Source organism: Electrophorus electricus, chromosome 18, assembly GCF_013358815.1.
Source record: "Electrophorus electricus isolate fEleEle1 chromosome 18, fEleEle1.pri, whole genome shotgun sequence".
Taxonomy (NCBI): Eukaryota; Metazoa; Chordata; class Actinopteri; order Gymnotiformes; family Gymnotidae; genus Electrophorus; species Electrophorus electricus.
The window spans coordinates 8452142-8596320 of record NC_049552.1 but is presented as its reverse complement, the minus strand read 5'-3'; the positions used below and the strand labels follow the sequence as shown (position 1 = coordinate 8596320).

General features: G+C 38.6%; 8 protein-coding genes across 13 annotated transcripts in view; 4 read left to right on the top strand and 4 right to left on the bottom strand.

The window, feature by feature from the left end:
* Positions 1-5543, bottom strand: part of aaas (achalasia, adrenocortical insufficiency, alacrimia) — an 11085-nt gene extending 5542 nt beyond the window's left edge. Inside the window, exons 1-11 of one of the 2 annotated variants that reach the window (XM_027009815.2) lie at positions 5469-5543; positions 4966-5097; positions 4216-4343; positions 3953-4008; positions 3757-3848; positions 3452-3498; positions 2587-2685; positions 888-1031; positions 682-802; positions 394-518; positions 1-53 (exon numbers count right to left, since the gene is read on the bottom strand). The exon at positions 1-53 is cut by the window's left edge and continues 8 nt beyond it. In XM_027009815.2, the coding sequence (XP_026865616.2) occupies positions 1-53; positions 394-518; positions 682-802; positions 888-1031; positions 2587-2685; positions 3452-3498; positions 3757-3848; positions 3953-4008; positions 4216-4343; positions 4966-5085 (985 nt within the window). In that variant the 5' untranslated portion in view covers positions 5086-5097; positions 5469-5543. The other variant, XM_027009816.2, reaches the window with a different exon arrangement.
* Positions 5544-5982: 439 nt separating this feature from the next.
* On the top strand, positions 5983-16614 carry map3k12 (mitogen-activated protein kinase kinase kinase 12). The gene is made up of 14 exons (XM_027009814.2): positions 5983-6201; positions 7571-8079; positions 8314-8497; positions 9514-9705; positions 10307-10465; positions 10695-10853; positions 11392-11500; positions 11714-11823; positions 12713-12829; positions 13171-13290; positions 13481-14159; positions 14259-14326; positions 15194-15479; positions 16498-16614. Exons 2-14 carry the CDS (start codon positions 7656-7658, stop codon positions 16612-16614), a joined length of 2724 nt encoding a protein of 907 aa, XP_026865615.1. The 5' UTR covers positions 5983-6201; positions 7571-7655.
* An 8062-nt stretch (positions 16615-24676) lies between these two features.
* pcbp2 (poly(rC) binding protein 2) lies at positions 24677-34631 on the bottom strand. Its single transcript, XM_027009802.2, has 12 exons — positions 34472-34631; positions 31674-31826; positions 31249-31281; positions 30874-30990; positions 29527-29658; positions 29258-29386; positions 29016-29090; positions 28854-28895; positions 28629-28701; positions 28491-28546; positions 27720-27889; positions 24677-25760 (listed from the first exon to the last, which is right to left on the bottom strand). The coding sequence occupies exons 2-12, from the start codon at positions 31764-31766 to the stop codon at positions 25724-25726; spliced, it is 957 nt and encodes a 318-aa protein (XP_026865603.1). The 5' UTR covers positions 31767-31826; positions 34472-34631; the 3' UTR covers positions 24677-25723.
* Positions 34632-64981: 30350 nt separating this feature from the next.
* On the bottom strand, positions 64982-85564 carry kif5aa (kinesin family member 5A, a). Its single transcript, XM_027009831.2, has 29 exons — positions 85121-85564; positions 80086-80173; positions 79415-79488; positions 79074-79178; positions 78774-78822; positions 78584-78639; positions 78405-78492; positions 77131-77255; positions 75650-75754; positions 75391-75539; positions 74860-75008; positions 74430-74656; positions 74242-74310; positions 73929-74135; positions 73452-73598; positions 73120-73308; positions 72847-72964; positions 72354-72415; positions 71695-71801; positions 71417-71518; positions 70979-71039; positions 70573-70644; positions 70377-70481; positions 69848-70064; positions 67783-67924; positions 67611-67675; positions 67480-67507; positions 67236-67327; positions 64982-66576 (listed from the first exon to the last, which is right to left on the bottom strand). The coding sequence occupies exons 1-28, from the start codon at positions 85247-85249 to the stop codon at positions 67249-67251; spliced, it is 3114 nt and encodes a 1037-aa protein (XP_026865632.2). The 5' UTR covers positions 85250-85564; the 3' UTR covers positions 64982-66576; positions 67236-67248.
* Positions 85565-86389: 825 nt separating this feature from the next.
* Positions 86390-94719, top strand: stac3 (SH3 and cysteine rich domain 3). 4 transcript variants are annotated; one of them, XM_027009827.2, is made up of 13 exons: positions 86390-86592; positions 87027-87100; positions 87288-87366; positions 88602-88758; positions 89295-89392; positions 89537-89597; positions 89839-89936; positions 90879-90945; positions 91370-91416; positions 91610-91701; positions 91889-91940; positions 92106-92243; positions 93082-94719. In XM_027009827.2, the coding sequence occupies exons 2-13, from the start codon at positions 87084-87086 to the stop codon at positions 93178-93180; spliced, it is 1005 nt and encodes a 334-aa protein (XP_026865628.1). In that variant the 5' UTR covers positions 86390-86592; positions 87027-87083; the 3' UTR covers positions 93181-94719. The 4 variants fall into 4 exon arrangements, with proteins under 4 accessions (XP_026865628.1, XP_026865627.1, XP_026865626.1 ...); XM_027009826.2 differs by having other exon boundaries at positions 87002-87100; XM_027009825.2 differs by having other exon boundaries at positions 86971-87100.
* Positions 94720-104722: 10003 nt separating this feature from the next.
* actr5 (actin related protein 5) lies at positions 104723-113411 on the bottom strand. Of its 2 annotated transcripts, none has more exons than XM_027009808.2 (9): positions 112575-113411; positions 112238-112476; positions 111484-111653; positions 110563-110780; positions 110293-110430; positions 109860-109970; positions 109536-109675; positions 108888-109029; positions 104723-108131 (listed from the first exon to the last, which is right to left on the bottom strand). In XM_027009808.2, the coding sequence occupies exons 1-9, from the start codon at positions 113082-113084 to the stop codon at positions 107850-107852; spliced, it is 1950 nt and encodes a 649-aa protein (XP_026865609.2). In that variant the 5' UTR covers positions 113085-113411; the 3' UTR covers positions 104723-107849. The 2 variants fall into 2 exon arrangements, with proteins under 2 accessions (XP_026865609.2, XP_026865610.2); XM_027009809.2 differs by having other exon boundaries at positions 108888-109020; positions 112575-113410.
* An 11534-nt stretch (positions 113412-124945) lies between these two features.
* Positions 124946-127866, top strand: LOC113577279 (vesicular inhibitory amino acid transporter-like). Its single transcript, XM_027009830.2, has 2 exons — positions 124946-125719; positions 126132-127866. The coding sequence occupies exons 1-2, from the start codon at positions 125327-125329 to the stop codon at positions 127317-127319; spliced, it is 1581 nt and encodes a 526-aa protein (XP_026865631.2). The 5' UTR covers positions 124946-125326; the 3' UTR covers positions 127320-127866.
* A 7248-nt stretch (positions 127867-135114) lies between these two features.
* bpifcl (BPI fold containing family C, like) lies at positions 135115-143240 on the top strand. Its single transcript, XM_035536430.1, has 16 exons — positions 135115-135185; positions 135345-135469; positions 136822-136933; positions 137040-137168; positions 137317-137469; positions 138014-138077; positions 138162-138222; positions 138899-138990; positions 139678-139854; positions 140161-140220; positions 140381-140545; positions 141084-141151; positions 141275-141317; positions 141423-141486; positions 141983-142059; positions 142915-143240. Exons 1-16 carry the CDS (start codon positions 135130-135132, stop codon positions 142954-142956), a joined length of 1488 nt encoding a protein of 495 aa, XP_035392323.1. The 5' UTR covers positions 135115-135129; the 3' UTR covers positions 142957-143240.
* The last annotated feature ends 939 nt before the right edge of the window (positions 143241-144179 follow it).

The following is a 144179-nucleotide window of genomic DNA, read 5'->3' as shown; positions in this document are numbered from 1 at the left end:
GCCCTCTTAGACAAGGCCACCTCTCACAGGTCCACATCTTGGTCTCCCAAACCCTGCACAAACCAAATGTGACAGAAAAATGAGTACAAGTGAGTAAGATTAAGTACAAATGTGTAGCTGTCATCAGTATTATGGTTTTCAGCCAACAGCTTGAGTGAAACTACTTTGTCTTGGCCTACTGCAAAGCTGTCTTTGGAATGATACTTCAGGCACTCACTGACTCTGCTTGAGAACAAAGTGTTATCATTAAACATTATGAGGACACACCTGTGCTAACTGTTACTGTACTCTGCAGGACTGGGTTTGGAGAAAAAGAGGTGGTTTGCAACTAGGCAGAAACATTTTTAATGGACTCGTCAGTCTTGATGTGTGTGTGTGTGTGTGTGTGTGTACCTGAAGAGGGCAGAGGGAGTGGCAGCCCAGAGTCGACTGCCATCTGGTGACCAGGACAGATTTGTTACTCCTCCTCCCCCTACGCGCTGCAGTGGAACACAAATTTCTGCAGCCACATCCCATACCTAAACAGCACAATAGCAACACATCGCATCACATTACATACCTCATGATGCAGAGTTAATCAGAATAAATTAAACTGTATCATGACCTTCCATTAAGTATACACATTATTTCTGTTTGGTACTGTGTAATTAAACTAAATAAGAAATCATCGTTGAAACATATCATCATGGCAGTGTCCACTGGAGAGGCAGAAACTAGTAAGGAACCAGATGGGGACCAAGCGATGGAAGTGACTGGAGAGTGACCAGGATGAGACAACACCTGAGCACAGCCAGAAGAGGGCCTCAGGGGGGAAGAGAGAGAGAGAATCACTCAAGTGGGTACACAGGACTCATTACATAAGAATGTGTGTAAGTGTGTAGCGGTACCTTGTAGAAAGTGAGTTGGGGTCGACGTGCCAGATGAGCATGCAGGTGTGGCAGGCCACAGCCAGCACAGACGCACACAGGGGCTTCCACTGCATAGCACTTACACTCCTCTGCAGTCTGTGCTTCAGAGTTGGAGCCGTGGCACTGAGGGTGGATGGAGCATTTACAGGTACAAGACAAGGAGCAGCATTAAACATTAAGAGTTATTTACATAAGTATTGGCATTCGATTTTACACATGTAATTTTTTTAAATCAATGTTATTTTTTTCAAATAATAAATTAAATGTGAGGCATAGACCATGCTTGCTTCTGTTTAAAAAAAATCATTTGATTTTCACCTTCAGTAAGACAGTTGATTATGTTATATCTAATCTTTTTTATATATCTAATCTTTTTTTTTTTTTGTTAAATATATATCTGACTTTTTCCCCCCCATGAAACTGAAAAATGAATAGCATGCAATTAATGGACATTTCAGATGAAAATTAAATACATGAAAGGATGCTCTCTGGCTTTTTACACTAAAGATACTGTATTTTCACACAAATATAAGAGGGTGAACTTAGTTTCATATAGTTAAAAAAAATGCAAATGAGCAGGTACTTGAATAAACAAGCAGATTTTCAACTAAGCATTTGCCACATTTGCAAATAGGTAGATGCAATGCTCATTATTCCATTCAGAACATTTTTTCCTCCTTACTGAGGTTGGATATTGTTTAAGCACTTTTAAAGATGAATAACAGATCCACAATGGAAACTGGGTTAGCAAAATGCCTGGGTCTCAGTAAGTCGTATTTCTGTTGTATAATTCTAGCCACAGAAATTAAGCATTTTTGTCTTTGGGTGAGGCTTTGTTGCTGTTTATTTTCTTTATAAATAAAGCTGAAACGATTTCAAGCTTAATCTGTCTAGAATTTACAGGTTACTTCTTTGGAACCTTAAAAACATCATGCATCTAAAGGATGACTTCCCAACTAATGCCGTGACCACTAAACTATATTAAGCAGTTTCCTGAGTTAAGAACAATTCCTCAGAACGCTGTGTCTAATCAGCAAATAACAGGTTTTTAAAAATATTTAGATTAAAATATTTTGATTGTTACTATTGCGAAATCCAGGTTTACTTTTCTGTTGCCAATCCAACACAACCAGAAGAAAGGAAATCTGTCTGTGTCCACAAAGGTTTCTTAAAGTTTATTAGTCTTTTTAAAAAACATTCTGAACCAAAATAAATTTATTACTCTAATAATTGGACCAGCCCCTTCCAAAGCATCCAGTCATGCACCAAAACCCTTCCTGGTTCCCCTGAAATTCAAACTGAAGTGCTGGCAAATTCACACTGAAGCACTAGCTAATTCAAACATCACTGTGTGGCTCATGGCACTACTCATAAGACTACTTCCTGAGCATGTCACAGGTGCTGCATGTGTACAATAATGCCAGCTTAATTTTTTGTGTATAGATTTAGTGCTGTTGCATTGAATTTTATTTCTTTGCTGATAATGATAACACAGGTGAAGCACTGAAAGAAATTGCTCCAACAGTGGATGTAAAGACAGGGACAAATGAACATGCAGGGATTAGCATGTTTGAATAAATATTTGTCATACAGCAATCTCAAACATTTCCCAACCTTATATTACAAAGGCCTGAGTGGAGGACTAATTTTGTTCTTAGTATTTAACTACTTGACCTACCTCCGAGAATTGTAGATCTTAATAGAGTCATCCAGAAGGGCTACTGCAAACTTGTCTGTGTGAGGATGCCATGCAAAGCTCCGCACAGCACTGTCAAGCCTGAGGAGAAAGGGGGAGGTGTTAAACTGCACTGTGTGATGAAAATAACATACTGTATAATAATACCTTTTAAAAGTATATAGTTCTTAACAGATTAATAACAAAATTTAAACATACAAGTTAATTATCCAATGACACAAAACATTAACACTGAACTAAATGTGTCCAGTAAAATGTAGCCTAAAACAAAACTCAACTAAATGTTTATATAAGCATGATTTGACAGATGAATTCAGTAGTGAAGTTTCAGCCAATCAGATGCAGTGCTTGGTATTGGTCTCAATATTAAGCATCCTAGGTGTGTAGCCACTGACCCATATTGGGCACTGACATAGCTGTGTACTTAACTTTCAAGATGCTAAGTATGCACATAAGCACTTTACATAACCTACTGGTTAGAAGTATCAGTAGTTTAAAGAATATGAAATTAGAATTTCATGCTGTACTGTTCCATTATAAAATGTTAACTGAATTATTATGGCCACAAAGATTAAACTTCTCATTAGGTTTGTCCAAATCAACAGCACATACTGACAGCATTCCCTTAACACATCAGTGTCTCAAAATTGACCAAAGCAATTAACTAGACTAACTTTGCCTTCATGCAAAATGGTTATTATACAATCCATCATTATATTCTTAACAGGTGTCATTAATGCATATGAATTCACCTTTTAAATGGAATAGTACTTAATAGGAAAATAGGTTACAAAAATCAACAAAATATATGTTAATGTTCATGGAATGGGGGGGGGGGGGGGCTTACCAATCTAGCACTTCAGAAAATTCGGCAACCATCTCCTCACCACTTAACTGACGGGGACAAGAGAAATCACATTAGCTTTATGCATATAACAGACATTCAGAGTGGATGTGAAAATCACACAGCTAGCAAATTTAAAACTAATGATATTAAGAGTATATTGAATTCAAACAATATTTAGATTATGGCTGGGTAACTTCTCTTATCTTTACATGCACCAACAGACAGTAAATAGCCAAAAAATAGATTATAGATTCAGACAAAAATAAAAATTAAAAAATCATTTTACAGGCAGAGAAAATGCTTACTGTAAGATGTGGGAAGAGAGATCCATGGAATGAAGACATCCATCGCAGTAGTGCCAAAATGCATCCAGAACTCATTGTCAACCACTTTGGCACTGGGGGAAAGATATTTATGCTTGAGGTGGGTGGGTGGGTGGGAGACAGACAGACAGACAGACAGACAGACACTAACCGGCACATGCACAAACAAATTACACACCTTTACCAGCACTGTTGGTGATTTCATCCAAAAGGCCAGAAAGACCTGCATCACGCCTACATTGTTGAGAGGGGTAGAAAGGGGATTTTAGAAAGTCTTGAAGTGCTAGTCAATAATTTGATACCATTATCATATAGCTAGAATACTAATGTACAACTACCATAGCATACCCCAAATTACACATTTCTACAGCCATTAAAGCTACAAAATACACTTAGCTCTTTCTAACATTCATAAATGGTACTTTGTTAGTGTATGTGTACCATGCTCCTGCACTCCTCATCCACAGTGTGTCTTTGTGATCCAGGAAAGCTGCTTTACTACTGCTCTCTGGTCGGCTATGTGGCTTCAGCGTTTCCCTATGGAAACACAGACTAGGAGGGTCCCAATGCTAAAATGTGCATAAATAAGACAAGCAAACAATTTTCAGGAAGACAAACATACATATACACTGTAGCACAGCAGATTAAGCAACAGAATGTTTTAAGTGTTGTTACATGTTTTCAATATGTTCAAGCATCTTCATCAGTCAAAACACAGTTGCATATTACAAAACCTGCTACCAAGAGAAACGTTCATAATTACATTTTATAAGCAATTATGGACATTTTGGGGTTATCTTGAACAGTACCTCATCATGTACTTAAATTAACAAGAGTGTGCAGTATTATTTACTAAAATATCGACATCTTGTATTCCCAATATCATTTTGCATTGCTAATGCCAAATTCTTAACGCACTTTCCTTCCCGTCACAACACATTTCCGCGAGAAACTATTAACAGGGTGTAGACGCTTTCCAGACAAATGTCAATCAAGCTTGACTCTGGATAGAAATCCTTTCAATGGAGCTTTTGTCATTCTAGTCTTAAATTTGAATCTTACGGATAGTTAACTAGTGATGCCTTTAAAACAGCACGTCTGGAAAAGAAATGAAAGCTATGAGAAAACTGGAATAACCCAGAAGTGACTTCTATGTATGGACGTTAACTGACAAACTAGCTACCTACCTACCTGTGTTATTTGTTTCTCGTAGTAATTTGGTGATTTTCCCGAAACAAATTCATTATTTGTTTCGTATAAGGTAATCTGTCCACTCGGCAAAGGTGGTGGAAAGAGCGCAAGGGAACACATGATTCAAAGATCCTGTGAGATACAAAACCATAGTTAATGCCAGTCTACACGACATGGAGTACAGCTGTGGACATGATATTGGTCTTACTCAACACTAACAGAATAATAGCTTTGTGTCCACTACCTTCACTTCTATCCAGCTAGCTAGCTAGCTATTTAGCGTGCTACTTATTTACATTTTAATATTAGATAGCAAGCGGACAGACGTTGTTGTTAGCTAGCCATCGTGGCTAGCTAAACAACTTGCGACTAACTATGTAGTTTAGTTTTTAAAAAGCATGAACTATGATCCTAATATCGTGTCTGTACTTCCGGAGGTACTAGTAATTTTGTCCTCAAAATAAAAAAATAAACTCAAATGCAAAGCAAGTAGTCTGACAAACCAAACTCCACTTCAGTCCTGCGCCAGAAACCGCGCCATGCTCTAAACTACGGCACTCCAAGAGGGACAAATATGATCCAAACCTTATACAACGCAAATAAGTTTCAATACTCTTGCAGGCCTAGACTGCCCCCTAACTTGGTAAAATGCCATTACATTAAATCAAATCTAATACTTCTGTTCCATGTTCAGGTTTGTCCTTGGTATTTATGTGATTATTAGAGCTTCATAAACAAAACGCAGCTCTGGTGAAGAAACCTTAATGACGAAACATGTTTATTGCAAATAGCCGTGTAACGTTAATTTAAAGAGAGTGTGGAGCGGTGTGGTTGTTATCTGGTCTATTTATAGTGACAACCACTTTGGCATTCACAGGTAGAGCGCCAGTGCCATTTCAACGCTGCTCGGAGTCAGCACCATTTTAGCTCGAGCAACATTCGCGCCCCCTTGCGGGAGTTACGCTGCCGCGTGACGTCAGTTCAGCACCGGGCAGGAGACAGCTCCTTCCCCCTCTCGCTCCGCGCGGACCGAGTCCCCCCAGTTTATCGATAAGGCAATTTGCCCGATGGGACGCGCTCTGAATCGGGTGAACTCACGCGGACTCCCAAGAAAAAAAAGGGGAAAGACGACAAGAGAGGATATACAGAGAAATAACACCGCAGCCGGAATTGGAGAAAAAAATCGGATCCCACCCCTCACTTGACAACGCGACAACACCAAGCTCGTGAGATACGGTAATGTTTTATCATCTATACGCGAAACTTACAATCGAGCACCGCGGCTTGTCAGTGGCCCGGTTTTAATCAGTGGTGTGGCGCAATGTAGCAGTGTAGCATAAATTCCGAACGTCAGCAGAATCAACGTGATTGTTTAAAATGTGCGAGAAAATATACGAGGCGAGTGTGTATATATGTGAGTGTGTGTGTGAGAGAGATAGAGTGTGCGTGCGTGTATCCTCTCATATAGACATTGCGGCACTTTGCGTTTGCTGTGGAACGCATGGGTGAATGATTTTACATTGGCCATTGATGCTTGTTGGTTATGTTTTTTCAGTGTCATCGTCTTCCTGTTTTACGCAAATGCGTACACGTAAAACGCCGTACCGTCTTTTTTTTCTATTATTTCATTTTTCGCGGGGACATGGGAGTCCAGCTATGGTGCAATATCATAGAGCGCCGTTGTTAGTTCGCTGCGGGTAATATTTCAATGTGAAAATACATACATCATCATGTGATATGTACGCGCGTGAAAATACGAGTAGTAATGTTTATTCTCATCCACCCTACAAGTCCACGTTCAACGGATAAGAAAGAATCATTCACACGTACTGCACTTGGGTTAGTTATGCAATTTAATCGTATTGTGCGGAAACTGAAATGACGTACGCACGACTGATACGTAGGTTCGCTTGTTTGGACCACCTTACGGAAATAGCGTAGTACTGAGAAGACGGAATGATACGCTTACTGTACAGAACGCTGTATCGCCTGATGGTATCTTCTGTATGTTATAATTGAACCTGTACACACGTTATAACCATAAATAGTGAGATACCTATCTATCTAATTGTTGGTTCTATTATCATAGCTGACATTATTGCATGCTATCATATGCATCACTATTGCTCAGAGTTACTCTAAATAATAATAAACACTGCCATACTATCATCTGTCACTACAAATTTTTGATTGTAACATTACTGCTATTATCAGGCCACAGCCACAAAATGTTAGTATCTAACTCAGTGATGCCCAAATGGTTTTGTGCTCACCAGATTCTCACACACCTGAGTCATACCATTGGATAACTGTCCAGCCCTCTGTGAGCTGACTCTCGTGTGTAAAAGCAGAGGAAATATTAAACTGTGCAATACAAGGGGTCTCTGTCCTTGAAGTTGGGAAACATAGATGTGTAAATGCCACTGCTGCTAAAGTAGTGCTAAGTGCTTCAACATTATACTTTATTGAGCCTAACATCTGTTGGTCAGTTGTTTTAAGGTTGCTATTCCAGGTGACTTTTTTATATTACTTTCCACTATTACCAATTACATCTTCTTGTTCCTTTCTCTGATCACCCCATCCACTGTTTCATATCTCTCCTTAGGTGTTTTGAAAGACAGCATTTCAGCCGGTTTGTGTAAACCTTAACGGCCACTGATCTTGGGGGATTTCGATGAGTGTGGCCGCCCATGGCTTGCGTCCATGAGCAGTGTGCCCCCTCCCCCACCCTTTCAGGATTCAGCACCCCGATATCTGAGACCCCGTACCGCCGGCCAGATTCTGACGTACCTGCCTGCACTCCTGATACTGAACTCACCCCCACACAATGTGTTCTCCGCAACGTACTGTCAATCGATCCTGTCGGGGATGGGAGCACCACTCACACACGAGGAAACAGCCCCACTCCTAGTGATGAGCCTGCCCAATTCTCCAATAGTGTGCTGAAGCTGCAGGAGGGTGGAGCAGAGGGAGGAGCTGTCCGCAGCCAATCGGAAAGCTTTAGGCTTCAGGCAGGAGGAGGAGGTTTTCTAGAGGGACTGTTTGGCTGCTTAAAGCCAGTCTGGACCATGATTGGCAAAGCCTATTCTACAGAAAACAAACAGAGCCAGGAGGGTGAGTAGTGGTGAAAGAAAAAGTCAGAACTTACTTGGCTAACACTCCACCAGACCTTGCATACAGAACTGTAAATTACAACCAATTTAAGGCATAGTTTCCAGTTGCAGTTTTTTGAAGAAGGTTATTGGACAGTTGAAAAAAAAAATTTTTTGTAGGTCTGCAATCTAAGACAAAACTGGTGGAGTCATTTTGATAAAATTAACAAATCAATATCTAAATTGGCTCCCATAGAATCCTGGGAAGTGCCGTTTGAGGAGATATCAGAGCTCCAGTGGGTGGGGAGTGGGGCACAGGGAGCCGTGTTCCTAGGCAAGTTCCACGGTGAAGAGGTGGCCGTGAAGAAAGTGAGAGACATAAAGGAAACAGAGATTAAGCACCTTCGTAAACTCAAGCACCCAAACATCATCACATTCAAGTGAGTAACTACACATGGACCTTTGGTGAATTAAAATGCATTGGTGCTTGGTCATTAATGAGTGGTCATTAAACTTTTTTTTTTCTTATAATGTCTTTCTTAGGACACATCAATATTACAAAATTCTGTTCCAAGAGAGATTTTAAAATATCTCTGTTTTTAAGAGTTTCATTTAAGTACAAAACATATCACACTCTATGAATTAAGAAGCAAGATTGAAAATGTATGCTGTCCCTAATTGAAGCTATAAAACACTAGTAAAGCATACAAAATAAATAAGCAGTATAATGACTGATAGTTTACAAAGTTTACACTATCACCATCTATTCAGCAGCATGTTACATCTGCCGGTTATGTTAACTAACCTGTTATGTTTCTTGTATGTGCCAATTTTTGTTATCTTCTGCATACTTGGTTATGTACCATGTTGTAGATACTTGCACATAATTTTGAGTTGTACACATTGAGAAACATAGAATTGGTTGTGTTTTTGTTTTTAGCTGAAGGGAATATTTGACTCACATCACAAAATTCACATCACTAATATATTTTTTGCATAGTGTTCTCTTAACAAATGGATTTTTGCAAGTATAGAGTCGTTTCACAGGCCTGAAGTACCTCAGACCTATACATCTGTTTTAACATACCATTTTGCCTGCTTTAGCACACACATTGCCACCTAGATTTTCAAATTAGGTCAAAGCAGCAGGTAGAATAATTTGGTAACAATGAATCATAGCATGACTTTAACTTTGTAAACCTGAATTATTAGACTTCTGCATAATTCAGCAAATGAAATATTCATATAATATCACAAGATTTCACCCATACAATCAATGTTTGCAATGTTCTTTGTTAATAAATTCAAAATAGGTCATTGTGTAGCTATGGTACTTTTTCACAGCTTATAATGGGAAGCCATGTGACTTTTTTTAATTCATAGATTCTTTTTTTTTTTCTGGTTAATTTTCTGAGAATTTCATTTAATTGTCTACATCTGTGTGTTCCTTTTGTAGGGGGGTGTGCACACAAGCTCCATGCTATTGCATTATTATGGAGTACTGTGCACAAGGGCAGCTGTATGAAGTTTTGAGAGCAGGGCGTAAGATCACGCCCTCGCTACTTGTTGACTGGGCCATGGGTATTGCAGGTGGCATGAACTACCTCCACCTGCACAAGATCATTCACCGAGACCTCAAATCACCCAAGTGAGTGCCACTTTCACACATATACAATTCCAGACACAGCCACACAAATTCCATTATAACAGCACTGGCAATTCCACAAGACGTCAGTGCAAAGTCACTGCATGCAGACAAAATCCATGTCTGTTGCATTTAAGATATAAGCAAATTACCTGTCTGCTGCAGTAAGTATACATTTTATGTTCAAATTTTTATAGCACCACCATGTATCAGTGTTCCTCCCCATACCAAGTCCATTTTGATAAATGTTCATTATTTATTTTTCTGCAAATTGAAATGTGGTTAAAAATACAGATAGGAATATGCCATCAGTTTGCCTAAGGAAGAAGCAGAATATCACAGTAACATGGTTACTCTTGCAGACAAGTTACAGACAAAGGTGACACATAAATACCTACCAACCTAACCTGAAGGTTCACATTTGGAGAAGGCACAAACTTCACACACTCCAATTCACTGCAGACCTACCTTGTTTAGGTAACTTAAAATGAGTGTGTTTAAGCCTGGTTGAAATTAATGAAATTAGTGTGTTAAGCCTGTCTTTTACAAATAACAACAGGGTTAAGGTTAATTGCTAAACATTTTACATTTTCTCTATCACAAGCATGCTGATCACCCATGATGACCTGGTGAAGATCTCAGATTTTGGCACGTCGAAGGAGTTACGGGATAAGAGCACCAAAATGTCATTCGCTGGCACTGTAGCCTGGATGGCCCCCGAGGTCATACGGAATGAGCCTGTTTCAGAGAAAGTGGACATCTGGTGCGAATTTATGTGAGAGTATCAGTGAATGAGTGTGAGTGAAATAATTACGGCAGTGGAAAAAATGTGAATGGTTCTGTGAGTGAATGAGTGAGATTAAGTTTATTTAGTCATTAAGTTATTTAGTTATTTAGCAGACACATGGACACTCCTCTGTCCATGTGTCTGCTGACAAGCTGCATCTCACCACTACCACCAACACCCCCCACCCCCCGGTGTCTCCTTGCAGGTCATTTGGAGTGGTTCTCTGGGAGATGCTCACAGGTGAGATCCCCTACAAAGATGTGGACTCGTCGGCCATTATTTGGGGTGTGGGTAACAACAGTCTGCAGCTGCCCCTCCCCGAAAGTTGCCCTGATGGCTTCAAGATTCTTCTCAAACAATGCTGGTGAGCATGATCAGTCAAAATAAAAGGCACTGTGCGGGAAGGCTGAGGGAAGCTGTGGCTTGTAATATCCATATTTACACACCTATAGACACCTCTGTGTAGTTGTGGTTCTTACAGTAAAATGGACTTTTAATGAGCAAGCCACTCTGGTCAGGTTTGAGGTTGTACTCTAATGGCTACATAAATTACATTGATACTCCTTATCAAAATGAAAACAGCCTGAAAATTAAGAATGCTGAGAGAAAGACAGAAAGGGGGAAATTTCCTATCTGGTGTAAGGCAGAATCAAACACAAGGACAGATCTACAGTAATTTCAGAGATCATTTGAATAAGTTCTGTAGTTCTGTAAATGTGATGATAAATATGATACCACATGGCTTATTTATATCAAGGTATGTGAATGCCTTGATTTACAAGAGTTATTTATTAATTGCAGTTAAAAATCAGTCAATAATGTAGGTGTAGATCAAATCTTAAAGCGATGTTTGTGTGATGTGTGTGCGATGTGTGTGCGATGTGTGTGCGATGTGTGTGTAGGAACTGTAAGCCCAGAAATAGGCCTTCATTCAGACAGATTCTGCTGCACCTGGACATCGCCTCAGCCGATGTACTATCCACCCCACAGGAGACCTACTTCAAATCACAGGTAGTACACACACATACATACACCACACACACACACACACACACACACACAAGTGGGTGTTTCAGATTCCCAGTGCAGCATTTTGTATTATTGGGTCAGACATGTTGTGATAGGACCAACTGACCCAAATGCGGCATCTCTTCTGTGTGTCCCGTGTCTGATTTGTGTGTCTGTTATGTGTCTGCTGTGTTTCGCATGGTTTGTTGGGAATAGGCTGAGTGGCGTGAGGAGGTAAAGCAGCACTTTGAGAAGATCAAATCTGAAGGAACATGTCTGCACCGACTGGACGAGGAGCTTATTAACCGTCGACGTGAAGAACTCAGGTCAGCACCATAGCAACAAGAAACAACCAAGATATTTCATTAAAAGTCTTCCATTTTAAAATCATTGCCAAAAGCAAAAGAATTGTTAACTGTGTAACTGTATTTTTTTACACTGACTTTAATTTTATGGGAATGAGGAGTCCCGGAACTGGAATACGTCAACACTGTTCACCTGAATACACCCATTTTCTTACACACCCACAAGGTTTTATTTGACAGACGAGCTAATTCAGGTTCAAGATAAATAAGAAAACACACACACAAGGTTGTTTCAGATTCCCAGCACAAAACTTAGAATTCAGCTGCATTATCAGAAATATAGTTGTAGCAGTTAAGTTGCTCTTGGTAAGGAGCAGCGTTGAGGTCTTCTCCACATAGCATAAACAAATAAGTATGTAGAAGCCTGACAATACCGAATTTTGTTTCTTTGAGTTACATAGACCTCGACTTAGTCTGCTCTCATACAAATGATCTTATAGAAAAGTTAAAAATGAAGCAAGTTGGAAAACAGTAATCCCTTAGTGATTAGGCTGTTACTTACCCTACTACCAAAGCATGTTTAAAATCATTACCTTTAACCGATCCCAATGATTCTGGAGCCAATTAAAATGGCGGGAACATTTTGTAACTTGTAGAGGGCTTCAGAGAGGGAAAAAAAGTCTAAACTGTATTGTACAGATCATGCAAAGAAACTGAGTGATGCAACATCAGTAGGTTGTCTTAGGAAATAGGCAGCCTTATGAAAAGTATTGTAATTTGTGCAGAAATGTATGGCAATATGGAGTGTGAGCAGTTAGATCATGTTTTTTGGCCCAGTCCAATGTCCTATGTCTCCATAAGCTGCATTGCAAGCAGAAATGATGTCGTCATTATTACTTGCATCACACAGGCATGCTCTGGATATCAGAGAACATTATGAGAGGAAGCTGGAAAGAGCCAACAATCTTTACATGGAGCTGAACGCTGTCATGCTACAACTAGAACTCAAAGAGAAAGAACTACTCAGGTAAAACACATTGAAACATGCACACAAAACAACAACAAAAAACTCCATAAATATCATCACCTAAATAAATTCAAATGCCTTAGTTAAATTCATCTGAACCCCAAGAATGTCTATAAAAAGAATTTTCAGGAGTACTACAGAAATAATTCACAGTAAAAACCTGTGTAGGCTCACTCAGCATTTTTGTTATCTTTCTGGCTCATGGTTTGGGCTGCATTATGAGTTTCAGCTGAGAAAAGTTCAACTGAGAAGGGATCATAAATGTCCTGAATAAAACAACAGCAATCTAGATCCTTTGCCAAATGGCACAAGCTACAGAGATACCACTACTGTCTTTGCAGGAGGGAACAGTGTCTGGATAAGAAATATCCTGGCCTGTTCAAACATCATCCCTCAAACACAGTGGACAAACTCATTAAAAAAAGGAACGTACCCCAAAAGCTGCCTTCTCATGGCAAGAGGTAAGTGCCTTCTGTTTTTAGCGCTGCTCATAAAGGGTGTCCTTTGGCACTTAGCTAAGACATGTTTTATAGTCTTTTAACCATTGGTTTTTAGGATTTGATGTGGTGAGCACACTGCTGTTTCTTCTGTAATGTGTACCCAGCTACAGGCACCCAACCAATTATTCTTTTTTTCTCTCTCTATAACCAGACCTGACCTCCTAAGGTCAGAGGTCATTCTCCCTAAAATGGACCCTGGTGTGCTGCAGGTGACCGTCCCTTCTTGTCCTAACCGGAATTCCACCTCACCGAGCCGTGCCCGCAGGGTTAAGACTCGCCATCGCAGGGGTGGCCGAGGCAGCAGTGGTGACCTCTCTGGACCCAAACACTCCACTGGAGCCTCTAGTAGAGAGAGAGAGACACCTACATCTGGCTCTGCAGTCCCTAGTGGGACTCCTACCCCTGACCCAGGAGCAGGTGCTGCTTCAAGGGGAGGCCAGCTGGACACCCCCCCTCTAAAACTCTCCTCCTCCAGTCCAGATCTGCTCTGCTCCACCCATGGTGCTGAGGCTGGTGCCAGTGGTGGCACTAGCAATCTAAACACATGTGAGGGGCTTGGAGGTGGAGCCATAGGCACCTCTGAACCCGGGGCAGGAGTAGATGAGACTCCACCACGAAGCGATACAGCTAGTGAGGATGCGGCCTCGCTTCCTTTCTCTAGCAGCCCTGATTCGCCCTGCTGTGGGAGGGGTGTTGCTGTGGGGAGGGGACACACTCTGGGTGAGGAGAGAGAGGAAGGAGGCGGGGCAGTGCGATTACCAAGGGGAGCTAGTGGCAGTCATCTAACGCCATCAGCTATACTATACAGAGCAGCTATTACACGCAAACAGGTACACTCATTACGCATATACTATATATCTATCAGTTACTGAGTGCTGTTCACCTCAAATATAATGGCATGTCATTTTATGTGTGTTTATGTCTCTCAGCGCCGGGGTGTGTCTTCAGAGGAAGAGGAGGGAGAGGTAGACAGTGAAGTGGAATTACCAAGGAGACGGTAAGACTTCCTTTATAGTATGTCTATAGTTAACCTAGTAAGTAAAGTTGAAGTTATTGCTAAATTCCTTAGATGCTCAGCTCCATCCCTTCCCTTCAATCCCATGCCTTCCATCCAATCCTTTCTCTAAAGCCGCTCTCCATTTCCTGTAGAAAAGTTTGGTGGAAACATTGGAGAAATATTTAGATACATATTACAGAGCCCAGGACAGTCACTTAGACCTTATTCTAGCTTTAAGTTGGCTCGATAATGTCTGTTAAATAAATCTGAAAAATACAAAAGTCTAAAGATTGGTGTCTCTGTTTTGAGTAGACTGATTGATATTAGTGGTTTGGAGCAGTATGATGGATAAATGTCTAGAGGAGCAATGCAAAGTAATAAGGCAAGTATTTTTGAGAAATGTCTTTTCTGAGGAGTCATCGAGGATTTGGGTTTGCTGATGCCAATGTGGTGTTGTTGTTTGTTTGGGTTTTTTTTGTAAGATCAAATGTGAATCATGTAAGGGCAGTACAGGTAAAGCCAGGAAAGAGGAAATACGTTTGTAATGGCTTATCAAAATAAGTGCCTCAGAGAACAAGGTCAAAGTTAAGAGTGTCAAGATTTTCAGAAAGAAATAAGTTATTTATGGCTTGTAAGAATTCCAGTGTTGGGTGGTGAATAGAGTGAATATTCAGTGAATACAGTGGGGATTCAGTGAATCCCCAAACCCCTCCCATTCATAATGTCATCTGATAATAGAACAGTCAATTTTTGTTGCTTTTTATTTAGTGAAAGCATGTAATCCAGCTACCATTTTCAGATAAGCATGCAAATATCAGGACTTTTATTTTATAAATTGCTTACTGATTTGACCACCTTAATCTACAGACGGCCCACCAGTATAACCAAGTGCCAGTCAGTGTCCACCTTCAGCTCAGAGAACCTGTCAGTCTCAGATGGGGAAGAGGGCCATACCACCGACCACTCTCACAGTGGTACGCCAGACGTGGTCAGCACTAATACTGATGAGCGACTTGATGATCGCAGCGATGACCTTATCTCACAGGGGTCTGAGATCCCTGCTGACATGACAGACCCTGCCATGTCTGAGAAAGAAGCTGCCACACTTGAACAGGAGAGGGCAAACTTTGACCTGGAACAAAATATATTGGAGGTAAAACACTAGGTGAAGTGTGAATCGTCCTGCAAGTTCCCAAGATGAAGTTCTCATTGTAATTCTGAACATTGTCCAGTATCTCATAATTTGACATTAAGTCTTAGAAAGACCTATATTGAAAGTAGTTTAGCAGATATCTCATAAGTTACATTTTACATTTATCAAGACTACCTAAATATGCTACTTTCATACATTTCAATGCAAAAATAATATTTACCCCTACAAAGACTTCAGGAGGTCTACGAAGAATATGTAATAGGTCCTGTTTAGTTGAAAACAGAAAATGGTTGTACAGCTGACCTTGTTACAATGTCAATACCAGTGCTTTTATTGCTTAAGAGTGAACTAAATACAATGCTACAATATAATTAAAAAAACTGGATTTACCTTATGCAGTTAAATTATTTGTGGTAGAATGGGATTTTGGCTCATGTATTATGATATTCTTTGCTTTCTTGTGTTCTTGTGATTTAAAAAATATTTTATTAATGCTTTTTTGTTTGTTTTGTACTGTATTTTGGTGGGAGTGTAAACAGAACATAAGACATAACGCCATAAATAGGGCTTTGGGTGGACTCATTCATGTGTAGCTGGCACCTGCATCGACATTACATAGTGTCGCTGTTAGCTACTATCAACTAATTGTTACTGGATTATCTTATCATTTGACCTAATGCCATCACAAAGTCAATCAATCAATGAATCATTAATGTGTATAGGCTAGCTTTTAGAACATAACAACAAACAATTGTTTTTATATTCATAGAATGTTGTAGTGAAATTAGTAAGTCAAGCTTCGTGAAAACAGAGTCCTAGTTAGCTCCTAACATGCCATCTATAGTTAGCTACCCCATTCTCTCTTCTTTTTTTCCCTTAGCCTCTACATCAATTGTTGTTGAAAAAAAAATGTTACTGTTAATGGTAAATTGCTGCTAAACATTGAACATGAAAACAACACCCATTTGTGCAAGTGACTGTAATGCAGATCGAAGCCCTGTCTCTCTGTCTCTCTCAGACTCGAGCATTGTGTGAGGATTCAGATTGTGACAGCGCTGAGCTCGACCAATCAGGAAGCGGAGAACCAAGTCGCCCCCCGAGTGCAGGAGGCTGGGGTCAGGGTCCTCAGAACTAACACTTAACACACATGCACACACACACACACACACACACACACACACACACACACACACACACACACACACACACACACACACACACACACACACACAGCCCTGTGCATTTGTAGATATTGTATATACATTCACCAAAACACATACAGGATGCCAGCACACTTCCTTATTTGTAGTGTCACTGAAACACATATATGTGTGCACTCACACACACACACACACACACACACACACACACACACTACCCATAAAGTACCCTACCTTTTGGCCTGTAATACAAACTGGTGATGTAGTGTATCAAAAAGCAACTATTAGCCACTTTAAGAACAACACACCTTCAGTACCTAGTTAAGATGTCATTAAAATTCCAAAGACCAGGGCCCCATGCTTCGTACATGGCTCTCATATTAACTAGGCATAAATAAGTTCATTGGTTTCTCAAAGCAAGTTGAAGGTTGCATGTGTTCCGACCTGCTCTAGCACAGAGTAAGTCAAAGAAACTCAGGATCTGCATTCATAAAACTCACCAGAACTTGACTAAAAGTAAGAGTACATATTTTGTGCTCATCCATGTCTTATAACAAAAACACAACATGTTTTATGAAAGGTGCTAAACAATCCAGTCGTGGCTTCATAACAATTCCTTCTGTCAGCTTCCATCAACAGTACTGCGGACACAACATAATTATGATTGTACCACCTAAACTGAAATAACAAAATTTAAAACTTTGTTTTAATCATTAAAATGTAATGGTGATCTAAATGAAATTATTTGTCACTGTAATGGTGATCTAAACAAAATAATTTGTACTGTAGAAGTAAGAGAAATTCTACTGTGAAAGGCCAAAACCAAAGGAAAGGCACAGAGAAAGAGGAAAGATACTCAGCAACTAGGAATGGCTAAGAAATAAACATTAGTGCAAAATGAAATTGGGATGCTGTGGAGTATTTTGTGCCCAGAAGACACTTTAAAAAGGCATCCAGCCAGGAGCTGTCTCAGCAGTAGTAGTGGGTATCAGTAGTGGATTATCGTTGCTTTAACAAAACACATGTCTGTCTAGTCCGATAGGCTAGTTGATAGCTGCATTGTGCATTGTGTCTTTCATAAATTCATAAATCTCTAGTTTTATTTTGTCAGGATGATTCAGTTATTGTTTTGTATTGTTCTTTTTTCACTAACACTAATGATGTTTACTCATGCATTGGTCATCTTACACATTTTTACTTATGCATTGGTCCTCTGTTTTCCCTTGTGTAAGTACGGTGTAATAGAGTAATAGAGCAATACTTAGTATATTCCTTTGCAATTAGTGATATAATTACACTGCAACAGTCATGCTTTCATGCAAAATCAACATTTAACATAATTGATAATTTCATGAAAACACTTATATAACAGGACAACAGCACATACATACAACTAGCCCATGTTGTATGCCCCAGACAGTGATTGCCATTGACTGGAAGGCCATGAATCAGCTTCTTGCTTGTTGGACATAAAGTCTGGTTGGTCACTGGGCATAGACTGTGATGAGTACTAGCTGGCTGGCCAAGAATGAGCCTCTAGTTTGTTGGCTGTGAAGGCAACAGGCTTGCGAGGATCACTAGCTTATTGCGTCAACATCCCAGCTGTCATGAGTTCTATAACGATACTAGGATTCAGTTCAGTTTCATTGTGAAATGGAAGAGAGGCAATGCATGCACCATGCACAAAAGGCAATAATTGTTGCATCATCACATCTCTGTTGTTTGATACATTGAAAAAATATGCCATAGTGTTTTTTCTCCGGGTGATATAATTATGTGTGAAAAATTGCTGCTGAGATGCTCCTTATTGTATGCAGTCAGAGGGGTGTGATGAAGGCCACAAGAAGCTATATTCAGATAGAGTTACTGCTGGTAAATTACTCAAAAAAATGTTTGGAAAATAAAATGCACAGAGCAGAATAGTCCGAGAGACTACCCACCTCAAACTCAGCTGTTTGTATCATAAGAATAATAATGTTACAAGAAAAGCATAAGAAAAACTTTGTACTTTAAAGCAGTTATTTGAGTGAATCACTTATACACTGAGAAAAATAAGATATAATGGCATATGTTCTTTCAATTAAATTCAAACAGATTTCAGATGACATTAAAAAAAAATCCAGCCACGGAGCACAGAAATAAGTTACTGAATGATAAAACTATAAATGAGGCATTTTTGGTTGCCACAGAACTGCATATGGCTTTAGTGTAACATGATGCGGTGGCTACTGAAGTTGTATAGTTAGATTTAGCACTGTATTTGTAGGATGAGGTGGGAGCCAGTCATAATACACAAATCTGAAATTTGCCTATATATTCAAGATGATTTCTGACTCTTTGGATTGTGAAAATGAAATTTAACTCTGAAAAAGAATATCAAGAATTAAAAGAATTATATTTTTGATAATTCTGACATCACATGAAGCACTTAAGGTGTAGGGGTCAGGATTTCCGTGCTGTTAAAAGCATTAAGAGGTCATAGCAGAAAGTTATTTGTAATTAATACATATTCATATATGTCACCGTGGCTCAAGCAGCTTTCTACTTTTGATCTCATTTGACATGCATTCCTGCCCTCTAGGCCTTAAAGACCTTAAAGGGTGTGGAATAAAGGATTCTGACAGACTGAGACAGAATGCTTAAATTGGGTTAACAATTTCAGTGAACTTGCTTTGGTGAAATCAGGCAAACATTACTTAAAAACTCCTGTTATATGGAGGACAATAGAACTTCAAGAGCTTGGCTTATATGGACTGTCTATGAAGAATGGGGCCCAGGGAAATGCCACGGAAAAAAAATACAAAGATTTAGAACTCTTCCACAGAGTATTTTCTTTCATTTAATTTTACATAATCATCACTCTTTAGAGTAGAAATAAAAATAACATCAGAAAATTTGGCATATAAGGGTTTGATTTATCTATGGCAAGAATGCATCTGCCCACCCTTACAAATTCAGAATGCTGAAAAATTGCAAAATGGAATGCAACAGTGCAAGCATGACTAGGTCTGTGTTTCAACAAAATAAACTGACATTTTACCTTGGTCATTTTAGAACATTAAACAAATAATGTAGAAGCAACAATGAATTACTATTCTAATATACTTCATCTTCCTCTTGCCTCCTGACTATCTTTAGATTTCTTTGTTTCATTAATAGGGACATGCAATATGTACATTACAAATATTCTGAAAACAACACTTTTATTTTCTGTACTTTCTGTAAAAAACAAAACAAAACAACAAAACAAAAAACAAACTAATTTTTTGATGTATGAGAATTTTAACTTGAAAATTTTGAGTTTGAGAGGTGTAAAGAACAAAATGCATGAAGTATGTTTGTATGCATTTTAATTTTGGATTCATTGTTTTTATAAATCTAAAAAAAGAAAACAAATGTTTGCACTTTTTTTTCACCTTGAATGTGTGTGATATTTTTGTGTTGCTTGTAGGCACTTTATGATAGGATGTTTATGTCCACTAACTTATCACCTTCTCATGACACTGAACTTCTTGTGTTCAGTATAAGATGGGTTTGGTTCAGGAATGGGGATGTAGGGCACCGAAGGCCAGAAATGTGTGTAGCTTTTTAGAGTGTTCTTTGACTATGTCTAGAATCAAAACATCATAAGGGGTCTGTCATGGCATGCTTTTTCCTTCTGAAATGAATTGTGTGAGGATAACATCCACATAGAGAAGTCACTAATCCATCACCTGGAGGCCTACCTTCCTGCAGAGTTTAGTTCCAAGCCAAATCTGACACACCAGGTCCAGCTAAACAAGGTGTTTCAAGATGCAGTCAGATTCACAGATTAGGGGTGGGAATGTTTCGGGGTGGGAATAAACTGTTGTAGAAAGTAGTCGGAGGTTGGGGGGTTGGGGAGGGGGAGTGGGAGAGCATTCCATAGAAGGTGACTCCCACGTTAATTTTTTTGTTTAATATTAGCTGTAACAATCTGGATTTGATGATACTTGTTATCTTGGTTCAAGTCAAAACATGGCGGGATTGCATTTCTCTGAACATCACAGCAACTGCTGTCAAACGAAGATGAACGGGCTCTCTTTTACAGTATATTGGATGTCTATACAATATGTGCTATATAAGCACGTATAACTCAGTTATATAATTTACATATTTACATACAGGCTACTTTAAATGAACCATATTTCTGTGATGAAATCTCTCCCACTATATGAGTGTTAAAATTTTGAAATTTGACCACTTGATTTGACCCTGGATAACAACTCTGTGTTAGTCTAATAAGCAAATTGCCTAGTATAGATAATAACTAGTCACTTGATAGTCTATTTATTTAAGAGGATGCAAAACCTCAGTCTAAAAAGGGCAATCAACCTGTTTGTCATTTCACAAGCTTGTGTCCTCACAGTAATTGTGTTAAAAAGGCACAGATTGACCAATGTATGTGTATAGCAGAGTTATTTAAGTGGCATTATGGATGTAAACACAGATATATTATTAAATCAATATGGTGCAGTTTTCTGAGCATTGGTTATACCTAGTCCTAAACTTGCTAAAAAGCTTTTTACTTAGTAATTTACTCAATGACTAGGATTCATCTTTGCCCAGAAAACTAGACTATTGTATATTGTAGAATTATCCAATAGGAGGCATTATGGGATTATCCATTTTCGCAACATTCCAGCATCATTTTGCAGTCTTGTACAACTGAACGATGAACTGACCAAGGGTGAAAGCTTGTATTGATGACTCACTTCATGTATGCTAGCTGTACTGAGCACTGAACATTATACTGTGGGCATTGTTTAGATATATGGTGCTGGGGGGTGGGGAGGTCAACATTCTGGCTTTGACTTCTGGGTAACACAAGTATCTAAGGGACAGTTTTGCAGGTGCTTATTTCTACAGCTCAAACTTTTGTTAGCTCCAGGACTGCCACTGGCCATACATGACTTGGAGTCCATGAAAAGACAATTGGCCAAGCTGTGGCAGGGTTCCTCGTTCTCTTTTGATATTTAACCAGTATCATAGCCACTTAAGGGCAGCTGGCCAGACTTTGACAATACTTAATGAGTGTCATTTCAAAGTAATGCAATAGTTGGCTTCAGAGGTTTTGAAGGAAGACAATGTCAACCACCTAAGTTGGCAGTACTGTGTGAGACTCGCTCAGTAATGCTGTGAGAAAAAGGGGGTCAAAAATTCTTGATTCAAAACAAATCCTAAATTGCCTCTCCTACTGACATGATTGCAGCTTTAAATCAATTATCATATCTGTGCCAATTACATAAAATGTCATGCTGGTTGCACGACTCCAAAAATGTAGACTCCAAAATGCAACGCTAAATTTGTAAAATTAGTTTTGTATCCTTAACCTATTTTCTGACCCTTTTTAGTTTTCTAAGTGTGACTGTACAAGCCTTCGCCCATGGCCTTAGTCTCTCTAAAGAAACAATCCTACAGGATACATTCTGGCATACAGAGGGTTTGTGCATTTATCTAATTGACTGTAAAGGCAAAAGAGAAAAAATCTAGGAAAAAAAAATCACTTTGACCCATAGTTCAAGGTCCCTTTCAGTAATATATATATATATTTTTATGCCTATACGGCACAGAATTATTCAATGTCAAAGTCAGAAAAGTCAGGGATGAGATCATTGAGGGAGTCAGTAAATAGAGCAAGTGGACTGAAAGCAGGCTCCCTCCTCCTTTTGGCTCTGTGGAATGCAGAGTGCAATGCTGTCAGAATTTCTTCCTTTTCTGATTAGATGTTAAGCACACTCTAAGAATGCAGTCATTAATAAAATGACTGTCAATCAATGAAAGTGAAAAACGTTTAGCAAAAAAAAAAAATGAAGCAATATGTTCTGTGTACATTTTAACCCTCTGGTTTCCTTTAAAAAAGATGATACAGTCCTAGAGGGATGTCAGGAAAAAAACACATTCTCCAGCCTGTCTATATATATGGCCTTTGCAACTGAAGGAAACTAGATTTACTTGCTTTCAGTTAGAGCTAGTGCTAAACAAGAAGTACAACCTCTACGTAGAGACAAAATACAATCCTCTAGAAAACAAAACCCCCTGAGACACTGGCTAAGCTGCCCTTGAGTGGTATGGGAACAGCATGACATCTTTAGATTCTATCATTTTATGTTTTTAGTGCTGCTTAGCATTAATGTACAGAGTCTAACAGAGGACACAACATTATTAACATTTATTATAATGAGACAGGCATTTTCTTCTGTGCACATTAGATTATGTGGTGGATGGGGTAAGGGGGGGACTAATAACATCACTCTTATTATATTTCACCTCCACCATCATTAAGAGTTGTTGTACTCTGATATTCTAATATCAGAGTACCATTTTGAGTACAGATATATTGTATTTATGTGCAAATGGGGATTGTCAAGTTAAATGTCCTGTGATATTAGCTCAATCATCCAGAATAATGAATGTTTAAGTTGTTACTCCAGAAATACAAAATAACATGGGTGTGGTAGGGAACAATTACTTTTTCTTTTTGTGTTTTAGCAATAGGAGATAAAATGTCCTCTGACAGACTCTGTATAATTGTAACTAATATACAAAATATATTTAAATAAATTATAATGATGAGCAAAAATAAAATCTGTACTAGACCTCACTATGTTCTGTTTTCTGCCTATGTTGACAGTATGAGCTTAATACAGATTTGGTACTGACAGAAAATCACGTGCTCTTGTGTTCCTTGTGTCTTATATGTGTTAACAGAATAACATGTTCATGTTTTTAATGTCCAAAACAATACTGAGTCATAGTCTCTCCACTATTTTTATATAATTCTCTGGTTGTTTTCAAAAATATTGTTACAGTGCTTTTGACTATACTTAAGCAGATAAGATGAAAGAGGAAAAACTACAGGTGAAGAAAAGTACTGAATCACTCATGCAATCAAATTATCATCACAATATTGGGCTTCAGTGAAAAAAACAATAAGAACAAATTATCACATTTCTGTCTTCAATGCTCCATCACTGGAGCTTCAGTGAGCTACAGACATTGATATTGTAGTTTGTTTTTGTTTTGTTTTTTTGGGTCAGTCATGCAGTGCTACCTTTAACCATATCATAACGGAATAGTGTTCACTCATGTATGTTTGTCACAAGTTAACATTTTGCAGCCTTATTTGCTTTATTGCAATTTACAGTTGATTAAAACAAGCAACGTATAACTTCTTGAATACTGTCACAAAACCCCCTTGGAAGAGTTCCAGAAAGACCCCATTGAGACAATAACTGTGGTAAAAAATAAAACTCAGAATAAGAAAGGCTTGGAAAAGAAATGCGAGGTAAAGAATTTATCCTCTCCTGGCAGGGTTTAGACACCAATGAGAATGAGCAACTGATGTTTTAAGGTAGTTTAAAGTTGAAGTCACTGTGAACCAAGTATACCTGAGTCTGTTAGGCTATGTTAGTCTGTTATGGAAACAGATGGTGTGTTATAGGTTGCTTCCTAATGTCAGAATACGTCACTTTGTGACTGCATGACCAGTTGATATCAGGCAGGTCAGCAAGTGAAGTATCAGGTTGTCAGGCTGAGGTGATGGACTGTCACTACAAGAACTTTAGACTACCAGAGTAGGGTAGGTAGGAGTAGATAAAAAGTGAAAAAATGCAGTTAGAAATGTTAAGTAGAGCACTTTATAGTGAAGCAAACATGTTAATTACTCTAATCAGACACTTCTATAGAAACTCTAAACTTGCACGGTTATCAAGTTCTCCAACCTTCTAGGTGGACTTAGTAAGTCTAGTTAGAGACTATAGGCCATCTGCTGGCATGCATGTTTGTGACCATTGCCTACTAGATGTTATTTTAGAGGTAGTTTATGCTCAGCATTTAGACAGGTTATTCAGGGGACACGTTTGTGGGTGCTGATCTGGTACAAATATTTGCTTGATATCTGGAGATTAATATGTTGCTGCATACAGGGACTCTACAGTGCTCATTTACTACAGTCAATGAATAGGCTGGGATATAATCCATGTACATGCTAAACCAAAACAAAAGAAAACACAAATGTAGATTGAGCATTTCACATCATTTTAATTTGCATTTATAATTCTTCATTCCTGTTGCACTTCAACTCTACAATATTCTGAAAACGTGCACAAAAAAGGTTTAGGTTCTCCTTTACAAAATAAAAATTTTAAACCAAGCAAATAGAGAAAAGAGAAAACTAGTGTTACTTCTAGAATGAACCTTCTAGTTGATTAATCAGTTGCTCTATATAAACAAATGAGTCAGTTTGGAATCCTTTGCAGGCTCCCCACCCCAACAGGTTAAAAAAAATATTCTCTCTGTTTAAAAGAAATATTTGCAACTCATTATTATATCAGGAATATTTATCAATTTAATCAGAAACGTGAGACACTCTTGCCCATCCCTCTATCAAAACGGCCTTCAACTTCTGCGGAAAAATAACAATATAAAACATACAGGAATGACAATATTTGACCAACAAATCAACAAAACCACTGCAGTCTTAAACCCACTGAAACACCCCACAACTTGTGACAAAAAGAAAAACAAAAACCAGTTAACAGGCGATGAGCTCGTCTGCTCAAATTCATCCAGACCCCAAATATTTGCAGTTTTCTAGATATAAATTAAAATAAATAGACAAATTTGTATGGTACAGGGAAAAAGCTGTGAATTTATCACTAGTTACTGTTTTTTATTAGTTTTTTTTCTACATGTTTTGTAAGAAAAATCTGACAACAAAAACCTCAATATTTGCTTTTCAGATTTTCCCCATTACTTTCAAATGTTAATGTGTACAACAGGATATACATTGAAAATCAAAACGTTAAAAAACTATACGCAAAGGGATTTTAAAAACATGTCCATGAAATAAATAAATAAAATACCTATGCATATTTACTTCCAGAAAATATATTCATGAAGCATATATTTATGAAGCACATCTTGGGTGGATGAGGACAAAAGCTAGGTTGAGAATACTTGGTTGCTGTTTTTCTGGGGTTTTTTTTATTATTTTGAGTGTGCACATGTGTGAAGTTGAGGGGTGGGGGTAACTGGCAAATGGAGATGCAACATACGAGGAGATCAATTTGCAGCCAGTCCTGTTGCCTCAGACGAGAGCCTGTAAGAGAAAACAGTGCAATACTCAGCTGTAGTACAACAGAACACACTGCATAACAGCACACGTGTTAGTATGTGTAAGAGCAAGGGTACTGTACGGTGTAATCAAAAGCATCAGGACACCCACTGTAGTTACTGATAAAATAAGCCTCCTGCAAATTAGTTTGTCTTATGAAACTATTGAGTTAATAGGAGAGTATATGGGATGCATAATACAAAATGGAAAATGTAATAGACTTGGACAGATAAATGTAGGGAGCCATTACACTGCAACTTTTAGGAAAAAGTACACACAATACCTTGAGGAAAAAGAATAATGAGAGACTAAAGATGACCACTCTTGCAACAAAAGCTACCAAGGATATCCGCTGCGGAGACAAGATGAACTCCTCATGCATGCGTGTCAGTAAATCCGTCAATTAGTGAAAATTCCCATGCTAGACCAGGCACTAGGGGATCCAGCAAAAAACATAGAACAACTCCAATACAAAAATTGGTATTCAGTTTGTCAAGCAAGTCCACCCCAGCCTTGACATGGAATATGGAATCTAATTTTTATTTCATAATGCTTACAAGGATCAAAGTGTATGTGGATTCAAATTTGTATGGTGCTAAAGTAACTTTTGATGGAGTATCTCTCTCTGAAGCAATTTCAAATAACATGTCTTGTCTATACATTCCTTTTTAAGCACATACCAACACTGAAAACAAAGCAGAGGAATTATTAGAATGGTTCTCGTCCTATATTTCTAATAGAACACATTTTGTTGTTTTAGGTAAACAAAAATTGCACACTGCTACCATCACTCAAGGTGTTCCACGGGGATCTGTCCTTGGCCCTCTCCTGTTCGTTATCTATATGCTACCTTTTGGTCAGATTAGCCGCAGCCATGGTCTTCACTTCGACTGTTATGCGGATGACTCTCAGATCTATATTAACACCAAGGCTAACACTACTTTACCTCCCGTTTTATTCTCCTGTATCCAAGATCTCAAGCAGTGGATGAGCATTAACTTCTTAAAACTCAGTCTGATAAAACAGAATTTCTACTTATTGGCCCAAATAAAAATAAAAATTCTCTTATCTTAAATTAAATCTGGACAGTACCTTGATCCTCTTCCACAGTTAGAAACCATGGCATACTCCTTGACTCCTCTCTTTTGAACCCCACGTCAAGTCTCTGGTCAAAAATGCCCCTTTTCACCTCCGTAATATTGCTAGGCTTAGGCCCATGCTCTCCACACACGATGCTGAGACCTTGGTTCACGCCTTCATCACCCCCTGTCCTGATTACTGTAACTATCCTCAGTGGCATCCCTAAAAAAAACATCCGCTCACTTCAATATGTCCAAAACTCAGCCACAAAAATCCTCCTTCATATAAGGAAGTCAGTCCACATTACTTCTAGTCTACATCAGCTACACTGGCTCCGCATCCCTGAACGCATTCAGTTCAAAATCTTCCCTATCTAGCTCAACTCTTACACCCTTACACTTCAGTCCTTTAATGCAGGTCTCCTCTCCATCCCCAAGTTTAGACTGGTGTCTGTAGGAGGCAACTCCCTTAGTGTCATGGCCCCAAACTATGGGCCACTATCTCAATCTCTCCACACTCTCCTCCCTCAAATCTCAACTTAAAACATACCTCTTTTCCCAACAACTTTCATAACCTCTTTTCTTATCCACAGTTGTTAATTATTGTGTTGTCAATTTGGGTCAATTTTATTTACTTTTTTTCCACCATCACTGTAAAGCAACCTTGTGTGTGTGTGAAAGGCACTATATAAATTGTTAATAATAATAATTATTAATTAATATAGAAGTTTCTAGCCAAGGTTTTGATCCTTACTAAATTCTAGACAAAAAAGTGTGAAACCAAATCAGTGTGTGTGTGTGTGTGTGTGTGTGTGTGTGTGTGTGTACGTAAGCACAAGAGTGTACACATGTATACATGCATTACCTAGCATTGATGAGGTATTCAGCCAGGCTGATGCTGGCAGGGGAACCGGTGATGGTAACTTGGCGGTCACTGGAGCCCTCAACAGGGTTGGCGATCTTAATTTGTGCTCCAGACATCTGACGAATCTCATTTATCTTGGCACCTTGGCGGCCAATGATGCAGCCAATCAACTAAGAAATAACGTGGCCCAATACGGCAAGTTCCATTAGTAATACTGACCAATACACCCTCTGAAACATGACAAGCTTAAGATGGAAGATCCTAAATAGTGAACATAATGTGATCTTAAGCATTGCAAATATAGGGACACCTCATAAAATATTTGCATGATTGTTTTTACAAAAGATACAAAATCCTAGTGCAGTTATGGACACCCACAAATCTTGTACTGTATGTAAACTAGGCAGCAAACAGCAGCACATTTTGGGGAAAAATTCCTTCAACATATAAACATTTCTTAAAAGGGACTGTTGACTTCATTGCATAAATTGTGCTATTTGAATAACTGGGTGGCAAATTAAGTTATTTTGACCATAGGGATCTTGATCCATATTTATTTTTAGTTTTCCTTTCACACCTTGGTGTTTTTTCAAACTATTTATGTTTGTGAAGAAGCTTATCAAAATTCTGTTTTACAAATTAAGAACTTGGATGAACAGGTTGCAACTGATACAAGCATAAAATTATTGATCCTCAGTTTGTGATTATACAAATAAAGATCTACCCAATAATTCCCTGAAATGAAGACAACATCCACACAAACTAACTCACATCATTTGGAATGGTCAGTTCATGAGAGCCAGTCTGAGCAGTGGCATCCATCCCAGCTGTAGAGGATGAGAACCTTGTATCAGCTCCCTTGATTACAACCAACACAGAAGCATGATGCACGATATCTTTATGACTCACCAGTAAAGCCTTGGCCACTAGGAGCCAAAGGAAATGGACTCTGCTGCATTGCCAACTGGTGAAGTTTAGTGAGCTGTGAAGAGGGGGGAAAAAGAATCTTTTTTTTTTTCAGAAAAAGAGACTGACAAGCATTTCTAAAGTTGTTAAATGCCAAAAAGCAAAGACACCATCCCCAGGGCTGTGGATTGATGGAAGCCTTTCAAGTGTGAACAAAATGAGTCTTACATCAGGCTGAGGAATGGCATGCTGTCCCTGAACCGCATATGCCTGAAAGCATCACACAAAAGTCACTCGACAATGACAGTCATATTCCACAGCAAAAAAAGAAAAATAAATAAAAGATCAAAGTTTGCCATCCTGATAAAGACTGCCATCTGCCAAGCTTACCTGTCCTCCAGCGAAGATAACAGGCGAACCTGAGGGTTTGGGTCGATACGGTATGGTGACACCTTTGGGAGGAGACTGTGGAAAACGAGGGCGACAAAGAAAGAAAATGGAAATGTCCAATGAGCAATTATCCTGTTCATAGTAAAAACATTCATTCATGCTAGATGTCAAAGTTGACCAACATATCTTTTTTTTGTTAATACCGTAAAGGATGAAACAAGCATTAGTAAGCGCTTGTTTACCTCCAGCATAACTACGCAGATCTGTTTGACACACTCAATGATGGATAGCGGTGTCCCAGCAATGGTGATGGCTCTTTCAGTAGAGTTAGGCAGCATGTCCCCTGCCACCTGTACCTGAGCTCCGGTTGACTGGACACACACAAATGTGATTCTATACAACCCAGCCATCCAATTTATTAATCTTTTTAGGATACAATTAATTTATATCCTCAAACAAATGGTACATAATATGTCATCCACAGGAGGTCATGGCAACAGTCCACACCTACCTCCCTGATCTCTTTGATCTTGCAGCCACCCTTGCCAATGAGAGAGCCACACTGACTAGCAGGGACGACAATGCGCAGAGTGACCGGAGGCTTAGACGTGGCCGTACTATTGGACATGGAGCTGCTGATGTCCTAAAATTGGAAGTGTCAGAGGAGGAAGGTCAAAGTCTCCCAAGTGGCTCAACAGAAAAGCGTTTGCCCCATCAAATGTTGAGTTTGATCCCCGATGATGCCACAGTCATCTGTGGCCAAAAGCCCGAGAAAGCAAAACTGGCTGTGCTCTCAGGAAGGGAAGGGTGGAATACTCTCTTCTGTCAATTACAGCAGCATTGGCCAACTGCCATTGGCCATTTTTGTTGCAAGCACTTCTCAATGAATCAGTAGATGACCAAAACACAGAATATGGTAAAACAAACCTACACTTGAAATTGCTCTAATCTTCTGCCAAACCTAGGCATCAAAGTGCTCCACCACTTTTCAATTCCACAAGCTCCAGCCAAACATTTTTCCAGAACTCTTCCCTCCAAAAACATGCATGGGAGGGAACTCTCCCCTCCAAAAACACACTAGCTCTTTATGTAGATGCAAAATAAATGACAGAAATGCCTCCCTGAAGTGAACTTTCCTGATTGGTAAATATGTAACCCTTTTTTAATTTGTATTTGCTCATTACTGAGCTCAGGAGAGGCACAAGATACATTTCTCTCGCACAGGCATTAATTTACTAATGGTCATTAAAATGTAAAGACAACTTAGCTTGAGAGTTCTTAAAATAAGTCACAGCAATTTTAACAAAGATGGCACTATGTTACTATGCTACCAGCCCTTTTCAGATTAAACAGAAGAGCAGTTCATTCGTCAATCAGTTTACTATAAAAGGGTTGTTACAAGCAGAGGGGAGGTGCACCCTGTCCTAAAAAACTTCTGTACCTCCAGCTGGGTTTGGTTCACTGATCTCATTTAAAGTGCAAAATATGCATAGCAGTCAGAGCTTTCAGATGCCATGTATGTGAAGGCATCAAAGCAAAAATGGCAGAAATGTGCATATATTATTTCATTTAAGACCTCCATCTCCATTTGGGAATTCAAGGTTCCAACACACACTAAGCTCTGTGACTGGTACAACACAAAGGGCCATCTGTACAGCTGCACAAGCCGGAGCTGGTGGAGGGGGGCTGCTGTCTGTCAGTCTAGTAATGTCATTGAAGGTCTCAAGCCAGCTAGTATTCAGCACTGAATCCAACTCCCCCCAGATGTCACGAGGACAAACCTCAATTGGCAACTGTGGATTACAAATTTACAGTTAATTTATTAACAAAGAACATGAGAATGTTGATACATGAATACCTCTTCCAGTTTGTCAATGATCATGGAGAAGGCTTTGAAGATGGCAGTTGTGGGACCAGCCAGGGTGATGATTCTCTCCGGGCAGTTCCCTTCAGAGATGTTGATGCGAGCGCCACTCTGTGCAGAATGCCAAGGAAGTGAGAGAATATGAAAAATAGACAAAAACAGTGTGAAAGTGAGTGGGCCGCCACCCCCCCGCCAATGAGAAATTAGGTCTGAAAAGAAATTTCAAATGTAATAATGAGCACAAACTAATCCAATTGAACCAATATATGGAATAATATTTTGGTGTATGAATGTAAAGGGATGTAAATTCACTGAAATAAAACAAAGTGAAGCAATGAAAATGAGGTAATGTAGAAAAAATATGTTCACCTCTTCTCGCATCTTCTTCACCGATTCACCTTTCTGGAAGGGGAGTTTTTTTTAAAAAAAAAAAAAAACAAAACAAAGTTTATTATGAAATAAAAGTAATGTTAGAAAAACCAACAAAATCCAAGTGTGTGTGTGTTTGTGTTTTTTTTATATATATTAGTAGAAGAGTATGAAAACAAATACACGGTAAAGCCAAATCTTTACAGACTATTTTAATTCATTATACTTTCTCTAAATTTTCAAAGGACTAAACGAAAACTAGAAATGACATGATGGGACAACAACAAAGTTAAAATAAAAAAACATTGCAATATCTTTCAATTCGATTGTTTCAGTATTTGAAACTGATTTTTAAGAAGAAAACAAAACATATTAGATTACACAGTACCCATTGCTTGGTTTAATGGGAGAGTAATAAAACTGACCTTCCCAATAATGCTGCCAACCTCCTTCCCATGCATGAGCAGCCTGATGGTGAGTGTGACATTGAGTCCACCTTCAATCACACCAGAGTCCATCCCTGTGCTTTAGAGATCTACCTGGTTCCGCTTTATGTTCTTTGGTCACCAATGTTAAACCTGTCACATACACATCATCTAAATTCAAGTTAATTATATGAGCTTTGCATTGTCAATTTCGATGCCAATACGGTACTTGCGAAAGGTCTGTGGTGACGGATCACAAATATGGCTCATCTGTGTGGTTTAGAATTCAGATTCAGGTTATATCAATTCTGGGACATGACGTGAGCATAGATACAATTAGTAGTAAGCCTCTTGGTGAAAGTGCCAGTTAAGAAAAATATATAACAAATGTTCTTAATTTATTTTACTGCCAAGTGTCATTTTAAGTCTTTTAAGAAAGCAAACCCATTAATAAACAGAACAAAAGTCACCCACAAATTGATGTGAGAACATGATCCAAATTGTAATCCACTCATGTACTAGTCGGACAATACAACTGTTTATGCCATTTTAATACAGTGGCATAAAAGTAAATTATTTGCCTCAATTTTGCACACCTATACAAAGAATAAAAATGACTTATTTCAAAACAATTAAATACATACCAATAAATAACCAAAACAAAGATGACAGTACACGGGATTACTTATCTTTAATGCCAAATAATTCATTTATAGAAATAGGTGGGGGGAAAAAAAAGCATCACCACAATCTTGTAATACTTTCAAGGATCCTTCACTGACCATTTCATTGATCTACAGTACAATATATAGAAACATACAGGGGGAAAAAAAAAATATATATATATATATATATATGGAAACCCATTTGAGCTGTCCAAGTCAATACTGCACTGGGGAAATGGCCTTCAGCTGAGTGGAAAGTTATTTTTGGTAATTAAAAACTCCAGAAATAGAAAGCCACACAGCTTTCAAATTGCAACTGCATTCAGCACGAAATCCCAACCAACTCAAATGATTAAACAGACAGAATTCATAAATGGGCCATTGAAAGTTGCCCCACTGGGAAGCAAATGGTGACAAAGGCTGAGATTTGCCAAAAGGTTGCCATTTTGTATCCTAACATCCAGAAAAGGTTCACTCGTTCATCTCAAACACTGGACCAAAAGATGCCGTCCCTAGAGTGGAACACACAAGTATCAAGAGGTATTAGGGCATGGCATGAATGCCAAGCTAATCAAAGAGGCTGGTTTCAAATAGTACTGCCATATTTTGCGTGGATTGAAGAACCCACAAAAAAAATGGATGAAAGGGGTTATGGCCCAGACTTTCTGGATATGGGATGACACTACTGGTCAATTAAATAGAAAAGCTGCTCTGCCTTCAACTGAAATTAACAGACATGTACACAGACATTAGAAGCAATTAAAATTGTAATTGTAATGTCAAAGATAAATCCTACATAGAATTTCTGGCATGAGCAAGGACACATAAGGAGAAAAGGTTGGACAGTACAAGTCCATGTTGGCCATTATGGCACTGGGCCAAAATATATGATACACCATGTTCAGGGGAAGGTGTTTTGGAGAAATCCACTGGTGGGAGACAGACTGAAAAAATGCATCTTCAGCAAGACCACTGTGGAGAAGGTCCATGTGAACAACTACTGAGTTAAGATGAGAAATATACAAATCACTGGCTTACTACCCAAGTAGAAAAAAAAATAGCAAGTCAATCGTTTTGAAAGGCTAGAAGTGATGCCACGTTGCACTTGAAGTCTTATTAAAACAGGAAAATAGCAGAGACAGACAAAAAATGGGGGATTAATCATGTTTCCAAGTGTCATTAGAGGGACGTGACTTAACCTAAATGCTCACAAGGCGAAAACAACATGAATATTCAATCTCTTCTGACGACGGACTCTCTAGAAATTTATTGGACGCAAAACGCTTTAAATATTTTAGGTGAAATTTCCCTTATTAATGCGCACACCTTTTATTTTGCTCAAAAGCTAGCTAGCCAAAGAAACAGGTACATGTAGATAGTAAATACATAAAACATTTAAACTATACAAAGAATGAAGAAAAATACATAGCTACACATACAAGAATGAGAAAATTACTTATTTTTTAGCTTCGTTTAGCATAAACTAAGCCTTACTAGCTAGTAGCTAAACTCACATTAGCAGGGCCCGACATGGAGTAAAATTGTAATTATTACGTCATATGCAACCCCGTAACCACAGAAATAATGCACTGACAGAAATCCAACTGGCTCACATTAAGTGTTAGCTAGCAAAATGTAATTCGGTAACCAATAAATTTTAGGGCCGGATGTGAGCTAACGAAATCACCTTTTGGGCATCACGACGTCGTTTCGTGTCGAAGTTAATCTTAGCGGTCAGATAAGATAGCTAGCTAACTATCCTGCCAACATTAGCTACTCTGCTAATATGTCATTGACTCGTGTGTCTTAGCTAACACAGCTAGCTAGCTGGCTAGTTATGCTATACTAGCTATCAAATGTTAACAGGCTTAACATGTTTTTTGTTTCATATTTAGAGACATCGAAAACATAACAATTAAGACAACAATAAGAAAGCTGGCCAAAAGCATTAACCTAAACTGCTATGATCGTGAGCACCTAATTGTTGTGCACGTAGTTAGCGTGCTAAACGAGTTAGCCGTGATCTACGGGAGACCGCAGCGGCCTAGTGAACGTACGCACTCTGCCCAACTGATCGTAGTTTCCTAAATATTATAAATAAAAAAATACGTAGCGAATTATATGTATGCTTACCTATTCCAACCCTGGCAATGTGTTCAGGGGAGGGGTAGGGTTTAGAGGGTAGAAGGGGAAAGGTTCGGGAGGGAATTTTAAGAGGATTCGGGGAAGAGGGAAGACACACAAATGCGTGATCAGACTCCACTCTTCTCTGTACAAAGACAACAAAATGCGCTCCAATCAACTTTCACCCATGACCACACCTTTCGTCACATTCCCGCCCCTGTCCGTCTTCTTCGTCTCCCCCCCCCCCCTCCATTTATGACACTGAAGCGCAATCGAGAATATCGCCACCAGCTGGACAACAAAAGATGACCAACGTATTGATTCCCTACTTAAGCGTTTTACATAACTATTTTTAGGCATGCAAGTAAATAGCTTATAGAAGTTTACTTAAAAATTAACACAACATTTAAGCATTTTTATGTGCTACATGATTTTAAAGCCACAGATAAATTTGTAGATTCAATCTAATTTATTTGTTTAGATTGTTTGAATTAACTTGCTTCTCCATTTTAATGTGACTATTTTATATTGGATAATTTCATTCAGTACTTTTAAAAAAAGATAGTCAGCTTTTGTCCATTACAAAAAGTAATGTTTTATTACTTCACTTTAGGAGGTTATTGTGAGTTGCTCTGGAATGAGCGTAACATTTTAGTGTAACATTTGACATGTCTACTGTCAATCTTTGAAAGAAATATATTGTTCCATATTATCCTACTTTTGGTTCTGATCCTATTCTAGTGTTAGATATCTGACACTCACTTAAATTGCATGAAAATCTGTGCTATCTGAAAACAAACCTGAAATTTCTATTCCAACATTTCCAATTTCTTAGTTTAGGTTATTATATACAAGACAATCTGCTGGTTTTTATTGAAAATGAATATAATGAATAATTGTATTGTGAAACATATGAAATCAGAATTCAAGCATAGGTTAGACTAATTAAATGGTTGAAATTGTAGTATATTGTACTGAAAATTGTAATGAAATTGTAATGAAGTACACAGAGGTCCCAGAGAAACAGGTTATTTTGGACAGAGGTCCTTCATCAGCTGTGAAAGCAAAGTGCCTCTGAATTTATAATTTATGATTTATAAATTTATGATTTATAAACTATATGGAAAAGACTATTGGGACACCTACACATTACCTCTACAGAAGCTTTGATGACACCCATTCTAAAAAAAAAAAAAGGTTTTAAATCAAGATTTTGGAGTGTGTCTGTGGAATTTTTGTCCATTCATCCAGAAGACCATTTATGAGTTCAGACACCTATGTTGGACAAAAGGCCTGGCTCACAATTTCTGTTCAAGTTCATCCCAAAGGTGGAGTTAAGGTCGGGTTCTGCGCAGACTAGTCAAGTTCTTTCACACAAAACTCACCTAACCATGCCTTTATGGCCCTTGATTTTTCCACTAGGGCACAATCATGCAGGAACAAAACATGGTCTTCCCCAAACAGTTCCAGCAAAGATGGAAGCATACAATTGTCCAAAATGTCTTAGTATACTTCACTGGAGCTAAAGGGCCAAGGACAATCTGTTACGCTTGCCGACTGGGGCATGCCCTGTTTCCCTGACTACCTAACCACTTCTCTTTTTTTTTGCCACTGTCTGTTTTTGTGGTTTCCTGTCTCCTCCCCTTCAACTCCAGCTGTTCCTCATCAAGCCTTCATTAGTGTTTCAAAACAAAACAAAACATTATCCTCCACCAAACTCCAGTTGGTACAATGCAGTCATGCCGGTAATGTTCTCCTCATCTGCATCAAACTCAGACACAATGCTAAAGAGATAAGCATGATTCCTCACTCCACAGAACGTGTGTTTACTGCTCTGGAATCCAGGAGCAGCATGCTTTACACCACTCCATCTGACACTTGGCATTGTGATGTAAGGCTTGCATACAGCTTCTCGGTCATGGAAAGCTATGCCATGAAGCTGTTGGCATATTTTTTGTGCTGACGTTAATGCCAGGGGAGGTTTGGAGCTCTGCAGTTATTGAGTCAGCAGAGTATTATGACTTTTACCTGCATGTGCATCAGCACTCTGCAACCCTACTCTGTAACTGTACATGGTCTGTCACTTTGTGGCTGAGCTGCTATGGTTCCTAAATGCTTCCACTTTTAAATAATGCTACTCACAGATGATCATGGCATATCTAGGAAGTAAGGAATTTTATAAACTGACTTGTTGCAACGGCAGCATTCTATTATAGTACCATGCTCGAATTCATGACACTCTTTAGAACTACCCATTCTGTCACAAATGTTTGTAAAGGCAGACTGAATGGGACCTTAACTTTATACACCTGTGCCAAATGGACTGAATGAAACACCTGAATTCAACGATTAAGGGGTGTGTCCCAATACTTTTGTCCATGTAGTGTATTTAGTAGAGAGGTTCAAAATTGCAGTGAAATACAAAAGGTTTCCAGAGAAACAGGATAGTTCATACAGAGGTCCTACATTACCTGTGCAAGCTAAGTGATTTTGATCTTCCTAGAGTTGGATCCGGTTTATATAAGAAAAATTGTTGTTGAAATAACATTCATTCAGTGGGGTTCTAAAGTTCACAGAGTGCAGGTCATTTATCTTATTTTGTTTGGGTTTCCTAACTTCATTATAGGAACTATAGCAACAACTAACAATGCAAACAGATATTTAATTATTGTTATGTTCATTAGCATTAAAATGCCTTGCCACTGGAAATGACAAATCATATATATAGACCAAGACCAAATTAAGTACATGAAAGGCTGCAGAAAGATGTGAATACAGCACCAGAGATGATCACTACTGTGACCATCACTGAGACCAGTATGCTGATATATGCCACAGCAATAGTGATACTTGAGATACTAAGCTACAAGATTATTAATCAAGGAACAGTGCCATCTGTGAAGAAGGAGGTTGGAGGCCAAGATATAGGCAACATGGAGAGAAGTCAGAGAGCTGTCAGAAATCCAGAAATGAATGATAAAGATACCTGAGAAGTACAACAAGCTGGCCATACCTGAAGCCTCGAAAACTTCCAAGCAAAGATTAACAGCCCTGGCTGCCTGCTTGAACAGGTACACAGGAGAAATAGAAACCAGCAGAATAAACTGGATGTTCTCCCACAAACCATCCAAAGTGTACTCTCGGTGACAGGGTAACCGCATGAGAATAGACCAACCAAAGCTGGAGATTGAACAATACTGGATAAGCATATGAGGGGTGGAGGCATCACACAACAACAAGGCCCAGTGGTTACTGAACCTGAGATCAGACCACAGCACCCTGCCTGTATCCAGTATCCGTTACACAGATATCCAAGAAAGGGTCTCAAGTATGAAGAGCTGGACAACTTCAGGGCCTGACATGGTCCACACCTACTGGCTGAGGAAGCTGACTGCACTCCATGAAAACCCGGAAGTACAAATGAACCAGGTACATGGCTCAAAACATGAGTGGGGTCCAGAAGAGCATTGGCAAGAACACCAGAGGAGCTACCAGATACTGATGTATAAAACAGTCACTTAAGACTGTAAGACCAGACAGACCAATCTGTGCACTGCCTGGATTGACTAGAAGAAAGCCTAGGATTTAATGCTCCACATATAGATCCTGGAATGCCAGAGGCTGTACATCAACAGCATGCTAAGAGCCTTCATCAAGAACTCACTGGGGCTGTAGAAGACAATCCTAGATGTCAACTTCAGGCCAATAGCATGAGTCACCACCAAGTGAGGCATTTACCAAGGAGATGACCTGTTCCCACTGCTGTCCTGCATATATGCCTGAATTTCCTCAGTGAAATCACCACCAAGAGTGGCGAATACCCACTACAGAATAGAGCAACCATCAGCTACTTTCTCTCCATGGAAGACATCAAGCTATATACCAGAAATGAATGAGAAATCGACTCACTAATCCATCTCAACAGGATATACAGCAACAACATCTGAATGTCATTCAGACTGGATAAGTGTGGTTGGAAGGTTACAAGGAAAGAGAAGATAGCTAGATCAAAGGGGGTCATACTACCAGAAGGTAAAATAACAGATGTTGAGGGCAGCTACAAATACCTTGGAATCACACAGGCAAATGTGAATCGTGAAGAGGCCACACGTAAAGCAGCTACAGCCAAATACCTGCAAAAAGTGAGGCAAGTCTTGAGATGAGAGTTGAATGGGAGGAACAAGATCCAGGCTATCAATGCCTATGCTCTGTCAGGCCTCAGATACCCCGCTGGAAAATCCTCACAATGCATGGAAGGTTTTATCCCAAATCCAGCACTTTGAGACTGTACACTAAGAGTAAGGAGGGGAGCCAATGACAAGTGAGCGTCAGAGCCACTATCCCGTATGAAACAACCAAGATCCAGGAATGCAGTCGTGGTTTTTTGAGACTGACACACATTTTGGTTTTCACAAAGTTTACTGCTAATTTTTTTTTTTATCCTTTTGTCAGATGTTTATATGGTATAGTGAAGTACAATTATAAGCATTTCATAATATTTAAAAAACCTTTTATTGAGAAATAAATCCAGTTTAAGCAATAATAAAGAGAGCTCCAGAGACAATAGCACTAAGAGATAAATGTTAAAGGTTTTGTTTGTTAAAACTGCATTTGTCATGATGTGGCCACCACGAGTAAATAGATTATTATCAACAATAAAGTATTGTATACTTATATGACGTATACCATTAAATAACTTTGAACGAGTTACACTAAAGCTTATTATGTTAAGGTTGTATAGCAGGGAAGTCACTAAATTAACAAAGGAAGTGACTGGATATGTAGACAGATCTGTGTAAACGTGATTAATAATATATCATTATAAAATGGGTGCTCTGAAAATATACTGATGCTTTTTCAGTAATAAAGTAAATTATAGAGTAAATGAGTAAAGAGTAAAGGTACAGTATATAAAACGAAAAAGTCAAATCGCATATAAAGATTTGATGGTAAGATACAGCAGTGGGAAGCGTACATATTAAAATAGTATCGAAAGCAGAAGGTGATACATTATTTAAGGTGAATAAAAGGTACAAAAATGTGAGCAGGAGTTGATAGAATTTTGGAAAGGTGAAATTTGGTTAAGTCAACATATTACTTCATTGAATTCAGCCAAGCAAATCAGAATCGATGGAATAGATTTTCAGATAAAATAATCATATGGATAGCAGTCTGTTAAGTGAGGTGCAGGGTATTCGAGTGCATTTTTGGCTTGAGAAAATTTATAGAAACTCTTCAGGTGTGGAGTGTTGACAATCGCAAGAGTTAATAAATCTTAAATTGTATCAGCTGACTGAGTGGCATAAATTGGATGAAGGTGAGGCTGTATTTCCTCATCTTAGGTTAAGGGTGAGAATAATGAGGATCTGGAAAAGGATTTGTTGGCTGCAGTGCTTAATTTGTTGTTGTCTAGCCAAGTGTCTGTGAGGGCAACAGTCGGATTGGAACAGTTACCGTGGGGACCGTTTGAACCAGCGCCAGACGATGGTAGGCACTGTAAAGGGTTAGATATTTTTGTAATGATAGAGCAGAGATGTTTATTGGGATAGAAGGCTGGCTAATTCCATATTGGTGAACAGAATTAACTCTGAGCCCAGAATACTGGAGGCAGGCACCTGTGCAGAAAGCTTCAACAGTGAATGAAATAATTGCTGTGCAAAAGCAACTGGCTAGTGGTTGCCTGGTTGAAGGAGTGTAATACAAAGAGATGATCAATTGATAAAGTTGAAAGCTGACCCTAATTTGGAGGCTGTTGTGTTGCATCATTATAAACAGGCTGGGTTAAGGTGGGAAGTAGAGTCTAGAATACAGCATTTTTTCACCTGCCCTGACACTGGTAGAATAGTGAGAGAAGATTATTTCAAATATGGTGGGGTATTGAACTAATGGAAGGTAACAAGGATGTCTTGTTACCATGAGGGAGGTGGTGCAGGTATACCAGACTTTAGAAAAACTGTAGGAAAGGGAAAAAATGAAAGCTTCTGGTTTGTCTTTTGAGGGATAACATGCTTAGGAAAAGGGATTGTCAATATGCTGTGAAAAAAAGCTAGAGACTGTTATGACATGCATACGCAGTGCTTAAGAAGTGATGTATCATGCTTATACTTGCCCCAGAGCGACAAGATCATAATAGAGGTTCACTCAAAATGGACCCCATGTAGACAAACAGCAAGTGAGGAGTATAGTGAGGAGTAAGTGAGTGATTTAAATATATACAGCAAGTCTAAATTTTAGTAATTGCAAGTATAGGTTTTTTTTTGTTTGTTTTACCAGGGAGCTGCAGTATTTGCTGATACACAGAGGAGTGTCAGGGGGCCGATAGAGAGCAAGCACAAGCGGGAGGGGGAACAAGAGGCCACACACATACTTGTTACTGCTTTAACAGGGAGAGGCTTGCCTACTATACACACACTTTGATTTATTAGTGAACTTAATCTGTGACTGCATAATAGAAACAAATCACATATTATTTCATTAAAGTAAAGAATAGAAACAGTGAATCGGTATAACAAATAGATTAACACAGCTTGTCAACATGTAACATAATTAGAAATACACAATGGGGATCAAGTAAATAACAAGTAGAAAAGGAGAAACCACCACTTCACATGATCCTATCACAAGGAATAGAGAGAGGAAAATAATGAATAAATCTCATGAAAAAGTGGAACAAGATGACAAGAGAAAAAAGCAGTGGCCCAAGAGAGGGTCTTTTGATGAAAAAACCTGCCAAATTGTAAAAGACCTCGTAGAACAAAGTGAAAAGAAAGCTTAAGTGGCTAACCAACGACTTGAACTGACAACAATACAAGTATGTGAAAAACATGCAAGATGAGTAGAAGAAAAAGAACTGGACTACAAGAAGAAAATTGAAACAAAGGAAAGCTGTGGACAACATCTTGAAACACTAAAAGATAGACCAGGCTGAGGCTGCGCTTCCAGGACCCCACCACATGCTCTTCATCATGTTTAGAAACGTGATGCGCCAAAAGGTAGTTTCCACATGAATTTAAGGCTAGAAATCAAACTGCTGTGGGATTTTAATCTGTAACATTCTGGTGGGTTACTATAAACAAGAATGTTGATTGATTAAATAACATTTATTATAACCAACAGCATTTTATTAATTATATTCATGATGCCCTAACAGTAGTAGCAGAGCAATTGGAAGCTATTTCGCTGATCACCTGGCAAAATCGTATGGCACTAGACATGTTATTGGCAAAAAGGGTCCTGCTGCACATTCATTTCAAATAACACAGCCCCGAATGGTTCCATTACAATAACGCTATCTAAACTGGAATCTTTGAGACATGAAGGAACTAGAAATTCTGGGGTTGATACAAGTGTGACTGGATGGTTTGATAATCTGTTTGGGAAATGGAAAGGTATCATTATGTCTGTCATCAGTAGCATAGTGATGGGAATGGTTTGCTTGTATTCTGCGGGTGTTGTATCGTTCCTTGAATTAAGGGTTTGATTGTGCGATTGTTGATTGATTTTTGATTGTGGATAAATCATTGTCAACCCAAATGTATGCTGAGTATCAACAAATCTCTGCCACAACTTATTTGCCATAAGGTTTTGTTTCAGTTTTATATATGGTCCTCATGTTGCTTGTTATGCTTCTCTCCTCCTCCTATTTTGATGGATTGTTCTATCCATATTATTATTCTCCATTGTTTTGATCCATCTGATTCCTTAACTGAATTCACAAAGGGCTTCGGTTGCTTCGATCTAGAGTTTGAGCTGTCTGGACTGTTCTAAAATGCCCTTTTGGGGTAGTGTATGACAAGAGGCTGGCAATTCAGCGGATGGGCTCTGGGTTTTTTCATGTAAAACTTTACTAACCCGTCTTGTTGTGTCGGCCACCATGATGTCAGCAGCTTCTGATTCCTCCAGGGTGACTGGAAATAGTGGTGGAAGTCCAAAGGTAGGCTGGACAGCCAATGATCGGTAAGATCCTGGATGCTGTTCGCGACAACCAAAGGCAGGTGCAGTCATGGGGCTTTATATCACCACATATCAAATTGTGTCTCCAAGTGTCTCTTTGTTTTTGGGGGAAATGAGGGAGGAGTATGGAGGGCTATGTGAAGCTTTTAATTTTTGATTTCTTGATGGCTTTTGATTATTCTGATTTATTTCTTTTAATGTTCTTATTTTTTTTCCGTTTATTTTTCATTTTATTTATTTATTTTATTTCCTGTTATTTACCCATAGATTTCCTTCTGTTTCTACAGAGATTGGGTCATTTTTGTTTGAGGGGCTGGGTAAAATGTTTAGCATAACCATTCATGGCGGTGCATTATAAATGACTGGTAATTCAGTAGATGAGTAGTAAATTTTGCTTTAAATTAGAGCGATAGTAATACTGTCTTGTCTTGCTGTGTCAGTATATAAATTCAGCTCTTAGTTGATGGTGGCTTATGTAATTTTATTTTATTTTTGTTTTTTGTTCCTACTTTACCTTATATTTCCCTGTTTACTTTTGTTTTCTCTTATTCTACTTTACACCTTTTGTCTAATCATCCAGTGTACCGAATAGACAATCATCCAGTATATTTACTATAGTTGTAACGGCATACAGCATGAGAACCTTCATGACCTTACAGAAACCAAAATGGAAAAAAAAAATATCACATATTACATTAGTAATTGATTATTGATATAATTTACAGTTACATTGTACTTGTGTTAACATCATTTATAAATTGGAGTGACTGTATTAGTCACAAGAATTGTGTCATAGTTCTAGACACCTTCCTCATGTTCAAGGGCTGTAAGACATGGACTCTGCTGGCAGAGACACCCACATAGGTAAAAGGGAAATGTTATGGGCACATGGTTAGACTGACTGACTCAATAGTTTGTATTAGATATAATCAACTAAAGTCACAATGTTGTTAAATTTCACATTAAAAACAATGTCACATTAAATAGAGATAATGGAATGATTGTTGATGACGAAAGTCATGAAAGGTAATAAGGTAATAAAAAAGGTAAATGAGGTAATAAAATTATATTATTTAAGTAATAAATGATGGGATATAGCAGGAAGTGTGCAGGAAGTGTGGATGACCAAATTTGGCCTCTGTGACAAGTCTGGGATTGAGGCCAGGACTTGCCAAAAGATACAGTGTTATTGTGATGGGTACCAAGTGGGATGAATGAGGCTGTTGTTTTTAAAAAAAATATTACAAACTGTGATTTGGAGAAAAAGGTGTCAAATTGGATAAAAAAACATCTCTGGTTTATTTTTGACATAATGGAGGAAATTTGGAAAATACTCTGTATAAAAATAGTTATGTAACTAACCTTGAATAAAGTGTATAAAGATGAACCCTCCTGAGACTGTTAGACATTCTCCAGAAAATGTGTCGTTTGTATGTAACATTGAGCTCAAAAATAAAATACTGGACCAGCTATTCTCTTCAATTAATTCCTGAGTCTGCATCTTTATCTCTATTTAATGTGTATTAAATAAAACAGTTGGATACTTGGGGAACCACAGCAGCGCAGGAACAAGCTCTGAATACAAGATTAATAGAGGCTGGGATCTACCACACCAGGCAGGACCGCAGATGCAGGCTGTGCAAAGATGACCCTGAAACAATCCAGCACATAACACTGAGATCCAAGTTGCTAGCAGGCAGGGTATACATGGAACGCCATAACCAGGTGGCTAGCACAGTATACGTATACAGAAACATCTGTGCTCTACAGGTTGGAAGTTCCAAGGTCAAAGTGGGATACACTCCCAAAGGTGGTGGAGAATGACCATGCCAAGCTCCTGTAAGACTTCCAGATACAGATACAGACAAACAAAATGGTAATGGCTTACCAACCAGACAGTACTGATGGAAAAAAAAAAATCACAAGCGAGCCATAATGATAGATGTAGCAATCCCAAGCTATAGCAACATAGTTGTATAGATATATCATAAAGGATGCTAAGTTTGCAACTATTAGTCACTGTCGCGAAAATACCAATAGTCTATGCCTGTTATTTTAGGGATAGCGATGAGCACTCACTAACTTAAAAGTGGGTGGGGTGCAGAAAAAAATGCCATTTTATGTTGATTTTTTAAAAACTACTCTCTACTTTAAGTCCGTGTTATAAGAGGTACTGTACTTCCACAAAACACAACACAAAGCTATTATAACCTACTCACATTTGATGTGAAACTGGCTCCACGCTAGGAATTGTTCTTTCACCGTAGTTAACATACTGATCTATAATGAGCGAATTGCATTTATGCCCGTGACGCTCTTTCGTTTTCAAATAGTACCGCTCGTAATTTTCCGGTAGTATAGTTTACAATCTCAAAACTTCCCCCTTTTTTTGCTAGCGTTTGACTGAAATAAGTGCCCGTCGTAATGTTTATAAGACAGAACATTTTAGGAAACAACTGAAGAAATATTCAGAGCACTGTTGTGTCCCTCTTTGCTCGGCATCTGCGAAGTTTAATGGAAGTTGAAGTTTCCATAGTTTCCCAGCACAGAATCAACTCAGGAGACAGTGGCTAATAAACATCCGTGGTGACCACTTTGCCATTTAACAGCATGCGAAGGTCTGTAGCAGATATTTCATACCAGACCACTTAGTTGAACCCCAAAACACAAAAAGTCGTAGACTGGCAAAAGGTGCAGTGCCGTTGCTTTTTGAACGGAGCGGCTACAGCATTCATGTACTGCGGCCCAGTGTGTGGGAGAGGACAGAAAGACCGCTTGATCACACCTCCCTTGAAGATCCATCAACAGATCTTACAACAGATCACGATTACTGTGCTTCCCCTGCGCCGCCATCGCTAGACATGTCTTGCGCGGAAAATTAAGATCTGTACCGTGAAGTGGAGCAGCTGAGAAATGAGATACAGTAACCACGCGTCCTGCTAACTTTTGGACTACACCAGTTTGCCGACTCAGACGAGGATATTGGATTTCACACCAGGTAAAGTGTAGTAAACATCACGAAAGATACAATGCGCTGACACTTTGATAGGTAATTTGCTGCTGAAAACGTTAATATAATATTTTTCCCCCCAACAGATCCCCAAGCTATGACCACTTAATAGCATTTTGGTGGATCATTGAGCCATCCATCCACTAAATGGTTCGTGTCTCAAGAGCCAATGCTGCAGCAAAGAACAAAGAGGTGACCTATTCACAGTTGTCAGGGGTAGGTCTTATTTTATTCACTGTATCATAGTTCATAAGTTCTGGTCTTGGTTTTCTGGAGAGTAAGTATCCAGCACCGCTACAGATTTCCTTGCACAGTTGAGCAATCAGTAGCTGTCCTGGACTCTAGTCCTCCAAGATTGGAAATTTTGTCATGTGCTCAAAATATTATCATGTTTCAACATTATTTTATTAGATAATTGAATGCAGGTTGGTTGTCCATGCCATAATTGTACAATATTTGATAATATACATTACTACCTTCACAGGGGCATCTACTTCTCTGCTGGTTTGAAGGAGAGAGATTTGAGACACCGCTTTAGCATTCATGCTTCCACAGTGAGTCAAATTATTTCAACATAGACAAACTACTTCTACACACTTCTTGGATCTGTGTGTATTTGGTTGTCACCAGAGGTTGAAAACCAACTTCCCTAAAGAATTCTGAATTTCCTGACACTCAGGTCATCTTGGACTGCACTAAGCTCAGGTGTCAAATGCTCTCATCAGCACTCCTACAAAATAAGATGTACTCCACATACAGATCTCACTGCACCATGAAGGGCCTAGTTGGCATAGCCCCACATGGTGTGGTGACATTTGGCTCCTCACTTTATGTTGGGTCAGTGAGTTACAAAGAGTTATTCAAATGGTCAGGGTTGGTCAGTTGTTCACAGAAGAAATGGCAGTGATGGTTGACAATTTCTCATGACTAATTGCATTAAATGGAAAGTCTACTACCCACTATCTACCTGTTGTTGCATATGTATGACGAAGTATACAGTTTGAATCCTTTCTCCAGCTTGCTAGACGGGGCTTTACTCGTTTCCCTGCACATTTTCGGAAGCTCTTGCAAACACCTAGTAAAAAAGACTGTCATTGCGTGTGTCCTGGAAAAACCGGAAACGCAAGAGCAGCGCTAAGAATAATGCGGGAGTACTTGTGCAAATAATTATATGACATCATATTCTAGAATACAAAAGACCTTAGATCATAATTTCTTGACTAATTTCCGGCAGCAAACCTAGGTTAGATGAGATGTTTGGTTTTGTAAAAACAATGCAATCACTTAATTTGGGATTAACTGCTCTTAGAAAAATGTTATAGATTTTTATCTTTTCAATGTAAAGTAGATTTGATAGTTTGTATACAATTATACAACATAAATATATAAAATAAAGAACGACAGCATTAGATATTCACAGGAAGAAGTGCCCTACTCTGTTAAGGTAGTGCTGAAGAAAATTGAAAGTGCACAGCTGAATTGAGCAAAACAGGTAGGGTCAGTATTTGATTTAGGCAAAACAATGACGAATGACGAAAATCTCAATTTTCTTTTCTCAGTATTTTATTCTTTCCTCCTGGTTCTATTCTTTGAACTTCAAAAGGAAACCCCTCTAAAATGTAAGCATTTTTCATGTTATAGGAGATGACTGAAAAGCTGAAAGTGATCCTGAATAGGATGAATCTGACTTTCTTCCACACGAGGAAGAGCTCAATGGAGATGAGGTGAAGTCATCTGACAGGGAAGAGAGGAAGAAATATTCTCAAATGTTCAGTACCTTCCTGAAGTCAAGACTTGACAAAGAAAATGACTTCAGTGTGGTTCTGCAGTGGCTGAATGATGCCAGTGAGTAGCACTAACTTGAGCAACAAGAATACAACAAAGAGCACAGGCAGTGTAATGGGGAAAGTGCAACTGTGCACAAAGGACTTTAAAAATTGATGTCTATTTTGACACCTGACAGGGTTTTCTGTTTTGTCACTGTTCATGTTAACACATCACTCCATTCCTCTGTCCCTGCAAGATTGAGAAAATCACAACCAGGCAGCAATATACATACATTTGTCATTGTATCTATTTTTATGCACCTGTTAACAACCTTCTCTCAGGCCAAAAGCTGCAGGACATACAGGAAGATATAGAATTCAAATTCACTGATAACATTACAGAGGATGTTATCCTGTGGGTGGTGGAAATGGAAGCTAAAATCTAGATGTTCGTCTGAGGCATGAAGGCATGCATTGAATAACTGCAAGAGTTGAGTGCTCTGATCTGACATGCACAGCAAGAAAACCAAAAAGAAAGGTAACTGAAAGAACACAGAAATATGCCAGTGTAAATATCTTTACAGTACATGATACAGACTCTTTTTACTGACACAATAATACTGAAAGTTTTAATTTTATTGATGTGAGGTAAGGTGGGCTCAAACCCAGGTTAGCTAAGTGATGACACCATCAGCTTACTGGGTGAGCAACCACACTCTAATGGTGGGCTGGTGTGCAGAACAGTTAGATCGTGGAGCAGGTAAAACAAGAAAAGTAAATAACCAAAAGGGGAGCTGGACCCCGGCCGCTTTGTTGCAAGGCAGACAAAGACCCGCTAGACTGAAGCAGCTATAAAACTATCTGTGCTTATATCGCCATGGCGAGCATGGGAAAATGGAGAACCAAGGATGCCACAGGAAGAATGGCAGCCCCGATGCCCTGGGGAAAACCAAACTTCCTAAACAGAACCAGAAAACAGGGGGGAACTGTAATGGCTAAGGGAGGCCTTGGGAGAGAGACAGATTTGAGGGGGGAAACTGGAGAGGAGAGGGGACGTGTAAAAACACGGACACCCTCGCAGCGCAGAGGTGCGGTGTAGCACAAGGGCTCACAGCTCTCAGTACCTGAAGTTACCGGCTAGGCGCTTGGCTCAGAACTTTGGCAAAGACCCAGCACTGAATGACTGGGTCACTGGGCTTATATAGGCCTAGTGCAGCTGTTGGGCGTTAAGCCTGATTAGTGGTGTGCCTGACTCTAATCATCATTGTAAGGGTCGGTGCCAGGCCGAGGCCCCCTCCAGCCACCAGAGGGAGGCCTCGGCGTGGCACCGACCCTTACAGTGATGATTTTCCAGTAGTTACTAAGGATGGTGTGTGGTGGTTGTGGAGAAAGTCAAAGGTTGATGCAAAGACCATCCAGCATTTCAGCTGCCTTCAGTCAACTGCATCCTGTCTGAAATCAGTTTAGGAACCAAAACAGCCACAGAGCTCTCCTATATGCTAGTAGATATGGCTAAATCGCTATCGTGCAGTAAAGCCTTTAAATTTGCCCAGTCTGGGCTGCAGATCTTGAATGATGCATTTCAGGAGCAGTCATGCCAGGTCCAGCACCTGCAAATACTGATGGATCAATTAAAGGTTGAAGCAAACAGTCTGAACAGCAGATTGCTCTAGGAGCTCCAGCTGGTAAAGACCCTCTTGTTCTTCAGAGCCAAAAGTCAAGCAGCCATCAAGTTACATCAAGAAAACCCTAAAGTCATCAAATATGCTCCTCCACCTCAGAACCCACAAAAGATCATAGAAGCTCCACAGATTATGCAGACATGATCTTCTTCCAAGAGCTCTTCTGATGATGAGACATGGTCTACATCAATCCTTAAACATTCTGCAGTGATGGACAGACAGGAAATGCAGTTACTCTCTTGAGGGCTTCCACTCATATGTGTTAAATATTATAGAAACAAGTCTCAAAAATAACTAGGCATAATGAGAATGACATACCTGAGGAGCTACAGGACATAGGCCTCAATGCAGACATTGCAAATGATCCATGCATCCTCTTCACCATCCTGCTAAATATCATTTATGATTCCTTCAAGAACCTTGATGTCAAACTGCATCCTGCACCCTGAAGTAATGTTGGAGACAGTAAGGTAGATCATGGCAATTTCCTTGATTAACACCAGCAAAACAGCTGTGACTATCCCAAAAGAGATCAGAAAAACATTCCCTAAGCATAAGCAGGACACCACAAAACAATGGGTAATGATGAGCAGATTCTTGTAGATCACAACCTGGCAAGAAAGAAGGACGAATGTAAGAAGCTTCCCAAGCATGAGCAGGAAGCAGGCTACAATTTGGAGACTCTTATAGTCCAAAAAGAGGGACAAAAGAAGGATGAAAGCAGACAAGATGAATTCCTTACCATCATTGGCCAGCAAAGAGCAGGACTGCAGGGAGCTGCTGGTCCATACGAGCTTCCAGGAAATGCACAGCCAGACAAAAACTAAACAAACAGAACTAACCGAATTGCACCATTCATTCCAGGAGCTCAGCTATACCTCAACCCTATCATTTGATAGCATGCATGAAGAGGAAAATGAAGTGACTACATTTCAGACATGCCAGACCTCATCTAAATCCCAAAAATTCAAGAGGAGTGCAACAAGGTGTGTCAAGCTGGAGGATTTTACTCAGAAACAAAAGGGAACTCTAGAAACACATCTTCTGTCAGAAAATGTGTCACGATTAGTCCCTTCCATCTTCCGTGTTCCATGTTTTCCCTGTCTTGTGTATTTTAGTTCAATTCCATAGTTTCGTTTTCTCCGCCCTTTGTTTGATTGCTTACACCTGTCCTTCCTTTCTACCTTGTTAAATTCACGTATTTAAACCCTGTCATGTGGCCTGTGTCTTGGCTGTTCATTGTTTCTTTGAATCCATGTGTTTATGTATTTGAATGTTTTTGAAAGCCTGTCTCTGTATGTTTGTACTCCGTGTGTCCTAGCCTTAATGTTTCTTAGCCCTGAGTTTTCCCTAGTCTTTGTCATAGACTTCTTCCCTTGTTTGCCTTTGTGTGCCTTTGGTTCATTTAACCTAGCCCTTGCTTTGTGTATAATGTATCCACGTACTCTCCGTGTTGGCTCTATGACCCTGGACTGCTGTATTGACTACGACTCTGCATTTGCCCCTAATAAGTCTTGCTCTTCTCCGTATATGTGTCTGCCTCCTTACCTTATTTAATTTTTCTTTTAATATTCTATTGTGAGTTTGGGGGAACCTTTTATTTCTTGTTATCCTAACTTGATTGGAAATACCATATTGCTTGATTATTCAAAACTGCAGATTGCATATCCTTTTGGACTTCCATTTAAGTGCAGTTTCAAATTAAGTGTGCTATTTTCAAGTCTTCAGAGATGAGCTGAAATACTTTTGATTGTGAGCAGTTCATACTTTATTCTACATACCTTCCTCCTTATGTCACACTTTTACAAATTATCTTCATCTCCACTGTTCATAAGACTGTCCTAGAACTTTACAGGCTCCTTATGTAATTTTTAAGACAATTGCAAAACCTTCTGTTCTTAGGAGTAGTCTGCCTCTTGTGGTGATTCCTGAGATTATAAAGGAATATTCCTCTCTGAATAGTTATTTTAAAAATGTTTTTTTTTACATAAATATGCCAACCTCTCTGAACTAAAGAAAATTATTTTTGTTTATGACTGAATGGATTTGTTTATTCCTTTACTCTGGACCTGGAAATCTGGTGGATTTCTTCTAATTGTTGATTCACATAATTATGTTCTATATTGAATTAACTAAGTGAAAATATTATGTTTTAATGCTTTGTTAAATTCTTTCTTGAATTTAAAAAAAAATCACTAAATTGCTGAAATGCATAAAGATGAAGTGCCTCTTTTGTGAAGCTGTGGGACTACTACAGTCTTGATCTGCTGAATCCATATCCCTGCAGAAGCTACTTACTAGGTCATCACTTCTTGGCTTTTAAACCTAGAGAAATACAGTGGCCTGTGATTCATCGACCATTTCATCAATGCCACTCCATGAAAGCACCAAACTATCCGCTGACACCAAGGAACAATGTTACTCTTCTACCAGAGACCAGGTAAATGGAGGCCTGCTTTATGTACTAAAACAGTGAACCCAGAATTATTATATTTACTTTTAACAAAGCACAGAAATAAAAAGAAACAAATGTTCTCCAATTTTAATGACCTACAATTTTAAGCGAGCATGATATTCACCCATGGCAATTTGTTGTTTGGTGTGAAGAATTTCTGATTTCAGTCTTTTTTTTTTGTCAAGTGAAATTAATGTTGTAATACAGATCAGAAAATTGTTGCTTCAGATGTTTATTCACTAATGAAGGCCTTGATTACCTTTGTATTTGATTTGAGTCCTTGTCCTCTGTGAAGTGTTACCCTAATCAAAAAAACTGGATGAAGTTTGTTAAAAGTTGGTTATCCATATTTCAGGATATATAGTTTGAATCACTACCACCTTCTTTCCCAATTGCTTTCATAGCGGTTTCTCATTTATCATCATCTAGTTTATTATCTGACTATTAAAAAATAAACATAGATTGACTTACTTTTTCCATATTTCTGTTGTTGATGAGAGATTTTAATTATACTATGAATGTAGCTCTAACACTAAGGGGCCAGATGTAGGCTACAAGTGTAAATATGCTTTAATGGGGTCTTTCCATTTTCATTGTAGTTACAAACAGAGAGGGTCTATCTATCATATCTATCATATATTCATATAATCTTTGTTACATCACACATGCAAGGTGTTTCATAAATTCAACTTCTATAGATAGGTGGGTAGTATAGTTAGACTGCTGATTCTTGGTGTGCTGGATCATGTGTACATTGTTGCACTGAGCCATGTACATTACATTGCTATTCTTGTGATTTGTGTAGTGTCCTTTTAGTGTACAGATTTCTGCCTTAGTGTTGTGCTGGATGTGAAATAGACAGGAATATAGTGGGTAGTCATAGCACAGTGGTTAAGGTACATGACTAGTAATCAGAAGGGTGCCAGTTGAAGCCCCACCACTATTTTTAAGAATAGAGCAGCTTCTGTGGGTAAAGACTTATTTGTTCTAGACAGTTCAATTACCTGGATGGAAAACTTCATTATCTTTGAAATGTTTCAAGACTTCACCAGGAAATTGTCTACAATGTACATGCATTGATTCAAGTGTCAAGTCAAGAGGTCAAGAGGCTTTTTATTGTCCTTTCAGCTATATACAGGGATACAGTGAAAAGAAATAATGTTCCTCCAAGACCATGGTGCAGCACAAAAGAGGAACATATTGTAAACAATAAACTCAGTAAATGTGTAAACAATAAATATGAAATACAGACAACATATAGGGCAACGTTGACCAGTGCACAACACCAAGTGTGTGGAAAAAGGCTGTACAATATTGTGATATTTTAACAGATATGCATATTGTATACAGCAGACGCTGAGGTAACAGCTAGTACACTACTGTAAGTGTCAGGACCTCCCCTCACTGGCGTCACGGTTCCCACGGCAACGCTATTTTTGTTTCTTTCCTGGTTCTGTTTTCTTGTGCTTCCTTGTTTTGGTTTTGTAATGTTCCACCCCCTTGGTTGTATCCCTGGCTTGCTATTATGTTCACCTGTGTCTTGTTAAGTTATCGTTACCCTATGTATGTAAATCCTGCCTTATTGCCTGTGTGTTTACTGTTCATTGTGTCAATCTAAGCCTCTGTATGTGATTTGAAGCCTGTTTGTTATTCATGCCGTGTTCGCTATAGCTCGTATTAATCTTAACCTCCATGTGTGGATACTAGCCTCTGTGTGTGAAATACACAATCATGTGCGTTTGTTTGTTTGTTTATTATGTATTCCCAGACTCTACGTGTTGACTCTATGACCCTAGACTGTTCAAATGACTCTGAATATGAATTTGCCCTTAATAAATTTTGCTCTTCTCAGTGTGTGCGTCCACCTCACGTTCACGCCATGTTACATTAAGAACACAGAGTATTTGTTGGTTAGAAATTTACAACAATTACAAATCCAAGAAGAAACAGGCAAAAATGGTGACTGGTGAAGGCTCCTAAGGTTGAGGCATAGCAATAGTCTCCAAATCTTCACAAGTGCTTCCCTGGGTATCAGCAGGGCTAGGGTTTGCTTTGTCTTAGCTGTAGAGAAACCCATAACTCAAGGTTTCACCTGAGTCAGTGTTATCCCAGTAACATTTACCAGGATTCTAGGCAGGCTTGCAGAAATGTAAGGCAGATGTAATACTGTGTAATACTCTGTGATACCCGAGGAGATTAACCATAGGTGGACTATTAGGCACTAGAAGAATTAAACCTGCACTAGGGACAGTGTGGCAGTGCCAATAACCAGCAGGCCAGAAGGTCCCAAGGCCAGTGAGGAGACTATAAGGACTACAAAGAGTACTTGGACACAGTAAATGGTGGGAGCATTGTCATAGCCTGACCTGGATTAAAGAAAGAAAGGGAGTATGGAGCTAGAGACAATCAAGCTGCGATTCCTTGTTCCTTATGCATGACTTCTCTCACACTTTGACCTGGACTGAACCACAGATGTAAACTTGATACTGATACATGAAATTGATACTGGAGGACAAGGGAGCTAATTGGCAAGTAGCCCAAGATTTTGTGTGGCTGAGGATATAAGGTGTAAACTTGTACTTTCCTTGTAGAGTAAAGACTGCTAGTTTGAATTGTTGTTTATTAGGCCTTTCCATAAGTAACTACCGTTACAGGGTCATGAGGCCTGAGACATCATTGATTAAGGGTAAATTAAAATCCACACCCATAATTGCAGAAACACAGAAGTGGGACACTAGCAATAGACAGCTGTTTAGTGGTGCCTCTGAAGCAAGCAGTATATTCACAAAAGAAGTACACAACATGATCTATAAATACCTGAACATTGATGACAAATCTAACAAGACACAAAACTCTGGAAGTGAATGATTGGGGAAAGAGCTTGGGTGCAGCACTCTGGAGGTTTGTGAAGAGGGTCACCCTGATAGCAGTCTTCTGTGAATAGCACATTTTGCCTGTACTCTGAAAGACATTTGAAGATAAAATATTTTAATGTTTTTCTTAAAATCTTTGGTGATATACCAGTGTTTTTCTCAGCCATCCTGGCCATCCTTGAATCAAATAGGCTTGTCTCGATTCAAAAGGTTCCCTAATTCCAGAATGACAAAATCCACTGATTTATTTAAAAATTACCAAAGAAATCATATAAATTCTGTACCTTCCACCAACAGTGGCTGTCTGTAATTTTAAGACCAAAAGTTTCCTGTTACATCTTCCTTGGTTTACTTTATGGTCAGACAGACCTGTCTTGTCCTTTACATTCAAAGACCTTTTGACTGTATGGAAGACCTCTGGGTCATACAAGTGTCCTGTGTTCTTTTGGTGTGGGTGTGTGTGTTCCATTCCAGATCCAGTTTCCAGATCCTGGCTGTTGTGTGCTATGGCTACCACGTTTGCCATGTCTGCTTTTTCTATTTGTCTATTGAGCAGTTAGACCATTGTCGAAAAGGCAAATCTTTTGTTGGTGGCTGATTTGTATAACGTGGTTGTGCCTTGCTCTGCTAATAAAGAGATTAAAGGACTATGGAGTCTTCCCTTGCTGCAGCTGGAGTTCTGCCAGAACGGGAGTTGGGTGTTGCTTTTGGGTTGTGGCTATTGGCCCAGCTCAGGGTGTGGACATGGCAGAGGCTGTGGACGACCACGTAGTCAGGCCACGCATGGATCCCAGGGTTTCTCCCAAGGTATAGGGGTAGACCCAATATTAGAATTAAAATTGAAGGAGTTGGAGCCGTAAATAAAAAAATAGGAACAAGCGGCTGAGCTGCTACGTCTTCAGACTCTACAGGTAGACATGGAAAGGGAGGTGACACTTAAAAGCTTGAGTATGGGCTTGGAAAACCCATATCTCTTCCTCAGAATGCTGCCTCTCCAGCACTGGTAAGCCCTGTACCTTCAGGTACACCAGTGCCTAGGACCTATTCTCCTTGGGTCTCTTTTGCCCCAGGTCCCTCCAACTCTGCCACTGGGCATTTTGATGTCAGTTGCCATATTCCAGTTGTTCAACTCGCTAGAGAGAGTAAGGCAGTCATATTTGTTTGAGACGTTTGTTCATAGTATTTGATATTTGACTTAGTGTATGACCTTGGTTTGCTTCCCATTTTGATTTTGCTCTTGACTTTGCCCTAATAGTTAGCTTTTGGCATTGTGTTTTTGTATATATTCCACTTTTTTTTGTGTGTTCATTGGTAAGTAGGGAGTGACTGCCATTTTGTTTGGGGTGTGGGATTGCTCTGTGTTTTCCACCTAGGAAGTAAGTGTAGTTGTGTGTGTATTTTCTTTTGTCTCTGTAGGTTTAGTGAGTGTCTTTTTGTTTCTAGTGGCGTTTGTTTGTTATTTTGGCCTGGATCATTCCTGACGTTATAGTCCAGTGCCACACTATGTCTTGTATATATCACACTGTCTGTTGTAAAATACATTGTATATCATTGCACTCCTTTGGTCTGTTGCAGTCTGACTTCATTTCTACTACACACTTGTCTAGCTGTTTTACTCACACTTCCTGTTATGGCCTGGAGCCTAGATGAGGTCGTAACACAAGAGTTTAAGTTTATCTTAGTGTTATCATAGATCTTTGGGAAACCAAGTTAAGGACTCACTCCTAAGCATCAAAGAACACATTTCTAAGGTGTCTAAAGGACTTAACTGGAAAGATGTTTAATTATTCTGAGCAATATTTAAACAAAGTACAATTTAACCCTGATATTAAAGGATTAATTGAACAAGCAATACAGAGTAGCTGCCATTTTCTCTTCCTGTCACTCTTATAGGAAGCTGACAAGAAGTGAAATGCCCATTCTATGGAAATGCACTGCAAAAGTCACTGATGTTCAGTTGGCCAGAAAGCTGTCAGTTACATTTATTTCTGTATCCATTATGCTATGCCTCCTAGAGATTAACATCCATCACCGCAATACCAGTACACAGAAAGCATTGCAGGACAGGTACCCCACATATACTTCATAAACATGCTGCTTTATTGGCTGCTATGCCAAGAGCATATGAGCTGTTTGCCATAAAGATCTGTGTTGTTGGATTTGTTGGTTTAATAACTAGAGCCTTTTATTCACTAGTTTAATAATGGTCTTCACTAACATAAGAAATACTTTGTTTTTGTTTCTTTTGTACTTATGGATTGGTGGAGTCACAGAAGTACTAGGGAGAAGAAATCCATAGGCAATGATTAAGCCTAATGCATTTATCTTCTTAATGGTAGCAGTAATAACTAGAGAATCAACTTTAGTGCCATCAGGCAGTCATTCAAAAACAAACATAAATAAACATTACCCTTATGCCAGTGGTTTTCTCCATTAAATTCATACCAGTTATTTAAATACATTCCCTTAAGTGTGTTGTCAGTCTAGAGTACTCCTGCACAACACATTTTAGTGTTTTCCTTACTCCCAACACCCCTTACTCATTAATTACTTAACACACCATCCAGTGGGTGTGTATGGGTCCCTTGACTCTCACATCTCATGGCTTCAGAAACACAATGGTTCTTCAGTGGTATTACTTTGCTAAATTAGTTCAAGTGAGCACAGTGACAAAAACCACAGTGCAGGTCAGCAGATTTCTTAATTATGGAAATGTACCTCATATTAGGTTACACAACTGACTTTGGTATAGGAGGTTGGGGGTTTGAATCCTGACCATGGCATCTCCAATGTGATCTCTTAGGCAAGGCCCTTAACATCATAATGTCATTCGGACTGAATAAGTGTGGTCATATGGTTACAAGGAAAGAGAAGGTGGCTAGAACAAAGGGGATCACACTACCTGAAGATAATATAACAGATGCTATGGGCAGCTATATGTATCTTGGAATCCCACAGGCAAATGGGAATCATGAAGAGGCCACAAGGAAAGCAGCTACAGCCAAATACCTACAAAGAGTGAGGCAAGTCCTGCCATCAGGTACCCTGCTGGCATAATAATCTGGCCTAAGGAAGATATAGAAGCCATGGACATCCTCACACATGCATGGGGGGGGGGGGGGGGGGTTCATCGCAAATCCAGAACCCTGAGACTGTACACTAAGTGGAGGGAGGGCAGCTAAAGACTAGTGAGCATATTCTGGATAGGACAGGATACTATTTGGCCACTATCCAGTATGAAACAACCAAGATCCAGGTATTTGCCAAGATAATGTCCCCAAGTGACAAAGTGCTTAGTGAGCACCTCAGACAGCAGAAACCTGAGGAGGATGGAAATGAGGAGGAATTGGGACCATCATGGGAGGAAAATCTCTGATAGTAAAATCTTACCAATACTGCACAGAGACACTAATCATGGCAGCACAGGAACAAGTGCTAAACACGAGATCAGTAGAGGCTGGGATGCCCCTGAGACAATCAAGCACATAACAGTGGGATGCAAGATGCTAGCAGGCAGGGCATACATGGAACGCCATAAACCAAGTGGATGGCATAGTGTACAAAAACGTATGCTGTACAGACTGGAAATTCCAAGTTCCACCTATACCCCGAAAGGTGGTAGAAAATGACCATGCTAAAATCCTGTGGGACTTCCAGATACAGACAGGTAATGGGTAACCAACAAGACATACTAGTGGTGGACAAACAACAGAAGAGGGCCTTAGTGATAGATTTGGCAATCCCAAGTGATAGCAACATCAGGAAAAAGGAACACAAGAAATATCAAGGGATGAAGGAGGAGATAGAAAAGCTTTGAGGTGGTGAAGGCAACTGTGGTACCCATGGTAAGTGAAGCACTGGGGGCTGTAACCCCCAAATTGGGAAAATGACAGATACCAGGAACAATATTTGAGATCTCGGCCCAGAAGAGTGCAGTCTTGGGCTCCCAGGAATCCAGTAGAGGACCCAATCTTAAAGTAAAAAGATTGCCCGAAGGGTAAGTGTGTATGTAAATATATATATATATATATATATATATATATATATATATATATATATATATATATATATATATATATATATATATATACACACCGCTACGGAAACAACAACCGAATATTCTAAACGATCCCATCAGCAAAGAGGACCTGGCTCTAACTTGATGACGGTGCTGGAGCAAACCTGCGAGGGTGTCCAACGCCCAATGCAGACCGGAACTTTCGATGCAAAAATGATTTCCAAATTAGGCACCTGGAACATTAGAACTCTCTGCAAAGGTAGGAAGCTCGCCCAGCTTCTACACGAATTTGACAACTACAATCTTGACATATTGGGCATCTCTGAAATGCGTTGGACTGGATCAGGAAAGATCGTAAGTGATGGCAAGTCAGTCCTGTATTCATGACATGAGGAGCACCATATTCATGGTGTCGGATTGGTGCTTAGTAAAAAGGCATCATGTGCACTGCTTGGATGGAAACCTGTCAACGATCGCATCATCACAGCGCGATTTCAATCAAGACACGCTAAAACTTCCATCATCCAAGTATACGCTCCAACCGAAGACTCCGATGATGATCAGAAGGATACGTTCTACGGACTGCTACAAGACACCACTGATGAAATCCCGACCCATGACGTTAAACTTCTCCTCGGTGATTTCAATGCGCAAATTACCAACGACCGTCATGGCTTAGAAAACGTCATTGGTCCACACGGGCTGACAGACCAACGATAATGGTGAACAACTAGTATCCTTTAGCAATATGAACAATTTTTGCACTGGTAACACATACGTCCGACACAAAAACATCCATAAGAAAACCTGGCGATCGCCGGATGAAGCCACATACAATGAAATTGACTTTATCTGTATCTCTCGGCGATCGCGTTCAGCACTGTTGGACATCAGAGCCTATCTCGGAGCGGACGTTGGATCAGACCATTATCTCATACGATCCTCAATTCGGTTACGGCTCAAACGGAGAGAACAAAAGCAAAGACAACGTCCTTACGCCGTGGAGAAGCTGAAAGAACCTGCCGCGGTCCAACAATTCCAACTGGAGTTGAGAAATCGGTTCGAGCTACTCCAAGATGCGGGTGACATTGATGAATACTGGATGGCATTCAAACAAGCAGTCATAGAAACGGTAAAGGAAACCGTGGGTTCCTGACACGGGACACAGAAAGAACGTTGGATACGGGACCCAACTTGGAGCCTGATTGACGAAAGGAAAATCGCAAAATGCCGACGCGAACAGGCAAAAGCTGACCCTGACAAGGAAACCACAGCAGAGCGATATCGGCAACTGGATAGGGCAGTCAAACGAAGCTGCAAATCTGACAAGAAGGCATGGTTGGAATGCAAAGGAGCCGAAGCACATGAGGCGGCTAGCAAGAATGACAATAAGATGCTGTACCACATTGTACGAGAGTTGACTGGGGCATGGAGCAACTCAAGTGCACCCATGGGTGTTTCTGCTCACCAGAGAAGAACAAGACGCGCGCTGGGTAGAACACTTCAAGGAAACCTTGAACCAGCCCACCCCTGCCAACACCTATGACTTTGGTACCACACCGCCACCTCCAGACCTGGTAGTTAATCTTGATCTAATCATTATCGAGGAAACTAAGGTGGTTATTCGAACACTCAAAGCCAACAAAGCACCCGGCCTAGACAAGATAGCACTGGAAATGCTAAAGCACGGTGGAGACGCAATTGCAAACATCCTCACAGTGCTGTTCAACAAGTGCTGGCAAGATCAGAGCGTCCCAAGTGACTGGAGGAAAGGTGTAATCGTTAAACTCCCCAAGAAAGGCAATACCGCCGACTGCAACAATTGGCAGGGCATTACACTCCTCTCGGTTCCTGAGAAAGTCTTCTGCAGCGTTCTATTACGGCGCCTACAACATGCAGTGGACCAAATTCTCCGGGAAGAGCAAGCCGGATTTAGAGCGGGCCGATCGTGCAGTGAGCAGATTTACACGCTTCGTAATATCATCGAACAGTGTATCGAATTCCAGCGCCCCCTGCTCATCAACTTTATCGACTTCAAAAAGGCTTTTGATAGCATCCACAGGGGCTCCTTGTGGAAAATTTTATGAGCCTACAGCATTCCACAATGGTTTGTCAATGTCTTCCAGAACCTATATATCAGCTCTAGCTGCTGCGTCAGGACAGACGATGGCTACACAGACTTCTTCAACATCGAAACCGGAGTCAAGCAAGGATGTATCCTGTCGCCAGTTCTCTTTTTGCTCACAGTCGACTACGTCATGAAAAAGGTGATGATGAGCCCAGTGACTGGAATCCCTTGGACAAATGAATCTCATCTCACTGATCTCAATTTCGCAGACGACATTGCCTTGCTAGCGAATACAAAACCGGCTCTACAATCCATGACAACATGCCTTGAGGGCGAAGCGGAAAAGGTTGGCTTGCGCATTAACACAGACAAAACCAAGCTCATGCGGGTGAATCGTCAAACCAAGGTGCAGATAACTATTGGGCAGCAAACGGTGGAGGACATCGATGAATTCACATATCTTGGCAGCATAGTATCCAATAATGATGGTGGCTCAGAAGCGGACATTCGATGTAGGATCGGAAAGGCGGCGGGTGTGTTCCAGCGTCTACGCCGCATCTGGTCCTCAACAACAATCAATACAGGAATCAAAATGCGTCTGTACTCCATGATCGTCATCCCAACCACCATTTACGCCAGTGAAACCTGGAGGAACACAAAGAGGATCGCCCAGAAACTAAACGTTTTCCATCAACGGTGCCTCCGCCGAATATCGGGTATCTCGTATAAGGACAGAATTACCAATGAGGAAGTTTTTCAATGGAGTGGATTGCGGAAGCTGGAAGAAATCGTCACCGAATGCAGAATGTGCCTCGCTGGTCATCTCCTACGTCTTCCAGACAAACGCATCTCAAAGGGAGCTGTACACTGGACACCGACAGGAGGAAAGCGAAAGCAAGGCCGACCCAAAACCACCTGGAGATCAACCTTCATCACCGACCTAAAAACTATTGACATACGCTCATTGGACGAAGCCAGAGATGCTGCACCCGATAGGACCCATTGGAGAGCGCTTGTTGCCCAATGCACCAAGGAGTGCGGGAGGAACTAAAGTAAAAAAAAAAAAAAAAAAAAAAAAAAAAAAAAAAAAAATATATATATATATATATATATATATATATATATATATATATATATATATATATATATATAATCTCCCACTAAAGCTGGCACAAAAGGATTAAAATTCTAAATTCAATTTATACAGCGCTTTTTACAACAGATGATGTCACAAAGCAGCTTTACAAATGTCCAAGCCCCCAGTGCGCAAGCCAAGGGTGACAGTGGCAAGGAAAAACTCCCTAGATCATGAGGAAGAAACCCTGAGAGGAACCAAGACTCAAGACTCAAGGGGGGGGCAAAAAGGGGAAATGGGGAAAAGAGGTCTAATATGCATTAAACATATTAATAACATAAAACATAAGGAAGTATAGAGATTCTGTGTCCTTTCATAATGATTTGCGTATAGGGAAGAGGCCTCTGTAGTGGTCTCTGCAGGCTTCAGCAAAGGATCCTGGCTAGGCTTTGGTGGACCTCAGGGTAAGATATATGACCTCTCCACCAGGCTCAGGACCGCAATGAAAACCAATCTTCTTTAGGACAAGGTTAAGAGAAGTCTTCTCTTGGAATGTGGTGGTAACGGGTTCCAACTGGTGTGGGTGTTGAATATCAGTTTGCATATGTTGACTAATGTGTGGTTTGGATGTAATGGTGGAAAATGCAAACACTAGTATGTAAAAAGGTGGGGTGAATACTGTCACAATACGGCCCGATAAGTCTTGTGTGTGTGTGTGTGTGTGTGTGTGTCTGTGTGTTTGCATGGTCACGCCCACTCGTGTTTCTAACCTGATCCTTGTTTTGTGTCATTATCGTGCGCGTATACAAGTCTCTCGTCTTGTCGTGGATGTTGTCGAAGTTTAACCCCGATAGCCTGCGAGCTACGTCTCCTGTGTTGTATGTGCTAATAAACGTATGTCTCTGTTTTACTCAACTCGTCCCCGCATCCTGCTCTGCCAAATACATAATCACTTCTGAATAATGTATAAAAATGTGGGTTCTTTGATTGTTAGACATTCTCTGGAGGGTGCCTCAATAATGCTTGTTAACGTTAACCTGCAATAAAGGACAGGACCAGTTATTCTCTTTAACTAATTCTGAAGTCTGCATCTTCATTTTATATTTGAATGTTTAACTTTACAACTAGCTGACTGGGGATTTAGGAATGACATAGCCATGGCAGTTAAGACGGGTAGAGGCTCAGTAACATAACGACATCCCACAAGAGAACATCCATTAAGGGAAGTGTGGTGGGCTACAGCAGGGGACATGGGGTGGTAGGAGTAGCCAAGGCAGCCGAGATGGGATGAGGCTCAGTAACATCACAATAACAGGGGTAGGTGTACCTTAGCAGAAAGAGAGACTAGATTAGGCATGTCCAGGTATGAGGGTGTGTAAATTAGGGAACTATAATGTGTAATGATGGACTCTGGCAGATATAGCTATGGCAGCACAGCTAAAAGGAAAGAGCCAGAAGGAACCACAGGCATGAGGGCACCCTGGAACATCAGCAGTCCGCTGCTCTCAGTCAACAAACTTGAGGGACAAAAGAGAGGTGAAGTGACATCATCATAACATCTCAGTTTACCATAACTCTCAATGCCCATGGACCCCCAGATCTACACCTGACTGTACAGATAATGTTTCAGGCTAGCCTTACATATTGCGACTGTGTCTGAATCTCAAACATTTACAGGAAGGTTATTCCATAGTGTGGAAGCTTTATAGAAAAAGGCTCTGCCCCCTGTGATAGATTTTCTTATTCTTGGTACTGAGTAGTAGGTCATCATCCATTCCTGCTCATGCATTACTCCTCATGCATTATTGCATTACCACTGTATAACTTGCAAGATTTCTAGCCAGCTTTATGTGGAGAAACCAAGAGAAGGCTTGCTGATTGGACATTGCATTAATGGCAACTTTTTGTTGCTATGGCAGCAATGAAAAAGAACTGATCTACACTCTTGGAACATTTTGAAATGAATATTATGATTTAAACATATACTTTTTTATATATAAACTGGCTCCTCCTACTACTAATTCAGAAGCACTTTGCTTGCACCTCTGTATATACACACACACAAACACACACACACACACACAGTGCCTATCCAAAAAAAAAAGGTCACCACCTGGATTTAACTAAGCAAATAGGTAAGAGCCTCCCATTGGATAACTACTGCATGGGTGATTATGTTTCAGCTGGCAACAAGTTATTTAACCCTAATTGATGCAGTGAGTAGCTTCTCATTTGATAAACAACCATGTCGAAAGACACATCCTGTGGTTGTGGAAAAGATGTTAATCTGTTTCAGAAGGGTCAAGTTATTGGCATGCATCAAGCAGAGAAAAGATCTAAGGAGATTGCTGAAACTACTAAAATCAGGTTAAGAACTGTCCAACACATTATTAAAAAGTGGAAGGACAGTGGGGAAGCATCATCTTTGAGGAAGGAATGTGGTCGGAAAAAAATCTTGAATGATCGTGATCGGTGATCACTTAAACGTGTGATGAAATCAAATTGTAGAAAAACAACAGATTTCAGCGATATGTTTAATAGTGAAAGTAAGAGCATTTCCACACACACAATGCGATGGGAACTCAAGGGATTGGGACTAAACAGCTGTGTAGCCTTAAGAAAACCACTTGTCAGTGAGGCTAACTGGCAAAAATGGCTTCAATTTGCTAGGGAGCATAAAGATTGGATTCTGGAGCAATGGAAGAAGGTCATGTGGTCTGATGTGTCTAGATTTACCCATGTTCCATCATGCCAAGTGCCTACCATACAAGCCTGTGGGGGCAGTACTATGATATTGGGTTGCTGAAGTTGTTCAGGTCTAGGTTCAGCAATGTTATGTGACCAAAGAATGAGGTCAGCTGACTACCTGAATATACTGAACGACCAAGTTATCCCATCAATGGATTTTTTCTTCCCTGATGGCACGGGCATATTCCAAGATGACAATGCCAGGATTCATCGGGCTCAAATTGTGAAAGGGAGCATGAGACATCATTTTCACACATGGACAGAGTCCAGACCTGAACCCCATTGAGAATATTTGGGATGTGCTGGAAAAGACTTTGCACAGTGGTACAAATCTCCCATCATCAATACAAGATCTTGGGGAAAACTTAATGCAACTCTGGAGAGAAATAAATGTTGTGACATTGCAGATATTGCTTATGGAAATGATGCCACAGCAAATGTGTGCCGTAATCAAAGCTAAAGGAGGTCCAATGAAATATTAGTGTATGTGACCTTTTTTTTTGGCCAGGCAGTGTATATATATATTTGTGTGTGTGTGTGTGTGTGTGGTCAACCATGACCACTGGCTGAGACACCATCTTATCTTTACTGCATGTATGGAAGTATACACCATATGTCCACACATTTGTCTGCATCTTTGCATATGTGAAGATAACTATCGACTTTGCAGACCTTTATGGTTTTATGTGGCTGATGTTTCTGTAAATAATAAAGTAGCCAGTAAATGTACATGTTTCTAATAAAGTGTTTGGGCTGTTTGGGTATCTGTGTATGAAAAAATGTGTAATCGTGATATAATAATTATCAGTTAGTACATAAAACTGCATGCAATATAACATTACACCCATGCCCAAGACAACACATACAAAAATACTGGTAATATCCTTTAATGAACATTTATCTCTTGCAGCTGGTAACTGACAAACTACATAAACTACATCAATGTACACACTTGGAGCAGAAAATTAAATCTGGGTAATGTATTGTAACAGTTGTGTAGACACTCTCAAAACCCCGTGTCACTCAATAAGTCTTAAAGAGCAGTGCCATAAAAGTGGATGGTTATAGTAGGAGTTGAAGTATGAAGAAGTGTTCCTCGATCACCACTTGGTAGGAGCTTCTACTCAGATTACTAGTTGCTAATCATAACATACTCATACTGAAACATGGCATTACTTATATATTATCTTTTAAGACCAGGAAGATGAACACCTCGCATTCAAACAACTTTCTTTAGCAGATTTTTCTGCTAAAATGTGGATACAAGGGGGCCAGTTCTGTTTTAGACAAAGAACAAACTGATATTCAAGAAAAGGGAGGGCGGGTGTACAGGAGACAGAAAAGAGGGAGAGGCAAGGAGAAGTCATGGGCTGGAAGACAACAGGCATAACAGACACATGACAAGAATCTTGAGAATCTCCAAGAATCCTTGAGGCAAAATCAACCATCAATGGAGTTTGTAGCTAGCATACATCTCACCCCCATGCCACATACCTGCACATACTTACATACATGGGGTTAGCAGACCCCGTGCCAGACTTACATTATATGTGGTGGCCTAAAACTACCTAGACACACATTGTATCTTTCTCCTATCCTGACTGGCTGATCAGGATGTTGGCAGAGAAAGTGAACACCTCACTAGTGACTGGCCATAGAATGACTGGCACAACTAAAACGAGTAACATCCCACAACATTATCTATGTTCTATGTTGAAGCCTAACTTCAGTCCATTTACATAAGCTGAAAAATCTTGCTGCTGATGCCATTTTGGATATAACCATGTAAAGATTTTTCTGTAACCCTCTTGATCCTGATGTGATTTAACTAGATGGTGTTTTTACATAGCATTTACAATGATGTTAGAATATCTGGAGGTAGTCAGTACATGGATACAACATGTGTATCAAAATGTACACACCGACACATTCACACCTGCAGCTTTATATGGATAATATAGAGGTGTGCAGTTGAGCACACATACGGGCTTGCATGATAGTAGTAGGTGTGGGCAGCTGTTTTCTTAAGGCTCAGCAAAAGACTTACAGAGAAAGATTCTAGAAGATTCTCCAGCAGCCACAGTGCATGTTTGTGTTTATGGTCCAGATTTATCCAAGGCTTTAGTACACGTAAAAGTTTTTGCACATGAAAATTTACAACAATTATATTTTCTCTTTTGCATGTACCAATGCTTCAGCAAATCAGGCCACAAGTAGTTTGCATGTATAAGTGTTGTCTAAATATATAAATTATGTTTTTAAACTATACAGGACAAACATGCAGCAGTGCTGTGAAATATACATGACAGGACTACAAGAGAGAACTCTGGAAACAGTAGGTTGTGACAGATGAGAAACCACTGAGTAATATAGTGTAAGACAGGATGGAGCAAGGAAGTCTGGGAACTGGAGTTCAGCGAGTTTTGAGTAGGCGAAGGAAGCTGACGACATGCAGAAAATCAGTATCTGGAGTGAAAGAAAACATGTACAGAAAGACAAGCAATAATTAATTAGAAAACAAAGGTAAATAAACACACCAATAAAGTCAGGAAAAAAAATGTGAAATTTCCATGCAGACAGTGTGTATTTTGTGTATGCACAGACTCCTATGAGTAATGTTTAAGCAATATTGGAGTATACTTAACTTGACCTAATCTTTAGTCCAGTTTATTTGCTGTGGAGTTGCTGTGTGAGTATGGCCCTAATGTAGCCGGCATTATCATTTCTAAGTATCTTCCCTAATTGGAGTTCTGGATGCTTGTGCCACATGACAGTACAACCAGTTGCTCTGGACTCTCCTGCCAGATAACTTTTGAGTGACTTCAGTAATTATAGGAATGAAAACAATCTTTTCAGACTGCATGTATTTTGGCATTTTGATACTTTCTGATATGTAGATACTTAAAATACATTCTGTTGAATTAACTTAGGATCCCTGCAAGTATTCTGTACTACAAATCACATACAGGTAAAGTGGAAAAAACAGATGGTGTTCATGCATATAATTTTTTTTGGAATGTAGTTTCTTCAGACATACTGAGAGGTGAGCCAGAACACACTAAAGAAAGATCAGTTATGTGTGTATGCGCCTGTGTGTGTGTGTGTGTGTGTGTGTGTGTGTTTACCTGTATAAGGTGATTAGCTGGCTGCAGTCTCTGGCTGCATGATGTAGTGTCTGGTCGGATCCTCCACCATACTGCCACAGTGTACATCGCTCCTACAACACAACATCAAACTGAAGCTATTCTAAAACACATTCCTTTACTAAGTATAAGTCACATAGCCAGTATGGTGAAATTGGACACACTGATCCTCTCTAACCAACCTTAAATGAATAAAATATGTAGTAGGATATATATGAACTAATACCTGTTGTCATTGATGTCTGTGCTGTTTCCTATTTCCATAATGAAAGCATATAGCAGTTAGCAGTTGTGGATGTGTACACAAACATTACAACGTATTACAAATGTACACCCTTTATACACTCACGCACTAACCGTTTTCCACATCAAGTGGGTAGGAGCTCAGTATGTCTATGGATCTCACAGTGCTGTAGCCAACTCTGCAAAAGACCACATCATACATGAGAAGAGAAGAGAAGAGAAGAGAAGAGAAGAGAAGAGAAGAGAAGAGAAGAGAAGAGAAGAGAAGAGAAGAGACTGGACTCACGTGCTGGTTTTCTGGGGAATAGGCTTATCCTCTCGCTGGAAGAGAATATTACTGTAGGATGTCGCAGACTCACTGGGCCGCATGGAGAGAGAGGTGGTGGGAGACGTAACTGCCGTGTAGTGGCCAGGTCTCACAGGCTTAGCTAAAACAAAAAAACACCAAACATTACACAATAGCCTGGGTTTTACAAAAATTCTGGCTATTCAGGAACAAATCCACTTTAGCACACGTACCCAAACCCTTCTCGCTTCATTCAGTCACTGTCTGCTATACAAATTCTTTTAAGCCACTTGGATATTTTTATGCATGGGTTTCTTTTACAGTTTAGTCCCAGGCTTTAAATAACAATGTGGTATAGCTAATGAATGCAGTTTGTAATGACTAATGATGTCTTTATTATTTATACAGTCCTCAGAGATTTGTTCTTGTGGCTTTTTTAACATACATTATATTAGGTAGACTGAGAAGCTAGGCTAGTTGGTGATACTGTCTTTCTCTTGTGATACCTCATTGTCTCTTGTCAAGGAAAATGTGGTGATGGAGCTCATGTCAAGAATAATGGTTAACAGGGTTGTAAAGGTTACTTTAAAATTTTAATCCACTACAGATTACTGATTACTTATTAAAATGTATCTGGAAACTAATACCAGGGATTTCTATATTAAAGTAATGTAATATCATTGCTTGACATTACTTTTGTTTTACTTTTTAGCCCATTACCTGCCAAAGATTTTTGGCAAAGTGATCCCCTACAGTGCCAGCTAGTATGGCCCCCAACAACTTCTGGCAAGCTCCAGTACAGACTCATGAACAACTCAACAGACATGTAAAAGTTGTCCATATTAACAACCTGTCCCTTCTCCAGCTGTCCAGCCTTGTTGAGAAGAGCCTTTGCTGCTGAATGTCCCATCCCTACACTCCTGACTAACTGGCAGCTGTGAACACACGGGCACCAGTGGAAACATCCCTCTTAGGTATATAGCAAGTCCTTTTGACTGTGGCATTTTGTTGGAATACACTGGTTAAAAATATACTTCCACAATAGGAGATTGTGGACTTTTCTGTATCTTGAAAAGTAGATTGTATTCTGGGTTCTTCACTCCCACTGCATTATAACTAGAGTGTAAATAATGTAATAATGTAAATAATTTCATCTAATAATGACAGACAGAACATGAGAAAACTTTGGTATTAATGACTGGATCCAACAATCTGAAATTTATTGTTAAATAAACACACACTTATTCTTTAAATAAGGATGAAATAAGATTATTTGCACTTAACATTTGCTTAGCATGTAGAAATTTATATGGTACAAGTATTGCATCCTCAAAAAGCTAATTTTGTGAAAGGATCTTGTGCTCAAAATAAACAAATCTCACAGTGATGATCAATAAAGCTATTAGCACTCAAATTGCATTTTGTGCATTAATAAAAGCAAAGATATGAATTAATTAATAGGAATTAAGATTGCACAATTACCATACTTTACAAGGGAATTAAGGAAAAGATCCAAAAAACACACAGGGTAGGAACATATTTTAAAACTTTTAGGGCAATTTTGGATGGGCACCTGCTTGCCTTATCTAATTATTTTCAACATTTATGTCTATATAAAAATGTTATGTGTAAAGTAATAGCTCGATGTTTTATGATCTAGGGATCTTGGGATAAAAGCATGCCATTGTTTTACCATCATATCACGCCATGTGGTTTTGTTTTAATCCTGTTTCTGTCTCTGACCCCTCTCGGGTATTGTTCTTTATTGTTCTCACCTGTATTTTGTTTAACCCTCATTAGCCTATGCATTTTTACATTATGTGTTCCAGTCTGTCTTTGTGAAGTCTCTCAGGCGCTAAACTGAGATTCTATTGATTCTATTTCTGTTAATCCCATTTGCTTGTTATTTGCTATTTGCCCGGTCTCCTCTAAAGCTGGTTCTATAATACCCTATTTCTCTCCGTATGGCCTTTGCCTGTTTGTCTCTGATTTCTGAAACAGCCCTTTCCTAAACATTTCCTCTCACTTCTATCTGCGACACAGCAAGGTGCTGAGGCTGCAGTACCAATCTGAGCTGCATGGGGGCGCCGGAGTGGGTTGCGCAGGCGCATTGCATCTCGAATGCGCTCCACCTCCTGCTGGTAGCGGCGCCGGTCATTCATGGCACCCTGTTTGGCGTCCTTCAGTGCCGCCTCCAGTGCCCGAACCCGCTCAGCCGTAGAGCGAAGACGTTTCTCCAGCTTCGGAAGCTCACAGCGCAAATCTGCATTATCACGTACCAGCTGGACAGAACAGAATTGGGGAGAGGAAGGACAGGATGAGGAAGAGATATTTGAGAAGAGGAAATTAGAGAAGAGAAGAGAAGAGGTGTACGTTAAGTTCAGATTTAGGACCTTTATTTACCTATATTAGAGTAAGTCACAGAAAAATAGAAATTATCATTAATTGTTATGGTAATGACATATATACCCTTACATATACACATATACATATATGCAATCTTTTAAGTAACTCCCAAAAGCTTAGAATTCATTTACCTTTTAGGTAATTTATGTTGCAAAACCAAAGCATGAATTCATTGTTTTTTCACTAACCTGTTTGTGAACCTTTGTAAGTTGGTCCAGGTTGTTTTCAAGAAAGGAAATCTTCTGCTTCTGGGTGTTAGACCCCCCGCTATCATCAGGTCCATTTTCTGAACTCTGGAAAATGAAAAGTTACTTAGTCATACAAATATAGTATAATGCAGCTGACATCAAGAGCTATACTGATGGGGTCTGATTCAATACTTGCTTTTTTAACTCGAGTCGTGAGGTCTTGAACGAACAGTTTGCGCAAGTTGTGGAGGGTCTGGAGTTCACGGGCCTATAAGGGATAAACCAGACAGTGATAAAAAGAGAGGGACAGAGACAGAGACAGCAAGATACTTTGAATGACTTTACTACTCTGTCCGAAACTATAAAATCCTTGTCACACTTGCACAAGCAAAATAGCAAAATCACACTGTTTGAATCAATACTCCTGATTAAGTTACAGATTCCAGGGATATGTTTTAGCGATATGTCAGATCATAGTTATATGACATAATTTGCTAGGCTACATGAAAATCTGCATCAACAAAACTACCATTAAGAACTCAAAAGCAATAAGAGATAAAGAGGACAGGGATGTGTGAATGAAGAAGAACAGAGGCACGCACGACAGTCTCTTCCAGGCCCTTGAGGTCCTGCTTGGACTGCTCATGCTTCTCTTGCTGGAATCTGCAATACCGAATACATACAAATACACATGCTTGGTTTTGGAGGGACAGCTTTCCAAACAAATAAAGAAGGAGCTACATCGGTGAGACCCATGCTGTTAGCATAGATTCACCAGTGAAATCCTTTGTGGTCTTTACGGTGTTTTAACGCTGGCTCTACAGTTAAGAATAAGGCTAAACACTAACACTTGAAGGAGCATCAACTTAAAATGTCTCACAGTAAAGCATCAAAATTTAAGATGCGCAGAATTAATCTCCAGTGATTATCACTGGACTAATCTAAAAGTATTATGTCTATATATTATATACTAAGTCTGAAAGAGTGAAGAAAGATTCAGCAGTGAAACCATTGTTTCCTGCTTCAGTTGTGAAACGTACGATAGTTGCTCCAAGCGAGCACTCTTGGTGTCCTCCTGCATCTTCAGGTTGCTGAAATCAGATCTCACGTGGGCCAGCTCTAACTCCAGAGCCTGGTTCTTACTGCAGGGAGGGGTTACAGAAAGGATATTTAAGTTACAATAGCTGGGTTTAACAAACACAAACAAAAATAATCTTTTCACCCTACATGTTACCATGTTTTTTTGAGCTAATGCTCAATATGCTATTCAGGAAGAGAGGGGTTCATATGTTTGAGACAAAGGTGATTGGTCACTGACTCAGTGAGCTCATCGATAAGGCGTTGTTTCTCATTGATCTCATCCCTCAAGCGGCTGAGCTGAGTCTGGCGAGGCTCGCAGTAAGCTGCAGGATGACGTATAGCCTTCTGGGAAAATGAAAACGGGGACAAACAAGGTGAAATAAAGCCAATCGCACCATTAAATGTGACCTGTTAAAGGAGAGCACCCCTTTCATTACAGGTGTTAATATGGCAGAAATGTGTTGGGTTCGAAAGAGAAACTCTTTGCAAAAGCAGGGTATTACAGTGATCATCATTACTACAGAGTAACCAAAATTCAGTGATAAAAACTTTATGTACTTGTTCATAATGCATTCTGATATCAGTCAGATGAACTTTTAAAAAATCTCTATCAATGAATATCTGTTATCACACATAATGCTTAGATTTGCATATGATTATGATAAATATGCTACATTTTTTAGTTTCTTTTGTCAGTGTGTCAGTGGGCTTTTGTGATAACAAGCTCAATACAAAGAAAAAACACAATAGATTTACAGCAACCTGTAGACACTCTTAACCAAAGCATCTTACATATTTATCAGAATGACATTACATGTTCCAACTGGGAATCAAACCCCTGATATGGAAGTCGCAAGAACCTATCTGGTGAGCTACAGGAGCACAGTTCAACCCTACCTTTCCATCCAGCTCCTCAGCCTCTGATTTTTCTCCTCCTTCCTGCTGCTCTGTGATGCTGTCTGTTCGTGAGGCATTTAGCGCAAGTTAAACACTGCACGTGTATGTGTGAGTCTGTATGCATACATGCTCAACTTATAAAATTCTCTAAAATATAAAATTTTCGAAGATATATTTTTCGGGAGTCATTAGTGACATTTATTGTTCACATAACGATCTCTTGCGATAACTTGATCAAGATGACGGTGTTTAGCTATGACTTCACAAGGGACTGTATCACCTTCCGCTTACTCTTTCAGAAATTCTTTCTCAGCATGCATACTGTTCCTGAAAGCTTCACATGCACCATGAACGTGTGTGGTGTGAGCGTTCTGGTATGTGCGTGTTTGACCTGGGTTCTGTAACAGGGAGAATGCGTGTTGGACCTGGGTTCTCTAACAGGGAGAGTGCGTGTTGGACCTGGGTTCTGTAACAGGCAAAGTGTGTGTTTGACCTGGGTTCTGTAACAGGGAGAGCTCTTCACTCAGTGCATCATAGCTGTCCTCCAGCTGTCTCTTCTTCTGCTCCACATTCTGCATGTACTCAGTAAGAGAGCGGATCTTTGCCTCATGCTGCACACACACACACACACACACACACACATGCATACATGAAGGTTATTAACAAGACCAAACTATTACAGTTATAATAAATGACCTTAAAAAGGTATAAAAAAGCTAAATCATCACATCCACTTACACACCCCTGCCCTTCCACCCACACCCACCTGGGAGATGAGCAGATGGCAGGAGGAGAGCTCTCGGCCAGTCTCCTCCATCTTGCGGTGGCACTCTAGTTGCATGCTCTCCAGCTGCCTGCATCGCTTTACCATTGACTTCACCTCTGACTTGATCTTGCTAATATAGAGCCTGGCTACGGTGAACTCTTCCTCTATGGCACCGCTGATCTCCACTGGCTGCACACACAGACCCTTAACATGTCCTACATACAGCTTTCGTGAGTAGTATTTTCACTGGCTGGTCAAATGCACATAAATTAAAACATTACAAATATTAAACAGTAAAAATCTCTCTGTCTATCTCTTCTATCGCTCCTCACCAGTTTGATTTCTCCATTGCCCACAATGGTGCTGAACTCACTTAGGTCTCGCATCAAACCGTTCAGCACATCAGCAATGCGCTTCCTTTGCTGCGAGCTCACTTCTTGCATCTGAGCTAGCTCAGCCTCCAGCTCCATGAGACTGGCCTGAGAAGGGGACAGAGAGTGAGATAAAGAGCCGAGCTGAGCAAGGATGGAAAAAGAAAACTTCAGGATTTTTTTTTTTCAGATTTTGTGTAATTTAGATTTGTTATCAGGGAATGAAACAGGTGGGTTTACATCTGAGAATAAGACCTGACTTTTTCAGCAAATTAAATTTGGTTTCTAGAACAATTTTACTGAACAGGTTTCTTCAGTGGGACATACTGCAGTAGACTGTATTCGTTACAGATATGTGTATGATTGTAGCGAACATTCTGATATGTGTGTGTGTGTGTGTGAGAGAGAGAGAGAGAGAAAGAGAGTGAGAGTCTGCACCATTTTGTGGCTGAGCTGCTCTGCAAGCTGCTTGTTGTGCAGGCTCTTCTCCTCCACCTCCTGGCTCTTCTGGTCATAGTTGACGGCAAGCTCCTCAAGGGCCTGCAGCACCTCCCGCACCTCTGCCTTGGCACTCTCGCTCTCTGACTGTAGACGACCCAGCTCAACCTGCACCTTATCACTGTCCCCACGTGTGGAGGCCAGAAGCTATAATACACACAGCGAGTTTTTGATCTCAACCAAAGAAATGTCATCTTAAAATGAACTGGGAACTAATGTACTGGTAAAATTACTGACTACTGTATAGCATTACCTCATCTTGATCCAACATTTGCTGCTTGAGCTTCTCAACCAATTGGCACTGCAGATTGATCTCATCATCCTACACACATGCACATACAAAAGAAGGGATATTAAATATGACAATAGCAGCAATCATTGAATAAAAAAAGACTTTCTCTTCCAGAGAAACAAGTAGCATGTCTGTTTATGTGAGATCACCTTGTCATCCAGCTGCCGGTAAAGCTTGCGGATTTCCTCCTCATACTTCTGCCGCTCCTCCTCGGAGATGCGCACCACAATAGAGGAGGTGTCTGACTCCCGCTCTCGCAGTCTCTCCACCTCCCGCTGCCGCTCCATCTCTCTCTCATTATCCAGGGTCGGCTCCTCATTGGTCTCCACCTTCACCATGTCAGCAGAAGTCTGCTCCATCTCTGGCACATCCTCGCCTAACAGAAAATGGTAGGAGAGTGGTCAGGAGATGAACTCATTATCAATTTAATTAACCAATTAATTATACTAATTAGCCACCTTTAAACTGGCAGGCCTACAACTGTATGTAGATATAATCATCATTTGTATGAATGATTAGGGGTTTGGATGGAAGTTCTGTGTATGTGCGTGCTGTCTGTGTTGTGTATGAGAGACTCACCATTACGCCAACGTTTCAGCTCAGCTTCCAGCCTTTGTATAGTTTCTCGTAACACCTTGTTCTTCTCCTTCTCCTTCTCATACTTCCTCTTCCACTGCTCTGCTGTCAGCTCCAGATTTATAGAAGCTGAGTTCTTGATAGTCTTAGCTCTGAGAGTGAGAGAGACAGAAAGAAGGGGAGACAGAATCAAAGGCCGAGAGAGAGGAAGAACAAGGGAAAGAGACAGACAGAAGGAGAGTGAGTCAAAGGCAGCGAGAAAGGGAGAATAAGTGAGAGAGATAAAGCCTCTTTGCTAATTACACATGGGAAATGTTATTAATTACTGCTTCACAGACACATAAAGAAAGGATAAGAGACAGCAGTGGAGAACTTTGTGAAGGCTCTTTGTCTAATTTTGTTCAGTTTAAAACTACATTCCACTTTTAATAAAATACTAATACATCAGCTCATTTAACTCAGCTAACACAACACTAATTTTCAGTATTTTACTATTAAGTTATGGACTTTTCATCTTTAAAATTCAAAGATTACCGTTGTCCAAACATAAGAGTAGATTTAGTCTCAGCTTCATTAAAGCTTGAGGGAGAACAGCAGATGAACATGGTTGTCCTGCAGTTTCCCCCAAGAGAATCCTGCAGGATCCGAGTCATCTTGCTGTCACGGTACGGCACATGGGTCTTCTGTTCTCACAGACATACATACACACACAAACAAAGACATACAGATTGGTTTTAGAAGCTGACTCCATTAGCATGGATCACTTTGTGTAAGTGTGTGTGCGTATGCTCACCGTTCCCTCAGCGAGAGCGGAGATGACGTTGCCCAGAGCAGAAAGGGATTTGTTGATGTTTTTAGCTTCATCTAGGACAGCCCCAGCTGCACCAGTCTTACTCACCTATCATGGAAATTGAGGAAGGGGTTGTGAAATACACTCCACCTTTATTTCATCTGAAACATGCTAATTGTGTTAGCACTTGAGAAATACATCAATATGCTGTCTGTCAAAAAGATTTTTGCAAAGTTAACCTTTTACATTGTGTTTTGAGAGGTAATATCTGTTGACTCTCCACAAAATTGAATCTCTGTCCTTCACACCATACCTATTCTACACGCACGAATGACACACGGGGAGGCTGTGTAAACTGCAAAACCCATCAGTCACCAATAAACCCACTCTAATAGCTCAGCAGCTCTAAAGAAGCATCATACCTGACCCAGAGAAACCCAGCTCAAATAAATTTATACTTTTCTATTTATATCTATTTATACTTTTCCCACATTAAACACATCCTTGGCACATTTTATAAATAAATAATAAATAAAACCAACAGAACAAGCGTAAGAAAGTGTGTGCTGCGTGCAGTAAGGCCAAGGTGAGAAGAATTCTTTTAATGGGTAGAACTGGCAAGCACACAGCCTAAACTCCTTTTTATTACATAGATTCATTCCCACAGAGTTGACGATTGTTAAACCTTAACACAAAATTCCACAACTCTGAATCAAAGACTGTTTATGCTTAATGAATAAGTAGCTTTTGTATTCTTTACTAAGACTAACTGATAACAAAAAATATTTGGTGGATGATAAATAAGAGACAATCATTCTAATTGGCCATGGGACCATCATAAAACAGGAATGGTCCAGCAGATGGCACTGTGTTTCAGAGTCAATGAGCCTTGAATTCTTTCCAAAATCTCCCATTAAATCAGGCAAGGGGCCATTTTCTGTGGAATGTTACAAAGTGCCTACAGACCCTAAGGCTTCTCTGTCCCATGGAACCTTTTCTACTTAAAAATATGTTCAAATACCAAACAGCCAGTTTCATAGCAGTGAATCAAATCAAGTACAGATTCATTTCCTCTGCTCAATTCCACCATACATTTCCACCATAAGCACATGAACAACAAGTCTATACATACATCATGGCACAATTTATAGTGGCTGGGTTCATAATGGCTGAATGAAGTGCCAGTTCTCCACACACCCCCTATACCTAGGTAGCAAACAGGCTACATAAGTGGTCAAGAATTTGCAGACTGTGGCATTTGAATGAGTGACTAAAACCATCTTCATGGTCTTCATGAATGAGTGACTAAATCCATCTTCACTGCTTTGTTTAATTTCTCTTGGGACATAAAGTCTTTATAAGGACATTATGTGCAATATACCCACCACACACACACACACACACACACACAAACACACACACACACACACACACACACACACACACACACACACACACACACACACACACACACACACAAACACCTTCTCACTGCCAGCCAGGTCCACCAGATAGAGCTTCCCACAGAGCTTCTGTTCAGTTTCCACATGCTCCTGCTTGATGTTAATCAGGAAAATGCTGTGACTCCGAGAGCTATGTTCATTCATGTCTGGGACAAATAAAGGGGTAGAGGACAGGGACAAACAGAAAAAGAGAGTCACCACGCTGGTGAGAGAGTGACCGCGCTGTATAGGACAGACCCAAAGAAATATCAAGTCTGTACCACACTCATTGTTTTCAATAAACAACATTGGAACATGCGCTTACACAAACTTACCCACCCATCAAGCATCATTTGGCTTTTCGTAGTAAGATGTTTTTCATAAAAAGGGAGGGGCCACACATTTTATGGCTATTTTAATGTTTGCAAATGAAATGAAATGTCTAAATGGAATGGAGCCTGAATGGAATGGTAACAGAAGATGACTTTGGAAAACTTCAGGACAGTCTCCCCAAAAGAGTTCAAGGTGTACTTAGTGCCAAGGGAGGTCACAGTAAATAGTGACTTTTGCCTGTAGAAACCTTTTTAAAAAAAATTGTGTATATATTTCCTACATTTTCTATTTGTATCTTCATGAAGAGACTGATAAATAAATATATATGGTCATTGCTAAAACAATACATTTAATGGTGGCCTAAGACATTTGCACAGTATTGTATATGTATATTAAAGCGTCCAGCTATCACTTGACCTTTGGACAAAACTATAGTTCATTCATGGAAAAGGCCTATATAGGCTGACACAATGAATCCCCCTTACCCCCATCCATGAAATAGACCATCAAAAAATTAATTACATAGTTTCTATGTATTATACTTGTGTAGGGGATTATTCCATGATGTAACACATTTCATAAATTCTAAAAAACCTAACAAAAAATTGTCTATTGACTTCTGATATTTCATTTGGAGCTTTGGGAACTGTAAAGCACCGTTGTATATCAACTTTTATACAACTTTAAAAAGAACTATGATGTGCCTTTAAATGTTTTTATACAATTTTTTTAAATTATCATCATCATGATCATCATGATCATCATTATTATCATCATACAATCCTTTCTACACCTCTTGTGAATAATCTCAGGGTAAGATTTGAAATGACTGTGACAAACTCCAAGTTGTGCTTGAATTCTAATACAGGCTATATATGGATGAGCAAGGAATCATCTCTTACAAGAATGATTTATTTTAGCTGCACAAACGTAACATGAAATCTTAAAGTTACAGCAGGCAATGCAATTTGAAAATGACTCACTGGTGACGGCAACATGGCGGTTGGACTTTCCTTCATCAATCACATCCATAACCTCCTCTGGGCTGGAGACGAAACGCTCAGTGCAGCCCTGGAAGAGAGACATGGAGAACGCTCAGACTCACACTTCACCACAGGTCCGAGGTTTGGAGGTGGGAAGGTGGAAAGAATAAGAGCGTTACCTTAACGAAGGGAACGCGGTTCTTGTCCTCGTGGACAGACAGGTTGGTCTTGGTGACTGAGCACAGTGAGAGAACGGGAGAGGAAGTGAGAAGGGGATAGAGAAAGTTCCAGCAACACTGTAGGGTTTCAGAAGAATGTGAAGTACATGTGTGAAACCCGTTCACAGAGGCCAAAAATAAAAATACGAACCATCCAGAAGATCACGGATCTTCTCCATGTAGATCTCAAAGTAGGACACCTAATAAAGACATGGAGGTGTGGAAGTGCAACATCAGCCTAATGAGGTGGTAAAGCAGGGAACAGTATTCATGACAAAATAACATTATGAAAGAGTGGGACACTTTATATGGGCCACTTAAAGATACATTTTTTTAAATTTGGTCTTGTGACATATTACTGGTTGGTAATACTCAATAAACCATCATAAAAATTGTTCTCACCTGCCAGGATTTGCAATTTGTTGTCCCAGTGTGTATGAAATGCATTTACCTTGATGTGAAACTCCAGATTTTCATCCATGGAGAAGATGTGGTTGAATATGTCCTCAGCAATCCGCGGTATGATTCCCATTTGCTGAGGGTCATGTAGGCTGCCCTGGAGAGCAGCAGGAGAGTAGGTCATCCACAGTCACCCAGGAAAATACTTTTCTACTGCCTTATTCATAGAATATTTATATACTTAATGCATATCAGAATCTAACTCATCTGCAGTCACAAAATGCACATGAAATATAAACTTATAATCACTTCTGTTTTGCTTAAGTGCATATTATAAACTGTGACATTCAACCAAAGACAAACATTTATAGCTATACTAAGATGGTCTCTTACCTCCATGGTGTGGGTCTTTCCAGAAGAGGTCTGTCCGTAAGCAAAGATAGTGCCATTGTAGCCACCCAACACATCTACACATTTATGTGCACATGCAACACACACACACACACACACACACACACACACACAAACACACAGAGAGAGAGAGAGAGACCCACACACATGTACAGAAGCAATATTTCAGTCCAGTGACATCTTCAATGTATTGACAGAATCAAACTGACATAATATGGCCATTAATTTCTCTGCACACCTCTCCTTATAGTAAAGTTATGCGGTACTGATGAGTCATAGATCTCATAGGTGTGTTTTGATATAAAACTACTCTCTATATGAACTACCACACATTAAAATGTCAACTTTAAAACATACTGAATATGTCAATTAATTTACTTTTAATTATGTCTATATACACTATAGTTTTACCAAAGGTATTTGCCAAATCATATATATGCTAAAAAGAATATGACAGTGAGTATAACAAAATAGCACTAATGCATACAATGACACTGATATAGCTCTCTTCTTAGATAGTTCGAGCTGTAATCCTTCATTTCACCATCTTGAATGTTCAACAGAAATGACAAATTTGATTTGACTGGGCCAATACTATCAAATGCACTCTGACTATACAAATGCATGAAATGTATTCTTGTTGTGGTCCTGACCTTTCACGATCTGCTTGGCACAAGTGTTGTAGACTTGCTCCTGGGTGGTGTTGTTGGGAAACACTCGATCAAACGCGTAAGACTTCCCCTAAAATGGAACAGCCAATCAGATTAATTATACACAGACATGAAGGGCTTCCACTTGAAAGTATATAACCTATAAAATCACATCATCAGACACAATGATAGGCTTATGATCATGATACAAATGACAATGTTTATTCATTATGATTTGGTGATTAAATATCACAATGACTACAGCAGTCTGCTCCTTTTAGTCCTTCCTGTGCAACTACTGAATACTTATTTTCATTCTAACAAATCATCCCTACTGCAAGAAATATTATTAGACAATTCTGTCAGCTTGCTCTTCCTAACTGAAAAGTGTCATCTTGCAGGTGATTTTTATGTCCTAAATGAGGTAACCCCACTAAATTTCAATTATATTTGCAAACTTCAATCTACTAGATGGCAGCCTAGCAGCTGTTTTTAATAACAAATGAACCTTACAGAACTTAGCATTACACCAGCGACATCATTTGAATTTCTTGTTCTTAAATTACCAAGTTTTATAATTGCATTGTTACTCAATCAACCTCCAAAACCTCATCATTTCTCTCTGAATTATTTTATATGCTGACATCTGCTGCTTCAATTTCTCCCAGCTTTTTGCTAGTTGATGTCTAATTTTCATGTAAACATCCTAGACTGTAAGCTCACAAATGATTTTTTCATTCATTAATTATTCCATCACATTTAGACAAATTTCATACACTTAACTTGTTCATCCTTACCAATTCTGGATGCCCATTAACTGTTTCCAGTCTCTGATTACAAGCTAATTTTATTCAAAGTTCCTCTGGCTGTACCTTAACACTTGACTAATAGACTTATTTTGTTCCTCGAGATTCAATTTGTTGACCCTCTTTCTCTTTCCCAGTCCATCTGTATTTCTTTCCACCTAACTCTACACCATCTTCTCTTCAAGAACATGCTACATTACTCAACACTGTTCTCTCTCTGAGTCTCTCAATACCTTGGTTCGTTCACTCTTTCCTCTCCCTGGTAAACTATTGGGCTACACAATCTGAAGGAGGTTGGTCATCAACTGAGAAAATATTGTAAAAAATCCAAGCTCTCTGTTCTTGCTTGTAATCAGCATGTATCTGCCTTAAAGATGCTTTATCTATTGCTAAATTGAGCTATCTTTCTAGTTATATTTTCAGTGCTAATACAAACACCTGTCATCCAGTTTATATCTAGCGATCAATATCTGTATCTATATCTATACCTATGTTCTTGGAACAAATTGTTGTTAATCACCTCCAAGTTTACTTAGAAACCAATAATCTCTTTGAACCATTCCACAGCACTGAAAATGCCCTGATTAAGATCATTAATAAGCTCCTATTATCTGCAGATGCTGGTGGTTTTAGAATCATCATTTTAGCATCCTCATCCTCAGATTAACTGCAGCCTTTGACATGGTATGTCACGCTATCTTCCTCTCAAGGCTCCATGAAAAGGCATTGATGGCTACATTGTGGACTGATTAACCTCTTCTCTAACTGATAGAAAGCAGTTTATCACGTTCTCTGGATATCTTCTACCTCTTTTGCCACTTAAGGAGTCAAGTCCCACTTCTTGGCTCCCTTTTGTTCATTATGTAAATGCTCCCTCTACGAGTTATGCTGTTTCAAACTGTTTTTTTTTTTCATTGTTATGTGGTTGACATTCGGATTTATTCCAGAACCAAATCTTTCTTATTAAACATCCATTGCCCATCCAAATTTTCTCTGTGCCACGCCCCTCCCCCAAGCACAAAGCAAACAAAGACTATTTTTTTTCTTTCATTTGTGCCATTCTCTCTAATCCAATCACAAAACCATGTTTTTGCTGTTCAAAGCATAGCTTATTTTGTTTCAGTCAAATCAAACTGGCAGCTCACAGCGTGTAGCTCAGTAGAACATACTTTCACTGCAAACAGGAGAGGCAGATATTAAGGCAATTTAAACAGCTTTATGGATTTAAACTCACATTCACACAGTAACATTATCTTAATTTTAGTGATTGATTGCTTGACATTTCTTTCACATTTCTAACTGAAATTATTTAAGAAACTTGTTTCATTAGCAGTTAGCCATTGGCTACTGGCAGCTAATCTCCATTAGCTCAGCCTGTTGCTATAACTGAGATATGTTTTTGCATATTTTTTGTATTTTGTGCATTTAGCATTTAATAAACCTTATAATGCATAGTTTTCTGAGAAACAAACCCCCTGAACTTTCCAACATCAAATCTGCTAACTCATCCATGTCTTATAAGAAACCAGTTTCTGTTAACTGTCCTCTTTCCTCCACGCAAGCTTATTCCTCACCATCTCAGCCATTTTTGAAAGTGTTTCCAAAGCACGTTTGGCCACACAGCATGTTTCAGTCTTAAGTGTGTGCATTTGAAGACAAATGCACATTTTTATATGTATTTCTTTACCTCATATTTAAAATTAAGCCAGTATATTGAGCTCTACTGCCATCATTCTCTGAGCCATTTAATTAATAGGACAAAAATACTTTTTTGGAGCAGATTTTCAGCTTTATTAACATCTTTCAAACATGGTTTCACTGGTGAATGTTGGTTACTATTTTTCTTTGTAAAGAAAGTCCGCAGATGCATGCTGCACCAAACCCTCCACTAAGTTACAAATGAAAAGAGAAAGCCCATGATTCTACAGGACCACCTCGTCTGTACTGCCCCAATAGTTGTTTGACATGATGGCAACTTGGTGTGTAAATCACACATATGCTTAGAGTGAAAATATTGCTAACAGACATCTTAAGTAACATCGCATTAATCCAAAGGGATGTGGAAAGGGAAATTATAAATTTTACCGATAAGGGGGACAGTTGTTTTGTTTTTTTAAACTGGGGGATTGGCATACCTTCACATTCCGAATATAATTCTGGCTTCTAAAATATTATTAATGAAATGCATTGTGCTTTACTGCCCCACCAGCCAAAGCAATCTAGAACTATCTTTATTCTTTAGCCTACAACCTTCCTCAACCCTAATCGACCTCTGACTTCTCCATCATGCCCTCGCTTGTCCTTATTTGTGTTGTTTATGCTGTGACTATTGTACTATTTTCATGATCTATGTTATTAATTGTATGCTTCTTTGAAAAGCATACAATTAAAAAGTGCTCTATAAGTATCATGGATGATGATGATGATGATGATGATGATTACTTCTGTGAAACCCACTTAGATGTGGTCTAACTTAAATAATAAAAAATTTAAGTAATGAATGATGAACCTTTTGTGTGCAATATGATTGCAAATATTCTGTTAAATCTCTAATAAATATTCTTTACTTTGATCTAAAATCCTCTGTAGATGCTGCACCTTAACCTTAATCTGCACCTTAACCTGCACCGTCGAGTCTGCATTGGATCATAATCTCTGATTCCTTTGTTAAACCTTCTTCATCTTTATTTCATGAGAACCACATAATACTGCCTACTGTTCTACACACTATCCATTTCATTTTGTTTCATTCTACTTCATTTCTATGGTTTCCTAAAGAGAGATAATGCTGTTGCTGCTAACCCTAACCCTAGGTGACACAAAACCAACAAAGATATGCTTGTCAATAGTGAGGTAAATGACCAGCCAAATAATAACTCTGATACTGTAGCCTACAACTGTTCTAGATGTGCACACACACCCACTAAAATGCAAGCATGCAAGGATCAATTGGTATCACCTATTTTTCCTCATGCATTATTGCAGGAGTTGTCTCATGAAACCAAGAGAAGTCAATCAGTTTGTTGTTCCCAGTGTCAAGATGTTTCAAAAATAATGAACATTACATTAATGACATATGTTTGCGTTTCCAGTTGTTGCTGTGGCAGCAATGAAGTCAGGAAATAAGAAGGAATAAGAACTGATCTACATTATTGACTTTAGAACCACATGGAATTAATTACTTTCCAATATAAACTGATTTCACCTCCAAGAACACGTTGCTTGCATAGTTGATGAAGGACCACTGTTCGAAACATACTGTTGGTCTGTGTATGTGTGTGTGTGTGTGTTGTATACACATATATACACTTTCCTTGAGCAATGATGAGTTACTGGATGAGTTGGTTGTCTTTAATTCCAAAGATCCCATAAATCCATTCCATGCAGACTGCAGGCCTGGCTACTGGAGGAAACACTGCTGCTAATGCAGCAGTACTGCCAGGCACTGTCAGACCTTTGCAGATTATCAGTCTCACTATAACCTTGCCCTATGAACCGATACACCCACCCTCAATGTATTAATAACATGTAACTGTGGATGGGCTACTGTTCATTTGCTGCTTCATCCTCCTAATTTTCCCAGCATTATTTGCAATATTGACGCCACTGTAAGATTTTCTTTACAAATCCCCGCATCTCTATGAGAACACTGGCTTAGGTATTCCGAGGCATATCTATTTTTTTAGAGGAAATAAATCATAAAGAAAATGTTTGTTTTTAAAGTCCAAACATTTCGACAAATCTTTACATTTACACCACAAGCTTAATTGAGTATCTTAAATTTGATTTTACACTACTTTAACCGAAATGAAATGGAAAGAAAATATGAAATATCATTTAAATAAACAGGTGTAGCTCATAGTCCCGAGGTTTTGCGGACGTGAAATGAACAAACGCAGTAGCCGAGGCAAGTCTAAGCAAGGACAAGGCCTAACACGTACAGTACTCCTACAATGAAGCCTAGCCGTGGGCTGAAAGATATACAATAATCTACTGCATGTAGCGAACATAAACGCAGGGCTGTGTGGTAGTCTACCCTGTATTGCAGAATTAATCAAATAACAGTGATTACGTCATATTGCCCATCATCAATATGACAGACCCTCACTATCAGCCTACGCCATTTCAATAACCTAATCTATTTCCAGTGGCTTCTTACTGCATGGAGTCTTAGTGAATAACAAAAAACAATTTTAAAATAATCGTAATTAAAGAAGACAAAGTACACATACCCCGATGATAACAGTGTCGTCCCCTTGAAATGTAGGGAGAAATTTATCTCCCCGGAGAATCTCAGATTGATTCAAAGGGCGAAAACGACACAGCACTTTGATGTTGCATTCTGCGGCGGGTTCGGTCATGATGAAAACTGAGCACGTAGAATTAAAAAGATTACTCGATCAAAAAAGGAAATATGCTCGTACGCGACCGGCCCTCAAATATCGGAAATACACGAAGCCTACAAATATCCGATAAAACTGCAAGAGAAATCTTACGTTGTACAATATCTTGGCGTCGATAAATATGCCCGGACAATCCTTTAGTAAAAGGTTTGTCCTACGTATTAAACCGTAAAAAACCGTACTTGTTTTCGGTTTTGTTGTCGTGTTGTAGGCTATGCTTGGTGGGGTCTTAGCGAAGGTGACGCGCCTCTTGTAGGGCGAAGGATGCTGCGCTCCCTTTAGCGTTTCAGAGGCCAGGGCGTGGTCTAGGCTGGTCCTTTTAAAGTGGTACTCGCATCCGGCCCCAACACTAGAGCCGAATAGCCAATGATTCTGCAGCTCTACAACAATGACAAAGCAAATAGTTAAACGTTTTAAACATTTCTTTAAAAATTAGAATTTCTAGTTCATTACATTTTAAATTTAGAACATACACAAAGCCAAGTTGTAACGTTTTGCACTTCAGGGATGATGCATGCGTTGATGTTGTATTAAAGACTGTGTAATTACTCTCTGAGGTTATGCCCCCTTGAATAATGTCTTCTCGGAATTCGTTGGAGGTCATATAGGGAAGTATTGATCACAAAGACCAGCATGTCAGCATCACACCATACTCAAGGAGAGAATAAAATGCATGAAAATGTGAAGTAAAATTCCTTGAATCTCCCTTTACGCATATGTGCCCCTCATCAATTAATTTCACCCAGGATTTGTTTCCACATCTTTGAATTCAATTTAAACTAAATTAAATTAATCACCAAATGTGTGATTGTAATATAATTTGCTCTAGGGACAAACTAGGACACAGATTTGTGTCATATGACAGATTTTTCATAGATTGTAAGAGACTGGTAATGAGAATGAAGCTTGTGTGCAAATTTGTGTTTGCCAGTTTCAGGCATGGCTGAAAAGTGTAGAAAGCTCTGCGAGCATGATAGAGAGATAGAGAAAGAGAGCGAGAAAGAGAGAGAGTGAGCAAGGGTCTTATTACCCTTCGTCATCCAACATGTGAGACATCCAGCTGTCTCAACTTCTCAGCTTGTCAGACACTCACACACACAGTTGCAAACATTATACCCATTTTAGTGATCAGGTGAACAACTGTGGTTTACACTGCACATATATCCAATTAGGACATTGACTGTTTCATCTGGAGTTTAAGGAAAAACTACATTTGTGGTTATTTTCTTGTTAACTTACTTGTGGGCTAAACTTTTAATCACAATTTGCAAAGTGGATTTTAATACCCGCACAAACAGCAGGTATGTCTGGCCTAGATCACTTCAATATTCATTTATGTGTACATGAGCATTGTAATTAAAAGTTAGCCAAAATATCATACCAGAACCTTTGCTGAAAGTTTAAATAATGTTTGACAATTATTTTTCTTGTTTGTACTTAGCAAGCATGTATACTTGATATGTGACTCCTTTTGTGTGTTCCAAGTCTGCCTGGCAGGAGACCCAAATTTAGCTTGGCTGAGGCAGGGTTCTCTGTCCACAAATAGACAGCCCAAATGCTTCTTTGTCTATCTGAAACACACATTTTATAGGAGAAAAACAGTTTATGGTATGACTTGACAAAATTGTGTTGTTACTTAATTTTTTCTTATTAACATGCTTTATTTGGGATAAATAAAGCATGTTAAATCTATCTCTCCCTAACAAATAGAAAATCAAACCACTTTTGCTCTTAGTACTACTGCAATAGAGAGTGATCACTACAAAATCCCAGGCAGCTAAAAGAGTGTACCATGGCTCAGTATGACCAGTAAGTATTTCTAATGGTCTGCCTGCATATCATCATATCGACATATCAATATATATATATAATTTCAATTAATGAGTTTAATTTTGTATCAATTTGCATTCATCTATAGATTTTCTTTCTATTTTCTTGTTTCCTAATTTCAAGTCTTCTTAATCAGTGAATAGATGACTGTGTGTGTGCCTTTCAGACTTGAGGATAAGGACTCATTGGATATTCATGATAATCCACCAGTACCTGACAATGTGGTGAAAGAGAATGACAACACTGTATGTATTGCTTACAAATGCCACCATAGGAAGTACTCTCTTTTTAACTCACAGGATTTTCCAAATCTTTAAACTGAGGGAAAAAAAGAACTAGAAAATCAGGAAACTAATTATAATAAAATGTTGTAAGCACAAATATAACTGCAAAAGCATTCCAATGGAGTATAAAATGGAATTAGCAAAGAATTAACAGTCATTTATTAGAACTTATTTTGAGGCCATCAATAATGTTAGAATACTGATTCTGAATAATTTACAGAATTGTAAACAGAATTGGTGTCTGTGACACCTTGTAAAAAAAGATTAAAAAAAAAACAAAATGGAAAAAATAACTTTTGCCTTTAACCCATAAAAGAGAAAAAAAACGATTTTAGTTTTTCAACAGAATCAAAATATAAAGCCTGTAGCCAAGGTAATACTGAAGTGGCTTGAAATGAAAAAATAAATAAATAAAAAATTAAGTGGCTTTGGTTTAAATCCTTCACATAAGACCTCAAATTGGCTGACATCACTGTTCACCAATTACCTGACACAAATCTCGCAAGGAGCTGTGAGCTAATGATACTCCATCATCAAATTACTGGCACTAATATTCACTAACAGAGAAAGTATGACCCAAAAGATGAAAACATAAAAAAAGTAAGTATTTTATTACCATAGATAGTAAGTAGTTCATTATTGTTTTGCATTGGTTCAGGGTTTAATTTATTTCTTTATTCATCTTTATAGATAAACATAAAATAAACAAGTGAATACAAATAAATGTGGAAATGTAGTGTTGAATGAGGCAAAGCAGGACACAAGTGCAGAGATGAGTGACAATTTAACTGAGAGCAACTCAATAATCAGGCACATTACAGCTGACCACTGTTGCAGTACCAGGTGTCAAGGAACATAACAAGAAAACATGAGCATCAAAGCGGATCAGATTACAATGGACTTGCAATAAACAACAGCAACAAACATAACAATACATGGGAACAGCCACAATAACAAACAAAACAGATACAAGAATACAGGGTATAAATACACAGGTGAATCATGGGAAAAAAACAGCTGAAACTAATGAAGGGAGGGGGTTCTCAGGACAAGAACAGAGGAAAAAGCCAAGAGAAAAACAAAAGCACACAGAAGCACATGGTGCCACCAGAGGGGGACTCCATGAAACGTAAATTATAGATTTAATCTTAACTGTATGGAACATTTCAGGCTGTTTTACTCTCTTTCTCTTTCAGGTATATTTTGTATATGATGAAGATGTAGAGGAAGAGGAGGCTCCCCCTCCCCCCACTCCTGAGCCTGTAGTCATGGTGAATGACAGACCACATAAGTTTAAGGACCACTATTGCAAAAAACCCAAGTTCTGTGACGTCTGTGCTCGAATGATTGTCCGTGAGTCTGATGGAATGGCACACAAACCAAAGCCAAAAAGCTGCATGGATATCCCTCATGGCTCATGTATCCAGAAAAAAATGTAAAATGCTGTGTCATGATGTGGGAAACTCCTAGCCACAAATCACAAAAGACATATTAGCTTACAGCATTTTGACATCAGTACAGTCCCTTCAGAATTATTCAAAATGGTTCACCTTGTTCCAGCCTGACATTCTGTTGTACCTTCTGCTGAACAGAAATGTATTGGTTTTACCAAATGTGTAAAAGCTACCTAGGAAGTTTGAGGTTTATGGTATATTTCTGCCTTGGTTCAATGATCTTTAATGTGTAATGTGAACAGGAATGTGGAAATGCTAAAGTGAACAGGAAATCTAAAAGTCTAAAGTCTGAACACCATTACATTAGATTTCCTTAGGAGGAACCCATGGACACCTAAAAAAAACAGTACACTTTACTATGACAGTTAAATGTGGCTAACTTATTTCAGCTCCACATTTTGGGTTTTCTAACTACTCTATCTCTCCTGTTTTCAGTCAATAACAAATTTGCTCTTCGTTGCAAAAACTGCAAGACCAACATCCATCACGCATGCCAGTCATATGTGGAGTTCCAGAGATGCTTTGGCAAAATAGTGAGATTTCTTTACCATATCATTCATCAGTCTATCAAAAGTACATCTCCGTGCTTGAAGGCATAATATAATGGTCATACTATAGAAGCTAAGGTTAGATTGTAAGTACTGTAAGTCAACTCATTATATCTTTTCCTCTCTCAGCCTCCAGGGTTCAGACGGGCATACAGCTCCCCGTTGTATGATCAGGAGATAAATAATCCTGGTGAGTAGTCTACTATAAAAAGACATGCTGTGACCTCCATCAGAGTCAGATTTTTTTGTGTGTGGTTCTATTGTATCCAGGCATAAAATCTGAAAATGATGTAAATTATGCGCAAAGAACAAAAAATGCTAATATTCTGTCATCTTTAATTCTCCCAACTGTGCAGTCATACTCTCCATACTGCATTTATGCACACAAAGGCCTGCCTAATGAGAGTCTGTGTTTGTGTGTGTGTTTGTAGGCCAGCAAAATCGCAATGACCCAGTGTTTGATACTCTGCGAGTTGGAGTAATCATGGCCAATAAGGAGAGGAAGAAGAGATCAGATGATAAAAAGAATGTATGTTAATTCCTGTATCTTGTTAATAGTCCAAGGGTATTTGGCACTTTGGTACATTCAACAACTCTGAGGTATGCCATCATTTGGTCATTTGCTGAAAATAGCAAATAGGGGAAATAGCAACCTAGTATAAACTTAAAACATATTAGAGGCCATAACTTTTCATTTCAAACACCGGAGTTTGATCCTTATAAGGGTTGCAGAAAAAAGCATCAAAGAAAAATGAACTCCTAGTTCCCTCTCCCTACTCACTACCAAGTGTCAAATCAGTGTTGTAGGTATCTGATATTATAGAGCTGTGGCATTCAAATTAAAAGGGTGTAGACATACAACACATATGATCCTTAGCTTAAGTCTCTAAAGTAAGCAAGAGAGGACTTTCGAAATTACGTAGACTCTTGTCTACTCATAGTAAGTTCTTACTCATAGTAAGGCTAAAGTCTAGAGATGACATAGTACATGAGTAAAATGCTGATTAACATTTGCTCAAGTGATTCATATTTAAGACAATCTTGCATAATAATGCAACCTGTGATTGCAATACCATTAAAAGGTAAATAACTGCCTATGTAAATGTTACATAATGTCTAATCGGTGTTTCATAATATCCAATCAGTTTGTCTTTTGTGGAAAAAATGCAGTTTGCATTGGTATACCTGCTAGTTTACCACTGCTGGTTTCACTGGTAATGTCTTTCTTTTGACTAATGACAAGGTTCATCTTGTCAAGCTTAATATTTTGGCAGTTTCTCTTGTCTTAGCTCATCTGAACACACTGGTACTTCTTTTCTTGTGTTATCAGGTACAGTCAAAATACTGCAACATCATAAAGCAATGGGAATAGGAAATTGCATTTAATGTACAATTCATTTTATTCTTCAGTATATGTTCTCCTTCAATGGTATTATAAATGGAAATTATGACAACTAGTATTGTTTTTAAGATAATGATGATGATGATGGAGGAAGATGAAGCCCAGCAGCCCAAAGAGGGTGAAGAAGCAGCTGAAGGTAAGCACGTGCACATAATTATTATTTAACCAAAAATGATGACTTCCATCATATGCAATGTGGGTCTTTAAAGTTGCTGTGACTGATTTTGAAGTTCTTGCTAACTTTTGGCAAACATAGAAACCAAACGATTGCCTCCACCTGCAATTCTACATTCTCCAAACGTTTCTGCAATGACCCCTCCCATGCACAACTAGTGCTTAAGCTACCCTTCTTTGTGCTGTATACTGATTGGCAGGGAAGATCATCTTTTTGTAAAGAGATGTCCTGATTGATTAGTTCATATTTCTGGCTGCTCTTTGGAGAGCCTCGAGCCTCGAGTGGTCACAGAGCCTTTTTACTCAGAGCATCTCTTGTAGTATTAATTATCAGGATGTAAATGTACTTTAGATTAGAAGAGATTAGTATTTTGTTAATGTTACAGGAAAGCAGGATGGAGATAAGAAAGACAAGGCGGCAGCCGATGACAAGGTAATTAGCCCCTGCAAGGTTAATTTCCATCAATTCAACAGTTCATTTGCTAATCAACAAGATATTTACTAACTGGAGTAGCTTTCTTAGTCTTGCCTAGTGCCATAAACATTGTAATAATTGCATTATGATTATATGTCATCAGTAATGCCAGGACTACAAAGAGCATACATTTGTTTGCTAAATGTTTCAGAATAAGAAGCAGCAGCAGACCTTTAGCCAGTCTCATTACTACATGGCTCTGTACCGCTTCAAAGCAATTGAAAAGGATGACTTGGACTTCCAGTGAGTGTTTCCTTGCAAATTCATCTGGTCATTTTAAGGCTTTGTGTGACTTTTATATACTTCAAACATACTTATGTTCTCTATTTAACCGGTTTTGATCATAGATATGTTACTGCTGGCTGGTGTATAAATTTACCAATACAAGTACATTAAGCTTATTGGAGCTAAAACTGTATGTGTGTTTTAGCCCTGGTGATCGTATAACAGTTATTGATGATTCTAATGAAGAATGGTGGAGGGTGAGTTTTGTTTCCTTATATCATAAACTATCAGGTTATATTCCTGCCTGCCCTAATCTGTGTTTGAGTGGGTGTGTGTTCTTTGCTGCTTTATTTAAAAACAGAGTAAAATGTGACAGTGGTCGTGTGTGTGTGTTTGTGTGTGTGTGTGTGTGTACACTGCAGGGTAAGCTTGGGGAAAAGACAGGATACCTGCCAATGACCTACATTATCAGAGTGCGTGCAGGAGAGAGAGTGTATAAGGTGACACGCTCCTTCGTGGGTAACAGAGAAATGGGCCAGATCACACTAAAGAAAGACCAGGTATGTGTGTGTGTGTGTGTGTGTGTGTGTGTGTGTGTGTGTGTGTGTGTGTGTGTGTGTGTGTGTGTGTGTTTATTATTTATGGAGAGCAACATATGGAGTTTTCAAACAGTAAATTATCATTTTTCAAACAAAAGCAAGAAGATCAAGTGATGAACAATCATTTAAAGGGAAAAGTCTGATAGCAACAGAATAAAAAAAAATGTAAAAAAATGTTAAAAAAAATCTAAACAGGTTAATGTATTGAATTAGAGACATACATGTGCAAAAAATAACTATATATATATATATATATATATATATATATATATATATATATATATATATATATATATATAATCAAAATAAATAAAATAAAATGAAACAAAACCCGCATCTTTGGCTCCCCCCACTGGCCAAACCTGCCTTTAGCAATATACAGTATGATCTAAAGTAGCCATTGCCTCCGTCTGATTTAAAAAATTAGCAGAATTAAGATGAAAACTAGAAATGTTTTTGAAAAAAAACGTAAATGAGCACATATATTTAAATTATCACATATATTTAAAATATTTTACTATGTGTGTAGCTGAATGACCACTACTAAGCACTTGACTAAGACTAAACCTCACACTAAATTAAGTACATTTTAATTTTAATGATCATAATAACATATTTCTGCATTAGTCATTAGCTGATGACATTAGCTGATGAAACATTAGGTGCATTAGAGCAGGGAGTAGTGTACGTAAAACATGCGTAATATGAGATTTAACCCAGGAACTAAGAATCATTGCTGTACAGAACATAGAGCTAAAGAAAGTAGAATGTAACAGTTTCTTCTTTATGCCTTGTGCAGATAGTGGTGAAGAAAGGTGAGGAGGTGAATGGCTATCTGAAGGTCAGCACAGGTCGTAAACTGGGTTTCTTCCCTGCGGACCTGCTCCAGGAAATCTAAACTACATGACTGCACAGCTCCTCAAGCCATTGTTCTCACTATTAAATAAAGAAGTAATATCTTGCTTGGTTTGCCAAATACATAACCTTGTAATAGAAGAGCAATAAGTTGCAGATCGCAACCAGCAAGCATGTTGTAGAATGTATGGTGGCTGTCAGGTGCCAAGATACTTCCAAAAACACATCGTCTACGACTGCATCGAGTACCTATAATAAGTGAAGTGGTTTGATTACTTTAGATAAATATGTAGAAATTATGTTTAGCAATTTAGTCTGTAAATCTATAAGTTATAGCTTCCATGTATAGCGAATATTATTGTTAGCCTAATTGTACTTGTTATTTTTGTTTGCTTTTGTGAATTCCACATGTTGTGCTCTCCTGTTTCACTTTTGTCTATACCTAATTTGGTTTATTTGTTTCACTTTGCTGTAGACTGTAGTTGACCAATCAATGTAACACCACCATTTTGTTTGTTTGTTGGAATAATAATTTTTGTTCTCAGACTTCTCACAACAAAAACATATGAGAAAATCCATCTGCAGCAACGACTGATTCTTCTTTTTTCTGTCTTCCAATCTGTGCTATAGTGCTACCAAATTCAAGTTGCTGTTTCAGTGTAAAAACATGAAAGGCACTCTTTAGAACCAGTGTTTGCTTTGTCCCTTCTGGGCTACTGTGGAAACATGGAGGTGCAACATGGCAGCCCTCTTGGTTGAGACCTGCTCTCCATGTAGAAGGGCTCATTCTAAGCTAACGAAAAATATTCGACATTACAGGTGACTATGTACTAATGAAAACATGTTTTTGTATACTATATTCTATTTCTGCTAATAGATCCTCCTAAATATTACACACTGCTCCTTTATATTAGAAGGTTTTTGAGAAATATGGCCTCATTGTTTGAAACTCTTCAGCAGCCAGTTGTCATTTGCAAGCCCTACAATTTGTCATTTAACAAGTCAGTTCATTAAATAACACACAATACCATAGGATTTATTATTTTTTGGGGGTATATGTTATTCACTGACTTAAATTTTTATTTTTTATTTTTTAACAATGCCCCATGATATACAAGCCTAAGTAAGGGACTGTATCATGCAAAACACCTATTAATAATTCAAATTAATGAGAGGATCTTTTGGTGATCTGTGTGTGCAGACTTGGAGTGAAATTCTCAAGTTAACTTCGAATTTCTGTTTTAATGAGCTATTGTTATATCTGATGTTTGCAATATACAGAGAAACTGTCATTAGTGATATACCTTTACATTTTAGTGCATGAAATTTTGACAGGATTTTTACAAGTAGCCTAAACATTAACCATTCATCTACAAACTGTCCACATTCTGTTTCTTTCCTGTTATATTTACTGGGCATATCTGGCACTTCATCTACTAAAGGTTTACTAATTGTTGAAAATGTTACAGAAAACCAAAACTTCATGGCAGCTTACCACTGAAATTTACAATTTCATGGTATTTCAAACTGACTTCTTATCTATAAATTATATTTGGTTCTAAATAAAACAACATTTTTTGTATTTCTGTCTGTAGGATCCATGTCTACAAGAGTATGTGTGTATATATTTTGTGGGGAAGGGCTGTGAATAAAAAAAATATATTATATATATTAAATATATAATATTTTTTCTTCCTAAGAGCCAACAATAAACCACATTAAAATCTCTGAATACTTTGTAGATGTTTACATTACATGTACATGTAAATTATTAGGTTTAAAAAATTAGCCATCTCTAGGTGTGAGCTTCACCCCCCCCACACACACACTTTATCTAATGTAGTAGCTATGCAATAGCATTATAAACAGCCACACTAGGGAAAAGCTTTTACTGAAGAATTGCAGTGTCATATACCATGTACAATCATCTTTTTAGTAATGCAGCGTCACCTAGTGCCTGCTCTGACTAAATATATCACATAAACTCAACATTCCCCATTAATGTAAGGAATGGCCTCTGTAGTGTCAAAAAGGTCCAGAAGACATTTAACCCTACTTCATAGCTGTTACATAAGTAGCAACAAAGCAAAACATATTCAAAAACGAAACCAAAGCATTAGTTGATATATCAATTTATAGTGCTGATTTTAAGGAAAGAGGATGTGAAATGAATATATTTCTCCACTAGAGGGAGATAATGTTATGTAGCTGCGATATACACACGGTTAAGAGTCTAGTGATTGGTGGAACATTGATTCAAAGCACACGTTTACTACATTTGTTAGCCAGACTGTCCACACAACATACACAGAAATAAACTGTGTCACGTACTTTGGGAGGTTTCTATTGACCTATGTATTAATGGAGTTGAATACGGACATGAATATTCACTTACATTTCATCTTATTTGTATATTGCTTTTTACAAGCACTTAGAGTAAAATGACAGAAATTCAGGTTCAGACCTGTAATGAGTACACTGACCATGAATGACAACGACAAAGCTTGTTCAAATATAGACAGTAAAACAGAGAGCACATTCACACACAGACACACAAAAGCATGCGCTAGCACTCACATGCACACACATTCAAACAGAGTCTCCCTGTGTTCCCAGAGAGGGAATTTAGTGCTGTCTTAGTGCTACTAAATGTCACACTGTTCCCACTGGAAGACACTTTTTCTCATTCCTCTTGAGACTAGATAATCCACATAAATCATCTGAGCCAAATTTGATTTGATTTCAAATCCCACTTCCATTCATTCAAATGCACAAAATCATAAGTATGTTTATTATTTTTACATAATCTTTTTTTTTTTTCTTAAACATGACTAGCACTGGGGTTCCACTCATTAAAACATCTCATAGACAGTATCACCATTTGAAAAAATATCAGAATCTTTGCTTTCAAAGGTTCCTTACTCCAACATTCTGGGACACCAGGGAGACAATGACACCATTACCACTCCACCTTGCTCCTTCCACAGTTTCTGCTGAAATGAGTTGAGAGTTATGTCAGTTTACCAAATCTTCTTACACCTTTTGTAAGGTATAGTTCATACAACATGCAGGTGTTAAAGCTTAAAGTTTATAACATTCTATTTTTCATTTATTTAAAAAAAGCATATTATTTTCTGTCAAATATATTTTGGACAAAATATAGATATCAACATGGGACCTGTACCACCAGTGGTGATATTGACTACCAGTGTCTATCTTATTCATGAGGTAAGTCTCCTGTGGTTCCAAACTTCAGAGGCCCTTACATGGGCAATGTGTGCATCCATTCACTGGCATCTACAGAATTGGGAACCTTCACATTTATAGATGTACTTAGATGAAAAACGGATTGCCTGGCAAGTCAAAAGATGGTAATATTGGCTCATCCCACTTTATCTTCTGCTTCACTGATTCAGTTGTTTGAAGCTTGAACTTCTTGTAACTAATAAAATGGCTTGCATCCGTTTCTCAGATCACACACTTAAGGTCAAAGTGAACAGCAGTCAGCATCTCTTAGGTTTTCTTGCATCTGATTCTGCGTATCACTTCAATTTCCTTGAGCTCAATAATTTTGTGACAAAAATGTCTAACAAAAAATATATATACAAACCATTATATGCAGAACCTCTATACTTCTCTACCAGAGGATTCTCTATAACAGCAGATGGGTGATGCTTCATTTGCTCTCCCTCTCAAAATGAACATAGAAGCAACCTTTTTTTCTAGTCCAGAATGCAATAGATTTTGCAGTTTGTCAGGAGAACCACAATAATGAGGGCCAATAAAACAGAGTAACCATCATCTTCCCAGTTTTGTACCCCAAGCCACATCCATGGACAAGCCATACCCTTGCATTTTAACTCTGTTTATCACGGCTATTTATAATGTAACTGAGCTTAACACTTGTTACAAATATACATTTTATATTTATGTATGTTCCTGCATCATACATCTTTAAATCTTTATAGAAATGTACTTTTATGCTGACATGGGAAGAAAACAAAAATTGCCCTGATTCTAATTCCAATTTAGAATATGATCTGTAGTCCACATGCCCCAAAAGCCTGCCACTCCTTTTCTTAGAAATGTAAACAATGTCAATAGAAATGGTATTCAGCTGTATTGTATTTCAAGAAGGAGGCTTGTGCTGTTGCCTCCAGCAATTTTCCTTTTCTTTCCCCCTTTAAGCCTGCTGCTCTGTAAGCTTTAGATCTCCTTCTCCATGTCTGCAAGTGACATCTTGCAGGGACAGTGATGAAGGAATCTAAATATTCCCTTTTTTAGCAGCACAAAACAGTAAGAGGTGAAAGCTTTTCAAGAGGGGCTTGTTTTTCAAAAATTAAGAAGGATAAAGGAAAAAAGTCAACATTATTTATAATTCCCAATGACACATTCAGAACTAAGCATTCAACACTTTATTGCTTCAGTACAGCAAACCACTAATGGTAAATGTTTGGAACAATCCAACTTTGATGCATATGACAACAAACTCATGTCGAGACTACAAATTTAGTATAAAAGGGTTACCAGTCCCTTCCACCATACTGGCATACTTATCGTGATAAATGCAGTGCAGGTTTCTCTAAGTGCTCTCTATTCTAAAAGCATTGCACTGAATCTACTAACTAGTGCTTGTGAAATGAATGAATAAGCACATTTGTACTTGGCTGTTTTGCAGAACCTTCATACCATAATACTTTTTTTTTTTTTTTTTTATAGTATCCCATGTGAATTTACATTTTGGTTACAACCATTCCAGAACTATTCATTAACTACAGTGAGTTGTAAGCAGCTCTTTAAAAAGGTTAAAGACAGCACTGAAATCATGAAGATTCAATCTACATAAGGGTTCCTTTTTCATGCTTGTTGAGGCAAAGCATGTGAAAAAAAAACCCACCTACCAGCTTATCCGCATAAGTCAACGCACAGAGCTGCTGCTATCAAATTTTTGTTGTGCAGAAATCAGAGCTGACTGATTGACTGTGAACCAAGACATGCATTTTTGAATATATGTTTTTAGCATATTGTAGCCATCACATTAATGATTACCTAATTGAATCCACCATTATAAACTAAATGTTTTGTAACAGAGGCTCCCTCAATGGAGCCCTTTGTCTTAGTGCTGCAATTAAAAAAAAGTGCTTAAACAGCATTAAAAATACATTTAGTACATAAACACTTGGTTCTAAAAAAAAGGTCTGTTTTTTATACTGGGTTAGTAAGGAACTGTTTCCTTTTTCTTGTTTTAGTTTTGTTGTGTATAAGTGTGTGAAGTTTAAGAGTGTAAGAGCTTAAAGGTATATGAGAATAAAATCTAGACAGGTTTAATTTCAAAGCCCACAAAATGCAAGCAGACAAACAGCCACTAAAATTACTAGATGTGGACAGCTCCAAAATAAAACTTTCAAACGAGCTGGCTTTCCAAAATACACTGAGGGCTGGACCAAATCTCTGAGACTACAGCGTAAACACTGAACGCTGCACATTTCCTGTGTGTCTTTGGACTCTTTCCTGTTTTTAGAGAGCAGAGAAAGAAAATGAGACAATAGAAAACCATTTTTAGCATGAACGTTTGTGTGTATGTGCATTCATAGCAACTCTTTTAACAGAGGTCTCCTTTCCACAAAGTCAAATTATAGCCACACTGGCTGAGATGAGACTCAAATTCTCAACGCAACACATCTGTTCCTCTCTCCACTCCTCCCTCTCACAGTTTCTCATGACCTGTGTGTTTACAGTGCAAATCCATAGAGATTTCATCCACAAGACTTAATGCTCTTTGAAGCAGTTTACTTTGAATTCCAGATAGACATGACAGAAATTGTGCTTTTCTGGTTGTATTTGTACTCCGGGCGACATAAACAGTGAATCAAAGGAAAGTCATACCTATATTGGCTGTTTATTTTACAGACCTGCTTGCATCTTCAAACAAACATAGACTGGATATAATCAACTAAGCTGTCTATCTAACTGGAAAATGAAACATCTCAAAAAACTACAGCTTGTGCGATTCATATGAAGTGCTGTACTGGAAAGAAGCCACTGAAACATTCAGTCAGGAATTCACTATGAAAATAAAACCCTTCTGGTGGGGAACTCTGACCTGCTTTTCCCATCCCCCTCCCAGACGTTTTTTCACTCTCTCCGTTAAGCATACTAATTCTTAATTAAAAACAGACTTGAATCTAAAGACTGCTGCATAATTACATCTAAACAGGAGAAAGACTCTTATGGCTGTACACCAGTAAAAATGTAACAACATTAAGAGGGTCTTAAGTTTCTTTTTTTCCTAACTTTTGTTTAATTAATCTAACCATTGTTTATTATTATTATTATTATTATTATTATTATTAATAATAATAATAATAATAAAAATAATAACACAAATGCATAGTAATAACTACAATAATAGTAACAAGAAGTTTTAATGGCCTTTCTTTTATATAAACATTAACAGACTAATTTCTTTAAGAATACAATTCTGTTAGTATAAAATCTCTCTGTTAGTCTAAAATGAAGAAGAGCATGTTTGATTCAGGCATGGACTGCCTATACCCACCCCCCAATCTGATCATTCAGCACTCTATGTCCTATCTGCTCCCTCTTTAGAATGTAGTTTAACTGGTAGCAGTTGATTAATCTCCAACTGCTTCTAACCAGCACTATTCCTTATCACCCCCTGACCTTCTCTCTCTCTCTCTCTCTCTCTCTCTCTCTCTCTCTCTCTCTCTCTCTCACACACTCACACACACACACACACACACACACACACCCTTCTTTCCCCTCCCTGCACCACTCCACACACACACACACACACACACAAACACACACCCTTCTTTCCCCTTCCTGCACTACTCAACACACACACCTCACCCCTACAAACCTTCCATTTACTGTCAATAAGCTACAGCTTCTTTGACTACAATTGACTCTGGTCTCGATTTGGGGTTTCTAGCAGAGCTCGTAGAGAGAACAAACTGTAGAGAAAGGGGTCTGCTGCACTTCGACTAAACAACAAACTAAAGATACAGTCTCTAAATGAAGACTGTTTGATGTCTGACAATGATACTGCACATATAAAGGGCATTAAAAAGCTTTAATGATGATCTGTGACGGAGGTCCCTCGTGCCTTGTGGGTAGGTCTCCTCAGTAGTGTGAGGACCTACAGCTGCCTCTTTGTCCTGCTGTTCATCAAATCAGCACTAACAAGGAGAAAATTCCATACATCCATCATCACGGAACACATGTGCTAGTCAGAGATCAAAGGCCCAAACAGATCTTATCTTTGTGCTTTCTTGGTGCAGGCTAGTCCATGTACATACACTTCTAAAAAAGGCACACATACTGGAAAGATCTGAACAGAGGGATAGGATGTATATATTAAGCACTCTTTATTGTTGGAAATAGACACATCCAAAATAGCTTTACATCACTAAATGAACAGACATAAGATATTTATGAAACAAATGTGCAATATACCCAACGGCCACCAGTGGCTTGTTCTAGACTAGGTATAGTAAGAATGAACAGAGAAAAGACAATATAATATCACTATTGTTGTCTTTAACGTTAGGATATAGGAATTTAAATTTTGGATTTAGACTAAATATGCTTTCGCTCCATGAGTTTGACTTGAGAGTCTATAGATGCACATTAGTGAGTCTGACTGGAGAATCAACCTCTAAATATTAATGAGTGCCTCATTTCTACAACTGCAATAAGAATACATAATAAATCTGTATTCTCTCAGGAAGTTAGTGTTAAATGCTGTATGGTGCGTGAATGCATAAAGCCAGGTCTTCTCCTAGCCAACCAGCAATATTTTCAGTTTATCAACAGATAATGAACAGTGTGTCTAAACAGTCTATTCACATGCCTGTGTTTATTAAAGCAGTCTATATAGCACACAGCAGACAGTAATTAAACATATCAAGCATGCAAAGGATATGCCATTAGTATCAATAACATCTGCACATTTTTTAAAATATAAAAATCATTCAGTATTATGTTTATCCAATCAACTAAACTAGACATTTTTGGAAAATAACCTGTTTGGAAATAACTTTGACATTTAATGGATATCTTAAAAACATTTAGAGTATAATCAATGAGTATAAAAATGAAGAAACATTAATTATTCTTGTTTTAGAACTTAAAACTATTATCTAATGATGATTTCTACTTTCTTGTTTTCTATTTTTAAAAAAGCACTCAGTTCATAATGTGTCTTTAATTCATTCATTATTTTGAAAAACAAATGTATTTATTTTTTTTGCCAAATATGTTCTTTGTTTTAGGACCTTCAAGCTTGTTCAAGAGCCATTTGTAATCACACTAATGACAGATGACTTTCAATTCTGCTACATCAATGAAATCAAACAAATCATAATCCACTGATTGGCGGAATTATTCTAACAAATGTCCATCCATTCATCCAGGACCAAAAATGAATTGTTTCACATTAGCTACAAAGATTTAGAAGTTTCATGTTTAAAAGTGAGTAAGGCACACATAGTGTACCAGCAATTTAATGTACCGGCATAGAGATTTAGAAGTCAGGCCCCTCCTTCTTCAGATTTTTGTAGTCTGTATTGACAGCCAGAAACTAAGGTTGAGAACAATATATAAACCTAGTGTCAAGTCAACTCAGAGCATCACTGATATTTAAAAAAAAAAGTGAGTTTAACATTTAAATAGTTAAACAAATAATTAAACCACTGGACAACAACATATCCAGCACAGAAACACCAGCATTTAATTTAGAACAAATTAAGTAGCACTAAATGGGGTACTAAGTGGGCTCAAATTAATTCTGTAAGTGTTCATTAAGGCCTAGTGATATTACAGTTTAATATTCAAAGCAATAGTTGTTGTTGTTTTTCTTCTGAACAAAGGATGGCTATTGTTTGATTAATATGACAGCATAGTTATTTGGCACGCATACCTTGTACTGATAGGTTGGGCTAAGCTGATTCCAGGGCTCAGGGTTGTTAGTCTTGTTCCAGCTAGAGCGGGGAAAGGAAACCATATACCACCAAAGCATGACAAATAAAAAGTTCAAACTCAAAACAAACAAAACAAGCTCTATGTATGAAGGCTAATGGACATAGAAATTTGACTGCTAGGCTATGTCGGTACTTATTTTCAACTTGTGTTTATTGATCTTACGTTTAATCACAGTAACATGTTGGAATGAAACATAGTGTGTTGTCCTTACGTAACATGCGGACCCATGGCAAGACGACAAAGATAAAGTGCGGCTCCTCCCATTCCAACACATATGAAGAAAAACTGTGGAATGAGCTGAAAAGACAGAGAGAGAGAGAGAGAGAGAGAGAGAGAGAGAGAGAGAGAGAGAGATTTATGGTACAAACAAGACTGCATTCATAGCAGTCGCTGTTGCAAAACTGTCTGCCCTAGTTTTGACTGACCAAATTAAGATGTTATACGAGATTATACGTAAGATAAGGTTAGGTTGTTCTATTTGAATTTCTCACTTTGCCATTGAGATACACTTGTTTTCACAAAGACCGTCAGTGACTATTACTGCTGCTCAGTCTGAAAAACAAAGTTTGGTTAAAGCGTTGCATTGCAAATGAGCAACGATAGGCGCTGTCCAAATGCTGAATGTATGAACGTTTAAAACCGGGTGTTTGTATGTCAGTTCAAAGCTGTTTATCATGATGGCTTATTAATGCACAAGTTCAAAATTAATCCCATAGTGAAGTGTGTCTTATATATACTATGATATATAAATGGCGATTACTATGAACCCTCCGTGGTCATGAGCGCGCCCGCGCGCGCGTGTGTGTGTGTGTGCTAGTGTGTTTACATGCATATGTTGTTTACTTTTGATGACTGGTTTCTGAACCATAGACCACATCCTATTTTTTGGCATTAAAATCATTTACCTGTCGTTACTTTAACTAAATCAAGACAAAATCATGTATTATTAAGCATATTTACCACATGTGCCGAAGGCTTGTTCGTTTATGTAGATAATATTTTGCACAATATTTTGTCACCTTTTCTATACCATAAACTGTTTAATTTTAAACAGAAGCTAAAGGTTACTTCTAAATAATTTTTAAAAATGCTTCAATGAAAGCTCCCCATGAAATAGTGAACTTACTCCAGGGTGTTTTCTTGCTTGTTCGCGAATTCTTTGGAGTATGTTTGCTTGAAGCATTTTAAGCTGTTCTTGAATTTCTTGAATAGATAACTGTTCGCTCCGCCGTTTACTTAAGAATGCTCAGCGAAAAGAGATCTGTCGCCAGAGAAAGAAACGGCAGGGAGGGATGGACTCACGGAGAGAGAGAGAGAGAGAGAGAGAGAGAGAGAGAGAGAGAGAGAGAGAGAGAGAGAGAGAGAGAGAGAGAGAGAGAGAGAGAGAGAGAGAGCGCTTATAGTGTAAAACTTGACGAGTCAGTTATAACCAAGTGAATTGTACTGAATCAATGCACTGCGATTATCTTAAAATTGCTGAATAACATGCCTATTAAATGTAAGTTACAAATATTAGCCTAAGTAGTTTGCTCATAATTAATGCTACCTTTGGGGATTATGTTTTCACGACCCATGCTACTTATACAAGCTCAAACGCCAGCAAAACATAAGAATAACAAATAAAACTCTACAAGACCATAAGTAAGGCAAGATAAAAACATAATCTATGTAATCTATGTACACATATATGTAAGCAAAGTGTATGTACAAGCCTTATCACAAGAACAGACACACACGAAAAGGGGTACAGTTGAGAAGCTAACTCCGCCCAATATGTAAATAAGTGACACCGGGAACCAATAGGGCAGTTTTGTGGCTATACTGTGAAAAAGACTGTCCATGTTTTTCAAAGATGAGTTCAGTAATGTATCTAGCGAAGTGATCAATCCTTGACACAAATTCTCACATTTATGATATATTGTAAGGTAACATATGTGAGGTAACATGACACTGACTGTAAAAGAGCTTGTTTTCACCAAAATGTAATACAGTCATCGATGTAAGGTTTCACATTGTGATCTTTTCTTTCACGTAACATAAATTAAGAGGACTGTACTGTAAACCACAGAAGAGTAATGATTGTGTACATGAGAAAAAAACACTTACAGACCATCACTGTTCAACACTACAGTCCTAAACCCTCAATAACTGACTGTTCCACCAACTGATAATAACATAACCATAAAAATCTTGGTAAATATTTGCCATAGACTAATGTTACTCAAAATACCATAAATTTTGTGGGCCACATGGTAACTTGGTAAGACAGTACAATAATCTTGAACAATCTTGAAAAGTAAACCTGGGAAATGTAGGATTTTGTTAGTTTTGTAATTGTCCAAAAAGTAACCAGATTAAATTAATGAACACAATAAAGTACATTTGAATACATTCAACTTTACTCAAAGATATGCAAAAATAATTTTACTCAAAATAACTGAGTTACATCAACAATCTATGTTTGACTTGATATTAATACTCCAACGTTTTGCATTAAGTTATATTAACTTTTTTTTTTAAAGATACAATCACATGACTGCAGTAGGCCTATGTAAATACATAAAGAAGTACACACAACATAGAAACAATGGATTTAATGAGAGAACATTTTAGTATTCTATCTCAAACCTCTCGTACATTTTCCGACAACTGTGTCACGACGAATTCAAATTAGGGAAGTAAATTCAGTCCTAATCTGTTCGAGTGTGTCTTTTGCATGAGGCCTAGTGTGTATTTGCAATATAAAACATTCTTCCCAAATTTAGAAAGAAAAAAAAAACAGACAAGGTCAAGTAGATTTGTTTTATGTATAGAATGGTTCCAGCACAGTCTCTGGCAGATGACTGCACGAGATGACGTGCATATTTTCAAAATGCAAAATGTTAATGATGTCCTTAAATCTTCGTAAATGTGTGCTGAAGTGTTACATTTTCCTCATTCCCCCCCCCTTTTTTTTAAATTGTACATTGTTGTATGTCTATTGTCTGAAAATATGAGAAATTATCATTAATAAAAGATCTTCCAACTTCACTCTTCTGTTTAAAGAATGATTAAATATAACATTTCACTGCATCTCTGCATACCACAACATAGCTTGATCCAAACATATGGATTGAACTTGAACATATGCTTGTTTACAATTGGTGTAGCCTAACACATTTTAATGATCACTGATCTTGTGTGTGGTTTAAGTAATTTTCCCTATATCAACAAGGCAGTTCTTTACAAAAAACTCAGCATTTTGCTTACACATGGCAAGCCACTACATTGCCACAATACTTGCATCATGTGTTCTGTGTTTTCACCTTGCATTTCAAGTAAAATGAAGAGCACTTTCCATTTTACTTCATAAACATCAAGCCTAAAAAAAAAGGTGAAATCCCTTCCTCTTCTTAGCTATAATCAGGTATAATGGCTATCAGCTATAATAAACAACAGAATTGCTAGCAAGCTTAATGTGTTTAATCTATTAAAAGAGACAGTTCATTGACATAGTGAACATTCTCTGTGTTTAAAAACTCCATTTTATTTAGTCCTTGTGTCAGGTGCTGCTTTCAATCCGTTATACCAGTCCAACTCTTCATGTACCAAGGCCAGATATGCCACATAAACTTGTTCCTCAGAGTTTTTTAAGCAAAGTATTGAGTTCCACCGTTCTGTGGATTATGGAAACCTCTGGGCTATTTGAGCACAAACAAGCACACGCATGTAGGTGCTAACACATACGTGCCACACAAAAGCAGACTGTAACAAATATGCATCACCAAATAACATGCAAGCTGTCCTATTTTGTGTGTTATTACTTGACTTTGAGAGAGCCATGTAACACCATGTATTAAAGAAGACTCAGACAGTTTACTAGCACATTACCTCCATAGCCTTTTCCTCCTAATTCAAAATACACAAAATCATATTTTAAAACAGGTCATTTTCTCTGATCTGGATTAGCATCAGACAATGTTTTTCTTTGAAGCAAACTCACTAGGCGTACTCTGAGCCATATAATGAAGCAATTAGGATGCCAAGCTGGTAAACTGCATGGAGAAAGCTGTCACCACAGTGCCAAATCACAGTTCTGAGCTATGCTCTATCACCAAACATGACATGCACACTGCAATGCATCATCAGGTCTGTAGAAAAGATCAGTGGTACGAAACTACCCACCCTGCTTGATCTGCACTCCTCCAAAACTGCAGAGCAGCACAGATTATCACTGATTTACTACACCCTGGATATTACCTGTTTCAGTTTCTATCCTCAAGCAGGCACTTCAGCTAAATGAGGGTAAAAACAACCAGACTGCAGAAAAGCTTCTTTCCCCACACCGCACTTATAAACTACCACAGCACATAAGAGCTGTTATCTGACACAGTTCTGTACATAACCCTCCAGAATCTAAGTTTATTCTAAGTTTATTCTATTCTTTTGTTTTATCATAGTTTCCTCCCACTAAGTGACATCACTCTGCACTTAAAAACTCTTTTCACCAATGTGTGTATGCATGTGTTTACACGTTTGCTGCATGCGAGTGTGTACGTGTGGTAGATATCTGTTACTGCAGTGCAATTTTTATTGTGACCTACTGTATACAGTGCATTGTATACTATAAGCTACTGAGAGCAAGGACAAATTCCTTATGTCTGCAAACATACTTGGAGGATAAAGTCCTATCCTGATTCAGATGTTCTGAATCCATTAACATGCTTCATGGGTTGGTTTTCTGGTGGAACAAATAATTGTGAAACAGCACCACCTTGTGAAAACTGAATACTTAATCTCTGTGGAGTTAAAAATTATTATGTAAATATTTGATTATTTATAATGGTGTAATATGAAGTATATACAACAGTGGAGGATTCTAAAAGTGGTGATTTAAATTACCATTCGTTTGGTTGTTTCCATTGCTTGTGACCTCCACATATATTAACACTGTTGTCTTCAGTACCTTGCCCACCATTCTGATGTCTGGTTGGTTTGTGACTACTTGTTTATCTGTATGGATGTGGAGGTACCACAGCCTTGTTGTACTCCGTCACTCCCTGTGGTCCCACTCATATGTGCCTCTCTTATATAAGGGACATTACATGACTTTCAAAGGCATAAGATCATTGTGCAGTTCATACGACATAACTCGCTGTCTTCTCACTGGGAATGTTGAAGTTGTGGTTTGGTGAGCCTCTCAGATGGTATTTTAGACCAATCTTCATTTAGCAATCGAGAGATGATTCTTGGGCCCTGAGTGAATGCCGATTTGCCTCCGATCTGGGAGTTTTCTCAGCAATCTCCAAGAATTGTCGGTGAGTGGAAAATCAGGACTAAAATCATATAGTCTGAAATCTTTACTGGATAAATGAGCTAGCTCCTTGGCATGGCAGCCAGATAACATTTTATTTTTAGTTTTTAGTTTTGCAGAACCAGATGATGTCCTATCAACTGAGATCACACCATAAAGCAGACTGTAAAGGCATCACCCCAGATTATTTCCGAAGCATGTAAAAAAGAAGAAAAGACAAAGAAGGAAATACACAGTAGTTAATGAAAACTAATTTTAAAAAAGGCCTTTTTACATGAAAATCAGTTTTCATCTCTTAACTTGTTCTTTCGTCAGACAGTTCAGCATGTGACTACTTTATTGCATCACAAAAAGGAATAATGTGTAGGAGCTGGAGAGGACACATTAACTCCATTATCAAAAGATCTTGACCGCTAAAGTCCAGCAGACTTGGTCATGTCACTGTCCAAGCTCCCAGCTGAAGTGCCAGCATCCTGTGTGTGTTCAGTGGGTGACCCATCACTGGCCTGTTGGTCTGCTTTACTGGTCCTTATGGGGATGAAGGCGTTGGATGCACAGTGCTCGCTCAGGTACTCCCCCCCCTTCTCCTCATAGTCCTTTCGGCTGATCCAGCCCTGGGACCCAATCGGGTGCCTGAGAGCCCACTCACGGGCCCCAAACCAGGCATCCAGAGCTGGCTGGGGAGCCAGTGACACCTGGGGTGCAAAAGAGAGGTGGTTTCTTTACACTCATATATATATTAATATATATATAATATATATAGCATTTCTAGTACCAGTCACTGTTGCAGCAAACATGTTCACCAAGTGGGAGAGAGAATTTCATGCCCAGAGAGAAAGTAAATGACTTACATCATTTCAGAATTAAAAAGCTAAGACTTAGCTTTTTTTCTTTAAAGTAATTAGGGCTTTTTTAAATTTTATTTTGTAATGTCTTTAATTAAACTGCTCTGCCTTGACCATACTTTTACCTTTAAAAATGTTTTGTAAATACTGTGTTTTTTTCACTTTTAACTATGCACTTTACTTTTTCCTTGAAGAATGGTTTTAAATAATCTTTTAAATTCTTCTTCTTTATTTTAATACACCTTTTTTCATTTTTAAAGTTAACTTTAGTCTTCTACTTAAATATCTTATATTTAAATTTATATTAATAACTTGTTATTTTCAATAAATTGTAACATTTTATTTTTGGTAAAAACCTGTTAGATGTCAGCATGTAACAAGCTTTATTATCCTTCTATGTATTAAGCTGTAAATCAATTTGTAAACTGTTTTAAAAGTGTTCTATGAAAAAGAAATACTAAAAACTAAAAATAATAAAGTTGTTATAATAATAATATTATTATTATTATTATTTTCTTCACCAATCACACCAGCTCATGAAATGCTCATAATCAGCACTAGGAACTGCAATATAAAAAGATGGATAAGTGTGTAGCTCTCCCTTACCTTGAAGTGTGACTGGAAGGGTCTTATAGCAAGCAGTTCTCTCTCCACTCGCTCCTTGACTCCGGGGTAGAGCAGGTTTCCCCCAGTCAGGAACACATTTTCAGACATCGCCGCCTGCTCTTTGGGGGAGTACCTCGCCAAACCAAAAGCAGCACACTTGTCAAGCGGGATGCTAAGACATTGAAGTGGATTATGTGTCTATATACTACAGGAGCAATATATCCATAATTATCACAAACTGAAAATAAAAGATAGTAGAGAACAGCTCAGTTTTAGACCTGCTTGTAAAGCTACAAGCCCTGTTGGAGTGAAAAGAGATGACAACAGCTGATTTTGGCAATGATTACTTATATGTTAGTTAGTTAGTTTTTGCTTTACAGTATGGGTTACGCATACATCTCAGAAAAAAGAACCATTATGTAAAAAATAGTGACATCTGCTGGTCAAAAGGAATTTTACTTTTTTAAATGTTTTTAACAGTAAAAGTGATATATCAGCAAATCTGGCACAGCAATGCAATTTCCCCAATATTGCAATTAGTCATCTAGCTGTAATCATTTAATAATCTTATTAGTTGTTAGTATAAGAAAACCACTGATGCTACATCAGATGCTTTGGGTGTAGGAAATTAGAAAGTCAGATGCTCACTGATCAAGTACAAACTGCAGCGCCTCAGTAAGGCCCATCTGCTCTTCACCAATCAGAGACGGACGAAACACGACTTCTGGAATGCGCAGTCTCTCAGTTCCCACAAACAGCTGGTGGTACTCAGCCAAGTTGAACACCGGCTAGGGTCCCATGGTGAGGAATGAGTAGGCATGAAGACAAAGGAGGTATACTATGTACTGTGATGTGAAAAGGCTGTACTGTGACTGGCTAAGCCAAGCAGAGGTTCAATGCTGAAACAGCACTGGTAAATACAGTGCTGATCACGTAAATGACCTATTGATAAGAGAAGTAATGTGATGTCACCTGGATGTGATCTGCCTTTTCAGGCTCAGGTTTTTCAGGCTCTTCGCTTAAATCCACCTCCGTTTGACTCACTCCATCACCTTCATCCACAGGTGGCTCAAAGTCTGTAATCTAGAACATCACAGTAACATTCATTTATACAGTCCCCAAAATAAAACCCACATCTATACTGTCTAGGGAAAACAGTTCTAATTAAACTAGACTGTCTACAACAACTGTTATAGTGTAATAATGTGCTGTTTCTTTTTTAAATTATTGTTATACACTTTGCAGTATTATTATTCTTAACCCCATATGTAGCATTTATGTATACAACACAATGTTTTAATCATAATATTTTAATGATAAAAAAAAATCTTCCTATAAGTAAATTTACATCTTACTTATACACAGAAATGCACATAGACACACACATGCAGAGATGCATACACACCTCTGCTCGGGCCAGCCTGTACTGCTCCACACTAAGGCTCAGTTTGTGGATGTACGCCTGCAATTCCTCAGCAGAGTCCATGTTCAGTTCCACCAAGTGCCTGTGAAACTGCTCCAGAGCGCCCTCTTCCAGCAGTTCCTTCCATACACAGACACCAACAAAGTGCATTTGGCACTGATTCTATCCTACTACTTCATGGACATCACTGGCCCAACTGTTCTGTGGAACACCCGGGGTGTTGTGTCTGTGTGTGCATGCGTGTGTGTGTACCTGCACTGCGAGCAGCGCATCCAGCCTCTCCTGATCTTGCTGCAGCCGCTCCTCTCTGTGACGGTTGTTGATCTCCTCCAGCCTGCGCAGCTGTTGTACCCGCTTCTCCTGCCTCTCCTCCACGCTGGCGTACGAGCCCGCCGCCTTCCCAGAGAAGGGCAGCTGCATGCGGTGCACCTCTGTCTCGTAGAATTGACCGCTCCTCCACCGCTCCAGCTCTGAGCATGTGTATGTACACAGACACCACTTATTTAACACACATTCAGTTAGGGCTGGTACAAGCAGCAATGCTTTTTGCTAGTTTTATAAGGGCCATCATAACACTAGATTTAGGAACAGTCAAACTGAAAGATTGATGTGGCTGAAAATGTGCCTAGTGAACAATTGATTGGTCCGTTCTTGTTTGCCACTGTTATAAAAATACAGTCATCTTGAAATAAACTTTTTTTAAAATCGAAATTTCAAATCTGCATGACCACAATGAAAATACATCAAAAAAGGTAGCATTAAAATAATGACTAAATGAATTCATGACACACAAATACACATTCCACATGCTCATTTGCACCAGCCACCTAACCACACCCATCAATGTCATTTTTTCCAATTATAATAACTGTCATTATTATCTTGTTATTCTCCAAGTTATTGTTAGTGTTGACTACACTGAACATGGATGTCTAACTTCTTTAATCACCCCACTCCCAAGAGATGTGCAAAACCACAGCATTCATTAAAGATGTTCTGTATAGATTATTGCTATCATATATGTTTGGAAGAAATTGTTTGGAAGAAATATGTTTGGAAGTGCTAATCCTGCATTACCACTACAAAATTCCAGTAGCTAAGTGTCCAAAATCTCTATGGTAGGTGGAGTCAAGGCTTGTTAACATGCACTTGAGGTGTGAATGTGGACAATACCTTGCTGATAATCCACAGCAACATAACAGTGTTGGTGCAAGAGCTCCTCCATTCGGCTAGGTGTGATGGCTGGCTGGTGGGCAGGGTATTTCAGCTGCAGAAGTCTCTGCATGTAGGCTGCTGTGTGGCTACCTCCAACATTGACCCGCTTACAATTAACAGCATCCAGTCTGCATGCCCAAACACATGCAAAATATATAGTAAACTTGTCAGTGTAGTAAAGCAGGTGGAATACACCAGTGGAAGAAAGTGGAACAAACTCTTATGGTTTTGGGGAATGGTGGGAAATAATGTAATAATGTAATGTGGTATCTTCTAATCAATGTATTATTAGTTCTAGAAGATGTTCTTGTGGCAGTATCCTTTCTTCTTAAGGAAATCCAGCTGCTCTGAGGCCAGTTGTGATTCTAATTGAAGTTTTTGGCTGAGCCCAGAGATGGTGACCATGAATGAAAATCTCCATGGCATTACACAAAAATAGCCGGTGTTGTAAAAGATTCATAAAAGGTCTATAGATGTGTTGCAGAAAGCCTTGCAGTCTGACAGGACTTAAGATGAGATGTTTAACTAGACAACTGAAGAATATAAGCAGTATAAGTAAAACACTTTGCACCAGTCTGGTGCCATGTCCTAACTCTCCCACATGCGGGAATGCTTTTTCCTGAGTAACAGCGATTAAAAAATTACAACAGTAAAGACATCCAAACTCATCAATCACTCAGTTCCAAAAGATGTCCAATGTAATATTCTGCACCTGCCATTGATGAAGGGCAGCACGTGAGAGCAATGATATCCAGAAGATACCACCAAGCCGGTGTGAGGAGGTTTCAGGCCACACTGTGTGTTGCTGTAATAGAAGCTGAACAAGCTATCGATTCCGTATGCCACCTGTGGTACACCATAACATTCAAATAGTAGTTCCGACATCATTTGCCTGCAGTGAAGTGGGTTACAGGGAGCCTCTGTAAGGACCAGTGGGTGTTGCACATTACCCTGCGAACACAAGACATATAAAGTACTAGGCACACGCTAACGTTTATGTGTGTACAGGGAAACCTGCTGTACAATAGAGCGTTAGCTGAAACGCTTACCTCCGTTTCGATTCCGAGGTGAATGAATATATAATCAAACATAAGTTCTTGAATCTCAAAATTAACAACAACATTTCGGTCGAACTGGCTCTTGAGAAGCCAGCGGAGTGGCTCCAGATTAGGGATATCGTTGCCGACCTGTGTCTCACTCCTGGCTGCCCCTCTGCTTCTCGCCGCCACCGGTTTGAACACCAAACGCGGGTGTACAAATTCCTCACCGTTACAAGCCCAGCCAGCTCGGGTTTGAAAAGAGCCATTGTCTATTACTATCGGAGCCGGTGAAGGGTGTAAACACTCTGATTTCACTTCGAATACCTGATCAGGTGAAGCCCTGGCATCTTGAAACTTAAATATTTTACATGGTGGACTGGTGACGGACGTCATTTTGAAATGAAGTGTCCCTTCAAAATACACCCGGAAAAGGTAGCGGGTGCGCTTAACGTTCCGGTCAATCATTTTTATTGAAGTAGCTTCATAGTAAAGAATCAGAATGGGGAATATATCATACATATATAGCTATATATATGTTCATCTCTATAAAAGAAGAAAGCCGCTATTTATTCCAGAGCACCTTTCTGTTTTCTGACGATTTGGAGCAGACCATGACAGTTAAAAGGCAGTGTGTGGTTTGAAAGGCGACATTTGTCTTCTTTGCACCGTTTAAGAGTGCGTAAAATGCTTTCATCACCACGCAAGGATGTTTGCGTTAATTTCTGTTATTTTTCATCGCTATCTACCTCAGTTCCTACATTTTAAAAGTACAGCGATCAAGCATGTTTTCATACCCAAATCTTTCGGACAAATCAGCCGTAACCATTAACCGCGTCACTTTTGACTTTTAGACTTGTTTTTAAACCTTTCCTTCTCTTTTGCATGGGTCTATACTGTATGTAACAGCCAGGTTACAACTAAAAAGTCGTCGATGATTTTATATATATATACACACATGCACACGCGCGCTGTAGCTAGAATATCCACTAATAAACACCCAAACTGTAGTTAATACAGCACGAAAAATAAAATTATTCAAAGAAATGTTATATAATTGTATGAATTCATCGACAGCGGAAGGTAAAACTGTCCAACTTGTCGGTTCTCTGCTCGTCCCCTCCACGGACTGCAATAGGCTATTCTCACTAACCACACGCATGCGCAGTCCTCATTGGGACGCCACAAGCCAAAACGATTCAAGGGTATTCAAATTTATAGAGCATCGCCACTCCGGGTTTGTCAGACTCTAGAGCCGCCCACGCAAGTCCAAAAGGAGTTAAGCGGTTAAAACCGGCACCACTTGGCCAGGATCTTCTTCAGTTTTGGAAAGGAGAGGTGTGTGTTACACTAAAAACAGCAAAGAAAACACGTGTATTTCATTTTTCTACAGCAAACGGTTTTTTGGAAGTATGGGACCTCGCATTTCTGCTTCTGAGTGCTGATTGGTTGGTGAGCAGAGGCTGGAGCGGCAGAAACACAAGCGCTCCTTGTTTTGTTGAAGTTTTCATGTTTTGAAGGAGATGCCAGAGCTTCCCAACCACCGGGAATGTACCGGGCCGCAGCTAGTGTATTTTGGGGCTTTAGCACAATAATTTTAAGTAGTACGACCCAATATTATAATTATTAGCTTTAATAGTGTAGTTTTCATTTAAGGCTTAATTAATGCATTTAAATCACCAAGAAAGTAATTTTATGTGATTATTATTGTTTCACGTTTCTGCATGATAATGTGTGCATATGTTTAGTTTGCGTTAATTAGATTATCAGTGCGCATACGTGAAAAACGAAAGGAATGAAGAAAAGGACAGTATGCAAATCCAGAAAAAGGCCAAACGAAGACAAAAACTAAAGTGACACGCAGAAGGGAGGCGGGGGAAGCGTTCAGTTTCTAGCGCTATACGAAGAAAGCTATAAAATACTGGAGGTGCTAATGTCCATACTACGCATATGTGTAGTATGGGGACAGAAGCTAATAAGAGTCTCTATTTGGAGACCAAACTTGAAAAATGGAAGTGGCTCCTAATTCAGCGCAGGGGGCTTCATGGTAGGCGAAATTCCTCCCTTTCTTCCTTTCCCACCAGTCTTTCTTTAATATAATATACTCAGTTCCATCAACTCTTAACTAGCATATGTCATATAAGAAGAACACATAACTGTACATGACTTATCCAAATAATATGTCTGTGGCACCAATCCTGATATATTGTAATTATATACCCAGCTTTCATGAGCACACCAAAGTGATTCACAGTTGAAAAGGAAAATAAATAGCAAAAAAAAAAAATGTAAATCGTTTTTCTGTCTTAAATCAATTAATATAATGTAGAACCAATTGTTTCATGTTCAGTGAGTGTAGATTACATGATCAACACTATATGGGCAAATTAATGGGTGCATTCATGTATGCCCACCTAATGGTTTGGTATGGCCCATGGGTGATGAGTGAAATCAATGCATAAATGAATGAATGAATAAATAAATATCAGAACATGGCATAGTTACAACTTTATTACAACTTTAGTCTCACAGAAAAAAAAGTTATTTATTTCAGTTTGTCTGTGAAGAAATGATGAATGTGTTTTGTATTTAAGGACAGTACTGTGACCATGCTATGACAGAAATAATAGAAATTATGTATGGCAGGCTGCAGTTACCACCTTGTTAAAACAGCCAGATGATATACTGAGAAGTCTCACTGAGTAGTCTTGTTGAGTAGTCCTAACTTTATTGTTATCATACACTGTACAGTTGTGTACAGTATGACAGAAGGTACATGTTGCTAGCCTCTCTTCTCTGCTGTAAACATATAATGCAGTTAAAAAGTATTAATAAATTAAAGTGCAACTTGTGTAATTAAACATAGTGTCCCAGCACATTTTTCCATTCCCATGCATACGTTTCTGCCAGGCCAAGTCACTGATACACACTGCTAATAACATTTTGCAACTAAAGAATCACATCATTACAATTTGCAAATTCACTGCATCTAGGGTACCAGCAGTTCACTGTAACATGCTATAAATAATATATTTCAGTAGTTATGATGAAAATTCTCTTTCTGTATCAGCTAATAGAAGAAACAAGGATGATGTATGTGTGCTCCAAGGGAATAAATAGAATTTTACTGCAAGTGTTCACTTCCTATTTCATTTGACAGTTATCATTTCCTTTGACAGGTTTAGTGGTGTGATCATGGAAAAATTGTAATGTAACTTTATTTGTAAACAGCAGCTAGCTTTGATGAGGCAGAAAAGATGGACATGGACAGCTGCACACAAACAGGAAGAGAGCAGGATTCTGAGAGGGAGGCAACTCCTTGTCATTTTCTGTCATTTCTTCCGAAACGCTGCAAAAAAAAAAGAGAATAGGGTTGATAGGCTGATTTGGTTCCATGCACCACAAACCTGTGTGCTCATATGTGTCCTATGTGACCATATATGTCCTTGTATCATCAAAGGAAATGAAAGATTTATATCTTGAACATGTGCCCCATTCACTAAATTTCTTACACATGAAATCCAGTTGAAAAATGGGTGGAAAGGATGTTCTGTGAAAAATAATTATAATGTAATGAATGTAATGAAATTGATGTCAGTTAATTTATAAGAAAGCAGATAACTACAGAAATACAGAGAAAGTTAGCATTATTACATTATTAACTTACTTTACATAAAAATAATCATTGATCTTTCTGTTCTGTGAGGTGTCTGTTTATGAGGAAGAGCGAGAGAGAGAGCAAGAGAGAGAGAGAGAGAGAGAGAGAGAGAGAGAGAGAGAGAGAGAGAGAGAGAGAGAGAGAGAGAGAGACCTACCTGCACAGTCCAGTGCTTAGGCACAAAAACTGAAGGAGCCCACAGTGATGCTAATGAGCAGAAGTAGGTCATCTCAGATTACACACTTTCTCAAACACACACACACACGCACGCACGCACGCACGCACACACACACACACACACACACACACACACACACACACACACATTTTATCCTCTGTACCCCAGCAGGTATGAAAGGACAGTGTTTTGGTTGGTACACATGGAACCCACACAACACACAGAGCAGGGGAGAAAGAAGGAGGCCACACCAGTGTTATTTCCTCTTAATTTTCTCCTTTTCTCCTTTTGCAGCTCTTTCCTAATCCCCTATTAGGTACCATCACTTTGGTGTCTGAAACCTTTGTGGGATGGGCAATGGGGGGTGAGGCCCTAGAAAATGGCTTCTCCATATTTTCTTTACCTACAATCCCAGTCCTAGGGAACCCATGCTATGCACATTTTTGGTTATAATGCTCTAATACCCACTTTAAAAGGCTCATAATGGGCCCATTTTCCATGATTACCTGATTTATGATGATGTTAAATTAGGAAGGACATCAAGACTCACCAAGAGTCTCCTTGTCCCCATTGTTTTGCCACTATTTTAATACCCAACTGATTTTTATACTGCAGTCAGCGGTTAGACTGCATGTCAAGCCTGGGAAACATCATCTTTGCTCTAACAGATTGTGGTACAAGCCTGGGGCAGAAGAGGCGGTACTAGCAAATAATCTAAAAAGCTACACTGAACCAATTTACCGAAAGACCTACTAAAGTCCCACAGCCAAATGTGCAGCAAATGGCATACATTATCTAAACAAACTCAGATACACACACATAGAGAAAATAACATGCTAACCAAGGCTTATCCTATTGCTCTTTCTCTTCTCATTCTCACTTTCTCTCTGACAAAGGTCTTGCATGCACCCACTTATTTACACTCATACCAAGCCCTGACCCCCCTACCTCCCCACACTGTCATTTTCACTTGCCTCAGTTTTATGCCCTCTAAGCAAACAAACCTTTCTGTGCCATTCTGACTAATGTGTTTGTGCACCTGTCAGTTTGAATGCATCTGTGTGTGTGTGTGTGTGTGTGTGTGTGTGTGTGTGCGTGCACGTGTGTTTGCAGGATGTGACCCCAGATAAAAGGAGCATTGTAAAACAAGAGTCTTAAATGCTTTTCAAATTCTTGAATAAAATAATGTAAATGTAATTTCAGCACAATGATTTTGTGAAACAAGCATGTTTGTGTAGGCTACCTTATCTTAAAGCTTTCAGACACCCATTGCTGTGCCAATTACTGCCGCCATGGCAACTATCAGGAGGGATTGGTTGCCAGACATGGATTGGTTTATACACGTCAAAGCTATCTGTCTCCCCTTCTGAGCTCAGGACACACACTAGCACACTCACTCACCAATCCCAGACCCACTCCTCCCAGACTAATCCCCCAATAAACCATCTCCTTTTAACCCTTTCTTTGGCATAATCTTTTGCAACTGAAAACTAACGACCACAAACCCCTTTCATGCATGTGCTGTTTTAGTGTTTGACCCACACATAAACCACCACCAATTATTGTAATAATAAAAACAGCAGCAACAACAACAAATGCAATATTAATATTATTGTTGTTGTTGTTGCGGAGAAGGTCCTCTGTGATGCAATAATTGCCAGGATGCTTGTGCGTATAAACTGATCTTTCAGCCTCCTTGAGGCGCACCAACCTGGCACCCACTTGTTTTTTTTAGAGCTTTATTCATGTATCTATGTGTCAACGTCTTAGAACTGGCACCTATTTTAATTCATCAGAGCCAGGTTAGATTTACTTCTGCGTCAGACAGAGGTCTTAATTAGGCTTTTTTATTTGGTTTTTATGGGGTTTTTTGGCTGTTTGCTTTGACCCCCACAATGGGTTTTTTGTTAGTTTTAAAACATTTGTACAAATAAAGCATACTATTGATGGGCTGCATATGCATCTCCCACTTGATTTCTTAAATTGGACTTTATGTTTTGCATTGTGTCGTGACATAAATGAAGGCTTGTCCAGGGTCTTTTTTATACTGTATAGTGTTGCGTTGATGGTCATTTGCAGCATACCTTTTGAATTCCTTTTGTGGTCCTGCTTTTTGTTCATGGCATATTGAAGATTTGTTTGCTATGGTGGAGTTGCATTTTGTTTGGCCATAGTCCATCTGGTGGATTTGATTTTAGTTGATTCTAGGTTTTCTTTTTCCCCTCTCTACCTGTTTTTGATATATATTTGTAGTGAGTATCTGCTTTATCAGCAAAGAAAAATTATTGTCCAAAGTTTATTGAATTGTTGAATGTCCTTCTGTGGAGTAGTTCAGTCACTGCAAAATGATTTTGATAATAACTGATCATTATGCAATCATCAGCATTGATTATGTGAAATGTAAGGCTGATATTATAAGTAAATTTATATCTGTGTTGTAGAGAAATGGGTGATGCTATGGACATGAGTCTGTGTGAACTATTGAGTACAATTTCTGGTCTTTTTGGAATTGATTTTAAACTCAGAGCTTGAAAATTATAAATTCAGGTTAATTCTAATGTGAGTAAACATATTCATATAATTCCTCAATTCAGTGATATTTGTTGTGTTAAGTGCTTTGGCTGCCTTCAACTTTTAGTTACTTGAACGTAATAGAATAATAGAATAGAAGTTAATAGAATAATAATCTATGTTATAAGTTGAAGTTTATTTCTCTTAGATTTGTATAGTTGCTCAAACAGTTACAAGGTTTAGTTTATCAATAATGTATGGACATTAACTGGTAAAACCCAATTTTTGAGACTATAAAAACTACAGTTTTAAATTAGTACCATGTGGTCACTGGTATTTGGTGACTCAGAGATTTGATTGTTCTTATGAATATCAAAACCTGCTTTTCTAATGCTTTTAGAATTGTTCTGCATGACCATATGATGTAAGTAGATGCATTTGTACTAACCCACAAGGACTTTTTTGTTGAAAAAGAAAATCCCATTTAGTGAGGAAAAAGGTCTTCTAAGGATTTGGTTAAAACATTAGCAGCTGATAAAGTCTACGTATATATAGTGAATGAGTTTCAAACTAAGGACAACATAATTTGTTTTACTCTAAACAATGAGGTCATGTCATAACTGATTCACTTCATCAGTCATGACTCGCATCACTAGTTAGTTTGTCGAGAGGAGAGATGATGATGCTTGATGATTAGAAGATATTAATTATGGCTGGTTGTGGTTTGTTCCTCTGCAGAGCACTGAGTTGGAGTCAGCAGATGTTTCAGGTCACAAGATGTTGACTGACAAAATGTGTTTGTCCCAGAGATTTCTCAGCATATTTTAATTACATTAATTTTGCCATTCTAGGAGATCCTTATTTTTGAGAATAAGTCTTGTTTGGGTGAGAATGTTATGTTACATTTGTCTTTCTCAGCAAACTCTAGAAAGATTTGATCAAACTTTATAGTCTGTATTAAGTGCAAACTGTCTGGAGCTGTGAGGTTGTTCAAAGATCACATGGACACTTTTTCCATTACACAGTGCATATAGCTTTATAATGAAGTGGCTTGCAGATACCTCAGCCCTTACACATGCGCAATTGTATATTGGTGCAAGTATAGAATTAGCATTGCTTGTGAAATGGCCAGGTCCAGCTTAAAGGCATTTTTAGTGTTCTTCACCTTCTTGGCTCCCCTTTGCTTACACAGGCACAGCAATCCTTACCATGTTATGTGTAAGGCCGGTAATCTTGTTCATTTATACTCCTGATTGGCACTGAGTCAACTGTCATGTTAAAAGTTCTCTTTTAGAGATAGTGAGTAGAAGGTTCCTGCCTTAATTTTTGCGCATGCTATGTCAAATGAAGAGTGAAGAGATGAGATTGACCAAGTGCTTCTTGAGCAATGCTGATGTTCTTGAATCCCTGGATGGAAATCCTTCTTATTTGTTTGAAAGAGAGAGCGCCGTGCTAATTTACATGATCACAAATTGTTTCCTGGTGCTCCCAGTAAGATTAATTTGATTACCCATATCAGAGATTCTGTACCTGATGAGCAGTATCTCTAAGCAACATCCTTGAGCAATTCTAGAAAAACATGTTTTCTTTGCTAAAATGATTTTCTAGCACTGCTGTTTTTACTTCATATATACAGGTTCCTAATCCAGATGGTACATGTATATGTTATGCTGATTACAAGAAAAATTAAGATTTAACAAAAAGAAAGTGGATTCTTTTCCTTTGCTCAGGATGGATGACTGCATTTTTCTATTAATCTAGCTAATTTTATTGTAATCTTTCTTTCTTCATCCTGTAATGGTGAGTGGTAAGGAGGCGGACGTACGTGCGGAGAAGAGCGAGATTTATTAAGAGCAAATCCAGAGTCGTAGTCATCAAAGTAGTCCAGGGTCATAGAGCCAATACAGAGAGTATGAGGATACATGATCAAACAAACAAAACACACAAAGGCAAACAGGGGAAGCAGGCTACAACAAAGGCTAGGAAGAAATCAAAGGATTAGAAAAAACAGTCAGACTAGGAGGCACGGAGTACAAATTTATGGGTATACAGATACGGGCTTGCGAAATCAAAACATACAGCCAAACATTCAAACATCCATTCACACAAACAAAGGCAATGCACTGCGAAGACACAGGGCATCAGACAGTGTTTAAATACACAAACTTATCAAGGTAGAAACGAAGCACAGATGTGAGCAATCAAACAAGGGGCGGAGAAACTGAAACTACAGAAATGTGTTTTATTTTAATGAGGTTTCCTTGTGGTTGCTCCCTATCAAATCAAATCAAATCAAATCAAAATGTATTTATATAGTTCTTTTTACAACAGATGTTGCTGTAATGATTGCACACACGTTGAAGTGGATCCAGTTGCAGAGGTTTATTTTTGCAATCAAACAGATAGGTTTAGTAACATGGTTAAGCGTAGTCAGGTCGGTCCGAGGTCGATGCACAGGGTAGCGTTCAGGAGGTGTCCGAGGGTCAGGCAGGAGACGAAGTCTAGAAGGCAAACAGGAATCGGTAACCAGGAAAGCACACAGGATGAGGAAACGCTCGGTACGCCACATGGGGAACAATACTTCGCAACGTGTGCACAGGGAAGGGAAGCATATAAAGGGGTTGGTAATGAGGGGAATGGGAATCAGGTGTGTGCTAGAATTCCGGTGAGTCAGATCGAGGGTGTGTGCAAGTGGGCATAGCTGTGCAGGGCTGATGGTTGTTCCTGGGGTTCATAACAGTTGTCACAAAGCAGCTTTACAAATGTCCAAGTCCAAGCCCCCTGTGAGCAAGCCAAAGGCGACAATGGCAAGAAAAAACTCCCTAGCATGAGGAAGAATCCTTGAGAGGAATCAAGACTCAAGGGGGGGGCTCATCCTCCTCTGGTTGACAATGGTCACCTCAATAATAACAATTTTAAGAGAAAAATACATGTAAAAAATGAAAAAAAAAAAAGCAGTTAAGGTCTAGTCTAATTTTCAATTTTCTAGTGTAGTCTTCCATTGTGTAGTCTTGTCCTGATGGTGTGCATGTGTCTGAAACCTATCCCGCAAGAGAACGACCATTAACGTCTGAGTCTTGAACATTTACAAGAAGGTTATTCCATATTGTGGGAGTTTCCAAGAAAAAAGGTTCTGCCCCTGCAGTATATTTTCTTATTCTTGGTACTATTAAAGAACCTGCACCTTTTGATCTAAGCAGTACATGGTGGTGTTATGAACCCCAGGAACCGCACTCAGCCCCGCACTGCCAGGCCTACTCGCACACACCCCCTATCTGATTCACCAGAGTTCTACCACACACCTGATCCTCATTCTCCTCATCACTGCTCCCCTTTATAAACTTCCCTCCCCCAAGTTCACATCACAAAGTATTGTTACTCCATGGTGTGTACCAAGCATTCTAGAATCTTGTTTGTCTTCCTAGTTTTCAACTTCTGTCTGTTTTTTATCCCTCATCTACCGCCTGACCCCTGGACACCCCCAGACTCTGCACCGTGTTATCGACCTTGGAACAACCTGACCATGAATACCTGACTGACCCCAAGGATCTGTTTGATTGCAGTAATAAAACCTCTTGCAATTGGATCCTCTTCCTTGTGTTTGTGTGTGTTCAATCAATAAAGGTGGATCATAACGCACTAAGAGTTCTCTAAGGTACTGTGGGGTAAGCCCATTCAGTGCTTTGTAGGTTATTAGAAGTATTTTATAATCAATACGAAATTTTACTGGGAGCCAATGTAAAGTAGCTAAGATAGGAGTGAGGTGATCAAATTTTCTAGTTCTAGTAAGAACTCTGGCTACTGCATTTTGATCTAGCTGGAGCTTGTTTAGGCACTTAATGGTACAATCAGATAGTAAGGCATTATAGTAGTCCAATCTATCAGTGTTGCAAGTTTTTTTGTCAGCCCAGTTCCTGGTTCCAGCAGCACAAGCTCTATGAAACAATTATTTCCACCTTCCGAACATAAAACCATGCTGTCCCCACTGTTGGTCAGACTGTGTGTGCTGGGGGCAGATTTTGTACTGGCCAAGTCCCTGGCTCCTTTCTCTTTCCTGATTTCCGCTTTATTCTGCCTTACTCGTCCCTGTCCTCACTTATCCCCCACCCTTATAAACTCTATAGGCAGTTGCTGTCATTTTTCCAGCTTCCCTCAATCTTCTGTCAGATCCCGAAGACATTAGTCATTGTCTCCCTGATTCCATGGGTCCCCTGTATTCATGTTATCTGTTCTTCCAGTCCCTGTGATTTCTGCTGTTCCTAAGAGTTGTGCCACAAACTGATATCGTTCCTGTTTTTGTTGCTCTGCTTTCCCTGTTTTTGTGTCGTTCTCAGGTCCCTCTCCTGTCATTCCGCCTCAGTCTCCTGACTCTGCATAGTCTCTCCCCTGTTCTGTGGCTGTTTCCTTCTATAGACATCATTCCTTCACTGTCTGCAAGACCCTCTCTTCGTTGTGTTCTTGCATGCTGGGAACACCACACTCTTCATGTTCCCAGAACATTTGACCTTTGTTTTCATGTTGTGAGTCATTCCAGCTAGTCCTGTGTGCAGTCCCGGTTGTGTGTCTAAGTCATGTCATTTTAGATATGTTAAAAATGTAAATTGTCTAAATTTAATCAATACATCACATAGAAACCGTAAGTGTAAAGGCCTTTAGTGGTCAGAAGCATTTTTACAAATAAAGTATATGGAACCTACTAGAGTTAGTATCTTAGAGCTTGTTGTGAATTGAGGAGGGAGGACAGTTATCTTAATTAAAAGTGGGCTTAAGTGGCAAAGATATGGTTAGGTTTGTTTTCAGTGTTACTTTACGTTTTGACTTTATGATGCGTTGTAATGTATTAAGGTAACAAGTCTGTCAAAAAATTGTCCGCTGACCATGGTTCTGAAATTAGGCTGCTACATCCTTCAATATCCAAGCCAATTACATTTCTTTCTCCAGTAAAATTAAACCCTTTGTCTACTTTATCATTTAAAAAAACTGAAAGGACTCATTTGGATGGATGAACAGTTATTTTAGACTGACAGAACATAAAGAATACCGTATCTATTTAGGTTATTCAAAAAATGTGAATTGATTTATTGCTAAAAATACCATAAAAAAGTGTTCCAAAAGAAAAAAATGTAACAAACATTTTAATTAAGTAAATGTGCATAATTCTATTATCTAGTCATTTTTAAATGTACTTCATTTGGAATTATAGCTTTATTCAGCTATTCAGCTATTAAAAAGGCATTCATATTTTTCCCACTACTGAGGCAGAGTCGCACGACCGACTCAGTGACCCTAAAGGAAGTAACTGTTTTAGAAGAATAATCTAGATTCTGTAATTTAGCGTCTGGTGTGAAATATTATAGAACCAAAATCATTAACCAAACATTAACCAAATTCTAGTAGCCTTAGATCTTAAATAAATAAAATATGAATCCGCAATTTTCCATTATTATTTGGTTTATTAATACTATAGTTGTTTAATTTGTTTGCATTTTGTCTGCTATCTATCTATCTATCTATCTATCTATCTATCTATCTATCTATCTATCTATCTATCTATCTATCTATCTATCTATCTATCTATCTATCTATCTATCTATCTATCTATCTATAATAATTTAGCTATCTATTTATAATTTTGCTATAATTAGCTAAAATAATCCAAACCTATAGCAAATTAAGACGTCGAATATCTTATTACAGCCATTTCCCCCATTTTTAACGCTCAACAAAATGTACGTTTCATGAACGCAACCCGCAAAACACCTAGTCGTGTGTCTTTTTGTTGTTGCCTTAATATCTCCAGCCGCCAAAATGTCCAATATCGCCGTTTTCTCTGCCTTACTGCTGGACGAAGCGCGTTCTCCGTGCGCCACGAATTGTACGTCTACACAGTAAACATGACCATCTCTCTCTCTCTCTGGCTCTCTCTCTCTCTCTCTCTCTCTCTCTCTCTCTCTCTCTCTCTCTCTCTCTCTCTCTCTCTCTCTCTCTCTCTCTCTCTTTTTCTTGCACACACGTGCGCAATTGGCATTTGTCACTGTAAAAGTAAGATGCCGTGTGGATATGACAGAAAAACGCTGTAATCGATCAACATTTAAATTAAATATCCACTACTGGAGGATTACCTGCAGTCGATTTTGATTTTTTAACTCCCTTGGATCAATATGTGCACCAATATTAAAACACGCGGACCAATATTTGAAAGTGTTATGGATGTTCAAGGACATCGGGCATGTCTTTAACCGGACATAACAAGCCCGCAACGAATATTTACAATAAAAAAGGAGAAAGAGAAGAAAAACACTGTTGTAAGATGCCTTTACAGCAGGAATGATATAGTTATTGCGAGCGCCTGAATTATCTTTTGACTCAGAAAAATATATCTTGCTTCTTTTTAAAATATCCGAAAATCAAAATTGTATGATCATGGCGCATCTAATAGGACACATTTCCAATAAAATTACCAATGCTATGAACACTGCCTCCAACAAATCTCAGGCGAAGGTCAGCGGCGTGTTTGCGCGAATAGGTTTCCAGGCAGCCACCGATGAGGAGGCTCTTGGGTTCGCTGAGTGCGACGATTTGGATTATGACTATAGACAGGGAATGCGTATGGATGGCGTGCAAACGGACGATACGGGAGGAGAGCCGGACCGAGGAGGAATGGTAGAGGGGGATAGCCACTACCAAAGAGACGGCGCCGGTCCTCGAGGCTCCCAAGCCAACACCGGCACTTGCGAGGAACTTGGTGCGCAAGACAAGCAGAAAATCACCGCCTGGGAAGCAGGTTGGAACGTCACAAATGCAATTCAGGTATAGTACAGTGAAAATACCTTTAATTTTTGATTCTTTGATTTATTTATGATTCTCATGTGGGATAAAATCTATAATTTGGGGTAAATATTAAACTTAAATAACCTTATAGTAGCTTCTGATAATCAAATAGGAAAAACTGATTTTATAGAATTGCCTCGATCCTGCTACACACCTCATTCCATCTTATTAATTTATATCATCTTGAAAATACTTTTAATAACTTATATAGCAGTGGGTTTTAAAAAGATATAAAAGAATGAAGTGAAACAGTGTTGAATCACGGTTAACCTAAGGAAAGAGATTTTTACCTAAGGGTCTGAGGTATAGCATTCAAAGGATTTAATCTATGCTCCAGTTTCGCTTTCCCGAAGTCTTAGAACTGTAAAGGCATGCTTCTTGTTCACAACAGGGTATGTTCGTCCTTGGACTTCCTTATGCCATTTTGCATGGAGGATATCTCGGGCTCTTCCTCATCATCTTTGCCGCAGTGGTGTGCTGCTATACCGGCAAGATTCTCATTGCATGCCTGTATGAGGAAAATGAGGTCGGCGAGCGGGTGCGCGTGAGAGACTCTTACGTGGACATCGCCAACGCATGCTGCGCGCCACGCTTTCCAGCGCTTGGAGGACACGTCGTGAACGTCGCCCAAATCATTGAGCTAGTGATGACGTGCATCCTTTACGTGGTGGTCAGTGGTAACCTCATGTACAATAGCTTCCCGAGTTTACCGATATCTCAGAAAGCATGGTCTGTTATTGCCACAGCTGCTCTCGTGCCGTGTGCCTTCCTCAAGAGTCTTAAGTCTGTGTCTAAGTTCAGCCTGCTGTGCTCGCTCGCACATTTTGTCATCAATGTTCTGGTGTTAGCCTACTGCCTGTCACGCGCACACGACTGGGCATGGGAAAAGGTGAAGTTTTATATCGATGTTAAAAAATTTCCTATCTCTATCGGCATCATCGTGTTCAGCTACACCTCACAAATTTTCCTGCCTTCGCTGGAGGGCAACATGCAGAAACCTAGTGAGTTCCACTGTATGATGGAATGGACACATATCGCTGCCTGCGTACTAAAAGGCCTCTTCGCCCTGGTAGCCTACTTGACGTGGGCAGACGCAACGAAAGAGGTGATCACAGATAACCTCCCGGGCGGTATACGGGCATGGGTTAACATTTTTTTGGTGGCAAAAGCCTTGCTATCCTACCCTCTGCCCTTCTTTGCCGCGGTGGAGGTCTTGGAAAAATCTCTCTTTCAAGATGAAGGTCGAGCTTTGTTTCCAAATTGCTATGGATCAGGTGGCCAGCTTAAGTCCTGGGGTCTTGGCCTGCGTATTGCGCTTGTCATTTTCACTCTGCTCATGGCCATTTTTGTCCCGCACTTTGCACTGCTAATGGGCCTCACCGGAAGTCTCACCGGCGCCGGATTGTGCTTTCTTCTGCCCAGCCTGTTCCATCTGAGGCTTCTTTGGAGGAAACTTCTGTGGCACCAAGTGTTCTTTGACGTCTCCATCTTCGTGATAGGAGGTGTATGCAGCATCTCTGGGTTTATTCACTCCATCGAAGGGCTCATCGAGGCCTTTAAATATAATATCCATGATTAAGGGAGGAATACTTGTTTTCAGTTCGATTTAAATACTAATGAAGTCTTCTGTGAGTCAAGATCCGTAAAAGAAGGTCACGACGAGGAGCGTTTAAATCTAAGTTTAGTCTAGAAAAGGGTAGTTCTTTATTTTCTTGTCAAACGCGTGCAATTTCCGAATAGTGTTTTAAGATGTGATGACGTGCTTGTTATTTTTGTTAATATACTAATTGTTAGTGATAAACAACAGAGACAACATTTTCTGCCACAACAGCATGTCCATCACACCGACTCACTGAATAAATTTAAGTTATATTGATAATAAACATATTTAGAACAGAGCGAAAATAATGTTTGCTAAACTAGGCTCATGGCACAGCGGGACCTGTTAAATCTATTTTTGAACAATAGCCCAAATAATTGAAGCTCATAAAATTACAAATATATAGTTCTATGAAAAATACACATAATCTCTCGAATAGACCGATTAAGTGATTTTTTGTAAACCTGTCCATTTTGATTAGCCATAGTCAACAAATTAAAACTAGTTACACTTTAAATTAAATAAATGAAGAAAAACAGCGAGTACTGAAATTCCATGGAAGGAACGAGGAATCAGAGAAAATCTGCACAGGACTCCAGCGGAGTCAGTCAGATTAGAAAATAAATCGCCTGTGTCAGAAATCCTGATTTATTCATTAGACCACGGTACTGTAAATCCCCCATCCGTCGACGTTTCCACAGTGTCTTTTGTGTTAAGCCTATATTGTAAGTGAAATTGAAGTGTACGTAAACACCGTCTTAAAAACAATTGACTGAGCTGTATGTTAAATGTAACTCAGCGTCCCTGTTGTGTTTTCACAAGGCGTATACGAATATAAAATTATGTACACATAAATAATAATACACCTAATAAATGAAATATTTTAAATGAAATGTTTCATATTTTCTATTCTATCGTTATAATGACAAAATACACACACACACACACACACACACACACACACACACACACACACACACACACAAAAACTAAGTACAGGTTTTTCTCCCCAGGATCACACTCTATGAGCTTTGTCACATCGCTGACCCCGTTCATGGAGGGCTTGATAATTGCCTAATGAGATTAATCAGCTGTCAGAGAGCAGGGAAATCACTAGTATGTGCAGTGTTTGGGATCCCCTGGACTCGGACCGGTTGTTTGAGTGGGATGCAACACTAATATTTTGAGTGTGCATTGAGAGTCATATGAGATCTGGGGTTACACACAAAAATATGAGAGTATTTTTTATGTTGCCTTTTTAAAAAATGCTGTTAATTCATCGAGGACTTGAGTGTTATGCATTCTTTTCAGACTAATTTCACCAAGAACGAAGGAGCATAATTTCTGAAAGCAAAGATGAATTTAAAAGGTTATTTATTATTTTCCTGGCCTGTCACATGAGCCATGTACGATTAGTGCTGTTTTTAAGACTTTTATTGAATAATAGAGTATATGTATTTTTATATTTTTAATACATTTTGAGCTGGAATATAAAAATGTAATCTGACCATGAATAATCTTGTTGTGATTATTCTATTTGACAGTGGTGTTAGAATTTTAGATTAACTATTTGAACTATGATACAAAAGCTATAATACGGCAGTTAAAACCGCAATAAGAGCAATTAGTCTATTTTTAAAAGGCCTGACATGACATACTATCCAAAAGAATGACATCGAGCATGGTCACACTGCCCCAAGTTGACCTCATGTATAGTGACAAATTAAGATTCATTTGGTGCATCATTTAAGTCATTTCTCAATTTGCTATGTTGATATTTATTTTAAAAAATAATAAAAAATTCAGTTACTCTACAGTTATATTGAATTCTTTGTGCATTCCTTGGGCAACCTTATGAAGTCCTATACCTCTGAATTCATAAAGTTGCTCTTTTTACAGAATTTCCATGAATGAAACTTCCAGAAAAATAGGACAGGACAATGTATTGTGTACTATACGTACCGGACAATGTACTTTGTCATTTTTGGAGTGACTAATATATTGATTTGACTGATTTGATTTTCTCAGATGTTTTTATCCAGGAGTGCTCTGCACTACGAACCATTTACCTAGCAGTTGTGTCTAAAAACATCCTTACAACATAGTGCTGTCATGGTCTGACTTCGTATTACCTGAACAGTGTGCAAAACTGTACCACACGGGTTAGACTTGTTGGTCATCACAACTTGACAATCCCACTGGTGGTCTTGTTCCCTTTCCTCCCCAAATGTACAAACAAACAAACAAACAAACAAACAAACTGTTTGAGCCAGGCCAATGAATGCTTACAAAATAATGCTTTAAATTTCTATTAATATTAGACTGTTGTGTGATGTCAGATGTCTGAACTTACAGTACTTGACAACTTCTTGAAAAAGTATTACAAGTAAATGAAAGTAACAAGGGTTGAGGAAGTGAAAGTAAACACGTTCATATATTTTGCAAAAAAGGGGATGTGCAAAACCAACAAACAGAACTTGAAGCAGAGGAGGTAATGTGCAGTATAGGAGGAGATTTGAAACATAGGAGGTACATTGTGTAGTTTAATTAAGGCATAAAGCACCAAAGATGCTTTGGCATCCTACTTTAATCAGTTTACTGGCAGTATCTCCTGCACAAAACAAACAAACAAAACAAACAAAGAAAAACAGATGTAGTCTGTGGGCACTTGTTCCTGGCTGACATTAGTAGCCACTGAGATATGACAAGGAGGTCATGTTACTTTTTTTTTTTTTTTTCAGGCATTCATTCTGGCCCCAGGCTGAGTAGTGAATGATTGGAATCTCCCATTTGCATGTTTGAAACACAAGTCAGCCTTTTCTCCTAGAAAATCAAACAACCTATATGATATGACAAGGCAATGATGTAATGGCTGTCAATCTTCGCAGTGCACCAAAAATGATCAGAATCTTCCTACATAATATCACAACAAAACATTGCTTAAGATGCTTAGGGAAGCAGCATGTAACCTGAGAGGGAAATTTCAGACCTCTCACTGAGGACTTGGTGGGATGGTATAAAGCAATTCACCGTCAGATGAAAGTCAACAGCTTCTACAGTTAAGGACTGTACTCATACTCTGGCATGCACTTGTTCTGCTCCGAAAAATAATTTAATATGTAGTATTTAATGTTTTAATGTATTAATGTTTATCAATTATAATATTTATTAGTAACACCATTGTTGCAGAGGTCTTAAATTGTCCAGATCTGAAGAGACAGGATCACTAACAGAATACCTATGTCTGGGAGCTACTTTAGAGTTTACTGTAGAAACCACATCACCCAAGTCTTGATTACAAGAAAACCAGATTGCTCAGACTAGGGAAGACCACCTCATAGCCTTCCAGTGTGGTACTTAAAAAAAAACCCTGAAAGATATCTCCAGTAACTGTCACAGTGTATGAGGAGTGGGTACCATTTTAGAACAGATGTAAGCCAATAGGTCTTGGCTACAGACCATTAGTGACAGACCCTTCTCTCGCTGCTCTACCAGAAGGATTCGTTGATGTATTTTGGGGCCTGCCATAAGACGTGAATTATGCTCGCTGTAGGACCATATGCCATTTTTGATCACTGAACGTTCGACCATCGAGTTCTTACAACAAATCTAATGACAGCAAGCCGACAAGTAATATAACGCATTCATAATTAACGAAGTAAGTTTGAAATGGAAATATTATGTTGCAGTGTATTGAACTTAAGAGGCATTTTTAGATATTAGCTGGTGTAACTAATTTAATATTTTAGGTAGTCTTATCACCTTTAACATTGTATTGTTAACTTTGAACTGGTAGCGTGGAAGCGTTGTAGGATATACACGTTCAGTGGTGAATGTTACATTGCTTCTTTTGTTTTAACGCAATATGATTACAAGAACCATATTCCCAGCTAATATATTAATTATGGCCAATGGACAAATTGCCAAAAAAAAAGGCTAGTTTCATCTGAGGGGATGGGGTTTAATAATTTCTCGTACCTGTCTGAATCTGAACTGCTGTGGTCCTATCGCTTCCTACTGTTTTCATTCAAAACAGGGGTTAACATTTTGCCTCGATCGTGATTTGATTTGACGATATCGTTTATAGATATAATTTTAATTATATCGCTAATAAATATCTTACTTGATATAACAAAACTGATCAAAGCGTAATGCAAAGGGGGATGGCGGATGTTTTAGAAGGCGGAAGGTTTTTGTGTCATTCTTTTTGCAGGCGGACTGGCCAATCCTCGCATCCCTTTCTCAAATCGACTACTGGCTGTCATCGACTCAAGGGTCCACGGATCGTTTCTCAAATAACAAAAAATGTTTCTGCTATTACAGATGCAATATATGGACTGTATTTAGCAAAGTGTCCTGCTTAAGAACATTAGAGGGAAAAGTGAATTTGTATAGGCCTACAGCAATCACTACACCCTCTACACAGAGCAGACTGTAATAAATACAGATAATTTCAGTAATGCTTTGGTGTTAACATGCAAAGGAACCAGTGTTTCAGGTTGACTTAAGGATGTTCAGTGGTGCAATAATAATTCCCACCAGTTAACTGGCAAAGCTGTGTTGTCCTGCATCCTAGAGATGGAGGAGGAGGGGTTGCAGATACCCTGGAGCAGAAGCTCACACAGAGTTACCAGGCCGAATATAAATGGAAGAAAGCCATGTTTTACATAGCTCCGAAACTGTTGCAAAAAATGTTGGGTCATGTAATATTTTGGAGCACAGTTTGTTTGTGCCTTGTTTTGTTTGGGTGGGTATTAGGTTTATAATGCTTTATATTCTTGACATTAGTCTAGATCTGATGTTGTCATTTTATATATTATATTCATTGCATGCTTGTATTTTGTAACAGTACTAAATATGCAACGCTATGCTATGTACATCTTTTTTCTATCAGTATTTGTTACGTTACTAATTGTTTACATTCGCAGAATAACAACAGAAATTGTTCTTGGGCCTTCAAAGATCAGTGTAGCTTTCAAGTGCTTAGTCTAATTTATAACATACGGTCCTGTGCATTCAAACCCTCTGTACAGAAACTAATCCAATACTTTCCCAGCAAGCCTTCCAAGTATGGACAATATCTTTTGGGTGAGTAATGCAAGAGTCATCTATACCATTAATGACATATGCTCTAAAGACAAACAGAAGAGCAGACTTGCAAGAATCTGGGAGAGTGTTTTATCGTGGAATGAAACACACAGGTAAATCTATGGTCAGAAACCAGTACTGGAAGCTATACCCAGCTCTATTATATATTATTATGTGCATATTTAATAATTATCAGGAGATGTTTGTGAATATAAACAGAAGGGGAAGACATAAAAATGATTTTTTATAAATATTTTTGAATATGTTATTGCTTTTTTAATTCACCACAACATAACTTTGGGCAAAAAGGTCTCCATGCTGCCAATCATGATGCCATCCCAGGTTAGGACTAGTGCCTGCCTCTAAGGTGGGTTTTGATGGCATTTTATGTGGAAATGACACAAACAAGTACACAATGTACTATGGCAAAGAGGTAAAAGCAGCTAGTGTGAAGAAGAAGCTTATGCTAACTGCAGCAGGCAGGGTCAACAAGCAGCAAAGGTCTTTCAGGGCAGCACTTGAGAGCTGTTCATCAAGGAGCAGATCAGAGAGCTTGTGGGACCACATGGAAGCCATGCCCAAGGAAGAGAACCAGAGCTATGCCATACAGGCCCAGCAGCTGTGCAGGGATGGTGTGGTAGAGGTGTTGATGTGTTGTGCACAGTTGTACTGCTTGCTTTCATTTTCCAGTGGAATACTTTACAAACCCTGGATGGAAGTCCAACAATTTCTGAGAATAACACAATCTTTGAACTATCAGAGGATGAGTTCGCCTCTGTTACTTCTCTATTTTCTGCTATTGGGCTAATCCGATACCCCTCACTGATACCCCTGCCCTAATAAGATGTTCCATTCGAATTAAGCTAATGAACAATAAACAATAACAATAGGAGGGACTTTAGCTGCGTTCTTTTCTCTGTGCTTCAGACCTCATGTGACATTTTCTCCCTAATTAAATAATCCCAAATTTTGAACACTATAATGTTCTAAAAAGGAAATTTATTCTGTAGGTTTTCAAAGAGTGTTTTTTTTTCCTATTTTTGAAGGCTGTTATTGGTAACCATTGGTAACCAAACATAGCCAACAATAACAGATGTTATCACATAGCCTACAGAATCTTTTGTGCCAGTGAAAACTTTCTGGACCAATCAGATACATGTTTGTAGAACAACCTGAACCATGGCAACTGGTACTGTCCCTTCTTTAGGCTTTTAGTATCAAACACCTTACCAGTTATCCAGTTTCTTAGCTGAGAGTCTACGATTGTTCTGTCTTACCTTTCCCATAATGCATGGTCTGATCTACCTTTCTGCAGACTCCAGTTCTATATCTTACATATTTTTAAGTTGCAAAGAGTGATTTAGTTTTCCCTGTTTTAGCATTCCTGATCCAACTCATGAAGGGCTTGATAATTAACTAGTAAATTGGATCAGGTGTGTTGAAGCTGAGAAAAACTGAAATTGTGCAGGTAGGTGAGGCACCTGGACTGGAGTTGAAAACCCCTGCCACAGTTGCCATACAAGCTTATATTTTAATTTAAGGGTTATTATTCATGAGATTTCAGGTTGTAGTTTCCTCCAGATAGGTATTGTATCTTACATCCCAAAACAACCTGCAGAGCATTAGACTATCATGAAATTATTCTTTTGGTTTAAAAGGTTTAACTTCTTTCTTTTTGCGATATATGTGGAATTGGTTTAAGCACTACATCTTCTTCATCTTAAAGAAATCAAGTAAGTAATTTACCAAAATCATAAAATAGCACTGTTTTTGAACTTTAGTTGAAAGTTCATGGAAAATTATATGTAAATGGTTATAAATAAATTGTATATGGAGCAATGGCTTGTGCCCAATTCTGCCTTGACATGTTTTACTATGTCATGGTATGGCCCCTCCTCCCAAATGTCTCCCCGTGTGTGTGTGTGTGTGTGTGTGTGTGTGTGTGTGTGGGTGGGTGGGTGTATGTGTGTGTTCGTCCGTGTGGCCACGTCCCCCCATGTGTCACACTTGTTTGTAATTGTTTTTCATTTACGTGTGTATATAAATCCCTATGGTTCTGTTGTTGGTGTTTGTTTTGGTGATGTTACACCATCTTAATTGCTACGTAGCCTTTGTTCTCTGTGTGAATAAATGAATGTTTTTGCTCAACATAACTCATCCCCGCATCCTGCTTAGCCTCCTGACGTTACATACTATAACACAAATGCTGGACAGCAAAAGGTGAAAAACCGTTTACTATTTGATTTTCATTTATCTATTTTTTTTAATGTAGAGTGGTGTGTCTTTTCCTACATCCAGACTTGGACACCCAGGTTTAGCCCATTTGCATTTTTTATGCAAAAGTGTTAGGTTAGCATATGAGTTGAGTCAGTTATGTTGTGGAAATATGCAAAAATGTGCATATCATGTGCAGAGTTCCCAGAATGTGATTACTCTGAGACATGCATATAAGTGCCCAAGCAACACTAGAGTACCCATAATTTGTATTTGTCAATAATGCATTTATGTAGTGGATGTTTGTTTATTATAAGTAAATATAACAGGGTAGTCACAAGTTAAGCCTTTACACAAATGTTTTAAGCAAAACCTGAACCTCAAGCTAGAAACGTCTTGTTTCCTTATTTAACATCTCAGCAGTTAAACATAGTTTCAGATCTCTATTTATTGAGGAAGTAGCAATAAAACTTCACGAACAGAATTTATGCACATACAGATACACACCACTGTGAAGGCAACCACGTTTGATCATTTCAGTTGGTACGGAACAGCTTTATATATAACTAATATATTACAACAAATTTTGATTCAAAGGAGTTGCAGCTTTCAGCAAGTTATTATTACATTAAAATATTATATAAAGTTATATAAATTATTCTATAAAAAAATTATATAAATGTTTTACAAACCTTTTTGAAGGCTTTGCAGGTCTGTGGTTATGGATAAGATGCAGCTGATAGCTCTGCTCCTTGTGACTGTAACACATACACATGCAAACTATTCTGCAATGCAAGCTGTTTTGTCCCAAAAAGGATTACAAAAAGGTAAGAAGGCTCTCACTGTCTTACATAAACAAAGACAAAAAGGGAAATTCTAAAGGTTTGACTCTTGGTTTAACGCTTCACTGCACAGTGTCGACATTATTTTTAGGGAGTTGGAGGTACCTCTCATACAGAAAGAAATGCCATCTATTTACTCTCATATGTTAAATTAAAATTAAAACCTCAATATTTAGAGGCCCTAGAAGTTACCAGTACCTGAAGTGAAAGTTGCTATTTTGAGATTGTGTAAAAGGATTCTAAGTCTCTCAGACAATGCTTTTACACTTTGCTAGTACTACTGTTAAATAGTATGACCTGTTTTAAGGACAAAGGCAAGTGGATGTTTGAGGTGGAAAATCAAACCATTGGAACTTTATTTGTTTGTTATTTTGTTTGTTTTTTGCTGTTTGTGTTTTGTTTTTTTTAATTCATTGTGTGTGGTGGATGATGCTGGGTTACAATCACTGCAACACTGGAACTGCATTGATTTCAAGCTTTATTGACAAGCTGTCCAAATATGCACAGAACAATATTAGAGAAAGGAAAAATCACAGAGGTGAAAAGGTCTGGCACATGTCTCATCCTCATGCCTCCCAGTGCTCAGTAGAGCCACAATCAAAGAGATCTTTATGGAACAGTGCTGATCTGTTTATGGAAGAGATCAGCACTGGCATAGGGGAGGGGCATGCAGGGCATGCAATGTGGAGTGGGCCCCCAGGAGTGGATCAGAAATTCTAAAAATAATAAAACATTTACAAATATAAATTTTTAAAATGTAAATATCAGAGAAAACATTGGCATTACAGCAATAATCTTTAGAGTAACCAGGATCTGGAATAATCTTTCAGAGTAACCAGGACCCACTATGTAAGGCAAGGCAAACTGTTTAGTAGACCAAGGGTTATGGGTCTATCAAGAGCTTTATGTGGCCAGTTAAATGTTGTTGGTGTGTATCTATCTCAGGTACTGGCTTCCAGGTGTTTGTGGATTTTGAGTGGTATGTACTTCTAATGTGCTGCATTTTAAAAATGCGAAGAAAAGATGAGGTTCTGATACCTGATTCACAGGTCTTCCTCTTTAATATATGTATAAAGCTAGACTACTAGATACCTGATTTTCCTTATTTCAGCTAAACGCCACAACAGTGCAATCCTACAGGCACGCCGTTTGCCACGTTCTATAGTTATTTTATATATGGAGGTGAACAGTGACATCTTGTGATCAAATACAGTAATCGTACATAAACATCTAAACCAAAAATTAAATGATATGAATAATTATGTCACATATGCATGGATTATTCAGAATGTCAGATATTGTGTATTGTCTTGCTTAATTTTTCTTTATATGTGCAGTATCTCACTGGTTGACTGACTGGCTGCAGAGTAAACTAAGTACTATTAAGCTTCCAGAGGTCAGAGGGGATGTGGATATCAAAATTGGAAAAGTCCACTATTTTCTTCATGAGTAAGTACTTAAGATAATAAATGAAGTACACAGTACATCACCAAATCTTGAGTTGAGTCTGTTTTATTTGTTTGGTGAAACTGCTGCTGAATTACTACCCCCTTAGCATGTCCATTCAGCGCTGTGACTTGCCCGAACCGTCTGTAGCATTTTCAGAGGGAACGGGCATATCTCTGCAAGTGGACGGCCTCTCCATCGCCATCCAGGGGCGCTGGGATACATACTTTGGTATTATGTAAGAAAGTGGAGCCCGTCAATCAATCAATATATATATATATATATATATATATATATATATATATATATATATATATATATATATAAGGTCAGAGATGCTTGAGCACACAGTAACCTCAATTTCTCCCTGCATTCCCTACATGCAGTCATGACAGTGGTTGGTTCAATCTGGTTGTGTATACCATCAATCTCAATACAGTGTTGCAACTAGGGAGTGACAATGGACACCTCTACATCTCAACAGCAGTATGTTCTGCTGATGTGGGAAGTGTGCAAGTTCATTTTCACGGAGGTGCTAGGTGAGTTCATGAGGAACTGTAAGCCTAAACAAACATAGGCTCATATTTTAAAAAATCAAGGATGTTTGTGCTCCTTGCAATGACAGATTGATAATTGAACAATATTCTGCTGCTGTCTCTGTGACATGAACATTCATTTGTAAGCCACTTAATCAGAAGCACTACTTGATTATATAGTCTTTAGCACACCTGTTGGTCTGTGCTAGCTATTCTCTAGCCTTTGATCAATGACCCCTTTTCTCAGTACTGGCACTGACAGACATGGATATGTTTAAATTTCATAAACTCTGCAGTGCCTGATAAACTTGTACAGTCTCAACACCAAAAGCTATGCAACCTCCCAATCAGTGCCAATGTGTCTGCCAGCAAAATAATATTCAGTGTATGGTGTTTAGAGTTCAAGGTGGCTGATGAATTGTGAGTGCCAACAAATGGGATAGGTTACACTTAAAAATGGGACCTATAAGATAAGTCTACTTAACAAAGTGCCTAGTGAGTGTATATACAAATGGTTTTTTTCTTTTATCTCATATATTTTTTCCAGCTTTATCTTTCAACCATTTGTAACCATGTTCAGCTGGAAAATCAGAGACAGGATTCATGAAAAGGTATCCTTGGTTACAAAAGATAATTTCTTGTTTGTGGAAGCTATTGAATGCTAAAGGATACCATAATGACTTACCCCCTTCCAGATATGCACAGCATTTGAACAAAGGATTGAAGCCATTGACGGCTACCTAGCGGCTATGCCAGGTATTTCAGCTAAAGAATAACAAGGACTAAGGGGTTGTATTTGTATTAGTTGTATTAGTAATAAATCACTATAGGAACTTCACAGTCAAGAATTTTCCTCTTGTGAGATCTGAAAGAACATTTATGTACAGTTAGATTCAGAACCACACTTGATAAAAATAACATTACTGAAATTTCTTAACATGTTTAGTTAACAGTTACAACTCTCTTGAAGCTGTATTTGCATCTGCTCAGCAATATCAAATTACATTACTTTGGTTCATATTTCACAGACATTGCATCGGAGATGTTAGCATGTACAGATTTATACATTATGGTTTTTGTGGTTTCTTTCTTTGCAAAACTTGTCAGACATAATTAGTTTTTTTTCTTACTATTAATCTAGTCTAATGAATTGTAAAGTCTGAGAACTAGTAAAACTAAACTAGTGCTAAAGTGAAACTAATTCCAGGGCTGCTCTGATTTTCAAGTGCCTTACATCAGCAACAATATTTCACTAGACAGTTATGCCAACTTGTCAAAACTGACAAACAGCTGAAATCAGCACCTGATGGAATGAGCCTTTATATTTCTGAAGGGTGATGTCAGTTCTTATGAAGAATGTATGAAGGTGTTATATAACCTTATGAACAGCAATCTTAATTTATGAAAATTATTATTTGCCTTTTCCCCCCAGATGCCATAAACATGGATCCATATGTTTTTATGAACATTTCTTTGACAGACTCACCTATTGTGATGTACAGTGCACTTGGACTGAACGTAACTGTATGACCAATATATTATGTTCATATATTTGTAAATATCATATTGCATTCTCAGGAAAGATACCTTTGTTTCACTAAGTTTGCCATCTGGTTTTGTAGTACATGAGGTGCTTGCCTTGCTAAAAAATGGCAATATATGAGGTAATTTATTTAAAAAATGGTAAATCGGGAGTCTCATGATTTTCATGAAAATCCATTGGCCAGTTTCTTCCTATACTGATATACACTATATCAACTGTAAATGTTAAAGTAATTGTTTGGCAAAAAACTAATTTATGGGTATTCCCTTATTCCAAGTTGAACATGAAAGTCAGTGAACACGACTTGTTTCTAAAATTATTAAGGCTAATGTAGCTAATAACTCATGGAAGCTTATTAGCATGATGAAAATTGTATGGCTAAATCATGAGACACTGCTCTCACACTGAGTTAAGATGAGATAATGATAAGAAGGTAATTTAAGGTAATTGAAGTATTTGAAAACAAATATCTTTGGGAATGTTCTTGTGTAATGTACTGGTTATTATCTTTAGATTACCCATATTCCAGAATTTTGAAGGAGAATTGCAAATCAGATAATTCCATCCAGCAAAACATCCTGGAAACCCATATTTGTACTTGAATAAGTTGTGTGACTTATTTTGTGGCAAATGTAACTTTTGTGACTTTTGTTTCTGTTCTTTTACAGGGCGAGTTTTACAGCATAAACTTTCCTTCCGAACCACCATTTTCTCCCAACCGTTTTCAGATGCCATGGCAAAACAATTACATGCTTTCAGTGGGCACATCTGAGTTCTGTATTAACTCTGCAGCATATGCCTATCATAAATCGGGAGTCTTGTACATATTAATCAACGACGACATGGTGAGGATAAACATTTTTCTTGTCTCCTTGTTACAAGACATTTGCTGTTGTGCTATTAGTTTTTCAACACCAACACACAATTACAAAATGGTCTTTTTAAGAATATTTAAGAATACTACTACACACAAAGGTTGGATCTTGTGATGGCTAAATACATGGCAAGTTTGGGACTTCTTTACTGGAAATCCTATGACTCTAAAACACCACCAAACCGGATAATCTATCAGTATCTAATATCCGCAATATTTATCTATCATTATCAAAACAAGTGTCTGACCTTTTGTTCATTTTAAATAAAATGTATAGATCCCCAAGACCTATCCATTCCATCTGAATACAAACCAGTTTGGAATCCTGATTCCTCAGGTTTGTCTTACATCTACGGTTACTCACAGCAGTTTACAGAAGAAGCAGTCAGTATATGATACAATTTAACCTTTTTTGCTTGCACAATCAAGTGCAGATTTCAGTCCAGAGGGTTTCAGATATATAAAACAATGGCTTTTACTTTTGGTTCTTCCTGCAGCTCCCCAAGTTCTATCCAAACCTGACCATGAAGGTACTGCTGTATGCCAGTGACCCTCCATTATTTTCCTTTACTGAAAAAGCTATAAACATTCACCTGTTTGCTGCAGCCAAATTCTTTGCCATCAAGGCAGACACTGAAGTCCCTCTCTTTAGACTGGACATGGTGAGCGCCTTTTTATAAGCTCCACCTAGTAAAAAGTATATATTTGTGATATAGTTTCAAAGATTTTATTTGTTAATTCATTTTATTTGTTCATTTTATTTATTCCTTTTTAATGTGACCAGAATTTCTTTTCTATACTGTATAGATTGTGTAGATTATAACTAATGAAAAATATCAGTCAAATTGCACTTATTTTTCATATCTATAATCTGTCCATATCTTTTTAAAGTAGAAATTACATAGTTGAACCATTAGTTTATCCTTATGTTTTTAAAAGTAGCAGTCCAATCCAGAGATTTCTAATCTGTGATGAATGAAGAAGCAGATTATTCTCATTCCCATGCCTTTTGCTGGTGTATTTTGTCCAGGAATTATTTACAAAAGATTCCGTAGAATTGGTTATGAAGCTATGAATTAATAAAATGCATGTCTGATGCATTAGCCAAGCATGGAATGCTGCATGATGTGTAGATCACATATAAAGCCTTTTAAAAGTATATTTATCAGTATGTCTCTAATCTCTTTTACCCACTTTAAGGAATGCTCTTTTAGTACCAAAGCCTCCATTGACAAACAGCTGCTAAAGGGAGTTTTGCAGATGAAAAAGTATGTAGATCATTGCATTGTCCATTATCTGTTACATTACCCATTATCCTTTGCTTATTATTAAAACTAATAAGAAATAACTGTACCTTTATCCAACCCTAACTGTAAATTACCTGTCTCAAGTTTGACCATGACACTTGGAGCAACTGAAATTGGTGATTTCCCAGTAAGCATTTTGGAATACTTCATTACATTCATTAAAATTTACATGAAAAAGTAAAAGGTACAGAAAAACCTGTCTCAATTTTAAACGTTTTTTTTTTCCTTTCAGATTGCCCCGATAAAGAATGTAGTGACTTTCGCATTGACCAAGAAGGTACTTCCAAAGGTGAATGGTAAGAATAAATTCAGTTTTAAAATGAAATTATTTATTACTTTATAATTGATCATGGTTATAAATATCTTGGATGTAACTGGGAACTTCACATTTAAAGCTGATGTAAACATTTTTAAAATAACACTTAGTTATTTACACTTAGCCTAAACTTTTTTTTTTTTTTTTTTTTAATATTTTGTTCGCTATTGCTGAAATAGATACTCTGAGAAAGAAACAAAATATCTGTAATTGTCCTGGGCTCTGTAATCAGTAGTCTGGCTGTACTAACCGATCAACATACTTCTCTAAAAGTACTCCTTGCCTGTCTGTCAGTTTCTGTGCATGTATATGGCACCAAGCACTAGGCATGCTTGTTTGGGAAGGACAGGATTTGCAGAAAGGTTTGGATGAAGGGGATACGAGTGAAGGGAAGAAATGGACTCCTTAGGTGGCTACTTTGAAGTGGGAGGAAGACTATCTGATTGTATGATATAAGCAATATTCTTGTGTTTTAGCACAACTGAAAGATGGCCTTCCTTTGCCCGCTGTGAAGGATTTCACCCTCAAAAATTCAGTGATGACCATTGAAAATGTGAGTAAAATTTACATGCGTGACTTAGTTCATATCTATTAGAGGAAGATAATTCTATTATTGGTCTGAGCTAAACATGCATTTGTAAACAACAAAGTGCCAGTTTATTAGCAGAATATTTCTAATGTTTACTAAGTTAGTAAGTATTCTTATTTTATTATGTTAAGGGAAGTGATTATATTTGGTTTGATTATTTTATTTATATGATGACAATCAATATGACCAAGATCTCATAGTCAATCTTTAAAAAGACAGACAGAAAGAAAGAAAGACAAAGAAAGACCAGAGCCCCTTGTTGGTTTCTTTCTAATACATTTAGATAAAGTGTAATATCAAATCATTAGAGAGAGAAGAGTGAAGGACACTCAAACAACCCACCTCTTCTCATAAAAAAGATAAAAAAGCTCATTTGTTCATGATTTGCTTAAAAACAGCAGTTTGCAATTTTCTTGATAAGCCTCAATGGTTTAAGTACCCAGTACTCAAGTAACCTGATATCACACAAGTAACTCACCTATCTATCTTTCGATCAAAAGCTATCACCTATATATTACCACACTGCTAGGTCAGGTTCAAACAAGCACATACATGCTTGAAGAAATTCATTAGATGGGGTACTGTCAACAAAAAACAGAACTAAGAAGCACTAATTGATTGTAGAATCTGTCAGGTAATACATATATTAGCTACATTAATTGATCATATACACAGAATGCATTGGAATAACCTGAATAAATGCACATCTGAAACTGTAGGGATTTAACTGCAATATACAGTATAAACTGGTTTATTGATGGATGGATGAATATGAAATTTAGACATGCAGAATTGCATCAGAACTTTTTTTCTGTGCAGGGCTTTTTGACAATTGGAACGGACTTTGACCTGCTACACTGAAGCCATACTTTGGCCCCTGGCCTTCATTTGGGTTATATATTGGGTTTCATTTAGTTTATAATCTAATTTGTATTTTTTCTTTATTATTTTGTATTTTCCAATTTTCTTTAGTTTATTGTATTAATTAACTTTTCTATTTAAATCTATGGTCTTTTTACTTTTATTGGTAAAGCACCTTGAATGATCTAGTACATGAAATGTGTTATAAAACTCACTTTGTCTCACCCTATGCTGAACATGGCCACACTATTTATATCAAGATAAAGAAAATGATGACGCATTCATTATGGGCCTATTACATCAGAGATTTGTTAAGGTTTGCTGTTAACAAAACTTTTCTACCTTCCTTCATAAATCAGCTTATTAACTGGGATAGCAGGAATTCTCTAAATGATAACAATAACTTCCAAATACATCAGTATCTGGTTCTGTGGATTATCAAATTACAAGATAATTATGCTACTGACATGAATCCAATTTTAATTAACTGCATTTATTAATTCATTTATATAGAATTGTTTTCTACTGTGTCATATCCCAGCAGGTATCCATCCAGCTCTCACAGATCACACACAGAACCAATCACCTTCACATCCCCGACTTGCAAATGTGACTTTCCCCTTTTTACATTGCTATGGTGGATTAAAGATGACTTATTAACAAGAAAGAAGGATCAGTGGTATAGTTAGAAAAAAAAAGTTATCAAAATGGAATGCTGCTTTGCAAAATATTGCATTGTAATCTCATTAGAAATCCTCAGTTCAAAAGAAATTGGTTATCAACATTTCAAAGCTGACTCACAGTTTACATCTGTACAGATTGCAGCAAATTGTAACGTGGTGGCCCGAGTACTGAAGGGTGTGGAGCAGGACGCACAGACTCTCTCGACATGGACAAACATTTATTACATACGACATACTCACATGTAACAGGAATGATGAAGATGAACATGAACACTTTTAACAATAACGAGACTAACCTTAACATTAACACGCTACACCAACAATGACCAACACCCTGCACGCAAAGGCACGGGTTTATATACATAAAGAGAAGACAAGACAAGGTGCAAGTGTGTGTATGTGTGGCCACGAACAAACATTCTCCCACTTCACGTGATGGGCCAAACCCTGTGACTCATGGAAAGCGAGCGTTCCGTGACAGAACCCCCTCCCAAGGGACGTGACTCCCAACGTATCCGTCCAATGACCGCGAACCTCCAA

Excerpts from the sequence above, each read along its gene's own strand:
- map3k12 (XM_027009814.2), top strand. The coding sequence starts at position 7,656 with ATGGCTTGCGTCCATGAGCAGTGTGCCCCCTCCCCCACCCTTTCAGGA. Across the intron at positions 8,498-9,513 it reads CCAAACATCATCACATTCAA|GGGGGTGTGCACACAAGCTC; the intron begins GTGAGTAACTAC and ends TTCCTTTTGTAG. Across the intron at positions 11,824-12,712 it reads CGTCGACGTGAAGAACTCAG|GCATGCTCTGGATATCAGAG; the intron begins GTCAGCACCATA and ends TGCATCACACAG.
- pcbp2 (XM_027009802.2), bottom strand. The coding sequence starts at position 31,766 with ATGGACTCTGGTGTGATTGAAGGTGGACTCAATGTCACACTCACCATC. Across the intron at positions 29,387-29,526 it reads AGATCAAAGAGATCAGGGAG|TCAACCGGAGCTCAGGTACA; the intron begins GTAGGTGTGGAC and ends GTGTGTGTCCAG. Across the intron at positions 28,896-29,015 it reads TTATCTTCGCTGGAGGACAG|GCATATGCGGTTCAGGGACA; the intron begins GTAAGCTTGGCA and ends TGATGCTTTCAG.
- kif5aa (XM_027009831.2), bottom strand. The coding sequence starts at position 85,249 with ATGACCGAACCCGCCGCAGAATGCAACATCAAAGTGCTGTGTCGTTTT. Across the intron at positions 70,482-70,572 it reads TCACGACTCGAGTTAAAAAA|AGTTCAGAAAATGGACCTGA; the intron begins GCAAGTATTGAA and ends TTCATTTTCCAG. Across the intron at positions 67,676-67,782 it reads ATTCCCCAGAAAACCAGCAC|AGTTGGCTACAGCACTGTGA; the intron begins GTGAGTCCAGTC and ends GGTCTTTTGCAG.
- stac3 (XM_027009827.2), top strand. Across the intron at positions 89,393-89,536 it reads AGAGATGCTTTGGCAAAATA|CCTCCAGGGTTCAGACGGGC; the intron begins GTGAGATTTCTT and ends TTCCTCTCTCAG. Across the intron at positions 91,417-91,609 it reads AGGCGGCAGCCGATGACAAG|AATAAGAAGCAGCAGCAGAC; the intron begins GTAATTAGCCCC and ends TAAATGTTTCAG.
- actr5 (XM_027009808.2), bottom strand. The coding sequence starts at position 113,084 with ATGTATGATATATTCCCCATTCTGATTCTTTACTATGAAGCTACTTCA. Across the intron at positions 111,654-112,237 it reads CTGCCCTTCATCAATGGCAG|ACTGGATGCTGTTAATTGTA; the intron begins GTGCAGAATATT and ends TTGGGCATGCAG. Across the intron at positions 110,431-110,562 it reads ATGCGCTGCTCGCAGTGCAG|GAACTGCTGGAAGAGGGCGC; the intron begins GTACACACACAC and ends TGTGTATGGAAG.
- LOC113577279 (XM_027009830.2), top strand. The coding sequence starts at position 125,327 with ATGATCATGGCGCATCTAATAGGACACATTTCCAATAAAATTACCAAT. Across the intron at positions 125,720-126,131 it reads ACGTCACAAATGCAATTCAG|GGTATGTTCGTCCTTGGACT; the intron begins GTATAGTACAGT and ends TGTTCACAACAG.
- bpifcl (XM_035536430.1), top strand. The coding sequence starts at position 135,130 with ATGCACATACAGATACACACCACTGTGAAGGCAACCACGTTTGATCAT. Across the intron at positions 135,186-135,344 it reads ACGTTTGATCATTTCAGTTG|GCTTTGCAGGTCTGTGGTTA; the intron begins GTACGGAACAGC and ends ACCTTTTTGAAG. Across the intron at positions 140,221-140,380 it reads TTGGAATCCTGATTCCTCAG|CTCCCCAAGTTCTATCCAAA; the intron begins GTTTGTCTTACA and ends TTCTTCCTGCAG.